Source organism: Haliotis rufescens, unplaced genomic scaffold (assembly GCF_023055435.1).
Source record: "Haliotis rufescens isolate VD_foot unplaced genomic scaffold, xgHalRufe1.0.p SCAF_1, whole genome shotgun sequence".
NCBI classification, from domain to species: domain Eukaryota; kingdom Metazoa; phylum Mollusca; class Gastropoda; order Lepetellida; family Haliotidae; genus Haliotis; species Haliotis rufescens.
In genome coordinates this window covers 65,344,172-65,466,067 of record NW_025963779.1, presented here as the reverse complement: position 1 = coordinate 65,466,067, position 121,896 = coordinate 65,344,172, and the positions used below count along the sequence as shown (strand labels likewise).

At 38.7% G+C, this 121,896-nt stretch overlaps 1 protein-coding gene across 4 annotated transcripts; it reads right to left on the bottom strand.

Moving 5' to 3' along the window:
• Positions 1 to 288: 288 nt before the first annotated feature.
• LOC124142382 (probable G-protein coupled receptor 139) lies at positions 289 to 65,891 on the bottom strand. 4 transcript variants are annotated; one of them, XM_046510817.2, is made up of 3 exons: positions 65,635 to 65,891; positions 26,428 to 26,503; positions 289 to 4,446 (listed from the first exon to the last, which is right to left on the bottom strand). In XM_046510817.2, exon 3 carries the CDS (start codon positions 4,440 to 4,442, stop codon positions 3,306 to 3,308), a length of 1,137 nt encoding a protein of 378 aa, XP_046366773.1. In that variant the 5' UTR covers positions 4,443 to 4,446; positions 26,428 to 26,503; positions 65,635 to 65,891; the 3' UTR covers positions 289 to 3,305. The 4 variants fall into 4 exon arrangements, with proteins under 4 accessions (XP_046366773.1, XP_046366774.1, XP_048255622.1 ...); XM_046510818.2 differs by lacking the exons at positions 26,428 to 26,503; positions 65,635 to 65,891 and adding an exon at positions 19,571 to 19,710; XM_048399665.1 differs by lacking the exons at positions 26,428 to 26,503; positions 65,635 to 65,891 and adding an exon at positions 14,854 to 14,941.
• Positions 65,892 to 121,896: the final 56,005 nt, after the last annotated feature.

The window sequence follows — 121,896 nt, the reverse complement described above, 5'->3', positions numbered from 1 at the left end:
CTTCCACATTAAGATGACATTTAAGTGACACTGTTCAATACAGCATCAGCCCCACTTCTATGAGGAAAACAATAAACAACAGAGTAAGGCACATAGTGATTCCTAACCCAAATCTCGAGAGCCATAGGTAATATGAAATACAAATATAGTTCTAAACCTTTTCCTTGTTTCCTTGGCAACACTGCAGAATTCTGAAAATTCGTTATTTCACACACACACAAATAATGCAAACAATTGTATGCTGATAGTTGCAGCCGACGGTCATACACTGACAAGGCAAACGCTAAATGAGTTAACAATACTTTAATTTCATGAGCTGATCATAATAATTAGCATAAATAAGAATGAACAGGCAGTTTAACAAATATATATATATATATATATGTATATACTATATAACAGTAAATGATGAAAACATGATGTTTTAAACATGCACTTTTCATGCTTAATCTGATTATGCTAAATACAACAAATCAAAATAATGAATAAACGACTTGTATATATGACGGCATATGCACCACAGTGGTTTCACTACTGACCAGATCAGATAACCATTGCAACTGATTGCAACAAAGTGAAACGGAAACGTTCAACCGGACACATAATAATCATTTTATACAATTGCAAGGGATAGATAAGTCATATTCGCAATTCGATCTCAAACAGTACTACGATCTTCAATATGATGGACGAAATCCACAATTAGGGCTGTGCTGTCTCATCTACCAGCCCCCATCGAGAATAACGTTCATCACAAATGTCATGGTCGCCTGTTAGTGTTATTGTTATTGTTTCAAACATCATTAGGATTGCACTGACCTTTTGTCATGCATATATGAGACAAGATATTTTCACCAGTATGTGAATAAAAGTCACAAACTTTTTTCCATAATCATAACTTATTTCCACTGTTACTAAGATTCCGACCATATCTTTATCATGTGTTTATGAATCACTATCAAATAGTGATGATACCAGATGTTAGTGAAAAGATGAGCGTACCCAGCCACAAAGGGAGCACCCGTCACAAACACATGCCAAGGCAAGGCAATCGTTCATCTATAAAACACGGGAACACATGGTACAAGTCAAAAAATAGGGAATCGCATCAGACATTTTTGTAACTGATGCGCCTCATTTTGAAATGCTTTGCACATGTCTACCATAAAACCCTTTACTAAGGCCTTGTATATTAGAACACTGATCAAACAACTTTTGGGCAAGAGTTGTAGAATGCTCTTTGAAATCTTTGTAGAAGTAGTATGCGAGAGGTACCTATCCTTGAATAATATTTTCGGGGAAACCTCCCCTTCATTAAATAGATAGTGTTAATAAACTCTTAGATATGTCTCATCTCATAACATACCATACTTACCACGGATATCTTTAACATAATGCAAAGTGCGAGCACACAGTGGTCTTAAATAACATATACAGATACATGTAGGCAACATATACAAGAATAAGTATATCTCAACAACCAGCTTACATTGTAGGTATTCATACTGAGCGAATTCTATGAAATATACTTCGTATCTTTCACATTAACTGGACAAATCCTGAAATTATGCTAAAGTATTACTATCTACATTTACGTCAATGAACAATATAAGTGCCTGCGGAAAATCTACCAATTTCAATCCACTAACAGGAAGAATTTCATGACTTTCATGTCAATTGCAATTCTGTTTGATGCTTATCAAAATATACAATGGGGTTTCCCATATCAAACTTAGCACCTTACATGGGCATTCATATTTTGTATCTTGTAATACATTGCTTACGGTCTCATATTCACTGTAACACTTGGGAAGACTCATAACTTCAACAGATTGTCTTGGGCAATACACATTGAAACCCTTGCAAAGTGTTTATAAAACAAAGTCTCAGAGCAAACAATTGATAATTAAACAAAAGCGGAACATCGATAATCCAAAAGATCCAAAGTCTTTATATTTTGACACTTCGGATTATTGTTCATGTCAGGGTTCTCTTGTGAATTGTAACGCCGCAGTAGTTTGGTCCGCGCTAACCTGGTTCCACTATTTATTTGAGAGTCGTCGAGATCTAGATGTACAAGTGTTATCGTTATACAATACAAGTATATAATTAGATGACTGAGGCGGGTCTGATATCCTGGCAGAGTCCTGTAATGCCTACAATGTTCAATAGACAACTTAATGCACCATTGATGTCTCGTGTGTGTACCGTCTACTTCTGTAGTACGGGTAGGATTCAACAATCCTACAATTTGTAATAATACAAACACTTGCTCTGGTTCAACCCAGCACTATATCCTAAAGCCTTACTTCAAGACTTACTATTCATCTATATATGGAAAAACACCGTGAAATATCGTCATTCAAACTATACAAAATATTTCCCAATTGAATTATGTTGAAACAGCTATGTTGAATAAATGTTTACTTTCTCAAAATCATGGATTTGGTATATGCAATGACGTTCTGAAGTTACAATGTTCCAGTGCCATTTCCAGTTCTCATGTTTGGTCTGTCAAAGCGTGTGATGATATTGTCTTAACTTTAGTAAATCTGTCGAAAGCGATGTAGGCGACATTTTAGCGATATATCGTGTCTGGCTCACAGTATACGCATATATTTTTTAACACAATATATGATAAAGTAAATATCAGTGAGCTGTACGTCGTTGTACAACAAATTCCTTCTCCGAACAAAATTCTTTACATGAAAACTATGAACAACGCACACCATGAAAGTATGTCTTTAACATCTAGATATCTCGTCATAGTGTTTATACGAATCATTATACATTTAGCTGATAGCATCACATTCATTTGTGTACGTGCATCCTTGAATAAATCGACACCAGTAGCAATTGACATGCAATAACACTTCATGACTCTATACATGGTGTGTGCTCGTATGAATGGTTAATTCATGGTATTCGGGTTGTAATCCCCAACCCATGAGTCCACTCTCAGCACCGTGTGTTAATTATAGAATATATCTATTCACAGCACGTCTGAGATGTAGAATCATCAAGTGATGCTCCCAATGAACGACAGACTAGTTGAACGTACCATATAAAGATCAACACAGCGGGTGATGTACATGCATTATGCAATCACGGGGAGAAGCATCTGCATGTTTCCCTACATTCTGTCTTGGCTACGCAGATCCCAAGGTTGTCAGAAGACGTCATTGACATACCGCCAAGCACTTTATATCAGTACATTGACATCCAATAATGGCTTTCGTATGCCGTGTCACGTTACAATTCCGCTATCGAATGCACAAAACTGAACCCCGACTCAATCCAAAGCTTCAGACACTTGTAATAGACGTGTGGCCATTGGTAACATGGTCTATTTTAGCAACAGCCATGTATTGCTTGTATGCAGGTGGTTGTACTTCCTCGGACCTAACACACTTTTCCAGACCGAATAATGCACAGACTTGATCACGGAAGTGTTTCCCCGTTATGCAGTAAATGAAAAAATAACACGCCGAGTTGGACAGTGTGATTTCTTCAATAGCTTTTCTGATCGTAATATAGATAAAATAACTTCTCCATTCTGGGTCCGCTCGGATCTCTTCAGCGGTCATCCTATCATTAGCCATGAACAGATTCTGCAGGGAGTACACAAGCGTAGCTGGCAACCATGTGCAAATTAGGTAAAAGGAAACGGTTAGAAGGGTAACGGTTGAAGCTGTTGGACTTCCACTTCCGGGTTGCTGGTAGGCAGGACCCCTTTTTGTCAGTGATTTAATCTCATTGATAACAAATATGTTGAACACAAGAGCGGCAAGTGGTACAATGGCAAATATCAACAGTTCAGAAATCCATGTCCACACATTGATAATACTAGTTTGACCTCCAAGTCTAGCTTCAACTCTATGATCACAATCCCCAAGACTTGGATTGTATGTCCAGAAGTATCCCTGAATCACTGAGAGGAGCGTTGAAGATATGTACAGAATCACCACCGCTATTATAGCTCTACGAACTGTGCAGAATTTCTCTTTACTGAAGGGATGGCATACTGCGATATATCTCTCGACAGTGAAACTCAACACCAACAATGGAGCCATGTACTGTGGTACATAGTATATAACGTTAAAGATTTCACACGATATGGGACCATTGTAAGTCTTTATACCCCAGGCATAGTTGAGCTCAACAAAAATATGTAGAATGAGGAACACAAAATGAGAGATGGACAAAGTTCCCAGATAGATTGCTGAAGAGTTGTTTCTTCGTGTCTTCTTGTTGAGCCAAATGTAAGCAGAAAGTGGATTGCAGAAGACGCCGATGATGTAAAAGATAGGGGAAATACTGCGGTCGATCATTACCGAGGCGGGCGCAAACTCCTCATGAAATGTCATCATATTATAAGAGAAGAAGATGCTCTCAGTCATGTTGTTCCCCGCTGACGGGGCATCGGAGCCGTTGGACGTCATTGTTCTGCAAAAATAATAGAAATATTATCTATCACAGTGAAAAAAAGGATTCGATTTACACTGCTCTGTTCTTCGAGTCAACATTGTTTGTTAGACCTCGTTCTTATCGGTATTGTCATAAACTGCTCAAATAGTTATAAATGCTCAAAAGAGCATTTTAAAGAATTTGAAAGTGCTAATAGTCCCGGGACACGTGTTTGCAGATAGCTATTGCTGCGTCATATTCATAGTTGTATAGGTAGCTGCATGAATAAATGCACTCATATATGTTCTGCCATGGCGATAGAGGGACTCTACATGTATGTCAAAACCTCCATCACAGTGTATTAATCAATAAGTGTGACCATTAGTAGAAATCAAGGGATAAAGAATCTTACTGAAACTCTCAAGACGCGAGACAATTGCAATCGATCAGGTGATTATATATGTCCCTCCTGATAATTTAACGTACCACACAATACACTTTGATGTGTTATCTATTTGAAATCGTGCTAGTGTAAGATTCCACCTTATTTCTCTATTTAAATATTAATAAGACACTTTTCTTCTCCATAATTATTTTATGAATAACATTCATCTCCAGACGCATTCACTGCCATCATTTATTCAATTTTGTACAGACACAAAGCCCTCTCGACTTGAATAGAAATGCAAGTACCGTCACAGTGCTATCAAAGAAGCATTGATCGAAGTACAAAGGAAGCCACGAAACAGCTTGTGTAAGAGGAAACAATATCAATATGATATCCTTCAGTCTTGCTGCATTGCACATTAATCTGACATCTATCAACGTTTCGGCCTCTGTGCTTATATTTCCTTCAGCATTTTGTCTTTGTGCTCTGGAACGTGTTGATTCATCGCCGGTGATGAATCTTCTTGTGGCCCATGGCAATGATATTTCAAATACCTTCATGCATCCCCTTGCCACAGTTGTTGTTTGCAATGTCAGCATCTGTCCAGTGACATTGCTTCAAGAGGGTTCGGGATAGTCTCAATGGCTTAACACTTACGATAGATCTGGTTCCAGACGATATTTAACGCAGGCATTGAGTGATAACGGTGTAAATATTATAAATAGCCACATTGCAGACAAGGCCATCTTCAACTTTAAGGACACACTAAATTATTCAGTTTAGAGTACATTATGTATATGTATGAATAGTTTTTTAATTATAATTAATATGATGTTCCCGGTTTACCCGTACTTACGAAAATGATCCGGACAACGATAAATACAACATGTAGAAATGATTTGCAAAAGGTCCATCAGATGACAATTTACTGAAACATATTTCTACCCAGCCCTTTAGAATGAATTATTGTTTCGTTTCCTCAGAAACAAATTGATTAATGAAAGTTACAATAGTTTCGCTTTTCTACGTCACATCATTCAGAACTTTAACGACCGGCTCAGATGTTTGAGAACGATTTCACCGATGCTGTCAAAGGTAATGAACTGAGTCTATATCGACATGTTTTGTTGCATGTCACTGTGAGATTCTGCACCCAAGACGCGTTCCTGACGCTTGAACAACTCCGACGATAGATGATCATTTGACAGAGCTATTTTTTCCCCTTAAATCACTGAGGCATGTACTCTGTCTTGCGTTCTTTGTTCCCAGTCAAAGGGGAGATGATCGATTTTAATGATGTTTCAGTAAATCAAACAAGACAAATCCACTGTAGAGACGATGGGTCTCTTTGAGATCAAGGCGACGCTGAGCTCTGACATGAAGGCATTGTTTCTCATTGACAAACATGGCAGTGCATCAAACATACAGTGACGGGGCAAACTGAACCTGTATCCCTTTTACAAGTAATTTCGAATAGTCGATGATCATTATCAGACAGAATGTTGTGTTTTAGACAGATATGGACGTGTACTTTGAAACTTCAGTTCAAGTAAAACGGTAAATTATTTTCAAGTGATTTCGTCTATTTTACTGACAAGAGATAACTCCACATTTAAGAATTAGAACTGAGGTTGTGAGTAAATGTACACAGAAAGGACATTTCTTTGAATGGTCCTAGAACCAGTCACAAGTATTCCTTTTTTCTTCTTCCATCTTTGTGCCACATAATTCATGTCGGTATCTTACTGAAAGTGTCCATCAGAATGAAAGTGCCTCAGGAGATAGTTATGGCAGAATTAATCAATGTCGCCAGTCACATTCTACAATCTTTCCTGGTGAAGATTTATGTATTATTTAAGATCATTGTTAAGATCTGTGATGTGTATATGCTACAAAATATATCGTCCATTGGGCAATGCTTAGGTATGCAGCCATAACAAGTACATTTCACAGTAATTATCATTAATGAAGTGCCATTGTGTCAGTCCTTTTTTAATATCAGAAGAGTTTGTAACTCACAAAGCAGGTCAACCGAACTGCAGCACATCTGGTATAAAGGACAAACCCTCGGGGTAGTTATCATATTTGCATAAGGCCATAAAGAGAATTGTGGTTTGTACAAAGGATTAAAATGTACGATTTTGCATCAGTGCAACAAGTCGGCCCAATAAACACACTAAATCATTTCCGTGGAATACACCCATAGCTTTAAAATATGAGCAATGTGTGCCATTAAACACACAATAAAAAAGACTTCAAGTATATTATAGTTTTAAAACAATAAACAAACCCATTCCTATAGATGGCAAATAACAGATGTAAATTGTCACTACTAATATGAATTATGTATTTTGTACATAGAACCAATGCCTGTAAGGGACCAAGGTATCGCAATATTTCACTGTTCTCAACAGGGGAAAATAATGCTCTCCTAACTACAGTAACTGCATGCTCATTCATTATCTGCAAAAATGACTCACGAATGATCAAATGTATGGTTTAACATTTGATCTTCAGATGCTTGATGTCATAGGAAACGTGAAGAATCCAACAATCCACATCCTCATCACAAACTGCAGTTTCGGAGCAGGTGAAAAGTACATAAGAATATTACATGGTAAAGGTACAAATGTCAGATTAAGGTCAAACACACAACATATGTGTTCAACATCACTACGTACTACCCAAATATGAAATTGAACTATCTGCTTTCATAAATCATTAATCAGCAAAATGGGTGATCAGGTTCTATAGCATGGCTAATTGCGCGCCATCGTCTCCTAACGGCTTTTTGCGTTGCTCATTTATATGTTTATGTATATATGTATATGTATATATGTGTGTGTGTGTGTATGTGTGTATATATGTATATACTGTATATCATAACATAACTATGGGCGAGCATTATATGTTCAATATGATATATCTTAATGCTTCGATATTTTAATGCCTGTATGGCCGGATATCGCTTACATATTTTATGCTTTTATGCGTGTTTCATCGTGCAAAGCGATATGTGACACTAAATAAACTACTACTTCTTCTTCTCATTCTTCAAACACTGTTTTGTTCGGCCCTTACATGATCTTTAACTGGTAGCCGGGATGTACAATGAATCTTGCTGATTGTGACGTAAAACAACAAACAAACACACTTTAATGGGCAAACAATTGGTCTCTCATGATCAAATAGCTGTGGTGCGGCTGGTAATAAAAATCGGATAAAACCATTTTGCGCACTGATAGGTGTCATGACTGGCAGTATCATATCCGCAGCCGATTCATCGACCCAACCGTTTTAGAGAGGTGGGTATTTACAGACGAAAAGTTCAGACTATTTTACGTGGACCTAAATTGAAGGTGAGCTAGCATGACGCACACGTTTAAATAAAAACAAAACTGATATATGATTGATTGTCGACTACATCTGTTAGATAGAATGAGCAAGTTATGAAAACATTGGCAGAAACATTGCCATGACGAACACTTATGTGAGTATGAATCTGGTGGAAAATAGCTCATTTGAATAATAGGTAAATTCACAAATACAGAATATTATCTTCAGTAATCTCTGATTGTTGCAGGAATAAGCTTCAGTTTCAGTTGTACAACACGTCCTCAACACTTTGCACTTTATCAGAGTTAAAACTACTGAAAACAAAAGATCATTAAGAATACTGAACATTATCCCCATATCAATGTGGAAATAGCAGTAGTCATAAAGGACAAGGATGAATTGGATGGATAGATCATACCAAATGTAACATCGCAAGGAATCGTTATTAATAAGACAGGCGTTGACTGGATGCACGTCACCCTATGGCTGGTACGGGGACATGACCATGCACAACTATGTATTGAGCAGCAAACGAGACTAACAGTCCTCTTGGGAGTATACATAACCAAAGATGTATTCGTATCTGTCAAGAAGCCTAGACTCGGCGACGAAAGTCCCACATGATGAATCGTGTTACTTGTCAGCGTGACGCCAAAGTTGGATTAGCAGTCTCCGGTACACATACCACAACATGATATTTCTCTGAACTGGTTTATTGTGTAAATCGTAAAAAGTGAAATATATCATTTGAATTTCTGTAGCTTGCATGGCGCCTGGAAGTAATATTTAGGTAAACAAACATCACTAGAAGCAATTTCACTTGCAATGTGTTACGATTGCAGATCAGACTTTTCATATAAAAGCGAAATGAATGTTATCATATTCTTTTTTACATTATACTAAAGTCTTTTATTTTTCCGAAGTCAATAAAAAAATCAAATGGCATTGTTTTACTTGTTTTACCATGCAGTCTGGAATTTTCGGCTCTATCTAAGTAATCGAGGCCAGTTGACATTATAAGCAATATCCCTTGCTGTCCGCGATACAATGGTTCGCAATCATTCATGTGATCTCGTACAAAAACAGGCGGTGAGAAGAAATGGGGTTTAACGTCGCGTTAACTATTTTTGCACTAATATAGCGACGCTCGCGCGCGCGCGCGCGCGTGTGTGTGTGTCTCCTTGTACTAATCCGGACTAATACCGGTCATATAGTGTAAGCCCACTGAGATACCATGCCGCAGTTTAACATGAACATCCCACTCAGACACAGTATACTGACTCCGCGCCGACCAGTCATTGTTTTGCCCATTGATGCCGAGCGCCAAGCTGGGTAAAAACAAGTACTTACCGTCTTTCGGTAAGACGCTTTACCAGTAGACCGCAGAGAAGGTCTACAAAAAGAGTTCCACGGATGTATTCAAACTCGTTCCCCAAAGGGAAAGATCACTCAAATCTCCTCTCTACTTCTTTGAAGTGTGAGGGTGTTTCCTTTGGTGAGCTGAGGGCCTAAAAGACTTCCTAAAGATGCATAGTTTTCTTGAAACGCTTCTAGATCTGAGGATGAATAGCGGTATACACATCTATATATAGCGGTATACACATCTATATACATGCAAACCACACAGGTTAAGTACGCGTGTTCACATGTGCATACAGAGGCAAAAGTAATTACAATCGTGTTCCCATTTATCATTGTGACATTGTTTTAGAAACAGTTTACTGAAAACAGTTTCACTTTGAAGATTTTAAGTTTTATTTGGGCTGAAGATAGATCGGGGCTTTCTAAAGATTCTGAAACTAACAAAATTTAAAAATCCATTCCTGTGTTCTGTATACAATTTATGATGAGGGATTAACAGTAGTTTGAACGGAACATAATATTTACGGTGTGACTTCCGTTTGCGCTCATGTGTATTCATTCCGCTGTTTGACATGTACAATGTAAGTGCTTTGTTGTGTGCACATATTGAATAAAAATGATAAAATTGCAAAGTTACATGAACAACTTATTTACTTTGTTCCAGTGAGTGTAAATAACGAGAGGTAACCGATAACAGTTAGAACGAGATGGTGCGAAAATAGTCTTTTACACCACAAATAGAAATATCATAGGTAAGTCACGGAGTTTAAGGCACAACAATTATTAACAAGTAAAGATACGTCCTCGTGGGGACCCGGGTTAGAGCAAGTTCACAGCAAGCTACGCTTGTCGTAAAGGACGACATAATGACTCGGTGGTCAGGCTCTGTGAACTTGGTAGATGGTTTGTCACTCTACCCCGACGCAGTGGAACGTTGCTCACAATATCGATCAATGGTTAGTCAGTCCAGACTCCATTATGTTCAGGCCGCTGTCATATATTTGGTATATTGTGCGACGTTAAAAAACGTATGAAAATACGTTCTGTTTGGCACGGTAACACAGTCAGCCAGTCAAAAATCATTTAGATATCGTGGCCACCCTGCTATATTCAATCGCGTGGTGCATGCTGACTACTATATTCTCGCGATTGAAAGCTTCATTGATCTGCAACAGGTATCGCGTGATGGAGATACGCTCAGCCTTGGAATACATGTATGCATACATGTATTTAATCTCGTCAATTCAAAATAGCGTATTAGGACAAAATAATACTCTTTCACCAGTAGACGCGATGTTGTTATTCGGTACATAGAAAAAAACAAATGGCTGACTTGAAATATCTTTAGAGCCGAGATCTACGTCAGCACTGTTGTATATAAATCAGTTGTGTCTGTCATCTAAGTTTACGAGACACGTGGGAAATCAACCTTACCTTGGAAACACTGAATCTTGGAAATACTGGAGGTCTTATTTGTTCTATTGTTACGCATCCCTTAACACATATGCCTTAAATATGTATGCATACATGCATACTGATATGACATCTATGTCCCTTACTGATATGACATCTATGTCCAGAAGATCATAAAACCGTCACTTTTCACAGTATATTACGTTCGTGTCGGACACAAATGAGGTAGGCTTCAAGAGCAGAGAATTTATCTTTGAATAAACTGGCAGTTATCTACATCAGTCTCTCCGTTATGCGCGTTATCCCCAGCTAGAATACGTCAGAAGGTGAGGTTCAAGTTAATCAACGTTTTAGTACAAACACCTTCTGGTAACATGATATGAGCTTGTTTGATATGAAAAATCTTAATTCAAATTAAGGGAAAGAAAAACGTAACATGACACGTAAACCGAACATGTGACCACTTATAATGAGAAGACATGTGTAAAGTTTAGATCTGTGCGTGAACGAAGTTCCCAAATGATACCAATTGAGCGGATGATAAACCGGTTGATTCTGTACTTGAATGACAAGCTGTGGGATGAACAGAAAGAGGATTCCTTCGACCAGTATCGATGTACTCCTTACAAAGAAAATAAAGCTACTTTAACCCAAACCATTCTGTTCAAACCAACAATAATGATCTGTAAAGTCAAGGACACAATGCAATTACAGTGACAATAACATTTAAGAATACTGTATATATTCCCTTTTTCAAAAAAGCCTGGGATAATGAGTCTTCCTTCGATGTTAAGATTTAAAGCCGATCTGATTGTGGGCAGGGACTGAGAAGCCGGTGTCCGGAAAGGGCTATTGGGGATAAAAGATTTTTAATTTAGATTGTTACGGCTGGGTTTCCAGAAAGTTATTTTTTATTGAGGACATGCAATTGGAGCTCACGAAGAAATCCTCCGATTGTAACTAGGGAAAGGCTACATCGACCAGTACTTTGTAACTCTGATAATAAAGCCAGGAACCTCGATACAAGTTTTTAACAAAGCTGCAGCTAAGTGATACACGTTTGAAATAGTAACTTGTCCTTTAGAAAAAACTGTTAATAACTCAATTGAGGGGAGTATGGTAAATTGGTTGACTTGTTTGACATTTTTAAAACTAATATCATCTTGTAATACCCCCCTATTATGTATCATATCATCTTGTGTATAATATTATCGTTGCTTTTTTGTGTTTTTCATTATTGTGTTACATCATCTTGTGTATATCATCTTTTATTATGTACTTTAGTGTGAAAGACTGAGTTTTCTGAAGTTGAGAATAATGATAATTTCATTGCAGTGAACATGCCACTTGATATTTCACTGCAGTGAGCATAGTACTTCGGCGGAACTATTGTCTAACAAGAGTTAGCTCCCCGCACATTGTCTCCCCTTTATCGCAAGTACCTGGCCCGTACACAAACTGTTGACTTCCTTTAACGTTATTTCCACATTGATAAAGAAAAACAATGACAGATGGTCATTCATTGAGTTAATATAGCTTCAGGCCGTTTGTTAGTTTCTTGAAAATGTTTCGCTGTAAACTGTAAAATTCACATTTAACTCGGCAATCGAGACCGTTCGTTTCGCAAAGCGCCATTTTTGTTACTTGACCAGCGTGTATTTTTTCACTTCCAACAGCGGTCTTGTAGATTTATTGAAGTTGATTTTGTATATCATCATATCAAAATGTATGATAAGGAATTTTATTGACATCAAATATATATTTTTTACTTTTGTTTTACATATTTTAAGGTTTTGCAAACTCGTAACTATTTTTAAGTCGCAATTACAAGCGGTGATGAAACGTTCCCGCGTGTTATTTAGGGAGAATTTAAGTTTCAAGTTTTTACATTTGTAATAGAATAATGTAATGTCCGGTCGACAAATACTCAAAAAGTATATAACGAAAAGGATATTCCATGTATCGTGTGAAATATCATGTTTCATATCATCTTGTGTCAGATGTTTCAATTGAGAACATCATTTCTTTATTAATATTGAACTTACATGTAGATGAGCCAGTTACCTCATTTAAGTCATGTTGCTGTCAAGGGAAGAAATAATCACACCAGTTCTATTGTTTAGGATAGACATGACAATCGTTCTTAGCTGCCTGTCATTGTGATAATTAGAATATGCCACTCTGCGAAATGGGACAGGAGGACTGTTCTCACTACTTATTAACGGTGGCTCATCATACAATTATGCAGAATAACATCCATGGGAATACTCACATGGTTATCTCCGGAAAGCACGACATCGAAAACAGGGAAAGTCGGTAAAAGCTAACGAACGCTTTGAACAATAATCACGTTACATCACGGCGTGGGAGGAACGTGTGGGAGGAACTCCCGCAGTGATCCCGCAGTGATCCAGGGCTCTGACGTGTACCATTTTAGTGTAACACACGAACACGTGGATGGTGCTGACAAACTCAGAAACATAATCACAGCGAACCGGGATTCAAACCCACGATCACAGGTTTCAGGCAAGCCTAAGGGACGCAACCATGTACAGCAAATTGCGTTGCTTTGGACGACTTGGCCACAGAATATTCATTTAACGTAACCAGTAAGTAAAAGTATGGGCTTCGTTAAAACGTAAAAAATGTTGTTTTACCCCGCAGTTAGTAATATTCAAGATTCGATCCTCGGTCGCTTTTCTGCCAAAATTCGTTAGAAGGGTGCTTGTTACCCTGCTTGGCGCCTGACATAGAGGGGCTAAAACAAGGACTGGTACACTTGTCTTAAAGGGGTACCCATGTTAAACTACGACATGGTATCTCAGGGGACTGGCACTATTCAAACGGCATAATCCAGACAGGTACAAGCACACACACACACACACACACACACACACGCACGCACGCACGCACGCACGCACGCACGCACACACACACACACCATACACACACACACACACCATACACACAAACACATATCGCTAGATTACAATATGTTTTAAGAGACGTTAAACCCCATTTTACAACAACACCTCACCTCATATCGACAGCTAAGGCCACGGTTTGGTTTCAGTGATTCGTGAATTAGTAAGTCACGGTTTACTCGTCTCATCGAACACAACCCTACCATTGGAATATAATTAAGATGTGTCCAAAGAGATAGGAACAAAGCTGATACATGAATACAGTCCCCGCACTATTACTATTTGCTGCGTTATTTGACGACCACACACTTGGGAAACCTCGAAAGTGCGTGTCTTCTCATAAAGGACACAACAAGCAGCTCTACTGCGCTAACTGCTGTGTGGCAGCTGTTTGCTCTTCTGGTGTCACATTCGACAAGTAATAACGTACACATTTCTATCTGTGTGGACACATCTTAGTTCTGTTCTTTGGTACACCTGTGACAAGGGATATCTTAGACATGCTATGTTACAATTACGTTCCATAATAAAATGTAGAAGAAATTGAAAACAGTAATACAATTATTAAGATTTATACATCCAGGTTAGACTCTATGCATTCGCTGACTGTCTCTCACGATAGACGGTAAAACAAATTCAAGATAATTCTAAAAGTTTCTGCTGATCTCGAGGAAATAAGAAAGGAGCTGCATCGTTTCGCGCTTCTCTCGCTTATGGCATCACTCACCTGCTGCGCAGAAATCACCTTCGTTTATCCTCTGATAAAACCCCTCCACACACACTCAACTCCACTGCGACTGATTGGGCATGTCAACATGATAGCACTATGCACCGCCTCGGGCTTCTTAAGGAATATACGTAACCTATAGATATATCATTAATATCAGTCAATCACAAACAATCCGAGATCAACGGTGTATGTACGTAGCCCCTCCAACAAAACCAAGCCATGGAGCAAACTAAACACTAAAAAATTCCGATCCGTATATTGCTGACATCGTGTTCACCGGTGTTGGAACTTACCCTGTAACGTGCTTCCATTAAGACACAATGGTTTGAACCACAGCTTTCCCATGTGCAGCTGCAGAAACAATGATGAACCAACCTGATTGGTGGATATGACTTTCGCACCAACTGGGGAACCAAGAACCGCTAACGTCATGTCATAAATAACCACAACTCGTTAACTAATTTGACATCTGCGGGAGAGATATGCCCAAGGTCCTTTCACATAAATGCCTTCTGACGACCTCAAAGGCAGACGGAATTTAGCGGAATACCTCCTGCCCAGTCTCTAAGAGGTTGGGCGAGATGGTGCTAAGCTGTATTGATAATATTTGTGTGGATGGCGTAGATTTTCATGCTTTTTTCTGAATCGCCGTTATAACTGAGCTGGGATGCAACAATGCATATGATGAGGGACAGCTGGAAGCAAGCCCTTAATAATGAATGTCCAATACACAAAAACGTCCCTTTTGAAAAGGTTTCTCTTCCATATAATAGCGTCATTTTGAAAATAGTCTTGCTATGGTAACCTGCACTGCTTGCTATAATTGCTCCCGTTTTACAATATCCTATATTACCAGTAATATTAATTTAAAAAATCATATAAAGAGATGCTGTTGAACATTCTAACTAGGCATGGTTATGTTTTCATTTTTTCAGTAAATATTCTCCAAGGAGTGTCATTACAACTTGTCATCAACCATAATTATTCACCTGTCAACATTAATGTTTTACTATCAGACAGCGTTAATTTGCACAATTTTGATGCTGTAATGTAATATTTCTCTCAGCTAACAAAATGCAACAATGTTCAGTGATGTATCAGTTAGTGCTTAACAAGTGACACCGCCTCCATGGTCTAGTGGATAGATCGTCTGTCCCCGGCCTCGTCACACCAACCGAAGTGAATAACATGAATAAAATAAGTATGTGTTTGTTGCCTGGCACCACACAGCAGTACTCCTGCCAAGCGAAAGCGGTCTATAAACAAACCAGACAATCAAGTGATATGGATCAGAAACGTCACACGATAGCGTATGTTCTCATCTGTTGACACAGAACACGAATGTTCATTTTGAATTGCGTCAGCTGTGTGGAAAATTAACATATTCTGCTGCCTATAAGTAAGGGAAATACGTTTAAGAAATATGTTCATTTTGCAACAAGGTAGGTGACAAATTTAATGTAAAATATGGTTTAGTCCGGACTAGTACAAACAACCACACACACACACACACACACACACACACACGCACACACACATGCATGCACACACACATACATGCACTCCGCTATTTAAGTGCAATCATCTTCAACCCGACGTTAAACTACATGTCGTCTCACCCACCTTAACTAGTTACAATGTTATGCTGTAATCGTCAGAGACTGTTGCATAATTTATTCCACATGTACATATCAGAATAAGGCATTCTGTGTTTGAAGTCATTGCATGTAGGTGGAATAGTATGTATGTAAACGTTACACTTAAAGGCACATTCGCTAATACATTTAACAGAGAAATGGTGGAAATGGATGGAAGTGGACAATGCACTTGAACACATGGCGTCACAATCCACCCTTGCCATGGTTGCAATGCATCAACTCTGAGACGACGCAAAGTAACATTTATTTGCCTTCTCTGTTCAACTAGACAGGAAGACATCCTGGTCATACGATGCATCGAGTCATTATTAACCCAACTACGGTAAGACTCTGTGTTACTATCGTTGCAACATACCGCAATTATGAGATGATAATACCACAACAGGAACATCCACAAGAACTACCTCTTACAGCGACGCTGTTGCAGTAGCAAAGGATGAAAACCTAATGGATGGACTCTTATACCGTATGTAATCATGTGTTTCGTTTATTAAATACGTTTAATATTTTAAACAAAGCATCTGACTGTTTTCTTGTGATAGAGAGAAGATGAGAGGCCAAGTCGGAAGTCGGAAGTTCATCCATTACACCACGCCAACGCCAGAGACTAATCAGCCTGGGCGTACAAGACAAATTTGTGGCGAAAATTACATGAAAGGGTCACTGAAAGCAGTGATGACATCAAGCGTTTGCGGAAAGGGTAAGTATTTGTTTGTTACCTGGCGCTGCACAGCAATTACATCTATCAGATGAGCGATGTTCCCAGATTCACCCTCATTATGTACCTTGGTTTCACAGCACTCGTGGGTTTCACCGAAATGTTAAAGGTATCTGACCTGCATCAGTTTGAGCTTTCCTCTTACATTAAGCTAACAGGCAGGCCTTCTTACAACTGAAATACTGCTAAAAGCGGCGTGAAACCTCCTAACTCACAACAATTAACCGTTGCTGTTTCTGTAACAATGCAGGTAATTCATGTATGAAACTTACTTTATACGCTGTTAAATGAAGCTCTGGGTTCGTATCGCCGAATAAATAAAGCATACATACACAATTAGTTTCATTGTGGTAATGATTGACGTTTCTGGATTTGAAAATGTTCTTTAAGCTCTGTATCGTGACAGTCGAGATGTATAATAATCTTGAGGTATCAAGTTGACACTGCATGAAGACAGAAATAGCTGACTCATCCAGACTGTCTGGCTATAATTGCGAAACAAGACAAGGACATACAACACACAGATACTACTGCATGATGCTATTTGAGTTTTAGACTCTCGTTGGGGTGACTTTACACGGGCTTATGTTTTGTTATCTTATTTGTGGATTCACATATCACAATATGATTGGAATATATTCTCCTGGTCTCTCTCGACGGATATTTTTTTCATGCGGATAGGTAACATGTCATCATGGTGTATCAGTACACCAGTTAATTACCAATACTGACGTATTACTCTAGCGTCACAGGTACTGGGCAAAATATCAGCATGCATGTAAACAGACACGTTGTTCTTCTGCGCGCTACAATAGTAACTCGTCACTGAAGTAGAATGTCGGTAGTGTGGTGGTAATATAAAACTAATTAGAGCGACGAACTGAATGGAAACATTATACAGACCTGATAAGGTTACACTATTCTGGGAAGGCTTGACGTCTTCTTCGAAGGACTATTATATGTATATTGAAATAAATGTTCTGATATAAAACAAAAATAGAATAAAGTTAGTCTTCAATAATTTTAAAAGATCAACAAATCGACATAATGGCGACAATTACATTTACGTGTACTTATCAGTCATATGTCAAGAATGCCTTCTATTTCACACGTTCTAATTCATCGAAGAACAAGGCAAAGGAATAATATTTTTCAAACAGAAAAAATAACTTATAATTTCAAAACAATGAAATTGAAAATGTCGAGATACCTACGTACATGTATGCTGCTACTAGTCTAGTTTCATCGCATGCTATATCCTTGGTGATCATATATAAATTATGTCTTGACTGCAGACTGTTGACTGACAAACGACTCGGGGCTCTAAGTTCTTAATCCTGCCAGAGACGTTACAAGGCGCTAACTTGCGAGGATCACAGTTCTGTAAGTAGGCCCTCAGGCTTCACGTTTTCATGTAAGTAAATAGTAAAACCTCTTGTAAACACAATTATACGTGTTTGTCAGAGACAAGTATTCCACAATCTCACGGCCCTAATTCTTATGACCAACACATATTGTGTTAACTGCCTGTAACATGGTAGAATCTCTGCGGACAGCCCTCAACAACGTCAAGAACATAGCGGATTTATTAGCTTGACTAATTCGCGCAAACCACACAATGAACTGTAACGATTTGAGGGATTTAGGTGGTGTTCAGGTGCGTGAAAACGGCAAAGACAGAGCAGCAGTTTCATTTCTATTGCACATGAAAGTGATGTGTACATATTAGACAACTACACTGATATTTCTCATATACAGTTAATCGTTGACTATTTGACATTCCTTAATGGATGCAACCACAAGGAAATAAGGCCTTGTACGTATTCAACGGGCAAGCTTTGCAACATAACAGCATGAAATGTCTCGGTGTTATATTGTTATTGTGTTTGTACGTTAGAACAAACACATTGTGATGACATATATAGTACATAGGTTATGAGTAATTTGATTTCGCCCACCGTAATAATGTTAATGCGTTGCAAGTTAGTGCTGTTTGGTGATATCGCGATACTGTTTACTTTAACGTTATCTGCAATTCCTGTCACATATGACACAAAGAATCTAAACAAGATATTGTGCAGGAGTACCTATTCTTTGATAACGTATTACTAAGTGACAGACATCAGCACAAGCAGTAGTCTGCAGAGATATTTATTTTTGTATATTGCATTATTGAGTGGCATATTTAATAACCTCGGTGTACAGAAACGTATTTGTCGTAATATCAGAATGTATTGACATTTATCATATATAAAAAAGACCCAATGATGCTAATCAATGCTTATAGAATAATATGTTTTCCAGAAGCATTCAGTTTGGCTAATGTGATATTGATTTATCTGCATGAAACATATAAGTTACTCTGTCAGTCGGTAACAACAAATCACAACGCACCAAATGTCCATGCATAATATGGTAATAAGGTGGTCCTTAACTATAAAAGGCAGTATTTGATAGACCGTGAATGAAACCGAGCAATTTCAATTATGTCAAATTTTTAAGCATATGTTCGTTTGGCGATTACTCCAAGTTTCCAACTAAATGTAAAAGGTAATTTCAGAACATATGTTTCCAGTGTCATAGATTTATACATGATAGATATCATATTACATTTTACGTTCATGTACTACATACCATTTAGCTAAAGCGAGTCGTCTTCACATTCCCTGATAGTACATCCATGGCAGAGTATTGTAATTTCACTGTCGATTCTCCTATGGTGTAGTTTAAAGACGCAGAAACCTCATAAACATAACCGTAGCTCTCTGATGAGGCCAGGCATTATTGTAACAGAGCAACAGCTTGAAGCATAGACATTTATTGTGATTGGCCCAACCAGCTCAGTCCAATGTCGTATGTTGGTCACGAATAACAACAATATTGACTAGCCACATTCACTATGCACAGCAATAACAATGCTGTGTACTCTACTGTAGGCACTTTGGAGTGAGACGTTATTGCGAAGAATATCCTCACGTAATATTGTATAAGTAATTGATAAAGAGTAGAGCCATTAATACAGTACAATTAAATACCTACGGCGCAAATACGAGATAAACGTTCTTTGTAAGAACAAAAGAAAAGTGAAAAAAAATATCATCGACGTGATAAAGTGGTTCACTGTGAATCAAAACATTAAATTATTCACAGTCACATGAAACCTAAATATTGTTTCTGAAATTAATTACATGAGTGAATACACATAATGACTACACGTTTTACGAAAACAAACCAAACATAATATATTAATAAACCATAACGTTCATATACTAAATGCGAAGGGAATATAGTGGTATATCAATCTATAAATACATCAAACCACACAGATATTACATATACCTACATGCTGATTCATCATATTTCGGTGGTCTAAAGCGACGCAATTCGCCCTGCAGAGTTGCGTCCCTTTGGCATGTCAAAACCCTGTGTCACTTCCTTCTCTATCAAGCTGACATGCAGTTATGTAATTGACATACTGTTCAAAGTGGCATTAAACACTCTCATTCGTCTATCATCTAGTGATTTTAAATTCATATAACTGAAGGTCCCTCGTTTTTGCTTTAAAGATTTAAAGTGTAAGGGTGTTGGACCCACGATAGGCCTCTGGGTGTTCTAAATTTATTTATTTATTTATTTCTAAATTTTATTGAATAAAAGTTTGATTAAAACCTTCGCAATTGTCGACGTGTTACCGATGAAGGGATACTAACTTCAGCGTTCAATGATGATTAGGTGCACAACTATCGACGATTGGCAAACGATGAAGGGATACTAACTTCAGCGTTCAGTGATGAGTACGTGCACAACTATCGACGATGGGCTAAACAGATCACACTTGCTTTAAAAGTATCTCTTATTTCATTAAATGTCTATAAGTTCGGTGTAGAGATATATTACACATCACCGTCTCCGTAACAGGATACACGGAATACGAGTCAAACCTGAAAGTAAACCGATGTTTTAATGTTGAGAGTCAATGCTCCCCGATCCATTTGGGTTTGACAATGTAATTAGACAATTATTTATCTTGAGGTATGGTAAATCAAATGACGGTGGACATGTTTGGTTGTAGTTCCGAGCGTTGTATGTTATTAAATGTATCCCGAAGGAGACATAAAGCAGGTAGAGTTAAAGGTACACGCCGGCGTTAATAACAACGATCGATTAATGCTTACATCGGGTTACTTTGTTTTATGGCTGCTACAAACGCAGATGATTGTTTTGCAAGTAACTATAACATCAGAACATATGATAATGGCTCTTATAAGTTTATTATTGTTGTACCATGATTTCACACCAGTTGTAAATTAACATGCGGTTTGCACATTATATCGTCATTAATTAGCTATACGTGTAGCACAAAGCCTGTTCACGCGACCCTTGTTAAGTGTCACAGAACAGCATTGGCGAAAAAGGTAATTACAACTTTTCACATTATACATCCGACGGGTACCGACGAGGAATGATCGCCGCAATCAGCAATATTCCAGCTATATGATGGCGGTGTGTAAATAATGAGTCCAGACAAGGCAATCCAATGATTGACATTATGTCCCATGATTGTTCCAGGAAATATTGGACAAAAAATTAGGCTTCAGACACACATTTTTGTATGATGTTATTTTATAAAAGTTTAGGATCATAGTTAAAATTAAAAAACTTTTTTTTTGGCAGCTGTAGTTGAAGAGATATAAAGTCTTCACTTTTTACTTGTTTGCCGAGTGTATGTTGCTATACATAAAGGCAACAGTTTCTCAAAGCATACACTTTCCTTGATCACCATATTCTTTATTTGAACTCATAAACGACAACTGATAGTGACTGAGTGAGTTGGGTATATTGCAGCTTTCCTCAATAGTTCAGTTGTGTCGCTGCGTGTCAGCTTAATGTGAGAGGAAGCCCGACGTGATGCAGGTCTTAGACGTTTACCACTTTGCTGAAACCCAAGAGCAAGGGTAGGGTGCTGACATACCTAGAAACATAACCGTGACGAACCAAGACTCGAACCCACAATCATAGGTTTCTAGCGTGCCCACGGGGCACAGCGAATTGCAGCGCCTTAAACGACTGGTACGCCCGTGCCCCCACAACTGACAGTAGTGTAATTACACGATATCTATCCATATACATCTTCCATGCCATCAATTTAAGAATATTGATGCAGTCTTGATGTCGTGTCTACCTTGATGAATCCCAGTCATTTACATAAACCTGTATTTTAACAACCGTATCAAATAAAATTTAATTGTCATGTCACACACTAATGAAATACTTTTCTTCCCTCACTAGTGATCATATTATAGGTATATTGCCCCCTCCTGTCATGAATACTTGGAGGCAGATCCATTAGCGTTTTCACAAAGAGACAGGTATACTGATTTCGTTCTCACTTACAATTATATGGCTTTGGCATAAATTAAATAAATTTGCGTGATTCAGTGATCATGGTCATTTTATGATAACACAACATTAGGATTGAAACTTAAAAGAAGACCGCATCCGTGGTCTAGTGGTAGAGCGTCCGTCCGATGAGCGACCCCGTTGCGTCATACCAAAAGACGTTAAAAGATGGTACTTGATGCTACCCTGCCTGGTGCTCGGTAGTAGGGGCTAAAACAAGGACTGGTCAGCTCGGAGTCAATATACTGTGTCTGAATTGGGTATTCATGTTAAACTGAGGAATGGTATCTCAGGTAACACACACACACACACACACACACACACACACACACACACACAGACACACAGACACAGACACACACACACACACACACACACACACACACACACACTTGCTTGCATGAACGTCGCTATATAAGTGCAATAATCTTCGACGAGACGTTACGCCCCATTTCACCTCACCTCGCCTTGAAAACAGTAAAACGTAAAATCGTGTTAAACAGCAATGGTGGAAGAACTATACATTGTGCAAACTGATCTTTACGGATTAATTTAAGTTTAGTTTCGCCCATGGTTTAGCAGGTGGCAGGATTAAGCCAATTAAATCAATATGGTTTGCTGAACATGTTACTCGATAGGAGGGAATACTTAGATATTGAATAAAATATTATCATATGAAGCTTGCGTCGAAAGTCCCTTTGATTGATTCTTTGAACCGCTCATTTTGTCACCAGTGATAATTTTAGTTCCGCATGCATCAGCCTAGTCAAGTCACTCCAACTGTGATAATGTGCATATTACTTGCTAATGTAGTGTGTGAAACGTATACGTCCCCAGGGAGAGTCTGGCCACAGCTAAATCAATATCGTTGACAGTGTTTGTGTAGCGCCGTGGAGGATTAAGAGGGCTACACATTGCTACCTAATATGATTTCAATTCATGTACAGACTGTTGGTTCAACAAGTGAAAATAACAACAAATATTCGTTAACTTCATGCTATTGTCAATTAAATGTTGGCATGGTGTTGTCCTATGATAATGTTACCGGAGAAAAAGAAACAAAACTAAACTTAACTTAATGTGAATCATCGAGATGTGCACTCTGTTTTTATTGATATTTATGTACTGAAGTTGAGAGGCATGCACTGTTATACCAGTTATAATATGTCTAAATGATACAGAGTGGTACACCTGTCACAGGCAATCAAGTGGTTTACAATGTCCATTTTTAATGAAACGAGTCAACGGCGGCCATATAAGTGGCTTAATAGTCTGTAAGTGATCGTGATATTTATGACAATAATTTCTATTACGTCAAAGATCTGTGGTGAAAATCTGGGCTGTTTACGCATTGCCCGAAAGATACTATCACAGAAACTGACATCACTATTGACGACTGTATTTTAATATGACCTAAACTGTTCCGAGAAATGCATGATGTCGTTCCTGTTGCAGGTTCGACGTACGTCGTGCGATGATTTCAACATTCCCCCAAACGCGTATTCCTACCAGGACACCGTGCAGGTGGAAAATCAACATTTTTAGCTGAGACCTCACCTCATCAGTGTGTCGGCTAGCGATAGCAAATGGCCCTTGAGAGCGCTCTGCACCAAAATGATGCAGCTTAGCTATCTCCACACTTTTCAGGAGAGAGTCCACCACACGCGATGCTGATCCTATCATATCACCAGTAATCTCCCATCCACCCCCTGTCACCTGCAGATACTGGGAACATCAGACAATCTTTGGGAAGCTGGTTTAGGAGAACGGAGAGCCAGAGACAGAGTGCATCGCTCACAACCACGGTTGATAAATGAGGACTAACCTTTGCGTCAGACTGGTCCTAATGTGATAAAGTCATATAAAGAGATCAGACGCTAGATAATTCTTTGACGCTCTGGTGCTTTTTTTTCTGAGTGACATTTGTCTTTTTAAGATCATTACATTTAACGGTGACGCTCAGACGATTGTCTTAAACGATTTGTAGACTTGTAAAATGCTGCTTCAGATGGGTTGGTTTTGGTGTGTGTGTGTGTGTGTGTGTGTGTGTGTGTGTGTGTCCTTGGCGGTGTTGGTGGTGTTTGCGTGTATGTTTGAGCATGTGTGTGAATGTGTGTGTATTGTTGGTAGTAGGTGTGTTGTGAGTGTTAATGGCGTGTGTGTGAGGACGTGTGTATGATTGCTTGGTTGGTTTGTTGTTTAACGCCGCACCCAGCAGTATTCCAGCTATATGACGGCGGTCTGTAAATAATCGCGTCTGGACCAGACAATCCAGTGATTAATATCATGAGCATCTATCCAAGCAGTTGGGATCGATGACATGCATTAACCAAGTCAGCGAGCCTGACCACCCGATCCCGTTAGTCGCCGTGTGTATGAGTGTGTGTGAAGGGTGAGTCACAGCTGATTAACGTAAGCCTGCTTTCCTATACCCATTGTACTCACCTTACACCACCTGATCGCTGCTTGGACTGAACTCACCATTACTTCCGGTTGTCAAACATGTATTCCTCATGGGTTACAACTTGAGTTTCTATGAAGTTGAGGTAAATAACTTGATCTCTTACAGTAGGACAACAATGTTGGAAATAGGTGCAGTGTTTCAGCAATCAAGCCCCTTATGGATACTGTTTGAGTGAATCGCTCCATATTTTTCGTATCAGGCAAATGATTTGCAGTCACTCTTCTCTGCAGCAACACTGTTACCTCGGGAATGCCCTGTCTAAACTTATTTTTGGGGAATGTTTGTTTGTCTGTTGTTTAACGCCGCACTCGGCATTATTCCAGCCTCATGACGGCGGTCTGTAAATAATCGAGGCTGGACCAGACAATCCAGTGATTGATATTATGAATATCAATCTACGAAAATGGGAAACGAAGATACGAAGAGCTTGACCACCCGATCCCGTTAATCGCCTTTTACGACAAGCATAGATTTGCACAAATTTGTCCGATCGTGATACCAAGTTTATCGGTTTTTGCTTTTCCATATCACTATCTATTATATGCCAATACAATTTGCACATCATCGTATCCCAATTTCGATGTTGTGACCACATTGAAACTTTTGAACATTTTTTGTGTATTGTAAAAAATACCTGTGGTTCGAAAAGTGGTTAAAACCTAAACCCCAAGTTACAGTTCTACCAGCTGAACAGAGTGTACTCATAGGTCCCACAATAGCAAATTGTTAGCTGTTAGCCTGTCAATATTTTCTTGCAAAAATGTAAATTATATTAAATATATTCAGACACCGAACATTCAGAAATAACGCTTGAAAACGATGCCATACAGAAGGAGCTAGCAAACTACTACTTTACGTACGTACTTTAAGTACACATCAAATATGTGATGGGTATAAGAATCACCTTACTAAGTTTCAAGATGGCATCACCTCTTTATACAGCTGTGAACTTTGCAAGAGATATAAAACAATATCAGATCCTCTTTACTCGAATTGGTAACGAACGCCTACTGCCGACATAACCTTTAATATTCTTTAAATCCATTCTGAACAGACATTGACAACAGTGATATGACCGAATTGTTGAAACGGCGTTCAATAACACATTTTCCCTGTTTGTTAACTTCTTTGCTAAATGGTAATCCATAACCTTCAAATACGTTTTTCGCATGGGTATAGCTTACGCATAAAGCATTGTTATTATTCTTGTATAAAACGTGAAGGTAACGTAGTATTTGGCAATGACTAGGGGAGTATAGAGAGAAATGATTATTACTACATTAAGGTTTAATTTACTATTTTAGGCCATTGAGTTCAAAACATATACATCCGTATACCGATCGTATACGTGCAGCCTTTATGTGACAACTGCGCATACTTTGGAGGAAAACATACAAAGACATAATATAAAGTTTACCTTTGGGTAAAATACACAAATAATTTTTTTACATTACAGTACGATGTCATAACTTGATGTGAAGAGACAACTACATACACTGAAATGGCACGCTCTTATTTCAAACATACACAAGTATATCCATTCTATCAAATACATCCATGTATATGCATAACAATCATTATTTAACACACAATTGTAACCAGATATATACGAGATATTCCAACTTACCTCAAGCGGAAATGAGTAGATGTATGCTTCAATTGGCTACATATCCTACGGACAGGCTTGAATAATCATCAACCATCTGGAAATTAACGGAAAGCAATAAGTTGAAATATATCACACTGTCATCTTGTTTCACAAATCAGATTTGTAATAAAGGCTCTCTATTCAGTCCAGCAACAATAGCAGAAATCACGAGGTCTGACAAAGAACCAGCAACTGTCTTGGCACGTCCGTCGAGCACTTGTTATATTAAGTTCTTGTGGTGTCCTTTGTGGATTTTCGCGAGGTAAACGACCACTTGGCGAAAGTCCAACGAACGTCACGCGCACACAGCATCACCCCAGCGTAAATGATCAGGAATGCTCCCAAATTATACTATCCTATAAGGTGGAGTAGCCACTGGACAAGGAGTATATGATTTCACTGACAAGTTCATTCTAAAACACAGCGGGTAGAGATCTGGACAATGTCCAGCTGTGATCATTGATTGAGACACGTGCAATTGTCTGATCGCCGCCATAATAGACGGGTGAATATGTAGGCTATGGGTTGAATAGCTTCACGGCAAAGTTCACGTTCATAGTTAATGCGTTCATGTGTAGATAAATAAAATAGCATGCCGTGGTTCTCAGTTGTTGCTAATTTCAATCAACAACCACTTGAAGGATGTGATAATAATTCTACGCTCGCCTGACGCTACAGCTACATTATATGCGCTATACATGCCTCAGAATGTTATTGGATATAAATGGAAATAAAGGATTACATATTCCTGTCACTATGATGTAAAAACATTGTATTCTGGGCCATTTGACCAATTACCACCTACCGAGCCTAGACATTTGCTAAATCATATATGACAGGTATATCACGCCCAATAAATTTATTAACTTGCCAGTCATTAAACCCGTTACAAGAAGAAAGAAAGATATATATATATATAGCCTTGAGGTATAACTGAAGATGGTAGAAGTATGACAGGTAACACTTGTATATACACTTGTGTGGGCCGGGATAGGCTAGAGTTTCAGGATAATGAGAATGACCTGTTAAGACCCTCGGGTAGCGATTTAGACCTGCATGAGAGCCCCGATATCATGTTGGTCAGTCAGTTGGACAACACAAGCACAATCCCGGTCAATCTGCGGATGAAGCCGATCATTGTTTCACCGTGCTGAGCATGTCTAACGCACAAGTTTCTAAACCACCACGGCTTATGGAAATGTAGGATATTCACCTCAGGCCCAACGTGTACGAAAGGTTACAATGAATTATGCAAGGGTTCCTCAGATTCGGTAGATATATACCGAAATTGTTGGGCATGATACCGTTAAGTTCCTATATCGGTTCACGATCGGAAGGTTAATATTAATAATATTCATATTAACCTAATCACTTAATCTGGGATCTATATAAGAGTTATATAGACTTCCTGATTAAGGTTTATTACAAGTCCACTCACTTACCTACTTCATGTGCTCGAGTGCAGCTATGCGTTTCAATTTGATTCAATTTTTAAAAAAAAACCAGAGTGTAGTTTGAAGGTTAACGAGGCTGCACGGACACAATTAATCAGACACCCATTGTACGAAAGAAAACCTTCGCAAACCTTTAGTTTATGTAAATATTAATCCTGTGATAAATATAAATGAAGCTTAGTTAATTAAACATGTACATGATTGTATTTCCGAATTTGAAGGCCATTTCTATGTTTTCACTGATGTAGAAATCCCTAAATTGTTGTTCAATAAAATACATATACCCACACAGGTGTACATGCACCCATTGCTTTGATTGTACTACATTGTGACTATTATAGGCCAGGATTCATGACGATACAAGTTTCAAATACGCTCGTTACATGGCAATTGTGTTGCATTACACCAGTATAAGACATTACTTAGCAATGAATAATACAGCCCACTTTCTCTGTACATCTCCCAGATTCCAGATATCTCGTTAGACCACCCGTGAGATTCAGCTAAAAACGCATCTGCGTTCTTGCCGGATAAAACCTTGCCAATGGGATTTCTTATAAATATGTATTAAGATTTCAAGTCGGTAAAGAACGATAAAAGATGAATATGTAATAGAGACCTACTCAAAAGTAATTTATCTGTTTCATGTCACAATATTACACTGTCAAAGATATGCCAATGAAACGGACAGACTGATTGCATAGGAAAACCTTTTAACTTCAAATTGGTTCCGCCGAGGGAGAGAGAGCGAGCGAGCGAGCAAGAGAGAGAGAGTGAGAGAGAGAGAGAGAGGGGGTAGGAAAGGATGAATAAAGAGGAAATAGAGAGTGAAACATAGATGTTAAAAGGTAGACAAGTAGTAAAACTGACAGGTAGAGAGAGAGAGGCAGACAGACACATAGAGGTAGACATACAGGGAGAGAGGGAGATGTTTCATGAGAGACGAAGATGTTTCATGACGCCTGGTAGACATTTATTTCTTCACGTATACATCGTAATTGATTAATGTTGTACCTTTGACTCCATTTATAGATTTAAAACAAATATTTGCTCAGATATAAGCTGTGCATGAATGTTATGAATATGCATGTGTAGAAATATTTCCGAATGAAACATGATTTGTCTGGAAAGAAAATCCCGACCAAACCAATAAAAACGAAATGGTCCGTCCCCTAAACCATTCCCAACGAAAGACCCGAGTGTCGTGCTGTTACTGTCCCAATAAACATTGTAGGAGAGAACAGCCATCCCTGGAAACAATTATACGTTTCAGATGGTCCAGCCAGGGCGTCCACTAGGCCTCCTCAATGACCTGTTCCTGAATGACAGGATCACTCCAGTGACACTATCTCATTACTCTTGCTATTGAGTATATTGCTGCATTTTAGAAGTGGGAGATAGGGTTTCGGGTGGAGGTAGGATCCAGTGGGTTTCAGAAGCATCTCTCTCGATGGGATCATTATGGACAACTGAAGCACAGACAATTTCCTAAATCCCAGCAGCCTTCTCTTGACCTAAAAGCATTTGGTTTCTCTTGGCGTAGCGACAGTTCATTGTGATGTGCCTACCGATTTGTATATCTAGGAAATTGTTTTACCCTAAAGACGGAACCATGGCGATCCACTACACGGAAATGTGCTACATGAATTATAAGCTAAAAGGATTAATCAAAATTTCCAAGGTACCTATAATGGAGTGTGTGCAATTTATTTGTCAGTGTAACAAAATCAACATGGGTAGAAATGATGTTCATGATAATTATTTTGCTTTCCCCTTGATACAATTCAATCTCTTTCGTTTCAGACATCAGGCATCTTTGTGACTTTATTAATTGCTAATACTACAAAACAAGGAGTCATCGTGGTGATGTTACTACTTTAGTCTGTGGCTAAAAAACGGCTAATACCGCCAAACAGTAAGGTATCTTAGTGACGTATAAATGGCTAATATTACCACACATCATCTTTGTAGTATATCAAATGTCCTTCTTTTGTTGAACGTACAGGGGTTACACATAGAGTTGGTTGAGAAGTTTTCGGCAGCAAAACTGTTTAGAACAGAAAGAAGAGACTAGCCATTAATGTGGTTTAAATATAATGTTGATATGTTGAATTATGACCGTTCTGACCCTCCCCAGTTCAAGCTGTAGGTATTGATCGCGTGTTAAATAAACACAATATACTCCTCACAAAAAAATCTTTAGTTCTTTATCAGTATTCAGAAAAATGTGTTTGTTAACATTTGTTATATATAACACATTTACATAAAGCTTCATAGGAACATTTCCCATTTATCATACCTTACCTTAGTCCTAGCGATTTGCATATCTCTTAAAAGAAACTTGAATCTCTACAACAGAAGTGGCACATATATCATTGCCCAGTAGCAAAGTTTTATTAATTACAATTTCGGCCCCGAATAGATGACTGTCCCCAGAATACCTTTGAATAAATGCAAAGAATTCATTTTCAGGAAGAGGATAATTCGCCTTGGGAGTAATTTTCATTTGACAGGTTTGTCAACACCTTTATAGCACGTTGAAAAATGAAAGTCCTAGTTTCCCTAAATTATTGCACATCATTTGCTTCTGCAATCGACAAAATCCATCTCTGCCATTTTAACGAGGAAGAGGGAATATTGTTGAACTGTTTTACTGCTGTCTCCATCACACCCATAATGATTTGTGTTTCTCTCAGCTAGCTTTACGCATGCCCATGAGAACAAATTAAGTCACATTTTCTCTGGTTTGGGAATTAAATCAATACTTTAAAAGTTTACCACATTAGACCCCTGCATTACTTGTGGGAAACACATTCATGATTTGTATCTGCCATAGTTCAGTATAAGTGTTCCAAGAACAGAATTTTATGTGTGCGAGGAGCTGTGATGTCAGATGGCTTTGGATCGTCGTTCCAGTATCCATTCCAGAAGAAAATCAATTCTGGAATAAGAGATACTAAACAAGCGATTGAATGGTCTGTTTGTGAAAATGAAAAGTTAATCTGGATGCGTGACTTTGTAGCACGGACAGCTACTTAGAAATATCATTTTATAAGGGGACAACATTAAACGATAGGTATAGACCAAGGACCATGAGAAAACTTCCAAATATGCACTGATCGTGAAAATGGCAATACCGACTCTGATAAGCATGTTCTACGTATTTGGGGTTTACATGTCAGTCACTTTCTGTTCCACAGGGGCGGTGTGTTAGCCTCGTGGTTAAAGCAATCGCTCGTCCCACACAATGTGTGAAGTCCCCCTCCGTGATATTGCTGTAATATTGCTAAAAGCGGCGTAAAACCATATTCACTCACTATGTCCATATATATTTAGGCCGGTCATAGTGTTTGTGAAATGGGATCCATGAGATGTTGGAAACACCAGGGAGTTTTCCGACATTACATTTCCCACAGAAAAGGACGACAGGAGAGGCTCTAACAAGCTGAGATCTATTGCATCATCCGCCGTAGATTTGTCGTCATGTTCCCACAAGCGGCGTAAAATAATACTCACTCACTCCTTCACGCATAACGAGGAAACACAAAAACAACTGGCCCTGCTTTATTTATTAGCTCAACTCTGTTGAAGAAATGTAAATATTTCGTTTCCCATCAAACAAGATTTACATAACCAAGATACATGAATGACTTAATAGGTTATGTATATTCGACATCCTACACACTGATTTAACAGCGATATGTCAATCCAAAACATTGAAATGCAAATAGATCTTTCACGAACACTGTTTCTTCTTCTGGATGTGACATGAACACCACTTTGACATGACGTGTAGTCAGGGAAATAATTTATCGCACGGCGCCGAGAGTACTATATCATTAAATTGGCCAATACATATGGAAGATTGTGATGGAAAATGAACCACATGGCATTTCTCGTCGCTCCTTGAGAGAAAAAGGCGCTTCAGCGTCGGAAAAGCGCCGCTGAATGTTTGGAGTTAATAAAACTATGGAATGAAAATAGATCACGGTAATTACTTGTCAGACAGTTGAAATAGACAAGACCCAATAACAGACGGCGCGGGAACTGATGGGCAATATTTTCCTTTCATTTTGATATCGGAGATGATGAAGCGTTTCTATCATGTCTAAAAGCAGGATACACAAAACATTTCTCCGCATATCCCACCACATCCGAATTGATAGAACCTGAGCGTATTAATTATTATGTTGTGTTTTCATAGACATGAATGGACCATTTACATGAAATAATTCGCACCTGACACACTTGTTGGATCTCATGGCGATAGAATATCTATACAGAAATATTTGACAATGAACATGTGTTTTGCGTATGATAGTCGTATGACCATGTTGCAAATGTTTGCAGGATAATGTTATTATGAGGGAGTATCAAACTATCTAAGTAATGAAACATCGTTAATATCAGTAAAAAGTGATTGAGTTGAAATAATTTTTCTCCTGGACATTGTCAGCGAAACAGTGACAAATGTTCAATAAGAAATATAGATCATGGAGTGCAGACTTCGATTTTGCTTAATCAGCTGATGTACCGAGTAGACTAATGCTCAATTGAGTCCTGTATTTTCTGGTGTGAACTGAATCCAGCCCTCGTTCCTCTTCCAGTAACTGTCAGCAGCACCACCTCCGATCCGCCAATACTTAAAAATGGAGTAATCCCAGTCACTTAGGCTAGGACTGCCAAATTGATTCGGTTACGCATGCAACCATTTCTAGTTTGGAAATGAAATTTGGTTGACTGTGGCTACAACGGATTACTTTAACTGATAGTCAGATTCGGAGTTCTCGTGTAGAACTAATTAGATCCTTTTGTGTCTTCAAGACCTACCATTGATAAAATCCTTTCTACAAATAAGGGTAACGCCATATCAGTCCCTATATTAGCAAAGTCCGGCTGCTCCTGAAAACACAATTAAACCTGCTAATGAACCGACCACAACTGTTTCATGCTTTCCAAGCTGATACTCTGTAGGGATTCAGTAATGGAAATGATTCCTAGTTCCCCATGTCTTAAAATAACTGACCGTGGATAAGGCCTTGATAGGCGATCATCTGGGACTACGAACCCAAACGCTGTAACCACAGTTGATCCGTCCCCGACCCTATTACGCACATGACTGCATACATACTTGGTGCAGTCAAATCGGTACTGACTGAGACGTAAGGCTGATTCACTCACTCACTCACTCGACCGTTCATACGGAGCAGTCAGTCGTTATGTGCCACACAAATTGCCATATAACAAGCTCGTAATTCGCCACTCTCTCAAACCATTTCTTTTCATTAGTTAATTATCTGATATTCTTTGGAATATGAATTCAATTGAAGACTATATCTCACTCACATCACCGTTCTTGTATTTCATTACAGCCTCAGCAATATGAACGTTTCCGTCTGGAAAGCATCTTACAAGCATTTAATCATAAATGAATTTTATTTTCTTAAGTGAGACGTTGTTCGTGCTTTACTATACAGACGCGACTTGCTACCATAACGGCGAGGACCATCTACTTGATTATACGTTAGTGAAATGATTACTACAAATATCCGGCCATTTGGAACGCGTGTCTGTCTAGCCACCGGTTCAGAAGTCCCTGTCTTGGGGACACGGGTTCAGCTGGGATACGCAGCTGAGTCCTTGTTCCGCTACACATAATGGTGGAGGCTAGGCACTAACGTGATTTTCATGTCGAGAAATAGACGGAAAGTACGAAGTTATGTTCTTGTCAAAACCAGTGCCCACTCCACTCATCATACACAAAATCTCCTTGTTTCCTAAACCATTCATGCATTTGGATACAGACCCGCCACATAAGCGTCAGTACAGTTTTCTATCATCAACAACAGGAATTGTAACATCACGAGGAGAAGATGTAACTTGAAAGAACTATTCTGACTGGTTCTAATTTATTGATATGAAGGTAACTCAACGTAATAAAACGAGTTGCATTAATGACATTTCAATGTATATCTGAACGTCAACATTTACGCAGATTGATATTTCCAGTGCCACTTCCGAGACGCTCAGGGTCGCATTGCACGTCCTTCCACTCTATCCCAGAGTTCCATGCGACCTCTGCCACTGGCCATCGCCATGTGACGATTCATCACATCTTACACAGATATTCAAGACATTGCATAAGTTTTTCATATGTTTTTTTTCACTAGTCTATACATCTAGATAAACATATAACATAGAACGTTCCTAAACCTGCAAAACTATTTCCATTTGCGTTGTTATTCTTTGTTTACATTGGTTGTACGGTTCCACGTGCGGTCATCAAAACCTGACGGAGAGCTAGCGAAATGGTCACTTTGATGTATGAATATATATTGTCATGCACCTCACTGACGCAGTCGCAGTCGCAGTCGCAGTAGCATATCTATATGATTATGCAAAAAATATGGAAATACTTGCATTAGGCTAATCTGTTCTTATTTCAGATTGTTTACAAGCAAGAGAAATGTCTGGTCACGTGATATGCAAATTAGCCTGTAGTAGTTGTGTTATGCTGCGTCACCACAGTGCCGGAGTGTGACGTCGTTCCTGTTCTTGAATATGAAAACGGCAGAGATTGAGTTTCACATTTGTGTCCTCGACAATAATCAAAACACGTCTTCCATGTGATGAACAAAAACATGAACTATTGACTATCTTCCTGCCGTGGTCGTTTTAAGAGTACGACCTGTTGTTGCAACGGCACTTCAATTCATGACTTGGTCAGAAAGTATGAAGCCTGTTCCGGTGTCTCTGAGTAGAAGCCAAGTTCCTGCTCACTTTCTCATTTCCAACATTACTGAGGACGAATTGACACTTAATCTGAACAAAGTTCCATCGATCAACTATTACTGGCTTAAATACTTTAATATTGCCAATCGATGATTATGGACAGCTTTAACGACCTGGAAAGCATATGTAGCAACACATAATACCATGTGGAAGAAAATTTCACCGACTCCTGTCGGGATTAATGCCATTGCAAAGGCCATAAGCTCATAAATGCGGTAGAAGCCATGATGACGTCCTTCCCGCGGCGGCAGTAAGGTACAGCACCTATAAAGCGTTTAAAGAGGCAATAAGCAAACAATAACTCTCCCAAGAAATAACATGACTGCTTACACACTCAAGGAACGGAAACATTCACGTGCTTAGTATGGTCACATGCTGATAACCAATGTTTGTGTATGAGTGAGCTAATGGTCTGTGGGGTTCACACGTGAACGGGGGATTGATTAAGTATTTTCTCACCGTAATTAAGGATGAAGCTGCTGATCTGAAAGCGATGCATAACTTCAGCGTGATGAATTTTCAAGTCAACTACATTTTGTCCTAGACGACAGGGCCTTAATTACGATACTAAAACAGATAACATGCGCGTAAGACGAAAGGCTCATCAAAAGTTTGAGGTTTGTTGTGGAAGCCTTTGCGAACAAGCATGTGTTGTTTTGTGTGTGTGTATATATATATAATGTGCAAATTCTATCAGCATATAATAGATAGTGATATCGAAAAATAAAACCGATAACCTTGGTATCACGATCAGACAAATTTGCAAGTTTATGCTTGTCGTAAGAGGCGACTACCGGCATCGGGTGGACTTGGTTGATGCAAATCTTCGTAGTCTTCGTAGTTTTCCCATTTTCGTAGATTGATATAATTCATGATGTAAATCACTGGATTTTCTGGTCCAGACTCGATTATTTACAGACCGCCGTCATGAGGCTGGAATAATGCCGAGTGCGGCGTTAAACAACAAACAAACGTTCCAAAATAATAAGTTTGGACAGGGGTTTCCTGATGTAACAGTGTTGCTGCAGAGAAGAGTGACTGCAAATCATTTGCCTTATACGAAAAATATGGAGCGATTCACTCAAACAGAGTATCCATAAGCGGCTTCAAAGTTGAGGGAAAGTAAGTCTCAAACATGGATTAGTTTAAGAATGACATTATTTGATGAAGAGCTTATTACCCTCATGTGTTTCCGTATAACAAATATCACCTGTCGGAAATACAAAATATGTATAATGCTCGCCATAGACTTGCATAATATTTTTTTGTCCTTAACATATGATATTTACGATGTGGAAACACAGTCGATTAATAATCTCTATTTCTTTCCTTTAAAGTGATGAGTAAGTTTGTTTCATCCACTTTTACAAAGAGTCAAAAACAGCATAATTCCAGTATTCTGTAATGTTCCTGGTCTGGTATATACTGTTAGACAGGAGTGGTCATTTGCACGAATTATATGAGCAGTCTTAGGTCTAACTATGTCTTAATAATGATACCGTGACAAACTGATATTTAATCAAATTCTTCATTGTCGACAACACCATATATCAGTGATGTATTCGGTATCTGAGACACGCGGATTAACTTACTCCAATTAGATGTCTATTATGTGGGTATCCCCAGTGTATAAACGATCATTTCCCCAGCTTGTCTGGAATCGCGTAGGTCAATATTCACCGCTAGATAACCGCGGTAATGTACTGTGTCCAAATATTGACCACGGGCCGCGAATTAACAATATTGTGTTGAAAGAGTCATCGTACGTCCGTGAGAGCGACGTCATTCATTTGCTGTGTTTGAGAAAGCTCATATTCTGACCTCAGCGTGATTAAGTAAACTTTATTATAATTAACTTAATAATAACTCAATTCATAACATTATCAAAAGACATAGGCTACGTCATAAAGTTCTCTCTCTCTCTCTCTCACCATATATATATATATATATTCCAGCAAAATCACGGCGGGGGACACCAGAAATGGGCTTGTAACATTGTACCCATGTCGGGAATCGAACCCGGATCTTCGGCGTGACGAGCGGCTTGTCGTAAGAGGCGACTATGCTTGTTGTAAGAGGCGACAACGGGATGAGGTGGTCAAGCTCTCAGACTTGGTTGTCTGGTCCAGATTCCAGATTATTTACAGACCGCATTCATATAGCTGGAATATTGCTGAGTGCGGCAAACCAAACAGTGGTGATGACATCTTCTAAAATGATAATAATACAATCTTGCTGTGCGGATAGTCAATGCACTTCACGCATGTACAGAACATACTCCCGTATAAGTAATAATAAATATAACTAATAAACACGATGTTCACTTCATGAGTGTGTATTTAGTTGAGACCAATGTGCAGGAACATGTTCACACATACACGCTATGAATACAATAAAGATCATTATGGGATTCAACGCCAATTAAAGTCATATAAAACCATGAATCCAAACATATTATATTCAGGTCTCCACCATTTAAACCAGAGCTAACACAATCGATTCCACATTTATAATCCGTGAGTCAAAAGAATTTACCCCGATCTTATTTTAGGTACCTTCTATGACAAGAATGGTTGACTTCGGATTGACTCCGACATGGAATTTCCGAACAGGTATCCTTGACACATTGTTCAATTTCCGAACAAGTATTACACAATGTAAAAGAGTTTTCATGCTGGAATGAATACCTACCTTCGTGTACCTACCTTGTGAAGTATTAATACAGCAGATTTTAGTGCCTGGCATAATCCTGTTTGAGAGATATATTGACCAGTCCATCGCACTGTATCAATCCACAGAGAAACCACACCAAGACAAGCAATGGACATTACAGTCCGTACTATGAGATTATGGTCACCATAACACCATTCACACATTTTCCGCCGGGCACAAACGATTTTGCGCTGTCAGGGTCCAAGCGATTAAAAGGCACTCAGTTTGGTTTACTTCTGAGAATCGAATTACATTGCAGGTGCAAAATGTCGTTGCGAAGAGGGGTTTTCCCTGAAAGCTAATATTGACTAGTTATTGAATCACAGAACAAGCAGTACTATGATTGAGGCTTCCGGCTTGTGCATGTCTATGCCTTATCACAGATTTGTGGAACGCATGGACCATTAATCTAGGTAATTTACCCTCCCTCTTCCTATTGCAAAGGATTTATAATTGAAGGAGAAAGGAGGCAATGTGACACAGAATAATCTCGTATTTTCGAAAGTAGTTACTCCAGTTCGTTTTCTTGTGATATCCGTCAGTAATAAGGGGGGAATTTTCTTGTCTTCATCTTTGTCCTAATCTTTGTAAGAAAATACGTAAGTTAATGTTGCAACAAATAAGTAAAAGAACATGATCTTTTATGGGAGGATGTGGATAGATTTTGAAAAAAACCTAACATATTACGGATACGATGTGTTTAAGGAAATTGGAAAAACAACATTGAACATCCTTATACACACATTGGAATAATAATAAAAAAATAATTCAGTAGCTTCAGTCGCTTTATTCTTAGCAGAGACGATAACTGGCATCATACATAATAGTTTCAAATACTGATTTATCCGGACGAACATCAGTGGCAACTTCTGTAAACAGACTGAGGGAAAAGTGATCATTCAGTAAAGTATATCACCAAAACTGTCTGACATTCTCTTTGATCGCACAATGGTATTATTATGAGTACCTATTGACATGATATGTAGGATATATATTTCCAATACCCCACAACCACCTTCCCACTTGTAACACCCGAAGCCAGTAATCACATTAAAGACGTAAGTGTAACATGAAAGGAATTCGCATTTGAAGTCCAACAGTCCTAAGTGTGATTGAGTATCGCCCTTAAAGGCTATTGAGTCCTTGACTAATCTTCACTGCGCCTTATACCATGGCAATTACAGGGCTGCCTGTGTGCATTATGTCATAACACCGTCGGTGAAGACAACTCATCACTGTATGTCCTTAATACTTGCATGTTTTGGTGACGCACGCCTCCTAAAAACACAATATCAGGCACCGCTAACGGCTCTTTGTGGCTGATTCGCGGAGCTATAATGAATTTCAAGCTCACCATGATCCTTCGTGACTATTTGTATTGTTTTTTGGGGCGATATATTTTCTTAACGAGGGAATTAGCTCTCAGGCTGTCGGTGCCACCAAAGCTATTTTCGTCACCTGAAATTAACTTAGAATATATTTATAGTGCTCTATGAATTTGCTGCAGGTGATCTTTCTTTGTATTTGTTATTTGGTGTCCTCTGGGTGTATTGTGAACGCAGTTTGATTCATTAGCTGGTACACTACCCATACAGCGAGCTCCTGTGTAAGCAGGTCCAAATTCCACTTTAAAAAGTGGATAGTGTGCAACGGAAACTAGAATAGATCTGATTTGGTGAAATAACGAATTTGTCTGTTCGACGCAAAAGATAGCCAGACATGACTGTAGACTGAATGAGCTCAGAAATACTCCATCACCTGACAACATGATTAAAGGTTTGAGAAAAGAAAAATCCCAGAATGATTAAACTGTCTTGACGCCTTGACTGTAAGCCTCAAAGACAAGATGAGCCATGTCTGGGAGCCCGTACGTATACACTATATCTTTAAATTGGTGAAAAACTGAATACTTGGCCAAGACATCAGTGTTAACGTTACTGTAAAGAACACATTTTAATCTACAATATTGCAAAGCATGGAAAGGCTGCCTGGTATTTTACGATTTGTACTTTTTTCACACCAGCAGGTACAAGTAAGTTTAATTATTGTTTTCAAAATCTATAAAATTGACTCAACATATAAGCCCAGTCTAACATATGTTTGGAACAACTCAGCTCAGGAATCTTGATCAATTTATTTTAGTTAATCATATTGTTTACAACTGGACAGTGTGGCTGTTTTGCTTTTTCAAGTTTTTCGTCTTTGGACAGACATATTTCGAATCACAACATGTTACTTCCCCCTTTTTTAATATCATCTAACTGGCTTCATGAAACATATGTATTTGAAAGATAATTCAGGTATGTAATGTAGCAAATCAAACACATTCTCCCGTAGAAATCCTTTAACAGTAACAAACAAACCTGTCCCTTAAATGTGAATTCAGTGAACACACTATATACTCAGAACTTCCATGATACACGCTTCACAAAAGATGTGTTAGATTTTTGCATGTGACGTACGAAAAAGCGAATTTCAAATATGACAAGCTAATGACATATGCCATGAAATAGTTTTCCAGTTCATAAATCCAAAAGACCGCCTCCGTCGTCTAGTGTTTGAGCGCCCGCCCTGAGGGCGGAAGGTCCGGGGTTCGATCCCCGGCCGTGTCATACCAAAAGACGTTAAAATATGGTACTTGTTGTTACCCTGTCTGGCGCTTGGCATTAAGGGGCTTAAGCAAGGACTGGTAGGCTCGGAGTCAGAATACTGTGTCTGAGTGGGGTATTCATGTTAAACTGCGGCATGGTATCTCAGTGAGCTAACACTATAAATCGTCATCAGTCCGTACTAATACAAGCAGCCACACAAACACACACACGTACATGCACGTCGCTATATAAGTGCAATTATCTTAAATGCGACGTTAAACCCCATTTCACCTCACCTCACCACCACCTCGTAAATACAAAGAATTCCTGTACAGAAATTTTACACGATTGTACGAGAACGAACCAAGATGTACGAGTACATGTACATGTATTCAAATGCCATACAATATGATTCAAACCCAGGGATCATTTCTGTGATCAAGCCTTATATCAGCCTCTATGTTCTACTGTCAGATTTGAACGAGGCGATGAAGAACATGTTCATCAAGTTTCCTCGCTATTCACCTCTCAAGCATGCCTGCTCCGCTGTTTCTTACAATAAAACTGACATAAAAGTCTCCTGTTAATCTTCTTGCTCCTCGTGATCCTGTTAGCTTAAGACCATCGTGCAGTTTGCTGGCCGTCCGAATTTGAATGGACTGCTGTACATTGTACCTTGGAGAAATCTACTATTGGGGAACCTGTTAATTTGTTAGCAGATACTAATTTGAAATATCTACTTCCAAATGGAAGTCCACCTCAAAGTAATGTAAGTATGAATCAAGGGGAATCAAACCAAGTGATTTGTTTCCTTTAGGACTTGAATCATGTAGATTGAAACCTATGGTTTTGGCTTAAGTTAGCTGATTTAGATAATGTTTTTCCAACTTGAAGGCATAGTGATATAAAGAAAAATACTTTGGATCAGGGAAACTACAGACACTAGCTTCAACGTTGGTAAAGAATTGACAAGTTTTATTACTTTCTAAAATCTGTAAAAAGATCAAAGTCCTTTTCCAAATATGACATCGTTTTTCGTTCCAACACTTGGGGACATGTTACCCATGAAGATATGTTATCTCTGGGAAATGAAGTCGTTTCATCTTTATCCCTAGGACCAGCTTAATGATTATCTTACGTCCACACGACGTATGTTGCCTCACAAAATGTTTATTCAAATAAGTTTGACAATCATAATTTTAACATCGGTGAGATTCAATGGAAGACTAAAATGCTTTCAAAATATTGACACAAGAAGCCATATGATTATCAAAACACCATTAGCAGGGTCCGATTTAAACGCGAAGTTCCCATTGTATCCGTGATTGTACAGTACAGCATTTATAACGAATGTGTTTTCATAGAGTATTAAGTGTCTAGCTATTATTCGACGGCACACACCGTAATAACTATTATGTATAATTACGTCACCAGTCGGAGATTACAAACAACAATACGCGCAATGAGCGTAAATGATTTCGTGGGTTAGGGCTTCTCCCGAGTAGATGTGTCATTGTGACTTTAGGAAGAAAATGTGTTCATCTTAGCTCCAATAATGTTTGCACACATTGTAGTTGTATTGTGATAGAGACGAATATAAATACATATTCGACACGACATGTATAGGTTAGAGCCATCCTCAAGAGTAATATGGAACGTCAACGGTCGAGGCGTCAGTTGACATCGTTGAAATCCATATCACCCGCAGAGGGTGTGGGTGGTGAGAGTGTGGGTGCCTTCAAAATTATACAACGTGGGCCACCAACGCGCTGCGCTTTACGCGACAACGTAAACCCGTGGACCAAGGCTTGCTTCCCTTTCATCTGAAACCAATCGTCCAAACTGGGCACGTTGCACGTGTGGTATCGTTTCGAAGAATAACAACCCGCCGAATCAATGGACATAACTCACTCTTTGGGCATAATAATAGAATAGAAAGAGAGCAACTGGTGCAATACTACGCCGATATATGTTTTCATTTGGTTTGGTACTAATACCAGTGAAGGAAATACTTTGGTATCCAGTGACAATGAATATACTGGCCAGCACAAAAAAAGCCTCGAGATCGTGTTTAAATGTGGGCTTAATGGAAAATACTTGATGAGGAAACACATCCTCTGTGACCATGGTAGTAAATGAAGAAATGTGCCAACCACATATGTTCGTAACCATTATTTCGCAAGGGCTCATTAAATCAATCGTGACAAGTGTTTGAGTATCCCATGGCAACACTGACGGCCTTGTTTATGAGACCCGTGTGGTGTTGGCATGTATTATTAGCAAATGTGAGAATGCCTATAAACCGTTCCTGTCAATAGGCTCTTTTCAAACTGTCTGTCATGGTCATTGAATAAAAGTTAAATAACGGTTAAAGCCTACATTTAGATAATATAACCTCAACGTAGGGTGAGGTTCTTGTTAGAATATACTGACTGTCATGGTCATAGGGATGACACGTTTAACATTATAGAGAGCACTAAGGATGACGCGTTTAACATTATAGAGAGCACTTCGAAAGTAGTGCCCGCACTTTTAAATCACCTGGTTAAATATTCAGCACTACAATACTGCCAGAAGCAGCATCCACGCCAACTCTTGGTTCTTGGATTTGTATTAAAACAGTCATGTGAAAAAAAAAGTTTTCGCAAATGATGTTGGTGATGTTGATTGTTGTTTAACGCTGCACTCGGCAATATTCCAGCTACATGACGGCGGTCTGTACATAATAGAGACTGTACCAGACTTTCAAGTGATTGACATCATGAGTATTAATCTACGCATTTGGGATACGATGACATGCATCAACCAAGTCAGCGAGCCGTTTGAGCCATGTCTATTGGTCCCCACGCTTGACCCATTCTTACAAGTGTTATCATACGTGTATGATGGTAACTTTCCTTCTTTGGTCAACGCCGCATGCAACAGTGTTGCAGTTTTTTTTACGGTGATGGTAACAACCGATATCCAAAGAAGTTCCAGTCTGCCTTATGCGCAAACACGAGGATGTTGTAATATTTTACCCTTTACATACCCTAAAGATGACCATCCTCGTGTGTCCAGTCTGTTAAACTTACATTTTACATTTGATTATTCGAAAACAAAGTGACGTCGCAATGTCTTTGCGTTTTATCGCTAACTTAGCAAAAGACATTACCCTTATTGGACGGCGATTTATAGCGTCATCGGGACATCATTCGAATCGGGCTCACATCAAAGCTATCGGTAAGTTGCGACTGAGTCCATGGTATTTATCATACCTGAGTGGTGACATAATGCACTGAACAGTCGAAGATGCATTGTGGCAAATATGTGAATACTTTTAACTTTAAAGTGTTTAAAACGGTTCTGACGGAAAATGAATACCTGATACTCTAAGCTGTCACTTTCCTTCAAGCAAACTTTATGGTATTGATTCTAAAGAATACACAAAACTGTTTATCAAAAATAATGGTTTCTGTTTTTATCAGAAAGCTTTTAGCTTTTATTATTTCTTTAAAAACACACATTCATTTTGAGCCTAAGAAAGCATAGAACAATACATGTAGTATTTAGAAAAATAGGATAAATGTTGTTTTTTTCATCACCGTTTACAACGACCAAAATTGATATGCCTGTCACATTGGCTGGGAAAAAAACACATATTGCCATTTTCGGTCACGCAACAACTCAACTCCCTGGCCTTTGCGTTTTTTGACAAAAGTTTGTTTGGATGTTTTAATCATTTCTGTTTTGCGACTTATTTGGAAATGTTTACTATTCAACATCGTCTACAATAGCCGAGAAATTGCATACCGATCACAATGCATAAATTTCAACAAACATATCATGCATTAGCTATCAATCTTTTTATATCTCTTGTCGACAAAACCAATTCTATAACCATAAGAGTCCATGATGCGAGTATATCATACTCAAGTGTTTAAAAAATATAATATAATGCTATTTAAATTCAACGGTGCAAACAAGTAGATCAGACCCATTTGACTCACTGGTTGGAACTACAATGCGAAGTTTCTTAATAGGTCCAGGAGTCTGAAATTTGTTTGCAGGTCTCCACAATGGACGAAGAAGAATCGAGCTAGACATAAACAAACCTACTGTAGCTTTTAGCCCAAGGCAGCTTACGTTTATTTATAAAGTAAAACTGTTTAGATTAAACATGACCACTTCCTAGTAGATGCCGTACAAGCAGCCCCGCAAAACATGTTTCATCACGTGTGTGTGTGTGTGTTTGTGTGTGTTTACATTTGCAGTTCTCAAGGGTTCTTTTTTGAGCACGTATTGAGTTACCCGAATATTCTAATTTTACTCATTGTAGATTAGCTGTTAAACACTGAACTCTAATGAATTATTCAAAACCGTTTTCTTCTTGTAGGAATAAAATTGCGACCTGTTCCCAGCAATTCGTACGAAAACTAAATCATTATTTTCACAAATTGTATCCATTAATGTCGTAATGATAATGTTCTTCTTTAACTTAATATCTGTTGCGGCAAAGAGTCACTGTCCACTTAATCTGATGATCAGACATCAGCAACTGCCTTTACATGACCTTAAATTCGTGAAAACGTATTCAGATGGATACAGGGAGGCCACGAGTGAATCTCACATCTGAATTTTCAATTTCCCAGACTTTTCATTACGATGCAATATCTGACAGAAAAACGAAATGAACAATGTTCAAATTGAATTATAGAAACATATTTGCTTACGAAGGTTCATTCATGTTATTTAAAAATCAACATTCAGTGTCAAGGTGGAAGAGTCAGAATAAATACATTTTTAACAGTATAATGTAGTGTGCCATGATGATTTTTTTCAAAGCGGCTGAGCCAATGCTTTTGACCTGTGAAATACGCCGAAATTAAGATAAAATCAAATTCTTAACAACTTGATTGTATTACCTTTATTGGTATATGGGTATCCACCAATCTATCACAGATATATTTCACAACGTTACTAATCGAACCTGACAGAGCATATCAATGGTATCTAACACGCCTACAAGCACACTGAATGATATTATTCAGATCGGGTCACACGTTCGACCACCCAAGTATTATTTTAGTTGGCTATTATAAGTAATACAGAAAACGTAATGAGCACACACACACATTGTTAACATGAGGAAGGCAATGTTGAAAATGTACAGTTGTGTCACACTTTCTGACGTTGGTGTAACAAATAAAGCAACTTCATCACGAGAATGATGTTGTGTATTCTACAAATACTCATTCAATCCGCGCTTGGGATTAGTTTTCAATGCTGCATCACTTGTGTACCACTCACGGATCCTTATTCAATTTATGGGATTGCAATTTACTTAAGACCGCGCATGTTTGTAATTAACACGATTGGATTGTAGAGTGAACGACGTTTTCCATTAAGTCATTCCAATTTCACTCCGTATATTTCCAATAAACGAATGAAGCTCTATTCAACAATACAAGTAAATGCATTGGAATTACCCTCTTTGTATGTGTAATACGTGTATTATTGCCACTCTGCCTTATATATTTGGTACGTTGGCGCTTGGCAATACACGAAATAAAATGATCTATTGAATAAAGCCCTATTCATAATAGTTAAAGGGACAAACAGATGCTTCAGTCGCACAATTTCCTTCTGTGAGTCTACTTCAACAACACACATGTCCCACAATTCAATCATGGACAAAAAAGAAAGAATATTCTACTTAAATGGATCGGAGTTGTTGCATGGTCGATGTAAAACACAATTGTCATTTGTTTGGAATTACCAAAGTGACAATTCCCTATGTGTGTCGATCGTTTAAACAAATATGCCAATGACTGGTACTTGTACCTGACACAGAGTCAGGGGACAGGTAAATACTTGAATGGTTTGCTGAAAAACTAACAATATAATATATGTTGATGTGAAGGTAAAGTGTATTACACATACATGTTGGCCTGGTTAAACACTTTTATCGTGAATTCTAGCAAGCTGTGTCAGAATCACCCACCCCAATAAAACGAAGCCTACGTTTGGAGTTGATTACATCATTGCAAGGAGTGATAATGTAAATGCGGCTGAAAATATGCAAAGTGGCGTATGTCACGCGAATGATGATGCTTTGGCGAAAAAAAATAAGGCATATGTGCGTCTAATTTACAACTATTGGTAACAAAAAATAATCCGAAGATGGGCTTACAACTTTGATGGAATGAAACCAATAAGCACGTTAACAAAATTTGAATCCCGGCCATTTATGTGACGAGTACCTGCATAACCATCGGGGCATTTAAACCATATTTCTGGGAATTCATTCCGCAACTTAACATTTAATCATAATATTAACAGTATTTCATCTATGTTTCCCTCATTAAATTTCGTAATATATTCTGTTTCGTAGAAAACTAGTAGGGAGGGGTTGATTCATTCGCGATGATCTCAGAGTTCTTGGCAAACATCTCACAAATGTATGCATAATATTAAGTGCCCGAAATGCGTATGTTGGGTGGTAGAGTTGATAACATGATACACTATTGGATACTTTCTTATATGATAGCAATTCACGGTGACTTTCTGAACGCACAGACAATAACAACATTTCCTACCACATCATCCGATAGAGAGGCTTCTTCGATGGCAGAGTCAACACACCATCAGTGTGCAATGTAGACGTCACACGATAGTATGAATATCAAGTTCAACACTAAACTATCAGTTTCCAATTAATCCTTGATTCATTGCTTCGCTCGTGCAAAATGTTGTCATCAAATCGCCTATCATTATCGCATCCTAGCCCCACAGACTAAACACCATCAAACCAGGCGGAAGAGTCATGAAAATCTGATGCAGGAATATGAGATCCATGAACGTGAAAGTAATAGGATAATGCACCTGGCGCAGTTTTTCAAAACAGATCAATGTTTACACAACACCGAATTTACTTTGCTGGATCGTTACGTAAAATGCCTTCAGGAACTAGAACTATAGCAACCACAGACGGATATATTTGCCATGCATTGAATAGACGAACCGAACCGGTAATAATAAGGGTTGGAAAAACACGTCACCTGGACACAAATATAGAATAATGTTTTGTCTGTTTTGGTTCTTACTTCCGATTGTGAGTTAATAAACAGCATGAAATAACATTTAATTAGTTACCGTAAACGAGATACTAATAAATATGGAACATATGGGACATGCGCTAATACGCAATACATCCCTGTTATAGGCATGCTTTTGACATGAGGTATAACGTGGAATAATGTTTCCGATGATACTGCCTGGAATACATGCGGAGTAATGCATGTCCTAAACACATTACTGATGAACAGTATATTCGTTGTAATGTAATGTTAACACTGCTCTGTAGTAAACTGTTCATTCCACACCTAGTAAAATCTAACAATCCATACTAACCTTAATCTGGAGCTACGAACCACCGACACAACTGTTGCGCCACGTCTCTGCTGATCGCCACAATCACGGAAGATTTACTCCTATTTGACTGTTAGAGTAAGTCATTTCTATTTAATGGTCCCGCTGACAAGAGAAGTCGAGCAAGCCCTTCTACTCATGGAGGAAACAAATTACTTTCCTATCGTAGTTGCCCTGGCCTTGGTGATCGATCGCGATTCAGTGATCAAACCTCATCGATAAGGCATCGCAGCGTGAAGGAGGGGGGTTGAATGGCGAACACTCTATGGCTTGGATCCATCTAGTGTCAAATTGTATTATTTCAGTGAAATATTGTTCCCATTAACAGCTCACTACGCAGAGCCCGGAGCATGTGCTTGTGGACTCATTGTACGGCAATGATGGGCTGCATCTTTATCCATGCCATCAACATCCATAAAATCTATAGTCAAAAGGAAATCGAGATTGCTCTTCGATGTTTTACCTGACCAGAACACCAATGAGGCCACAAAGAAAGAGGATGCATCTGTAAATTTCGTATGCAGCTGACTATCAGAAGTTATTTTGGTTGGAAATGCACAAAATTTACGAAATTAATTCATCAATAACTTCAACGCCTTTGACATTATTATCAGGTATGTGTGAATCATATTCTTCTGAAGCCACATATATAAGGAATGGCATATGTGGCTTGAGATGAACTCAATGCCCTAGTTCGTCGGCCTGATTAAATGGGCACAAAGCAATCTAGGGTTTCTATTTCAAATCTCAAAGTAGATCAATTGACTGATACTGCTTTTTGATTCATTATCCGTCTGGTGGGAGTGCTGGAACCTCCAATCTGTTCTCAAGGGAACATTTCTTATCATATAAACGATTTTGGGGTTATTGTTTTGTCAGAACTCTCTTCCTATTACCATCGTTGTCCTTTATCCAGTGAAGTCTGTGATCACCTGGGTATATCATAATTCAAAATGATATTACAGTCTGCACTTATTCCACCCGACGTAAGTTTTTAACCGACAGCGTTCATTAATGTAAAATCGTGTGCAGCTTAGCGTTTGAAGTGTGGGGATTTACGTAGTCATGTCCAAAGTATGAGGTATTTGTGATTCCTTGGCTTTCTAGACTTACTGATGTGTGTGATGTTCGTTCAATGACTTGATGTAACGGATCAGATATGACATTCATTCTTCCCTCAGCATTGGACAAGTTCCCATATTGGTATATGTTGTGACATTCTTCGACATTCTTACTCATTATGCTTGTTCGCCGTGGCGTTCAATACATACCATAATTAAGTACAGTCCTGTTGCTTGACATTGTATTACAGGACAAATGCGTCTTGTCGTAGTTGATTTCTTATGATCAGTTGATTCACACTATCTACAATACGGCGCAATATTATGTGAGATAACCCTTAACGAGGGTTGACTGTGCTCAGATAATCGGACAAGCCCAGCTATCTTTGTTGAAAGAGACCCAAAGCTGTGGGGAGTAAATCGATTGTTAATGACAGCATGTAGTAATCTATTTAGTAATGTAAATACCGCTGGTGTACGCCTCGACCGTGATATACCTTGACAGTGTAATCTGATGTTAATGGCATACATGTACATTTAGTGATATGGTTGTGACCGTAGAAATGACTCCATCATTGTGTACCTTTCAGGGCAGTGACATGTACATTTATGAACTGCTCAGGTAATGTAAGGTGTATTGCAGCGACACAGAACTTGATCGTATAAAATCATTGAATCTTTAACTCTGTCAATATAGACACGGTCACATTCTTTCTTAAGAATGTGATATCGTGCTTCCTGCTTGAATTAGTGAATGAAGGTTGCTTTATGCCGCAATCAACAATTGTCATCTCTATCACAGCGGCATATAAATAATCGAGTTAGGTTCGCTTAGCATGAGATGTGATCCACACCATTCCATTAACTTTCGACAGGCAGTGCGACCACATGATCGCCATTTGGGTCTGGAACTAGTAGTAAAAGCGTTCACTCCTCACGCCGAAGGCCCGGGTTCGATTCCCCACATGGGTGCAATGTGTGAAGCCCATTTACGGTGTTCCCCGCTGTGTTCTTGAAAAAAGAGTGCTAACAGCCGAGTAAAACCATACTCATTCACTCTCGTAACAAGCAAGAACTACTATCATGCGCTGACCCGGAATACCAAAATGGGTGACTCACTCTACGAGTTGTCTGAGACATCGCAATTCGCTATGCAGATTTAAGTTACTGAGCTGATCCAGGTTGTGAGGTCGATCGTCTGATTTGCTCTGACTATGATCCTTGCTTTGTCATGGTGTTAGTTTTCCCCGACGTGCTAAACAAATACAACCTCCGTGACTTTCGACTCTCCTCCCATAAAGCAGATTCTTGTATGCTGTGATATCACCTCAAGCATTACAAAGCGGCATTAAACACGATTCACTTTATGGATGTACTACCCTACACAGGTCGGGTGATTTTTTATAATGTAATGACAATGTGTAGTTATTAAATGAAATACGTGTACAGCGGTATCTAAAACTGAGATCAGGTGTCTGCGATCAAAGAAATAAGAATACTTTTTAGCAATCCGTGCCCAAAATATATCTATAAGTGCTATTTACTAGCTTATTAACACGAAATGGCTATTAATCAGACGTCATATTTTATCGATTGTGGACACTATTTGTCTCCAGGAAACAATATGCAGCACGCATCTGACACATGGAGATATCGAATTATGTCGACAAATTCCAATACAACATCGATGCACTCCATGCACCTCGCAACGTGTCTACGTTTTAATGTTAATGTCATGTCACGAATTTTTTGTTTGTGTCGTGCATTCCTAGGTATAGAATAGGAGTGACGCCACGATGAAAAATGAAAGTAAACATAATAGGTATGGTGCAATGCTATTTATGGTGCATTCATTATGTTTTCATTTCAATGATTTCAGTTTCAGATTGTTTTTATTGTGTTGTTTTACTATTCTGTGGCGTTTTACAGTATGATAAACTGCTTGTGGCGAAAATATATTACCCAATTTTTGATAGGGATAATCGGATATGTCAATATTTATATATTTAAATACACACTTGACATAACATGAGCATCAGTTGTGAGTCTTAGTTTAGGAGAATGTCCGAAATCACGCGATTATTTTAGGCCGGGAACAAGTTTCACGTGCGAAAATAATCGCGAGATTTCGGACTTGCCCCTACTTGAAACAAAGTTCGATCAAGTGAATATCTCAAACTAATCTTCAAGTGATATTCACGTGCCAAACAAACGGAGTTGTGTTCTAGCTGTACATAGCCATGATAAAGTATGTCGTTAAAATACACAAATAAACGTGCAAAACTGTGGGAGGGTGGTGTGTGTATCTGCGCCTGCATCATCATATTTTTCGGTGAACGCTGTTGGATTCGGCAGGGCTGTCAGTATGAGTGCGAATGATTCCGACAACGACGTATTTGTCACCAAAAATAGTTTCATGAGCACTTTTTAGGTGGACGTAAATTCAGATTTTGAAACTTTACCAAAATTTGATTTAAATGAACATCCAAACCTTGATGTTGGAAAATGTGAGTTGATTGATCTTGAAGAGTCTTACTCAGGTTCTGACCCTGATCTGCACAAAGCAAGCCAAGCAATTAAATCTGAACTTGACAATTTGCTACATTGTAACCCTCGCTTGTCATTAACGTCATCAGAAATACCCCAATCACGTGACGCTTCTGAACAAAGCATAGATTCAAGTTCAGCAAGGTTTGGACGGACAGCATCTGATATTGACATTAATAAATTGTGTGATTCAGCATACTCATCGAATACTGATCATGGAAACAAGAGTATGTGCGCAGTTCGCTTGTACCAAGAGTGGGTGAAGGAACGGCGTAAGAGGGGCAGAACAGAGGATATTGTACTGAACCCTGACATTGTGTCACTGGCTAAGGAAGAAGGGGCATTAAATAAAACATCGATGTTTTATTATGATTGAGGTCAGAAATCAGAAGGGCGAGGAATATATCGGAAATACTCTTCATGAAATTGTCTCATCCCAACAAAATTACAACTTCGATGAATGAACGCGATCTTAAATTGGTTCTAAAGGACGGCGTTGTTTTGTCTCTAACATTCTGAGAATAAACTTTGGGCCAGCAGTTATATAATCTTGTCATATTTTGCAGAAGTTAGTTAAGATTATAGGACACATTTCCTGTATCATCTCCCGAGAATGTTTCACAAAATATATTTTGCAAAAATCATGCTGTGCCGTGGGAGGGTCACAGCCCTTGTTGTGAGGGTAACCTTTCAAGGAAAACTATGGGACGATTTAGTACCAATACTCAAACTATTGGAGTGTTAGCAAAATGATTGCATCTCTCAAACTGTCATTAACGTTCACGTAACTTTGTTTCAGTGGAAAGATATAAAGCATATATCAATGAAAAGTGGAGTAGTATATGTTGGAAATCCACATGACTACACACAAATCCCTCACATTACGCCTTCGCCGAGTTAATGTTGCTATGTTAGAAATTGATCCGAAGCACTGCAAAATCTCACTCTTCGAGCCGGGATTTTACGGAGTATCAGTGACATTAGTGCTAATCGCTTTGTTAATCACTAAACAGAAGCTGATCCTTCATGAAGAAGAAAAACATTGAGGAGTTGGAGTGATAGGGAGATCCCTCTCCGCGCTGATAATCTGGGGTAGGGGACGATAAACCGCCTTCTGCCACGTTGTGTAGGGCTGGTACACGAGTCACTGATGCATTACTGCTGTAGACCTCAACATGCGTAACATCCTTGTTTTAATGGAGCAATAAAAACATTGGCCTGTCGATGATCTGATATCGTTGAATAATGGTGTAACAGACAATTCCTTTCCACTGATTTGCCCACCTGAGCTAGAAATAGAAGAGTAAAATGAAACCGCATGCTTTATATGATATTATCGGAATCGGACAATGGTATCGTCTTATAATGATGGAAATGTTTTTGTCAGGTTTATTATTATTTATTATTATAAGGTTATTTTTATGAGTTTTAGACACAACTCGGCTTCAGTATTAAAGTTTCTTTGTTGTTTAACGCCGCACTCAACACTTAACCAGCTTTATGACGACGGTCTGTATATAATTGAGTCTGAACCTGACAATCCAGTGATTAACATCATGAGCATCGATCCACGCAATTGGGATACGATGACATGCATCAACCAAGTCAGCGAGCCTGAACACACGATCCCGATAGTCGCTTCTTAGGACAAGCATGGGTGGCTGAAGACCTTTTCTACCCCGGACCTTTACGGGTCCTTCAGTATTTAAGATACAATTGCGATGCTTCATTTTGTAAACTGATAAACACGTTGCTGCGAGTGGTCCTGTGTACAGCACACATGTCACAAATCACGCGACGTTTAGCAATGCTTTAGTGTGGCGCATTATAAATATGTTCATGAAGTTATGTACTGGCAAACGATGATTATGAGGCACATGTACAGCTCTATCATGTTATTATTATTATTATTATTATTATTATTATTATTATTATTATTTACAGATTCAAACAAAAAATGCAGCAAAGAGGGTTTGATCCTGGCACAGTCAGGCTGGTTAGGCTCATCATCAGCTCAGGGCCCTGCCCCCACTACACACAGCCCAGACAGCGAATTGGACTTCTCCCAGAAAAGCTGCCTGGTCAAACCCACCCAGAACTTTTCCCAAACACTGCAACCTTCTGCATTACCAAGGTTGTCAGAAGGAATATAGTCCTAGTATCAAACCCGGATACTCTCCCAATGTCAGTCAGTAGATTAGGAGGTACATGTACCAAACCTTAGGCACTGGGAACAATGGGGAGTCGGACAACTTTGGATGCAAGCGTGACATTTCCAAACCGAGGTCCGCATATTTGCAATGATTTTCCTGAATCTTGTCAATCACAGTACTGTCAAAAGGGACACAAAACTCAATGATGTAAATGATTTCATTGGATTTATCAAAAAGGACAAGATCAGGTTTGTTGGCCTGGATACGTCTGAGGCTGTAAACGGGCCTATTCCAAAGAATTTTGTATTTATCATTTTCCATGAAGCCCTCTACATATTCCGGGTCGTACCACGGATGGACCTCTGCGTCAAAACTACAAGAATGGCAAAGACGGTAATAAAATGATCGCGCTACACCATCATGTCGCTTAAGATACTGTGTTTGTGCCAAAGCTGGGCATCCACTGACAATGTGTTGAACTGTCTTATTAAATTCATTGCATAATTGTACATTGTGATGCAAAATCACACATTGATGGTTTCGAGTGGGAAGTGACTGGTCCTGAGCAGCAAACAGAAAGCCTTCTGTTTCACTTTTCAGGCCAGCCGTCTTCATCCAAGCGAAGGACACTGCAGGGTTGCTGAGTCTGGGCCGATTTGACATGGCACTTCGCTTGGTTGACACTCATTTCTGTACCGTCCAGCAGTACAGAACCATCAACAAAATCAACACTGACATTGAAATTATGCCCCACATCCTTGGCTCGTTTTAGAAAACTGTGGAATGCCTTGTTTCATCATGAGTCTTGACATGCTTCACAAGAGAATCATCAGACAAATAAATGTGTGCAAAAGTGCACAAGAAAATTATTTCATGAAGAGCCTCCTCATTAATCAATCAACACCCTCCCATCATAATTGGTAAATATAAGCGATTGAGGGAAGGGCGAGTGTGGTGGGATCTATTGTTACCATTATTAGTCATAGAATTATTATTACTACCCCAATTGCAGCAATGTTCCAGAAAGTGTAACTAAAGAATGGGCTTCACATAGTGTGTGACGAGCACACGCGTAACCATATGCTACATCACCTCTCCAACTATTCTTCTGTTACCAAACTAATAGTGACGACGGCTAAAGAAATGGTCTATTTTAGAATTAAATGTGTAATTATTCGAGACCAGGCACAATCGGAGCCGACTATGCATATTGACAATGACTTTTAAACATGTATAGGGAGAAGTTGTAACAAACGATTCGCAAGATACATATAGTCGCCGGCGTCTTATCAAACATTACACATGCTCAGCAGCCATTCGGTGCGCCTTTGTGACATATTTGCAGAACCATCGAGTTGCCTTGAATGCAGCGATTCATTGAAAAGATGATACAGCCACTTGATATGAACGAGTACTTACTCTGAATCAATGAGAAGCGTCTAGCTGACATGCCATACATATTATGTATCGAACATGTTTTATGCATCCGGATAAATATCTATAGAAAAATGTGCAGCTATGTTTGTCTGTGACAAACCAACACCTCCAACAATGCACATATATTTGATTAGAGAAGTTTGTAACCTAGGTTACGAAAAATTGTTATCATATAAAGTCGAACCGTGAAGAATAATTAGTTAGATTTACACAGTAGTGAGACCAATAATGTATATGAAATAGCGATTGTGACTTTGGCATCAGTGACCCGACATACCAACTCATTCTGTGTACTCGCCAATTTAAGTCGATTAGAGGCTTCAGGGGGGGGGGCTACATAGGGTCAATAAGATTTCAAGGGTTTGGGCGAATTTGAATGGAAGATGATTAGGAATTTTTATATGGAAACTATATACGTTAATGACTTTGTTAACTGGTATTTGTCGAGCCTCGTGCGAATGCTCTTTACTTTCTCGGAGAAGGGTAGTAAAAAATGTTCAACTAAAACTTTTACTGACAAACTATAAATCTGCACATATACTCCTGTACTCCTTTTGTATGACTTCGTCAGAAGCATTATTCGTAAAGTTCTAAAATATTATTTTGGTTGGTTTGGAGATATTTCATTAGAGGTAAAGTCACCACTGCGTTTGACAGAATAGTAAGCATCAAACAAAAAACAATATGCCACTTTTTATAGTTGACACAATGTGCGACTTGAGATGATGAATTAAATTATTCAGACGTCACGCGCCCAAAATTGCATGCTAAAGATAGGCCAGAAGACACGATGGATCTGATGAATGTCTCTCCGGGTGGATTAGGTCAGTGCGCGATGTTGTCATTGGTAGAATGCACAAACTGCAGAAAAAGAATATTGAATTGGAATATCCCCGTGCTGTCCCAGCCAGCTGTCATTCGAAGTCTGGCTGCATTCAAGAATATACATGAACAGTTTGTAGTTGTTCCCACTGAAAAAGCTGCAATCAACAAGACCATAAGTATAAGCATCATTATTTGAGCAAAGCAATTAACAAATGTGGCATATCAAAATTATGCTGAGGAAGAAATTTGACCAAACCAAGCATCAGTTCTAATAAAATTTGTCATGATTTTAAAACATGAAGAAATAATCCATTTGGCTTTTGTAATGGTTGGTTGGTTGGTTTGTTGTTTAACGCTGCACTCAGCAATATTCCAGCTATATGACGGCGATCTGTAAATAATCGAGTCTGGACCAGACAATCCAGTGATTAATATCATGACCATCGATCCACGCAATTGGGATCGATGACATGCATCAACCAAGTCAGCGAGCCTGACCACCCGATCCCGTTAGTCGCCTTTTACGACAAGCATAGTCACCTTTTACGGCAAGTATGGGTTGCTGAAGACCTATTCTACTCCGGAATCGACACGGGTCGGCTTTTGTAATGGAATCGAATTTACCCAAAACCCGTACATGAAAACCATTGCAGGGTCCAGCAACTGTACCACCAAATACCATTCGCATTGATTGACCATAAAGCTAAAAAGACAAACTTGATATATATTCTGAGTCAAGTGGAATATTGTTTGAGACTAGTGGATACTTCAAACATGAAAAGATTTGCTCAACCAGAAAAGAAAGAAGTTCAGTTCTATCGAAACATTTGATTTTTCAAATTCAACTATCCAACACGACACACTCAAGAATCAGCTGCATTCCTTAATCCATTGGGCATGTGTAACAAAAACGTGGATACCATGGGTATTGTAACATCTCTATCTTCAAAAGTTCAGGAAAAGTTATCAAAAGTGAAAGCAAATGTCATCTCAAGTATAAACATTATGTGAAATGCTGCACTCCCTCATTGATAACCAATATCTTTCCACTGATTTACCCAGTTGAACCAGCAATAAAAGAGACCAGTTAATCAAATCGCCTCATCTGCTTCCCTGAGTGCCACCAGTGAGTCAGGATAAGCTAACCTTTAAGGCGAACACCTGGTACTGGATGATCAGAGCGACCTACTTCTGGTTTAAGAACACCATCATCACTTGTCATTCTTAAGTTATATCCAATTAGGTACAGCTCATAATTATTACATATTAAAAGCAAATGAAAATCCAAAATAAGCTCTACAGAACACGAACCGGCAAATCTACATCTATTTTACAAATCCTCAAGAGAACATGTGTGGTGCTGTTTTTCTATGACCTTGATCTTTATGTTAATTTGGAGATTTTGACCTTGTAGCGATATGTGCCAAACGAATTCCCCAAGGCCATGTGGACGATACCCATGGTAGAATGTCCTATAATGTCAACGATCATTGCGCTCTGAAGAAATATCACTTCGCCAAAGGCCCCGACGACAACGGCAACGGTGAAATTCCGACAAAACCTTAGAGCAGTCCCGTTTCAGTGGACTGCCGAGTGATGAAATGCACGAGTACATCACATACATTCATTCCTGAGTCATCAACAACAAATATATATCACTGTTGTACATGTACATGTAGGTACGAAGATGTATCGAAGTATCATAGGCAAGTAACCCTTTTATGGTGAATATAAAAGTGCAACTGTGACACAGATCGTGACTTGAATGGCAAAAGTTCACTTTCAGAACAACAAATTTTCTGTAATCGCTTTTTCGCCCTTATGAGGTCCATAAAAGTACCAAGGCCTATTTAACAAAACAACACTAATCTTGTGGGAGCGCTAAGTAGTTTGATAGACGTACATTACATTATGATGAACTAGATGTGACGAAACTATGTTGGAAATGAGCAGTGCCTTAGACAAATCCCATCCCATACACGATCTCAGCGTTAATGGGGTTATTATACTGTAAATTGATACAGATCACTGCAAAATTTGTTTCTGCGAGCAAGGATTGTGCGATGTAACAGTGACGTTGGATCTAATACCTTGAGTAATCACTGAACAGAAGCCGGGCCTTTGGGCAGGATGAACAAATACGAATTATGGAGGAGGTGGAGGGATAGTCAGAAATATTCCCTGTCTATGGAGAAACGCAAGAGTGGGGGACCATACATTTTTGTTGAAGTAACTTCTGCATCGTGTCATACCCCGGCGATTTGCAACAGGCGGTCATAATGTAAACTGTACATGTATTGATGGGTCTCGATCTATATGTGTCTTAATGAGAACTGAATTTCCCCAGAGTCCATGTTATTGCGTGACAACGTGGTTGGTATAATGCGATTGTAATCACAAGGAACAGACAACCTAAAGGGTTTCCATGCTATATTCGTAAAAACGACATGGATATCATTACTTGAAAAAATAAGTCTGTTAATATCTGTTTCCACTTAAAATTATAACCCTGAAAAATATGGAAGTGTGACATGTTTCGGAAATTGACGTGAAATTATAAGTGAATACAGCTGCTCCTATCATTATTTTGGGGATAGAAATAACACCAGAGAGCATGTGACTTCCACAATTTCTCGGTTGAACGTGGGTTTGAAAGCTGTCTTCTTTGAGAAGCAGCATCGAAAATGTCAGCCATAAGATGCACCCAGTCCCATCAAACGTGTTCACTGAAGAAATACATGTTCACATTAAAATGGCATTTCAGAAATGAAAGTGAGCTCTGACTAGCTAGTTGTAATATTGGTAAGACTTTTTTCATTCAATAAATTGGTTATTGATTTATTATTCATACCCAGTGAAAAGATTTCCTTGAAATCCAACATCCTTACTGAATTTATCCACGTAAACTGACATAGTCCTACCTGTAACTTGCCACAACGTTAAACCTGTATAAAGCGATTACTATTATATGTTTAAAGCAAAATATATTCTGTAATACTTCAGGAATGAATAGTTACAAATGCCTATTCTCGTTGAAAGGAATGGAATGTGAAGCGCATTTCCACAATGTCTGCTGAGTTATTTATCATGGACCTTTCTCCTGGCACGAATTCGCTGATTACTGACTATGGTTCACACTGAAATGCACAGACCAACTCCCAATTACACGTTGTTTGACATTATGATACCACTATGATTTAACCCAGTACAGCTCTATATATTCCTTCAGGTAAACAGTTGACTTGCCTTAGCATGTGTTTGTGATGGGTGCCACCGGTGGTGAGGGATACGCTCAACTTTTCACGAACACCTGGTATCATCAGTATTTGATAGTGTTTCATAACACATGCACATGATATAGCCGGAATTGTACAATTGACACTGCTTTTAGCAAATTATTATTATGATTATGTAAATATGGGCGTCGCTTGTATTCACTTAAACGATGCTGGAAGTTGCTTCACACGCTCTGCTAAGCTATACGTACGGTAGAACTTGACTACATAATGACTATACATGTGAACATCAGTGTGTCAGAGAAAGATATATATTACAAAGCTTTGAAATATTGGTCCGTAAAAATAAAAACAAGTCATGAGTGAGTGAGTTTGGTTTAACGCCGCTTTTAACAGTATTCCAGTTATATGACTATGAGTAAGAATTGCTTTGTATTCATAAAATGAGCCCGGAGAGCTTTCTAATGAGAGATATAGTCCTACTGTGTCTCAAGGTAGATTTACATACGCACAGTGCATACAACTTCGGTCTGATATTCTTAAAATTCAAAACGAGAACTTCTCCCTTTCAAGCTGTAGTGACAAAACCAATAAGGTTATGGAAATATGAACATGGTATTTGCATATACCAGTAATCAAAAGATTTGCATTTGTAAATGTCTGAAGTAAAATGTCTAATGACGTTTTTCATAATGCACAAGGGCCCATGATAACACCTTGTAGACTACAATGCTTACCACAATGCGCTAATGCGATTTTAGTACGGTGTTTTGTTTCCCGTTGAACATCATGATTCTTTTAAGGACGTTGCCAAGAACATTAGTGTGCTTAGCGATTGAGAATACTTCCTTTAGATGCGAGAAAGAATAGGTAAGTTCAAAACTCGTTAACAGGCACCAGGAGCAACAACCTGAACTGAACTTTTCAAGCAGTTCATATTTTACTCTTCATAGTGTTTGCAGGTAAAAGCTAGACACTGTTGATAGGTAAATTATAGTTACATCTATAATAGCTATTTCTTTCATTTAAATGCCACGAGTTTCATTAAACAACATGAAATATGACACTGCATTTAACAGAGTAGCGACTCCACATCATCCGTGGATCAGTGATAGTTACCTCGCATCAGCTTAATGTGTGCATCTCTTGCGAGGTGAGATAATGTATTGAAATCCGGTAACCGAATCCTTGTTGTGTCTGGCTTGATGTAAAGCCGAGCTCGATGATATTTACGGGGCACTGAAAGTCACTATTTGTTTCAATGTCACTGTGTTTGGTGGTTTGACGTCAATCCTTAATCTCCCAAACGCGATGAAGGCACCGAATGATTTGGTTGTTATGCTTTGTCATGCAGCCATGTATATGCCCGATATAAGGCCTGTTTTCAACATCAATCTCGTAATGGCATAACATGCCAGGCTATTTGTCTTTTGTTGGGAGCCACCTTACTTTTGATGGAATGTATGTAAAGAAACTTAAATACGTTATTATAGATTGAAGAAAGCGATACCCCACTTTCCGCTAAAGGTAATACTGATTACCGAGAAGAAAATGTAACGCTATCTTTCAGTGTAGTTTAAACATCGTACGTTGAATGGCCCTTTGCAGAAATTGCTTGTAGATCCTTTTATGTGCACCATCATATACGCCTAGTGATCACCTACATTTCCTTGCTTTCATTTGGTATCCTCGTACGGTACAACCAAATGGTGAGTGTACCCACATTAATGCCCCAGTGACTTCGTAGATTGATTAACAAGAAGACGTGATGAGCACGATTCCTTTTGTCGTCACGGACAATCCCTATTCTGAAGCTGTTATCGTTCCTACTCATCTTTAGCAATCGATAGATACAAATAAGAACATATCAAATTATATCAGTTTGTGAGAACAATTGCTTGCTTCTGTCAGAAGTAGGGCAGTAAAGCCGTCAGCTGATCCTTACAGTTTTAGAATATGAACAGCCCATACAATCAAAGACACATTCTTTGGTTAAACATCTGATATGTGTAAAGGCTATTGGAAAAATTAATTTGTTCCTCCAAATCCTTGAAAATCATTTGGCCTAAGGTTTTACAAATAATTGTCCACAGCGCGCGCACGCACACACACACACACACACACACACACACACACACACGTCGCTATATAATAGCTATACTCTTCTTGAACGTGACGTAAAACACCATTTCATCATTTAATCTGTGTTAAACTCGTACTTGATAACAAACACGTTCAGAAGCACGTTGCATCACATCTGTACCAAATATCCTACACTACAGTTTGCTTGTTGTTTAAGCCCACAGTCAGCAATATGTCAGCTACATGAAGGTGGCCTGCATATATATAATTGAGTCTGGACCAGGCAATTCAATGATTGGCATCATGAACATCGTCCTACGCAATTGGGATACGATGACGTACATCAACCAAGTCTGTGAGTCTGACCACCTCATCCCTTTAATCGCCTCCTACGACAGGTATGGGGTGTTGAAGACCACACGAACATCACCTGTGATCAACCCCATGTTAAGATTAACCACATACAACTGCTTGACCCCCGGAGTAATGGGGGTGAACAAGTTACCGATGCGGACAAAAAGTTTCCCTTTTCTAATCCAAAGAACACAACCTTGGGAATGTGTTGTGTTTGCTCGCTGTTATCATTTGGTTTGAATCAAGAGTAATAAATCACTTCTGGTAGAGAAAACATACGAACAATTGAACTCAAATGCTACGTACCTTATCTGCAAGAAACCTTTTTCATTTTGAGTAAATATATTTGCCTAGATTGTTCTATCATGATAGCTTCAAATGTATTTGTTGAGAGACTGAGTACACAGTCTTCAGCTGAAGCATTGATCTCTAACAGAATCGCCATAATACTATTATGTGATGTATTACATACTTTAAATATTGTGCCTGAGTCGTTGTGTCGAATACGGTTTGTACCAGAAACAAAATTCCAACATCTTTCTCGGAACTTCGGTAACCTTTAAAATACCTTAGATCTACTTAATGAAATAATGGAACAGTCAGAGAAACGAAACCTTTCCTGTCAATAAAGAAGTATTGATAACTGTTGGTACGCGTGCAGTCTGGACATTAGACAACGGTGTTCCACATTACAGTGACCTGTAGCGTCATGGCTAATGATGATAGTGTATATATACGCGAGTACATGTACAGACATACATGTATCTACACCACCGTTGGTATTGCCGATGGTATAACGCCGTGCCAATGGAGGTGTGGCGCTGCGTAAAGTAGACACGACAAAAGTCAACAATCTCCCGCAATAGAAAATACGTGATTATGTAATTCCCAGAAGGAGTATGTGTTTGTTTGATATTAAAATAGAATCTTTAGTGTAGTCTGTACCATTCTTCAAACCTAATAAATCAAACACTATGTGTGCATGTTTCAGATAATTTGCATTTTGACGCTGACGGTTTCGGTTCGGTTTAACTCTAATTCAGTTCCTGAAATCAATGTATTATTTACGCAAATGTCATGCTTTGATGCGGCGATGAACAGATTGACTAGCAATTACCGTCGTCCTTTCGGGCATACACAAACATTTACAACGCATCTGATCAATTATTTACATTATTCGTCCAGAACCACAAACACCCGACTAATAAGCTAGTCTATTCACACACATCAGATAATAGATATGTTACACATGGCAAGCTCCGCGCTGCATCATCCTCCATGTTTGTTTTGCCTGCTTCGAATTTTTCGCAGTGACGTGCAAGGGAGTGCCCTTTGGGACTTAACTCACAAATCAATGAATTTATCCAGGCGATGATACGTAATTTTAAACCGATGGTCTGTAATTTGATTTGGGAGTCTCAGCTGTATATGGCGTCTGCTGTATTTTATGGACATTTATCAAATTGAACAAATATACTCTAGTGTATATTCATTCAAATAATATTTGTGACAAACATTGTCATGTCATCATTCTACAGAAACAAGTATCGAATGTATATATTCATAATTATTTAAATATACAATAAACTACAAGTTGATGTCAACAATAGTTCCTTTTTAACTGGCGCTTGTAAATTCCTTTTCGTCGTCACAACTCAATTTGTTTTTACATAATATGAATAGACATGGCACACGGCATAATACGTTTGGGAACATTTCTTTCCATTACCATCAAGTGAGGTCCTCACCAGACAATAACAATTGCAAACCGGGAACATTTCTTTCCATTACCATCAAGTGAGGTCCTCACCAGACAATAACAATTGCACCTCCGGGTCATCCATGTGGGAATAACGAAGTAGTGGTCTAAAGTAACCCATATATTTGCCGGACCAGAGCAAAACGGGGATTGGGTGCCAACAATGTGTTACCTGGCTGCTTATATTGCAGTGTACCCCGACGACGATCAGCCTCTGGTTTGTCTAGATCTGGTTCAGGTGATGCGTTGAACTTTGCGTTCAAGATCATTACGCTTATATAGCGACTAGCATACACGTGTACTTGCTGCTTACAACGCGTGTTGCTGCTTGTACTAGTCCGGACTAATGCCGATCTGCCAGTGCTAGCCCACTGAGATATCATGCCGCCTTGTAACATGAATTCTCCATTCAGACACACTATACTGACTCCGAGCCGACCAGTCCTTGTTTGGGGCCCTTAATGCCGAGCGCCAAACTCGCTCAGGATACGCTCACCTTTTTCGCAAACTCCTGGTATCACCACTATTAATTTTTATACTGATTCATAAAAGTCATAAACACCTGTCAAGCTCAATATATAATCGGTATCGTTCAATGGACTCTAGTTTGAGGAGGGATTTCTTACGATTGAGGAAATGGTTTTGCCGCTTTTATTTACCAGATAGTTGAAACTCATAAAATAGTACATGGTGGCCATCAATGATAAATCATTAACATTGGACATTACAGCTGGTTGTTATGTTGTAATAGTTGCATTAAATACCGTATCACATTATACACACGTGATATAACATTAATATAAGTATAAAGAAAATGAAAATACAGAAACATCTTTGGTAGATTCTAATACCACCGTCTATTTAACTTCAGTGCGCAATTCCAACCAATCATTGCAATAATTTATCATATGATACGCAGACACTACATTACTGTCTTGTCTGACCAGATATACAGACATCCAAATTTGATTGCGTTAAAGTTGTTAACTCCTCTGAAATAGATAAGCCAGACACAACCAGATCATTGTGGGAGATAGACCTCTCCGATAAATATTTTCTCATAATGTTTGGTCACATCAGCTCTGGTGCTTTATCCGTTCATTCTTCAGTTAGTCTACGAAATTGAATGGCGAGACTCACTGTTAAACCAGTAAATATCACCTGTAACGTCATTCGCTGTCTTGGGTTTCATTGTAAACTGTTCCTGATTATTTCTATCGTATTTCGAACAATAACGCAGAATGTATAATTTTACAATCGTGGTGTCGGATATATAGTCTGAATTGTAATGGAAAGAGCATTCAAATGCTAAGATAAAGCTTCAGTCATAGACATCAGCTGGTGTGTCTCTATAGGTAAGATAAGTTGGCCAAATCGTCTAAGGCGCCACAATTCGCCCCTTGGGCACGCCAGACTCATGACTGTGGGTTCGAATCCCGGTTCGCCCCGATTATAGTTCTAGGTTTGTCAGCACCAAGGAAATAAACGCCAGATACCTGTATATCTTCGGGACTTCCTCCAACATTAAGCAAACACGAAGTGCAATAGCTGGAATATTGTTCAAAGCGGTGTTAAAGCAAACTCACTCATTCACCAGTGGCCAAATAAATTGTACAATTGACTCTGCTTTCAGCAGATATGTCTTATGATTATGAAAAGGGTTTGATCGTTTATATTTAAAATGAGGTGGTGTGCTAAGTTGAGAGGACCGTATTGTTCAATAACATTGGTATGTTTTAGGAAAGAATAATAGGTATGTGTTTGATCCACGTAAAACGTGATAGGCATATGCCAATACATACCGCATATATCAAACACTACAAGTGTGTGTTTCAATATCTGGTCAATATATTTCACGAAGCAGCACGCCCATGATGAAAGCATCATAGTCTATTCCTGCAAGTAATTTACTCCCTCTGCGAGACACATCTGACCTCGAGGATTAAAAGTCTTTTTTTATCGTGTCATCGATCTCCGTCAAAAGATGATGAAATACGAATTATAACATGTTCCATCCGAAAACGGATTAGATTGAGCCAAATTAAATTCTTTGTACACCATAGGAAATTGGCATTTCTCCTTCGTCAATATCATGCCATTGATCCCATGGTACAAATGCATGTCGTTTGCACGTCGTTTGATTTAAAGTGTTAAATTAGTTAACGAAGCTATTGAAAACACCACCTTTCATCACTTTCATTATTACTGAGAGGTATTGATCCCCATCGTCAGTTGGATCCTGTTACGTGATTGCCACTTAGATTTCTTTCCTCATAGGCAAATCGAGAGTTCATCGTTATTTCGTTCATACATTTGTTTTAAATAGATTAAGGGATTTCTTTTCCAACTACGCTTCCAATAACATAACTAATACTGCATGTAATGGTGAATGATGATATTACATACTTGTAGATCAGTCCAAGTGTCTAAAAGCGAACAGATATATTGGCAATTACTACGACGTATGTTCATATGGTGTAGTGCCATTTCTGTATGTTTTTGTGACTCACGTGTTCACATAAACATGTACATGATTGAGTTGTCTGAGCCACCTACGTAGAAGTAAAAACAAGGATATTCGAAGTAAATCATTTATCAGCATATCTACGCTGTACATAGATAGTATAAATAGTTCCTCCGCAGACTTTACAGGAAACATTATTTGAATTGATATAATTGAATGTGTTCAAATGGACCCCCACCGCAGTGTCGGAATTGATTTTCCAAATGTTTACGTAGATAGATATATTGAAATATTACTATGAAGACTTACCTTACAGATGACTGGAATGGAGATGAAGCTAACAGTCCGTCATCTTTGCGTCATCACGGCTCAATGTTCGGTAAGCTGGCTGATCGACATTCCAGCCTATTTGAAGTCAGTTGTGGCCAACGAAACTCGGTTTAGCCTTTCAGTGTAGTTTGTTCACCATCGCTCAATAACTTCCGCGTGTTGTATTTCATATAGCTGGCTCCAGCCAATCACACGTCTCAGAGGGAGTAGTTGGTTTCAGTATGACAGAACTGTCCGAGCACTGTCAACATTACACTGGTAGATATAGTGCCAGTCTAAGGCACCGACACAAGTTATTACGCTGTTGGCAGGCAACTGTGGCTCTCGTGAAGGCACACAATGTTTTTGTGTGTTCATGGTGTGTTAGAATGACCGGTTGCCTTAAACTGGAACAATGAGATTGAGTAATATATATGATCATGACGTGCTTCTAAGCGGGCAATATCTTGAAATGGACATAAAATAATATATATGAGCACAGTCAGGATATCCTGCGAAATTACATATAGAATATTCAGTGGCATGCTTGATACCTCAGTGTATCGCCTTGTCATATTTATTAACTTTTATCAACGGTTATGACATGTACGTAGAAGCTGTCATACATAATACAAATATAAAAAGAAAAGTTTAACTGCTGTCATCAAGAAAACCTACAACCTTATTGATAGCAACTGCTTGTTTATTACATATAGTGACGTTTCAGTGTAGATTTTTACACCGTTGTAACGGTGTAAGAATCTGCAACGTAACGTCGCAATATGCAATAAACCAGGATTTGTTATCCATAAAGTTGCACCTTTTCTTATTTCCTCCCCAACTTCTGGAATGCCAATCAAACAGTTATTGTGTTGTCAAACAGTTCGACTTTTTACGATCTATATATCATTGCTTTGTTCCTTCCAAATTGAATCACATCATGATCCGAACGGACCTAGTTTATTTTGTTCGCCTCGAGAAACCAATACGTAAATTCATAAAGAGGTTTAAGAAGTAGTTTTCGGAAACACAAACACTTGCTACGCGGGTTCTTTTTGTTAACGCAATACCGTATTTGACATTAACTTGTCTCGTAGATGAGACTTTCGAAGGAAACAATATTGATTGGTCTTGTCCACCACAATATGATCTTAATATCTTCCTCTAGAAAATACCAGACGATATGATTTAAACAACATCGCTCCTTTTCTTTCCAATTTACAAATGGTTTCAAATCACGTCAAACTGTCACTGTGTATTACTTTGGATATCATGTACTCGACACTTATGTTCCAAGGCGCAATTACACATGTTTATTTCTTTCTTACAGGCCATGTTTATGACAAATATGATACTAAAATGGCTCACAGTTGGACAAATGCCCATGTTAAAGCAGTTTGCTTTGAAAGTTGAATGCATGCCAAATTGTTAACTTCCTTTGGCTTATAGTGACGTTTTAGTTCGGCGATATTGGAAATAAATAATATAAGTGTGTACTTTAGCTTTCTGCATTTAGAAAGGTGATATTCAGATAATTAGATACACACATGTGTTGCATTACCACTGCATACATTTACTTGTACTCAGCGATATGTTATTACTGCTATTTATATCAAAGTCCATTAACGGACTTGAGTTGATCAATTTGATCTATTCCATAAAAAGAAATTGCTCGTTCGACCGGAGATATCGCGTGACACTCAGGTTTGAGTTAATTGTAGTGGTAGAATAGATTGCTATCTTAACATCTTCTCATATCAAAACTTTATGGTCATAGTTAAATATTAGCTTTAGCTTCGAATCCCAAATTCCTCTTGGGTTTGTCAGCATAATACCCGAAGTAAAGGCCCAAGACGTCCATCTCTTTAGGCTTTTCTGCCTAATCAAGCTGACGCAACGATCTAACTGAACTACTGTTCAATTCAGAATCACTCACTTACTGGAGAGCATGCATCCAAATACCCAAACATACCAGTAAAGCTTAGGTTACAATCATAACAGGAGGAATCCCAACCACAACTTCTCTTAAATCGCTGTCCTAAAATAGTCATGAACTCAATCAAGACAACAATCCGTCTTGCTGGGATGGCCTTACAAGATTGAGTAAAGCGTTTGCTCGCCGTCGTCGTACCGACCAAATGAGTGGATCAAGCTACTGCTGGAGAATGTTCTGACATTCTACCTTTAAGATTAACAACAATCGTGGACTGAACATGTCTCCCCGAGATGCCAAAGCATGTTCAATTGTCCGGTCCATATGTGTCATTACACTTGCTCGATGTGGTCTGGCGTAGTTATTCGAGGCGAGGAAGACGTGTTAAGCCTGAAAGCCACCCCACATCATCCACCTCCAAAACGATCATGTTGTACAATGGCATGATTTTGGTTTGTATTGTTCCAGATACTTGCCCTGCTATTCTTGAAGTCTAGAAATACCTTGAAGAGCACATGGCACCATTGGTTGATCCTCCAGTTAGAATATTGATTTGCCCAAAGCGTACTTTTGACAGCGAAGGCGTACAGACATGTGGATGCGTTGTACCGCCTTTCGGGACCACCGACCTTCTTCTATTTCGAATTGTCCGTGTAGAATTTGTTACTCTTTGAAGATTATGTTTGGGACATCTTGCCGTGGTGGACCTTTTCTCCAGGCGAGAAGTTTTAATCCTCTTTCGGAGTCTATGTGTCATAACACTTGAAATGACGCTTCGGGAAATTTAGAAATTGCCACGGTCGAAACATGCCCCGAGTCTTGCTGACATCATTGACACTCTATTGTCTGTATTTTAACACGTGATTCATCGTGTTTAGAGTTGTGCCTTGATTACTTCCTCAATATTTTTGTTTCGAGGATTATTCATTTTCAGATGTATACCCCAACGTGCTATCCTTATGTATGCAGTTGTTTATACATCGCCACAGTGTAATCATAAACTTCACCGTTACTATGTATAGTGTGACGTTGTCAAACTTAATGTCTGAGGGGAGAGGTCGTTCGAAGGAATATCCATTCATAACAGGTCGATGTTTTACGTACATAAGAAGTCGTAGATAGAGAAGGGTGCTTCTGAAATCACACTCATATTTGATGTCCGTTTTAAAAGTAATTCATCAAATAATCAATAATCACGTCGATTTGTAACGTATTTACATTCTGATGTTATGTTTTGAAAATAAACTCGCGACCTGCGAGTGACGGTTTGATGGAGCAAATATTTGACATGCATTAGTCATTACCTGACTCAGAATTCTGAATCCGTTAATGATTAAGTCAAATTCATCAATTTATAATCACGACGGAATCTATATTCGCATCTAAAAGGGACTGGACTTTGATTGCATTGTGCCAAGACATGTAAAGTCAGAATAGGTGTACATTGTACATCCACATGAAATTAAATCTGCAATGCAGAAAAATGTAATATACCCTTGCGTGGCTAGCCAAAGATTACGTATTGTCCCCTGATGGGAGACAGCAATCTATCTTTCTGTAATAGTAATCCCCGTCTTTGGAACTATCGCTATAGGCCATGAAGACACCGCACAACACTACTACTTAAAGCCGTTGTGGGATTCACAGACGAATTAATTCCGCAGGATTTTAGTCAGATATGTTTCTGATTTCGACTTGGCTCTGTCTTTTAACTATGGCTAGACGCAGGGACTATCTGTACTCCTTTATTTAATTAATGAGCTGAATTTGATATAGTCCAGAGCGTTTTCAATATGAATAGTCACCAGCGCTAGATGTATGGCAACATGTTTGTATAGATACTGGCCTTTTTATCTCGTAGAAAACCTGCTTAAAGCTATAATGTAATTAGATTTTTTTCCATTCAGCGGCATGTCTTAAGAACAACACAGATCAGTTTACTCCCTCAAGTACACGTTCGTGTATAGGAAATACATGAACAAGTATTCTGAAAAGAAATCCGTGTATACTGGAGGCGACCTTTAAATCACCCGACAACAAGACATTTCAGTGATTGATATTATGAGCCACGCCGTTGGGTATAAAGACACACTATCAACCATGTCACCTCGACCGATAACCCGACCCATTAGTCGCATCTAATGATCAGCATGGGTTGCGGGACCTATATATTCTAACCTGGAATCCCCACGGGGAGTATCTAAGCGCTTTATACCTGCAAATCAGCCTACGCGTATTACAGGGATAAATTACACATACTATTTTCAAAATTTAAATGTGTTTTTTAAATCTACAAGAATCCTTCTCCTATTTGACTCAACCAAATGTCAGTGAGATGTAATGCTTTTTGCTTATTGAATCAACAGAGCAGAAGAATACCGGGATGCTCCATGTTATCTGTCTGATAAGGTAATGTCTCTTGTTGTCAGGCTTCGCTACAACATCGATCATGACCCTCTTGTCCTCGTGGAATAGCCAGGACGCGTGAGAGGAAAAGGGGCAAGGCTCAATATAGCACAATTTCCTTTACTCTACCGCTCAATTGATTCGTTAAGTCGCATGTGATGCCGTGTCCCTCTTAAATCGAACTGTGAAAGGCCTCGGCATGACATGAGAATACCTGACTTCTAGGTTTGAAGAGGCATATTACCCTTACTCATTGGACCAATAATCTTAAATTAGGCCAACTTCTTTCTTAGTATAGCCTTTTTTTGTGGTGTTACTGCTTTCCAAACTACGATGGAATCTTGAGAGCGCATGATAAGTATACACCTTGTGTCTGAATAACGACTCATCGAAACGAATGTTTCCTTTATAAGGGATTTACGTGTATGAAGAGGGTCGTTTTCCGTCATAAATTCAGTTAGCCGTGGGCGTTTTCTGATCGGTGATGATTCAGTATCCACGAATGAGATTTTGTTTGTGCAAGCAAACCCTATTTCAGTAGCTTTCTTCAAATCAAACAAAAAAATGGGTTTAATTTACCTCCTCAGTCCACGACGCCAATAAAAACAATTTCCAATTCGGGGAATTCATACTAAAATACATTTGGGTAATTCGCATTTGTGTTTCCAAGCACAGACCTGAAGATACAGTGACTGGTTGGCAAAAATATTAATTTGAAAGAAAGTAAACATGTTTAACTACGTTAAATGGAATTCCTATCACTATTTTATGTGACCCTTTAGCAAACAGCATTCATAACTTTGATTTGTGGTTTAATCCGAGTAAAGGATGCATCGTGATTATTCACAATGAGATTTGGAAACTCTTTGCTTATTGTACATGGAAATCCATAATGAACGGTGATATCCATGTCGTTTTGGTACGATACATAAGTAACAAATAAATAACAGTTTAGAAAAAGTATAACAAGCGTGATACAAGTTACACTGCACATATACACGGAGCAATTTGTCGTAAAATTATGGTGTTTTGGGTGTTATTGATGGGGTGAACCATATATTCTTCTTCATCACCAGGAACGTTACCTGAATCACAAGCCTACCACCAAAACAAATACGTTTGGGAGCTTGTCGATAGTAAAGTTGTGTGCAAACAGCCTGTCCTCTCACATGGAGGGCTCAAAGGAGTAGGCAATATCCGGTAGATAATGATTTGGGTCTCATAAAAGGAATTGTGCCGTTTGGAGAGACCACTTCATAGGCAGAAGTGTCCGTAGAGGTTAAACATAACAAGTAAGAGTTTACTCATCGTCCTTGTTGGATGCCCCGCTTCGCCCATCGTCGAGGGTTAAATTTACCTATCCTTGTGAGAGCAACCAATGGCACTTTAATGCCTAACATTTATGTCAATACATCCAGACACATATATCCAGACAAAATCGTTGGTCTTACAGTTATGGAAGTTTGAATATGTATTGTGTTTTGTTATCAAATACTTAAAGCGAAGGCATAACGGCAAATGACTGCGAGGATATTGATTAGTTCCGGTGCAAGAAATATATGTAGGTGATAACATCATTTTTCTAAGTATATTATACTTATTAAACCAAGTATTCTTTTTCAAAAATCAAATATATCTTTTTAGTTTCGCTGCAATTACCGCACACAAATTGACATTAACTGATCCTAAGGATATATGCTTTGAAGTTGCAAAGGTACTTCTCATCTAATAGTTCTTTAAAGGAACTATGTATAGATGAAAATGTGTTAATTGGCTGGAGCTTGTTATTATCTCTGCAGTCAATAATGTTAATGACATTACCAGTTGGTAAACATTTACATAAAAGAGACTTTGCACATGTATGTAAGGAAAAAACACACTTCGTTACATGACCAAAACTAATCAATGTGTTGATGTTGAAGAATTTAGGCCGCGAGTATTGCCATAAAACTGAGCTAGATAACGAAGTTTCTTTCATGAGCCGGCATTTGCGTCCGTGGATGAATCATAAGCCTGAATAACTATTGACTTCTACTTTAGGTTCCTAAGATACATCTCGTTGGTATATGGCGGCTTTGCAAAGGCAACACTTATTGCAAAAACTACCAACAAAACTGGCACATATGACTGTGTGTACATGTACAATGTATGTTGAACGTTTCTCTAAATTAAAGTACTTGCATCTTTTTTTAACAAATATTCTATATACCCTTGATTCGTTGGGTCTGAAAACATAAAGATGAAATGAACATTGTTGTTCATATGCCTAAATTTCATTACCGGTGCCCTACTAAGTAAAACGAACAAAACCAATTCCATAATCATCAAAATATATACTTGAAGCATAGTACCTTGTACGTTTCCCTGTAAAACAGAAGTATGTGCTTATGAATCAATATCAAGTAGTGATACAAGGAGGTGTTCGCAAAATGATGAGCGTATTCTGCCCCATCGGGGTCACCTGCCACAAACAGGTGCAAAAGGCAAGTCAATTTTTCACACTGAAAAACACGCTAACTCAATGACACAAAATAGTCAAATAGGGAATTGCATCGGACGCCTTTAATAATATATGTACTGCTGTACAAATGTAACTGCATGGTGTACATGTATTATCATCGGAAAAGCAAGTGAGTGATCACTTTTCGTAAATACGAGGGAGGGTCACAAAGTTCTAAGCCTGACTAACTTTCAACTATGGGCAAAATCAAAGTGAACTTGTCAATGTAGTACATCGTTTGAGCAGTTCATTGCAAGTGTATTTGATCGGTTGAGGCCGTTTGTATAGTAGTGACAACCAGTTGAACGTGATAGGGGTCCAAATGGACACAGAAATTAAAGAACTGGCATTGCCAGAGACAATTTTGAGCTAATTGAGGAGGATTTCGTCAGATTCAAAAAGATATTAGTAAGGGGTGATGAAACATGGGTTTACCACTATGATCCCGAGTCAAAACGACAACCCTTTAAATGGCACCATTCCCCTTCTCGACAGCAAAGAAATCCAAGTCAAAGTCAAAAGAAGTTTATTGTACAAAAGGCATCCAATCCATATACACGAGAGAGATACGCATTTAGATACAATCATAAATGCTACCTTTTGGGATATACACGTTCTTTGATAAATTCATTTCTTTTGGCTAATGCATGCTCAATATATAGAGAAAGATTCAATATGTTAGATTCGTTCTTTGTCGTCAGAATAACTACAAAGGCGTTTATCGGTGACATTGCTATTAAATAATCTTTTGTGTATTTCTTTCGAAGATCATGGTAAAATGGACAGACAAACACAAAACGAATTTGAAGTGAGTAAATATATTTCTTGTTGAAGTAAAGTCTTGACAGTTTTTTAATATTCATAACGTGAACTATCCTCTGAAGTGAAATGCCATTCTTCGTAAAGCATATTTATAGAAGGATTTCGAAATTCGTTTAGAAACGTATTTACATTTCTAACTTACTGACAAAGACATATAAAACCAAAACCATGCGAAAATAAAAGATTTCTTATATGCGATGTCCAAGTATTCTTTAGGGAGACGTTGTCCATGCATATGAAGGATTTTAAATCAGTATTTTAAACATCTAATCTGAGAGTTAATATATAATGGGTATCTACCACATTCACCATTAACCATATAATTTGGTGTAGAAGATCCGACACAAAGAAACTTTTTACATGCTAATAAGTGAACCTTCTCTAAACAGTCATAACGTTGAAATCCCCATACTTCAGAACCATACAATAAATTTGGTTGTATTTGGGTATCCAAAATCTTAAAGAAGATATTAGGAGACATCGTTCCAACTTCTTGAGCAATAGACATTAGACTATTAAAGCTTTCTTTGCACGCAAGGACAAGTCAAGGGCACATTTTTTCCAATTCATTGTGTGTGAGAACCTGATTCCTAAATATGAATGGTGATCGACTATATTGACTGACTGATCATCGAATGACCCTTTTTCTTTCGACGCGATTGGACCACTTTTTATAAAGATCACAATTTAAGGGTTTTTTTCAAATTTACTGATAATTTCCATTCTTTCGTGTATGTAAATAAAATATGTTATTGCCTTTGTAGACCAACACCATCTGACACTAAAATGACATCGTCTGCGAAAAGAAGCGTTGATATTTCTATCAAATCTGCAAACATTAGGACACCATGTTTATAATTGGCAGATATTGTGTAATATAATCCATTAATAAAAAATGAAAATAAGATCGGACTTAAAGTACAGCCTTGTCTTAGGCCCAAAGGACAATCAAAGAAATCTGTTACATCATCCCTACAACAAACACATGATCTCACAATAGAATACATCGATTTTCGAATAGTAAACTTTTTCCTGCGTAAACCAGCCTTACTTAAACATGTCCATAATTTAAAGCGATTAACAGAATCAAAAGCCTTTTTGAAATCTACAAATGCTATATACAATTATGCTTACGCCGTGACAAGGTTTTTTAAATTAGTGCATAAAGAATAAGTATATGATCCGAGGTAGAATAACTTTTTCTGAAGCCAGCTTGAAATTCAGGTATGGGCAACGGTGACATTTTTTTTGTCTAAGTATCTCCTACGTAGGACTTATTATCTCCTACGGAGGACTTAGTATCTTCTACTTAGGACTTCGTATCTCCTACGTAGGACTTATTATCTCCTACGTAGTACTTACTAAGTGCATAAACCAGCTTTTCGATATGACTTACTATCTCCTACGTAGGACTTACTATCTCCTACGTACAAAGCGATTCTAGGCCATACTAAGTCCTACGTAAGAGATAGAAAGTCCAACGTAGGAGATAGTATGGCCTAGAACGGCCTAGAATTACTAAGTCCTACGTAGGTGATACTTTGACAAAAAAAATTCACCGTGGCCCTACTGCGTTTCCGTAGGTATCTTATTACGCATGTTCGCCTATTTAGAAATTCTATTGTTTCATATTGTAGTAAATACTTTTCCTAAATTGCTCATTAATGAAATACCTCTGTAGTTATCTAGGCCACTCTTGTCTCCTTTTTTTATGCAGGGGGATTATTATAGAACATGAATAGTTGCTAGGGAAAACTCCATTTTCAAAAAAACATTTGCAAAGAAAAGGCATAACTACAAATTTAGGACACTTCAAAATTTCGATAACTAAATCATCAAGACCAGCTGCTTTTCCCTATTTGAGGTGATGTATCACATCTATTATTTCGTTTTCAACAATGGGTGAATCTAGCATAACTTCATCAACATCCGTGTAGCATTCACTAAAATAATTTAGCATATCATCAATTGATCATTTGCATCATTTTAAAAAAAAACCTTATTTAAATTATTCAGCCACTGCGATTTTGTTATGTTATCTGTAGCAGAAGATCTCTTCTTGAGAGATCTTGTTTCCAGTACGCAGAAGTCCATTAATATTCCAACTAAGAAAGGCGAATGTTTCGCTTGGACAATCAACGCTTAACGTAACACCGGTGTTGATAGTGTTAGGATCTTGTGAAAACTATCCGGGACTCGGCCAACATCCGAGCTGATAAAAGAGTGTGACACTGTTTTTCCACCCGGTCTTCTATGAAAAGATCGGCTTTCTCGTGTCGTGTCTGCATTGCTAAACGTTCTTGATGTTGTTTCCATGGAGTGGGGGTTTGTCACCAATCAACCATCTTTGAAATATCCCAAAGTGTTGGTTCCCTTAAGTGCCTGAACCTGCTGACGCTGACGTTGACGTGACGTTAGGTCACTAAAAATTCCAAGTCCAGCTTCCTTGAATGTTGGTCTCGCTTTCAAGGTACGAACTTTGTCGTCAGACGAGTGTAGCTTAGCAATCATTGTGCGAGGTCGATTTGAACTTACACGTTTAACGCCAAGTCTGTGCGCACGTATTATGTCCAATGGTTGCCACGTTTTGAATTTAGCATGTTCATTGAGGACAGATAACACTGTAGCTTTACATTGATTTTCAATCGCCTGTATTCCGTGGATGAGGATATTATTACGCCTGTTATAGGACTCAAGTATCTAGTTCGTTATCAATTTTTGACATCTGATCAAAAACAGTATCCACCTTGCCTGAAAGTGCATCAATGTCATCATACATTATATCATGGTTCTTTTTCGTGGTGTTTATATCACAATGTAATTCTGTAACAGAATCCTCCTTGTTCACATCTGAAACAGATAGTGTGGATGTCGTTCTTTAATTCTGAAATTTGTGTGCTTAAATCCGCTTTGGCGTTACGTATCTCAGATTTCATTCTCTCTATTTCTGCAAGTATTTTCTCCTGTATTTCTTGGAGAGTTATTGGGCCTGGGTTTGTCTCTTCGTCGTTAGAGAATAGTAGGAGCTGTGTTATGACTCCCATAGGAATCGCGTCACCCCCAAACAAAACACTTTTCACGTTCAAGTGAGGCAAGATTCGGTGACAAAACTAGGTCACAACTCGGATTGGTGACGCCACATGAGAAACAAAAGAAAGTAGCTTCTTTCGGTGTAAAGTGATCAAATATCAGATTCAAAAGTACATATTGATAACTGAGAAGCGAAAGGTGTACAGTCAGCAGCAAGGTGCATATAATAAAGCGATACGGCATATCTAAGTATGGCGTGTACCTGTCAACGTGGCTGACTTGGCGGGTCCCGGGTTGATGACAAAAGGTTCCGATTCTAGCTCTGTATGCTGCTAGTTCCTCCATGTTTTGTTCATGACGTATCCACAGAGTTTTCACACATTACCAAATGCCCCTTTGAGATTGCCAGGTTTCTTTGATTTTGATATTTAAAGCAAATTCTCGGAGACTACAGGATATTGATGTGTTCTCCGTAGGTACGTAACTCCGGTCTTCAAGTTGAGTAAAAAAGTTGTGACCACTGTATTCTGGTTTGGAAAGGGTGTGATCCTTGTTGATTACTAAGAAAGTCAAAAGACGAATACTGGTGCCTACTATGCTTATTTGCTTCATCGCCTGAGAGATTCTGTCAAATAAAAGCGGCGAGGAATGCTGACTGCTGGAGTACTTCATGACAATGCCTCTTCTCACACCTCTCGACTTGCAAAGGCTGCTGTGTAACAATGTGGGTTCGAAGAGTTTCCTCATCCTCCATACTCGCCAGACCTGGCACCAAGTGATCATGATTTCCACCTGTTTCCTTAACTGAAAGGACACCATCGTGGAAAGCGCTATGACAACAACGAACACCCCAAAGCTGCGGTGAATGGGTTTTTCAGGGTGGCTTCAGAAAACTTCATCCCAGCTGGATTTTTAAAGCTTCACCATCGATATGAGAAGTGTATTGAAAAGCACTGAGATCATGTTGAAAAAAAATTAAAAACACTTTCGCAATTGTTGGTTTTGTTTGATTGGCTTAGAATTTTTAACCAACCCTCGTACAGCTAATAAAACGTAGCTATGTTTTTCACATTCGTCTGTGTTTGGTTAAAGGATTCAATAATCACCAATGGATTCGGCAACAGATGTTTATTTGATTAGATTTCTCAGCAGGATAAAGCCAAGGGATAGCAACGGTATCCGTTGGGCTCATATATGGATACAGATGAAAATATGAAAGGTCATCGGCGATCGAGTCAGAATTAAACATCGGAATATGGTGAAACTGCTGGTAAAACTGTTCCCATTATTAATTGTAAAACAAAAGTCAAAGATACCGAAAATCAGTGTCTAACTTGAACATAGCTGCGACAGTTTACCAGTTTTGGCAACTTTGGAAATATAAATTACGAAGCAATGAGGCGAGGACATCAGTTTCTATGTCTGCGCATGTAGACCTCTGCAGCTTGGGGCCTTTCCCCATAATTCAAAACAGTTGGATTTATCAGAAATATGTCCGAATTGCAACTTCGTTTCATTTTGTTGTTGTGTGTACATCTGACTCACTTTGTAACGTTATGACCATCCGATGACAAACCACGCGGACTAACCAAAGGTGACCTCTCATAGACTAGGGTTAAAGTAACATCGCTTTGATAAAGGACAGTTACTCTCACGGGTGGACCGATGGACCAATATATGTGTGTATATTGTTATTCTGCCTATCTGTAGTAACGCTACTATCTAAGAAACAGGTTTCAGTTGGAACTATATTGACTGTTGTCACTGTCCGACTGACCTTCTGACGTAATATATATTCGTGCGCACATTCTAGGAATGTTTAGGTAATGTTTGAGAGAGATGAGAACAAGTTTTTCGACGAAAGAATTTAAGAATTTAAATAAGATAAATAGGTTATCACGTGAGTGTTTTAAGGAAGGTAAATATCCTTTATTACGAATAAACGCAGTATTTAGCTCACCAAGGGTCGCTTAATACAACGTTTAATCCTAATACGAAATATTAACAAATCAACAATCCATGTTGGGAATCGAACTTGGGTGTTCGGCGTGACGAGACGACGCTTTAACCATTAGGCTACCTCACTGCCCCCACAAAATACAATAACATGTATGCTTGACATTGTGATACATTCATGTGTTAATCTTTCCTGAACAATGTTATTACCAGCAACTAATTAGATATAAATAAGTAGTCATGTCAAAATAACATAGTATATATCTTACTTGAACACGTATCTTGAATGCTTAAGGTCTCTATCAAAGGTATCATCATTGTCATTTAGAATAACGTCCCTTACTTTCGTACTTGTATCCGATATGCTTACACAACACTGCGTTCTCTGGAGGATAACTTGAAACGTAAACAAAAAAATCATATTATTTGAATTCTGATAAACATAATGTGGAAACATTGCACTCTATTGATCATACGATATCTTATTTTAGAAATTATGTTTTACATGGCAAATGTACAAAGGATGGTTAAGACGACAAGATTCTTTGTTGTGAAATTATTGTCACCTAAAATCTTGGTACTCAGTCTTCAAATGTATGTCCTAAATGTGACTTTTCGCTAAGAAGCCTTAAGATAGTTTTCATTAATGTAGCAAATATACATTACAGTGGATACAAAATAAACAAATATTTCCCTTTTTTGAAGACGTTGGTGTAAACAGTCGTCCATGTGAACATGATGTCTACAACCGGATAACATACAATATGTCGACTACATGTAGCCGTGTATCATTTCTGTCCTTAAAACCACCATCAAATGTTCAAAGCGGTATAACACTACCATTTGTATTCTGGGTTGGTACGGATGTTCTTCTTTCCAAATTAATTGGTGTTTAAACCTAACTTGTCACATCTCTCGGATTTCAGAGCCGATATCTTGGAGTCATACCTGCAGGAGTTGTTGGGATTCTCAAATGCATGGGGCCTTGTAACACTGGTACGTATTCAAGGATAATGATGCCTTACTAGGTCAGTGACATCCACATAAAGTGTAATCACTCTGTAGTATCAAAGAGTAATGGGAAAATCTCGACAGATAACCTAACATGATACAATGTAAATGAATCCACGTTTACATTTTTGAATAACTTGCTATATAGCTTAGTGGATAAATGTACATGGATTGTATATGAAGTATGTTAAAAGACTTTAAATGTCTGTTTACAGAAAACTTATCATTGTACAGTGTCAGATAACTTTACACGCACATTGATGGATCAATTTCAAAATGTATTATATTCAGGCACGGGTTGATATTAGGGCATGTCAGTCAGTACCCAGATAAATCTAAATGTTGATGTGGCAGTACAGTGACCTTCACAGAAAACAATCCTTCAGATGCTATTTTCCTTTGACTGACCCTCGTAAAGTAATAATCATAATCATTATCCTGTACCTCCTCAGCACAGATCCCCAACAACCCTTACTCACTCACTTTACACGGATGAACTTGAACTTATTGCCAGGGGAGGATCCACACTAAAAAAATATTTTCATTGTCGAGTCCTTTTCTAATGATATCGGCATGTCCTTTGGACTCGACAAATGCAATAATCTTCATCTGAAACGTGGGAAGGTAGAAGAGGGAGGTTCAGTCAGTTTATTTTGGGGAGGAGTTGACCATCAAGTGTAAGGTAAGGCCTATACGTACTTAGGGATGCAGGTTAGGGACAAACTCCAGAATGCCCATAAAGGAACACTTCGGGCAGAGTTCAAATGTAGACTAAAGAGAGAAGTTCAGAGCAGAACGCTTGCAATAAAGTTAAAGCCACAAAAACTTATATTGTACCCGTCATTTCATATTATTTTGGTGTTGTTGAATGGACGAAACAAGAAATTCAGGGCATTGACACGCTCACACGAAAATAAGTCCGACAATAGATTCCACCATCCTATCTCTTCCCTCAATCGCTTATGTTTACCAATCATAATGGGAGGGTGTGGTTTGATCAACGTGGTGGGGGCGTTTCATGATAGAATTGTTTTGTGCAATTTTGCACACATTTATTTGTCTGATGATCCTCTTGTGAAGCACGTCAAGACCCATGATGAAAACAAGCCTTTCCACAGTTTTCTGAAACGGGCCTAGGGTGTGGGACATAATCTCAATGTCAATGTCGTTTTTGTTGATGGTTCTGTACTGCTGAACGGTACAGAAATAAGTGTCAACCAAGCGAAGTGGTAAATCAAATTGGCCCAAATGACCACTGCATCGAGTTTATGTGCAGTGCGTTGAGAGGATTAGCAACCCAGCAGAGTCCTTGGTTTGGATGACAACACATTGTCAGTGGATGCCCAGCTTTTGCACAAACACATATTTTAAGCGAAATGATGGCGTGGCTTTTATTACCGTCTTCGCCATGATTGTGGTTTTGACACAGAGGTCTATTCATCATACGACCCAGAACATGTAGATGGCGTCATGGAAAATGATAAATACAAAATTCTTTGGAATAGGCCCGTGTACAGCCTCAGACCAATCCAGGCCAAGAAAAACCTGATCTTGTCCTATTTGATAAATACCATATAATAATTTATATCATTGAATTGTCTGTCCCTTTTGACACTGATGTCATTGACAAGATTTTGGAAAAACATGGCACAAATGCGGACCTCGCTTTCAAAATGTCTCGCTTGCATCCCAAGTGCCATGTTGATCGACTCCCCATTGTTCTCGGTGCCTCAGGTGTAGTACCTCTCAATCTGATGTCCAACATTGGGAGAGTACCCGGGATTTGCTGCCAGGAATACATCCCTTCCTACAATCTGGGTAATGCAGAAGGCTGCAGTGGTGGGGAGTCTCCATATTCTCCGAAACGTTCTCGGTGGATTCGACTTAGGAGCGCGTCCTGGGAGAAATCCCATTCGCTGTCAGGGCTGCGTGTAGAGGGGCCATGGGCCCTAAGCTGATGATGAGCCTTACTGTGCAATGATCAGACACCCAAATCCTCTTTGCTGCATTAATTATTTTAATCTGTTTATTAAAATAGTAATGATTTAAAAAGCCCCTTACATCCACCGTGGATAGCCGCTCAGCTAGTAGGTATTGGTGCTGGACAGCACTGCTGATCTTGGATATATTTTTGTTGTTGATGATAATAATAATTCACAGACATTTGCGCTTGGCTGAGTATATCATTGTATAACTGGAAATTACTTACTTCCGTTGAATAAGTTCATCGATTAGTTAATAATCCATCGATAATATCTTAAAATACATTCATTTTTTCGTAGAGTTCTCTCTGGTAGAAGTCTAAAACTTCTAAATTGGACGCAATTGAGCAAAGAACTAATACGTAAGTTATCCGTTCGATTAGATAACACCCTGTGCAGCCAAGACTAGACGAGAACAAGGGTTTGGGTCTTCCCCTTATGACGATACGTGATATGCAGAAAAGGCGAGACGAAAAATTAATGTAGCGCAAGTTCCTTCAATCAATCGCTTGATTAATCCGATACGTCGCATGTTACGCAGATTCTCTGGCAATTAGAACCCTGAATGGTCGAGTGGCGTTAGGTGAGGATAACTGCTCTCCAGAGTGGAAGACACATTTTCATTTCACTGACGGGTCAAACGCCGGTAGTCCGATACAAACTATTAAAAAAAGAACTGCCTTCCTTCAAATTGCGCGCATTAAAAACTAAGTAGTTGTGGAAGATTATTTAAAAAATAGGTGACGTGTAAAAGGATTCTGGATTATATTTTAGATGGAATGCTTCCTTCCATGGCGAGGATGAGATCAGTCCTCTCACAAAATTCAATTAACGGTTTTAAAGTGTCTTATCAGAGGTGTTGCAAACCTGAAAAATCAGATTTAACTTTCATTACGTGCGATCTCTAAAAGCAGGCAGGAAGAAATTGTCATCGAAGTGATGACGACGAATATACGTTTTTCTTATTCTTGAAACAAACTGAACTAGTTAGTTATATTTATTATAGGTCAGCTACATGTACGTGCTTTGTACGTGCCTTTTTATAGTTGGGTATATATTAATACCAATACTAATTTTCTTAATATCAACATTTAATTTTAAAAGATCGATGTAAGTATTTTGGCTGATCATATGCTACGCAATATGTGGTGAGAAAGACGCATCTTAATGAATACCAGCTCATGCCGAGATTTGACAGGTCGAGGTCGCCTTATTTTCTGCTTGAATGGCTAACCATCTGGCACGATGGCTTTCTGTGCAGGCCGACAGTTTCTGATTACTTTATTCCAGTCAGATCTTACTTTTGGAAATTCAGAAGAACTAGTTCAGTCTGAAACATAACAAGACATAGCTTTTCCGGCCGTTCCTTTTATCAGCCATTCCGCCTATCTGATTTACTGAACTTAAGCTTCAGGTATATCAATGATCATACATTGTTCAAAATGATCAATAGACAAATCCCGTCCATTCATTTACCCACCTGAACTAGAAGTTGAAGCATACTCTCATTCTACATTACGCTGACACGTCGTGATGTAACTGAAATATAGTTCAACGTCTATAAAACCAAAATCATGTAAAGTCGACAATAAGGGAAAATTTATTGATCCACAACTGTTTTGAGAATGACAAATGCTAATTGGTTTGACAAAATAACAACATTGACTAGTTTCTCTATTTTCTTCGTGAGATTGACAACGACGGATTCGTCAATAATGCACAATGAAAGCACATTTAGGAAGTTACCTCTAACAACCACGTGTAACATGTTCCGATGACCGGGCTTGGCCAAGGGTATTCACAAAATTGAAAAACGGTTTTTTTAAATTTTATTTTCCAACGTCTTTGTGACATTTAACAAACAATATATCTACATAAGAGTACTTCTTGGAGCGAGTCAGAATGGTTTCATGCCGCTTTTTAGCAATATTTGAGAGGGTTAGCCTAGTGGATATAGAGTTCGCTCGTCACGCTGAAGACTCGGGTTCGATTCCCCACATGGACAAAATGTGTGAAGCCAATTTCTGGTGTCCTCCGCCGCGATATTGCTGGAATATTAAGTGATTAGCCCGTACACAAACTGTTGACTAATCTTCCTTTTACGTTCGTTCCACTTTGACAAGGCAAACTAATGACAGATGGTCATTTATGGAGTTAATATCACTTCTTGCTGTTTGTTATTCTCTCTAAAAGGTTTCCTTCCAAACTGTAAATCTCTCATTTAAGTCGTCAGTCGCGATCGAGACTGTTCGTTTCGCAAAGCGCCATTTTTGTTACTTGACGAGCGTATATTCTTTCTCCAGAAAATAACCAGTCTCGATTATCCGTAGTTTGTCGGAGATGTAAATCTTCTTCTTCCATATACCGTTTTATCTGGAAATGATGGCCAAGTATATTCATGTTAGCTTTGTCTATTATGCATACATGTACATATAGTTATGATATCTTTAAGTTCGAACAATCATTTTGACGTAGCAATACCGTTATTCTGGAAAGCAGAAACATAAGGCTGTGCACCTTTCAAACAACGCTATAAGCTATTTCAGTTGATCCTCTTTGTTGCTAGGTCAAGGCACATGCAGGTAATGTTTAATAATAATAATAATAATAATAATATTAGTTATTTTATGATAACGATAATTAAAAAGGAGTAGCGAGTCTTGCGAGGAAGCACCAATTAGTGAATAAACCCAAGCCCTGTGAACATTTAGCGTCTACACTATCCTTTATAAGGTCATTTCTATCTTGATGATATTGAAGGTATCGTGTTTTTAATACTACCGTATATCATGACTGGCATATATGGTATGCTGAATGATGTCCTCATATAGAGTGAAAATGTGTCGTCTTTACTGATTGTAAATTATCTCAGCCTGCTAACATTAATATACACTCTTAAAGGGGTAAACGTCGACGACCTGCAACACTTAAGCTCACACGTTGTGGTATAAATAATAATAATGTTCCATGCTGAGACATCCAAACTCATTCTTAGCTGGCAACAATTATGCATATGCCAATTTCCATATTCTATGGCATGTTAGAAAGAAAACATTACCAGAGCCTGGGTAGGATTTATTGCATTGTGGACAGTGTTAACGTAAATATTGCATCTCATGTCATACACAGCCTTCATCTGACAGGGGAGTGAGTGAGTGAGTGATGTTTTACGCCGCCTGTAGCAATATTCCAGTAATATCACGACGGGGGACACCAGAAATGGGTTTCACACATTGTACCCATGAGGGGAATCGAACACGGGTCTTCTGCGTGACGAGCGAACGCTTTAACCACTAGGCTACTTCACCGCCGCTCATGTGACAGGGGCAAATGGCAAGCATATGAACATAAGTGTATAAGTATACAAATGCACATGTTCTTACCCATGGACATTTGGTAATACCATTGGTGCTGTCCAAACCCGTGAGGGCATCTGAATGACTGTATGTTTTTTACACTGTTTTTAGCAATATTCCAGCAATATCATATCAACCATGTGCCAAGGATATCTGAACAGAAAAGACGTCTGATTACTTATCAAATACTTCTTTCAATAGAAATGACTGCTACCATGTCAATAAATGTAGCTGCACATGTTGCTCATGTTTGTTTGTGCGAGTCATGTCCTGTACGTGTCACGTGGCAAAAGAAGTACATGTAGGCTGTATATACCATTTTTCGGAACAAAAAGTACACGGATTAAAACAAAATAAATATGCTGCTTGAGGTTTGCCATGACTGAAAACAACTAAGTCACCGATTCAGCTCATGCATTTGCTAGAAACTGGATCATCTAGCTATCATTAAATCTAATAAAGAGGAAAACGATATGTTCGTATAGAAGTGCTCTGGTAAGTTGCGAGGTCATTACAATGCTTTTATAGCAATCGGAATGCGATACTCTGCATGTGAATAATACTGTAAACGCACTGTTAATAAAACTAATAACCATGAAATGAAATTGAAGCTATTTATCTGCCTGCAGACTACTCTGAGGGGAAATTGATCACGGAAACTGTTGCTTCTCACGCTGATGCAACCGAAACTGCAGACATACAACAACTGATTCTGGTTCAATACAGTATGTCAAACATATTGAATACACTGAGGAGGAAATTGTTTTGTCAAACCGAAGTTTCCAGACGGGATACGCAAGGTCAAGTCGTCCAATTAGCCGCTGAGCCAGAATCCTTTGAACGTGGATTCGAATACTATATTAGCCCTGATTATGTTCTTTGTTTGACATATGTGTGCTCTTAACCCGAAGTGGTAGATTTAGAAATAAACTTCTTCTGCTCAATGGTAAATTTTAAACACTCGGCGAACTGATGAAAGAGCAGGATTTTGAAATCGGAATGGTAGAATCTCTAATCGCACATCAGTAGTGAACATAGTTTCATCTGGGACTTCTGATAAAACAATTGTAGCGAGTGAATAAGTGCATGTTGCCGCTGTCAGATTATTCCAGAAGTATCAGGACGGCATGCAAATAATAGAGCCTGGGCCAAAACAATAACAACGGTCCAAGCTACCGGGCAAGATTACACGAAATGAGGAAACAAGCTGTGATGCATTCATTGCATTTTATTACATGTCTATTTGCATGAATACCTGCTAACTGAACAATATACACGCATGATCTGCACCAACAGTACCTCCACAACAACGTGTAGAAATATAACCAAATAAACATTTCAAACATTTATTCAATATCCATTATGGCATTATGACGGGGGTGGGAGATGGGGGAGTATGAACATCCAACTGGAAAATATCAGTGTCAGTGTCCATGTCAGTGTATTGTTTCTGATAACGGTGTCTTTATCCGCAGATGGGCATAAATACGATTTGACGAGCGCCCGCGGGCTAAATAATCGTTAAGTCGGATACAGCGTTGTTTGTTGGACAATGCAATTCTGTACGTTGGGTGCTTTTGCAAGAAATGAATTGCAATCGACAAAGCCAGAATTACTCTAACAACTGGCTAAAAACTACACCGTTGACGACAATGGATTAATCGATTAGAGAGTGGGTGAAAGATTTGGTCTTAACGTTGCTTTGAACAGTATTTCAGGCTTACGATATATAGCTTGATAAGCCCAAAGGGACGTAGGTCATAGCTGTTTTATAATCAAGTGTATGCACTTTCATCTACAATGACAAGTGTAACGAAGTCTCCTCATGTTTATTGAGGATCATTTTTCATTAATAGCTATTATTTTGTATCACTAATATAATTAAATGACAAGACAACACTTTTCTTTACGATACTTTTTGTATCCTCTTATGATATAGTATATGGTACGCTTTATATTTTTATGAACGCCATTTCCTTTTAAACTTGTACAATCATGGAAATAAGTGTTATTAAGCCGATCTGGATGGCTTATATTACAAAACTGCAAACCCAAACGTGAAAAGTCTAAAAAGTATAAAGTGAAAATAATTTGCATCATGTCGGAGGACAGTTGCCTATACTACATTACAGAGTAAGCTTTAGGTTGTGACAATAATATTTGGCATGTTCATTCTCACCTCGTGATACACAGATGGTATATCAATAGTTATTCATAGTATTCGTTAATACTGCAAATATAGAAATGAACTGAAATGTAATTTGAATTATAGACCGCAGTCAGCAATATTACAGCCTATAAAAATTCATTTTTGGACATGATTTAATAGTGGTTGGTGTAGCAAAAGAAACGATCTCTACCGTCAAGGGTAGTTTATACATATGACACTATCAGCAAGGTCACACCTTGTAGTGGGCGTTAACATCAAGCATGTGATGGTTTTTGTTCTGACCTGGAATCCCCAAGTTACCTTGAGCCTCGAACCTAGTTTTTATGCATAATGCATCTAAATATGAAAATAAAAATCCATGTGCCTTATCATTGTGGTGACATATCCGTCAGCGACGGAGTCTCAGGTCCTAATGGCTAAAAAGGCGACAAACAAATTCCATAATTATAAGAAATCGTTGCTAAAAGCAGAGTCCGATGAATCATAAGCATGTGTGTATTAGTCACAATCAATTAGTGCTGATAGCAGGACCAGGCGTTCGCGAAAAGGTGAGCCCCACTGGTGGAAACCGTCATAATTACGACAAGTCAAATGTTCACCTAAACAGTCATGGGAACATATTATGTTTCTTTTATTTCTAGCGACATGACTATTTTTTAAGGATATCCCATCATCATCATCATCATCATCATCATCATCATCCCATACTGTTTCCTCAGTAATCTTCAAATGACATTTGCTATCATTTTTTATATCTGTCTGAACCTTTGCGTGAGTGAGTGAGTACGGTTTTACGCCGCTTTTAGCAATATTCCAGCAATATCACGGCGTCCCGGGTCTTCGGCGTGACGAGCAAACGCTTAAACCACTAGGCTACCCGACCGTCCCTGAACCTTTGAAGAGATGCAACTATATCTATGGTCAGCACGTTTAGTGACAAATGCACCATGAGTCAAGGAATGAAGCTTTCGTTAAGGTTCTCGTGTGGGGTACAATGAGGATAAACATTATTCTTCACTTGACTCATATCACGTGAAATAGAATCCTTACGTGAGCATTATGATTGTAAGAGTAATGATTGTAAGAGTTATGATCTTAATCTAACTAGCATTAACTAGTTATTATGTCACAGACGATGCTTCAATTTTATAGTCCTCTTATTCAAGGTAGACATCAACACTAGATATGGGAAGTTGGCCCAGGTGAAATATCAAACATCATTTCATTAAACACTAAAATATATATGTTTTGACACCGATTTGAATATTAAGTGCGAAACGAAACATTCCAAATAACGATTACAATTACGAAAGGGATTATCCCACTTGGTGTTTCTCCAATTTATGTCTCAATGAATAAACAACATCAACGGGATAAAGCAAAAGGTGTTCTCTTATCTGGGTTAAATGGAACAGAAACAGGGTGGTACAAAATTGTAGCAAGGGGTCAAAATAAACCTAAACACATGATTCAGTGCTACAAATTATGCTCGAAAACATGTCCTCCCACAAAGGTCCTCCCATGCAATAGGCCTTTGTTGAAATGTCGTCGTCTATCCGTTTCAAGAATTGTAATTTGACAAAATGACAATGTTCAATGTGTACAACTGGCCACAAGTTAAATTTTTCAGAGTCTCCTGTCGTTATGGACATCAGATGGAAGCTAAGAGTGAGGGAATTTAGTTTAACGCCACTTTGAACCATTTCAGGCTATATCACGGCGTATGAGCTTGCTTGGAGAAGCCCGAATTGATCTCAGACCTTTACCACTTTGGTGAAACCCACGAGCACTGGTATGGTGCGAACAAACCGAGAACATAATCAGGGCGAACTGGCGTCGGAGGTTCCTGGAGACGAAACTCTGCACAGCGAAAAACTAATAGCTTGACTGTGATGATCACTTCAGCCGCCTGAAGTATCAGATGGTTGCTCATCGAACTCTTGTTTTGTTTTGAGCCACACAATTGATTATACCTCATGATCATTTGAACATCTGCCCTCCGCGGTTGTACATGTTTATCTGTAGGTTTAACAGAAATCTCTTTGTGAAACAGGGCCTTGTTTGGTTTGAACTAACATTTGTTTACCATAGGTTCTTCATTCAGTACGATAATACACATAATTTGAACGCCATATTCTTCACTATCAATATCATTAATTCTTCAGCATATTTAAGCTACCCGATTGAATTTGTCTTCGTCAGACACAGAAATGCACCAGCCGTATGTTTTTCCAATTAAATATTCTCCCAAGGCGGAGCCCAGCGATACATATGGATAGGTCACAGTGAACTACTGCCTATTCAAGCACTGCAGTGTTGTTAAACACCTGAAGCAGTCAATACGGTCATACTAGATTAGCACCAACCTAGAAACGACAGAACTATATTCGATATTCATTCTTTTTGGAATTCAAGTAAATTAATTCGTCTTGAGATTTGTTAACTCCCTTATCGACATTAAATATTAAGCCGCGTAGTACAATGCCTTCATGTAGCGCGTAAAGATTTGTAGATAATCCCTCCAATTCTGGATGAACTGATAAAGGATAGGGCTGCTGCATGTAACAATGTCCAACCGGGACATTGCCACACACGTAAAGATTATTCGTTCGCCAGTGAGGATCCATATATGGAGACAAAAAGGCTCCCTAACCACAAAACAAGTTGTGTACTTTTTGATGTCAGGTAAACATTGGGATCCTTTTGCTCGATCATACATGAATTCCTTTTACAGTCAGATAAACGTTTGGGAGTGATCATGAGGTGGAATTAAACATTTAAACACAATCTTTTCTATCAGCGATACATGCACAATCACTATTAATCTGGTCTCAAACGTAAAATAATTAGCTCAAACATGAACATGATGTTTTTAAAGTTAATAACATTATACAAAGCGATTGGATTTATGACAGTAATTGAACTATAATCTAAACAGTATGGCTTACGTGCACTAAATGGCTACTCGATGGACTCTAAATAGACATAAAACATTAATCGTTAATGCGTTTTCCGTGGTTCAAGACTACAGCCTAGGAAGGAAAATGAAGGCATTTAACAAATAGATTCAATGTTATGAAACGAGATGTGACTTTGATTTTTGTACAAATATACATATGGGGGATTTTGTTTTTGTAGCCCAGAAAAAACCAAAGGAATCTATCTATCTATCTGGCCCTGCACGATGCACAAATCATAACCTTCCTCCTCTTCATCCGCTTGTTGTCGGATAACCTTTAAAAGATTGAGAATATATCTGATATATACTCGACACCGACAGTCAAAGAGACTGGCCTGGAGATGAGCTTAATGTACCAAAATATCAAAGCAATTACTTACATTTCTTTGAAGAAAGATCAATATCGTGTACCTATTAGCAGTTCTCAGAAGACACCATTATATGTACTGGAAGTATACAGGAAGAAGATAATAAATCCCTTGGTAAACCTGAACAATCAAACATCAATCAGTGACATGACTAGCATCCGAAATATATTCTTTTCAAAACAAGAAACGCAAAGCAAGATATGTGTGAGGTAGGAAAATACATTTATACGAGGAACCGTACAGGGTATTGAGTCAAAATGTTGTGGAGAGAACACTTGGTGATTGTAGTCATCTCAGTTATCGGTACATAGGAAAGGTCCAAGGTGAAGTTCAGCTACCATCAATAACGCATACGTCCCCCGTTTGAATCGATAGCGGCCTGACATATCCTGCCCATGGAAGAGACGAGTATGCGAATCACATCCTGGGGAATGGTAGCCCACTCGACCTGCAACGCAAAAACCAACTGCTGCAACGTCTGGGGTTGTGATTGACGTCGGCGTAGCCGTCTACCCGTCGAGCGTTGTCCTGGTTGAATACACAGTTGCCGTTGGCTGCAATTTGGAGGACGTGTGGTAGTAGAGATTCGTTGATGTATTGTTGAGCCGTAAGATTGTCTTGGATATGGACCAAACTTGTCATGATGAGAGATAGCCGCCCACATTATAACGCTACTCCCATCAAACCTGTCCACTTCCTGTACGTAGTTTCCGTCGTAACGTTCTCCCAGACGTCTGTAGACCCGTGCTCTTCCATCCCCTCGACGGAATAGAAATCTTGATTCGTCGCCGAACCAGACATTTCTCCAACGCAGTTGAGGACATACCATGTGTTGACGACACCAATGCAGTCGTTGTTGACGATGTTGTGGACTCAATACTGTCACTGTTCGATTGACGCAGATGCCAGGCAATCAAAAACCCTGCACTTTAATACCGTTCATAGTGCTGCTGCGGGTGCAGTCCGCACAGCTCCATGGCCCTTTTCTTAATGCACTGAGTGCGTTTTTTCCGAATCGTTCGTGCTTCCCGACTAATGGTTTGCTTGTCCTTGTTGTGATCATTTTCATCCGGGAAAATTGTCACTGACACTATAACACATTCTTCATTTTGCACCTCTTGGTCCGCTAATTTTGCTTTTATGGCCAAAAATACTCGTTTTGCGATTCTTATTTGTGAAGAGTATATATTTACAGTATACCACGGCTACTAATGCTTGACATTAGTACAAAATTTAAAGAATAATTTGAAATTGAGACAAAATATAAGCAAACGGAAGAGTCTTTTTATTGTACTATATAGCATATGGTTTGGAAATGTAGATAAATCTACAACATAGAATGTTATCTGACACTTAACAAGCAATTTCTCTTTCAGCAATATTTGACGAAAAAGCCAAATTAAAAAATTAATAGAATTGGTCTCGTTCAATCAGTGTACAACCAGAAAAAAAAATAACACAAGATAATTATTACAGTTAGACAACTGAAGATATTTTTGTTATACACGTGTATGTAAAGACTTCTACACATTGTAAACTGAGTAAAGGTATCGTCTCAGTGACATACATGTATATTTGAGCAACACAATTCTTAAAGAGCAGCGAAAGAGAAGATACAATTATTGCAGCAGCATGTACTATCAAGCTACATGCATGACACCGTGTTTACAAGCTTCCTGTATGGAATAAAAGGAATGTTTACACAACACGTTTTGGAAACAGAGAAAGCACTTTATATAAATCACAAGTTGATCGTAATCGTTATCACATATTCAAACAATTTGTTAACTCATCAATTTATCTTTACAGTATAATCTTTGGTTTACGGCAACCAACATCCAATGATAGCAACAGCGTCGAGAGAAACAAGGTTCTTCAATAGTTTTGTAATCAACGCTTAACGAATCCTAGTTCCAAATGCCATATTCCTATTGAGATGCACCTCGGGTGTGTTTAAACAGTTGATGCTTCTTCCATATCGCTCAGCCCAAGGGATGACGTTATCGGCATGCTATTCTTCACTCAGGATTAATCGGATTGCTGAACTCCAGGAAATACGTTGCACCTAACAATCCAGGCAACCTCTGCGACACACAGAGGACATCAACGATTATTACCATCGCGTCCATGGACATGACATGGGCAGAATTACTCCTGGTAAGGCACGTGAAGCTATTCCAAACATGAGTCTCGAAATGCAGAAAAAGCATTTGCCCGTAATTAAAGCAAGTTATTTCACAGGATCCGGATTGTATATGTAGTTTCGTGTTGGGATGGATTTAATGTTTGCATTCGGTGGTCCCAGATGGGAAGCGATTCTTGAACATATAATGCCAAGAGTATTTAGATGGTGTTAATGAATCAGTCAGTTTTTGAGAGTGGCACTGTTATACTTTTTTACGATGTATTTCTGACCTGAAAGATGTTCTTCCTGTGATGTTCTTGTTGTTGTACGTCACGCCGAAGACCCGGGTTCGAATCCCGACATGGGTACAATGTGTGAAGCCCATTTCTGGTGTCCCCCGCCGTGATTTTGCTGAAATATTGCTTAAAGCGGCGTGAAACCAAACTCACTCACTCACTCACTCGTGTTGTTGTCAACTATTGATAATATTTTTCGAATCAGCGTAACATGTAACATGTCATGTAACAAACATGTAATTTCTAAAACACATGACCGCTATTCCAATAAAAATAAAATTGATTATAAAAATAACTCATCTAACATTTACCTGTAGCGTACATTATCATGAATCAAATGATAAAACAATAAACCACTTAACCATAAATTATAATGAATAAGGAATGAAGGAAAACACTGAGAATTTACAATTTTTTTCAAAATTCACTGACAAGAACAATCAAGAGTTCGGCAATATTAATCAATCGTAGGTATCAGCGGGAACAGGACATAACGTCTATTTTTGTCAAATACGACGACTGTAAATATTTCCGATCGGTAACGCGGTCTTGTTGAACCGAACATTTATACTACTTTTGGTGACAAAAGGGCTTGTCAATAAAAGAAACGAAATTTCACTGCAAGACAGCGAGCGTTTCCACTCTCAGGAAATGGTCAATTTCTGGTTCTCTCCGTTTATAATGATCTCCTTCTCTTTGAAGTGTTCTTGGCTTGGACAGTATACGTCCATCAACATCCGATGTTTGTCTGTGAAACGGAGACAAGTCAGAAGTGCCTGGTAATCTTGTCAAAATAAACTTCCCTGTTCCAAGGATATCTGTCTCAGCAGCGACTGGATGATTTGTTGTTCCAGTGTTGCCAGAAACCGGGGGCACTCCAACTTACGGCCCATAAGTGACTGTAACACTGGACACATTTAGATACTTACATATAGGTTTATGGGGCATGGGTCGCCCAGTCGTCTAAGGCGCCGACAATTCGCTGCCCAGTCCCGGTTCGTCCTGATTATGTTTCTAGTTTTTAGAGCACCATACCCGTACGTGTGCTCTGTATCACTTCGTCCTTCCTCCCACATTAAGCTGACACGCCGTGATATAACAAGAAATACTGTTTCAAAGCGGCGTTAAACCCAACTTACTCACTCACTCATATATTTTTAACTTTATTCTTGGGTGAAATACGTGAACTTTATGCAGAATGAGTTCGATGTATCTCACTAGTAGTGCCACCAGAAAGCCAAGTCATAATTATATTAATTTCACTGGGACACTGTGTACTCATTTTTCGTTCGTTGTTCGGACTTCCAGAAACTTTCGATCTGACGTGTTTAACCAGACATGCGTGATGTATGGATTTTACGAATATGTCACAAACATGTTTTGAAATGCTATCAATTACTGAATGTTCTATATCTGATCCATCCCAAAATAACGTACCGCATCCGTGATATATATGTAGGTGGAGTATTATTGCTGATTGCTTAGTATATCAATCAACACTCATCGTTTGGAATATAAGAGACGCTGCTTTGTGAAGGACGCTCCTTCTGGTTTAAGTGAGGGCGCATCGTCTGCAGAAAAAGTAACTGCTTTTGTAGTGAATATCCTCCTATGCTACTGTTTTTAACTTGACGGTCGTTCATATCGATTTTCAAATGAGGGCCGCCTCTATTTGTTTTAATATAAGGGATGGTCCTACTGGCTTAAAAGTGAGAGTAGTTTTAAAAGGAATTTGCTCGTACGTGTATTGAAGTGATTGATGCCCCTAATGGGTTAAAATGAAAGATGATCCAACTGGCTGAAAAATAAAGGACGCTTCTACTGGACAACTATACTTCCGACAAGAATAAGGCAACTGATGAATTGAAAGTGAAGGTGTCTTGACGATAAATGTCTATAAATTAATTTCGGGCGTGTAGACAAATGTCTGGTGTATTTCCCATGTTGGGCAATACATGCACGACACCTTCATGGCATACTGTTGATTAATTTGCTTATGGTTGCCATTGGTACTGCCCGACATTCCGCCCTAAGAACTATCCTGAGCTGGGCCACGTTGGCGGGTGTTGGGTTTCTGGTGTACTCTTTCCGGCCGGGAACATCCCACAGGTGTTGGGGACATGTCAGGAAACGTAGCCTTCCTATTATTCGACGGAAGTCTCTATTAATAACAGGAGCAGATGGGAATCTATTGATTAGTACAAGTAATGTTATAAGACCATCTTTTCCGGGTGTCGTCTTTTAGGCCTGCCATGGTCTTATTGCAACCCCACCTTGTCCCACAATCGAGAACAGTTAAATCATAAGTTCCCATATATTTTGTCGCTGGTATATTTGGTATTCCCGTATTGCAATTCAAGTGTGAGACGCCGCTGCTGGTTTTCATGTGAGGGACGCTTCTACAGGGCCTATAAGTTGAGGATTAATCACCCCTCCTTGGTTTTGGTTGCAAATGTAAAACCGCGAGCGAGGGAAAAGCCCGAGGTCTTTACATATTCAACCAAAGCCTAGAGGAGTCTTTTATCAAACTTGTGAACCATCTAAATACAACAAAATCCCCCCCCCCCCCCCCCCCTTCCCCATTGTTATATCGTATAGTGAAACAATACAGTGTGTCGCAGTATAAAATGAATTCGACCAAAGCGTGAGAGAACACGTACAGCATAACAGGTATCATTGAACAACCTTTCATCTCCTGCCCTTGGCTCAGTGGGAAACCAGTAACACGATATGTGAGGTTGGAGGTTCGATTCCTATGTGCTCATAATGAAAAAGTTTCATTCTTCGATAACACTGGACGTTTGAAGTCCATATTTCATCTGCTACCCAGCTCATCAGGTCTTACTTCTAAAAAGTAAGACCCCAGTCCAGCGATGAGGTCTTACTGGGAAAAAGTAAACCCTAAGCTTCGTGAAGCGAGATAGGGGGATACCTACGATGCAATAGGCAAAGGTGGCAGTTGGTTCAAAATGGAGGATTGTTAAACTTCTACTTGTTTGAATACAGGCGAGGACCTCCCTTACTGGTTTTAAAGTGAGTGATAGTCCTTCTGGTATAAAAGAGAGAATTATTTCCTCTCCTGAAAAGGCGTAATTAACACTGGTATTAAGATATAACGCGGGCTGCAATAATGTTGCACTGTTAAATATTCCTCGTACGCGTGCACATTCAAATACTATGACCCTAGCTACCTGTAGGCAACGCACTCCCCTACTCAAAGTTGGAGATCCGGGTTAACATTAAACCTTCAGTAGCGAATGCCTGTCGTAAGAGGCCACTAACGGGATCGGGTGAGCAGGTAAGGTGACTTGGTTGATGCATGCGTAAATCGTCCAGGTCACGGCTCGATTAGTGACATACCGCGGCGCTTAACAACAAGCACAACACAAATTTGGCACATGGCCTCTGCCCGTAGATCTGCAGGTCCGTGGTTCGATCCCATTGCCGCGTCAGAGCACAAGAGTGTAACAGATGTTACTTGTTGTTTCCCTGTCTGGTGCACGGCATTAAGGAATTTCAACAAAGGTTGATTGGCTCGGAGTATCCATGTTGAAATGTGGCATGGTATATGTATGTCAGTGGTATAGCAATATATTTGTTTAAACCTTCATCAATCCGGGCAAGTACAAGCAGCAACATACATGTACACCCTGACATGCACGCCACGATATAATTGCAATACTCATTAACGCGACGCGTTAAACCCTATTTCACCTCACAGCACCACAAACTTGGATGATTGTGATGTCAAAGCATATCATGGAAGGTCAAGAGATATAAAGCACACGCGATTTGAATATAACATCAGTTTCTTAATGACAGTGATAAACAGTGCTAGCAGGACGTTCCCAGGAGCACAGTTCTGATAGGCAGGGGTCAATTCAGAAAATCGAGCAAGTTGTGGTATGAATATCTTCGTGTACATATATGTGGAGCATGAGCTGCTACGAGATATCCATTGTCAATGTGTTTGTGACAGTCTCTCGTAGCCTGACAAAAAAAGAAAAAAGAAACATTGACCAGATATTTTTAAAAATAAAAGAACTGTTTCCAGAACTGCCCTCTTTCTAACCCCCGGGATAACATTGTCGATAGTCAGGTAGCATAGGCGTTATTTAATATTATGACGGTCAATTATTATGTATTTCCACCGACGTATCTCTAAATATGTAATTTATACCAGGGGCAAATTTACAATTAAGTTTGTATTCTTGATTCTTTTTACTATCATAGTTTGCGCGCCCGTATTGTTGACGAGTGTGTGTGTGTGCGTGCGTGCGTGCGTGCGTGCGCGCGCGGGTGCCTACGTCCGTGAGTATGTGTGGCTGCTTGCACTAGTCAGGACTAATGTCAGTTTTAAAGTGCCTACATTTTGAGATGCCATGCCACAGTTTAACATGGATACATGGATAACATGGACACAGTATTCTGCCTCCATGCCGACCAGTCCTTATTTTTTGTATTCTCTTAATAGTGAGCGCCAGGCTAGGTAGCAACAAACACCATCTTTTAACGTCTTTTTGTATGACGCTGTCGTCTCAGGGCGAAAGCGTTATCCACAAGACCACGGATGCAGTCTTTTACAAGAGGAATTATTGCCGACAGGAAAATGTTTTTACTGTCATGGGAGCAAAATAAGTTAACATAATTTAGTCAATTTAGTCAAATTGACGCTAGTTATAGTGTTGATTTTTGTGAGCTGGGCTGATATATTTGATATTTAATGATCTTACTGTGATCAATGTCAGGATATGTATGTAATTGACAGTAGTTATTAATTGCCCTGGAATAAAAATAATATTACTGAGGCATGACTGGTGCACAAGTATGCATTATTTTGCAATTTATTTAGTTAAATATTAAGACAAGTCTGGGTAAACTGTCTGCGAATTGTTTTAATTCACAAAGTAGCTCAAAGAAAGTAATTCTGTACATTTTATGTCATTCCAAATACTTTGGAGATTTTATTCTCCCGAAAGCAGTAGTTCATGAAACTCCACACCACGTCTATATGCTATTAAATATGGATGCCTTCTGTCTAAAGTGTTCGAATCTTTTGTAAAAGACCCATTTTCCTCATTGAATGGTTTGTGTCAATTTCGAAAAACAGGAACTTGTGGCTTTATCAAGTTGTTAGTAAATGAAACTCGATTGCGGGTGTTCAACCCTCTATATAAAAAATACAAGATCAATACGAGTATGTAAATAATAGTACGTACCTTTCAGATATCCTTCAGCCAGGAAAGTTGAAATTGGTACAATTTTTCTGTAATTTCAAGTTACGGCAATGTTCTTGGCTGTTGTATAAGAAACAAAAGGAAATTGTAGTTTGGGTTGATTGTCCACTGAAGAGTTTCTTGAGTGTTCGTGTGTGTTCAAATCCATCCAGGTTATAGTTTGGTTTCCATGGTAATTGTATTGACAAATGCAATATTTGATTCCTACTCTGTAACTAGACTAGAATTAAGCCTAACATGGACTACACACTATATGGACTGTGTGTTCTGGATATTACTTACCGCATTACAATCGTTTGAATAATGACACATACAGACGAATGTGTTTCTACATGATCCCGTTTGAGATTAATCAAAGCGGCTTCATCATACGTAGTGTGCTGTTGCATTCAAGTAACAATAGTCTATGAACTTAACTCTGCCATTGACCTATCATTAATGAACATGAATTACGTTGTTACGAATCAAAAGTAAAGGAGAATTCTTGACTTGTTGAATTTGCTAAAGGCGTTGAGGGTCGATTAATTAATGCCTTGTAAAATCATTTCTAATGATTTCTATTATCGCAAGAAACAATGACATAAGCTGTCGGATTTAAGCTCTGTAGGTTCGTATAAGAAAAATAGTAACACAATATATATTTTTACTCTGGCCTACACGTGGAAGTGTGTTTAACAGTACACCCTGAACCTAGACTGTATCCTTATTCTATTTTTATAAACCAAATTAAGGTATCGGATGTAACACTCCAAAACTTATGATTTTTTTTCACACAAAAAAGACGTCATTCGTTAACATGTCCATAAAAAAATAAAATCAAACTTATTGTGAATCTTTCTTGTTATCCGACTTTCTTTGGACTGGAGGTCGTTCAGATATCCGCCATTTCATGTTCATAAACGTACGAACGATGTCCTTTGCATGAATAAATACAGAACCGTGTGTACCCTTTTTCGCAAAAGCTTGGTGTCATCGCTGGTTTTCAGCGATCCATTCATGTAGTTGTCACCACCTTTTTGTCTGTTAAGCCCAATGAAATCACTTTTGGCTGTCGTTGACGTTTTATATTTACTAGTACTGGTGTTTCTGTTGGTGGACTGTAGTCCCGGATTTTCAGCATAAGCTCAGTAGCCACTACAGAAATATCTGGGCCGATACATAAACACTACCCCCTACCCCACCACTGTGTTGCAAAACGAAAGTTTGTCTAAGTGTCTCTTTTTACTTGCAAGCAGCAAAATCTCTACACTTGTCCGCAACAGAAGTAGTTTTTTCAGTTAACATATCGTTTTTGTTTCAACAAACCCTGTAAACGCGCTGTCATGCCCGTGGCATTCACAACAACTATCCACTCCGTTCATATGGTGAAAGTGACGGTCAACAGAGCCATCTGTGGCCTTATTTCAGTAACTGTCCGGCACATCTGTATTATCAGTTTTACAGGATCGGCCAATCCAGCTAAGATGAAAAATATGCCATGCATCTCCTCCTGTAATAATACTTCATTTTCAAACGTACTTAATGAATGGTGAAGAAATCCATAGGACGCAAATTATACTGGAAAACTTTAAACGAATTGAATTATCACAGTGTGCACATCGGTATTTACGTCAATAAACGTTTCAATAGTTACATGAACCGTTATTGAGTGACGAGTAACTGTATGAACGTCGGAACTTGCCGTCACACAATATATTCACACAAAGTCAGATGAAACGACAAATTGAGTTTCATGTTATCTTGAGTCACCGCACTGATATAATGAGATCTCAGTAACGATGGCAGCCAAAGGAAAATAACAATTGGGCAATATAATTCTATTGTATATTGTCTAACATCGGGAATAGCTTTGTAATTGCATTTGGTTGCTGATGTTTGTGCTATGTCTGAACGGTGCTATGTTTACTATTGGTTCCAGGATTTAACTACATATACATAGCTTATACATACTTAGCTGCTTCATACCTTGCAAAGGGGCGGTCGAGTAGCCTAGTGGTTAAAGCGTTTGATCGTAACGCCGAAGACTCGGGTTCGACTCCCGACATGGGTACAATGTGTGAAGCCCATTTCTTGTGTCCCCCGCCGTGATATTAGTGGAATATTGCTAAAAGCGACGTAAAACCGTACTTACTCACTCACTCACTCATACCTTGCAAAAGCCTCGGCAGCAAACTGTCTTAAATGTCACATCTCTAGCACGTACATATATCATTTGGAAATATCTAGATGGCATTGGTGGTATTGTTATAGTTCCTACCAGCAACAAATTTAATCTGAAAAATGACACAAGAACAATGTATGTTTACCTTGATGGTCATGTGATGTGAGACTGCACAGAATCAAAACATGTCATTAGATATTATATTAAGACATCCCTATTTTAAATATCCGCGTATCACTTTGTTAACAAAATGAAATGATTTTCATCTGAAAAGTAATACAGAATACGATTTAATGAAAAAAGGTTACTTATAGAAATATTTCTTTTTCCCAGAGTAAAATAATAGAGACGTCTAGCCGTTCAAAACAGACAATCTTCCTCTCAGTAAACTTGCTTTTAGAAGGTTTCTTTCGATTAAGGAAACGTTTTTGGCGCTTTTTTCAGCATTCAAAACACAATTAGATGAACAAACATACTAAGCTCCGAAAGTGAACCGCCATGAACATGTCGAGGTAAATTGATCAGCGTGTTTAAAACTCCTGGAATGGCGACAGGTCTGAACTAACGTGAACTATATATATACATGTAGTGTCACTACAAACTCTTACCTTTATAAATGAACTATTCGTAATGGTATTGTAACAAAATGTAATCTTTGAATCCTTAAAAAACATAGCACAACATCATATGGTATCAGACCATTTTATGCAATCATAAACATATGTGTTTGTTTGGTGTAAACTGTAGCAGCAGACTAACCACTAACGGATTTAAGGTGTCATTAGTACAAGGGCACAGAAATCTCAGCGGTTGGAAGGCATTTATGATGACAATAATGTTAATTATCTTGATCATGATCAAGATTAGGGTATTATTGATAGAAATGCAAGTGCCTTTCACATCAGTCAATACTTTTCTCATTCATGGAAAGAACAGAAAGCTGATTTGTATTTCTGCTTGAAATTGATTTTTTTTCTGTGGCAATATTGAAAGAAAATAAAGAAAAATGCCCTAAACCTTCAGCATCTGTGACTTGAACATTTACGGTATTATGCAAACATGTCATCTGATTTTGGATGGAAATAGTGCTGAATTACAACAATTTCCTACACAAAATAACTTCATGTGCAGTCGTATGACATTCACTGGGGAATTTGTATGCTGAAATCGTATTTGCTAGGATCGTGTTCTATCGTAATTCAAGTTAACACTGAAAAACATTAATGTTATGCACATCACAAGTTCCACAGAAGGATGTCCAAAGTGTGAAGCTTTTAACACAATTTGCTCTTCTTCTAACATCGCTATCCATATGTGCTTGCAAAACTGTGGCTGATAAATTGATTTTTTTTATGACGGAAACTAGCTGGATGGAAACTAGCTGACTTCATTATTCTTTTGCGGAATCAAAATGTCCATTGTTGTAATTATTGCAGGCTATTGCTCAACAGTTTGCATCCGTCATAATGCTGTACATGAAAGCTAGAGAGATTTAATAACAGTAATCTAAGTTTAAATAAGATCGCCTTTCGTGACAAAAAGATAGAAATGTGTATTATTCGACGATGTTTCTATCACTGTTCATAAATATCCCGTGTGTAGTTAATCAGTTGGAGACTTCACTTACGACTCTATTATGTGTCCCTAGTGAAGTAAAGGATTAAACTTATCACAAAATGATTTACAGTAATTCTTATTTTTTTTATGCTTCCCAGAAACCGGGTCCTTTTTTTATTGGTGTGTTTGACACGGGTTTTTTTAGAGGTCTGTGATTGAAAGATGACTATTTTCCAGCGTCGATGCAAGCATTCATTCGAGTGTTATCCATCTTCCCGAGGCAATGGACGTCAATTTAACTGACTAAAAAAATTAAGTTTCCAACCTTGCTGAACCAGGATGGATTTGGATCGTAGCCCCACCATTGGCTATCACGAAATATGACTCATATAATTCGCTTCAAACAAAATGGCGGCGCCCAGTCAAGAGAATCTGATCGATAATCAAGATCTATGTTGTAATTAATCAGGCCTTACACCTAGGCGTTTGATTACAAGCATGATATGATTTTGCAAATTCTGCAGTCAACCGAAATCTCCACGTTTAAATCCATGTTCTTTGCGAACCGGATAACTAGTTCGTTACGCGATTTTGATTGGACTATGCATAAACTCGTTAGTCCAGCCAAATTGTATCTCCGGAATTCTAGCCTAGTTCTGCAAGTGTGCAAACTGGACTTTTATTCGTCAATTAACGCTCTTACCACGGGAAGATGAGTGTCATCGGAATACAAATTAGTCTAAACTCTTCGAAATCTTTATTCTAACATGATTCCTAGTGAGCGTAAAGTGTATTTGAGTACAGACGTTTCTTTTATTCATTTGCTTGCTCGGCGTGTAATAGAGTCGACCCAGACCAAGGGCCTCGTCGTTTTATTTTGACATCTTACGTTTTTCTTATCAATCACGAACACATATTAGACTGAAGAAAAAGCTTACTATAAGCATGACGAAGCTTGAGTGTGGTTTATACAGTGTCATTCTATCTTCTGAGTTTGCTACCTTGCACAACCTTTGTGACAAATGATCAATTCCATTGTCGATTCATATTTGTTTGGTGATTTTCAGAGAAACATTTCAAGATTTTTTCCATTAATGGCTTGCTAATTCTATGACAACTCACGACTGTACATTGCGCATTACGTTGATATTTTGCAGCCTGACACCGAGTGAAACGAATAAAATAAATCTCTCTTAAACACAGTGTCACAATATGGAAGTTCAATATCTAAACAAAAGCGTCAAAACCATTTCCATAATTAAACTCTACTAATAAAACAGAGGCTCATGATGTATAAGTGTTATCATTGGTCGTCAGAAGAAAGATCAGCTTCGAGAAAAGGAATACCACAGATAGGACGGCATCGGAAGTGAAACCTGACAACCCGAAACACCCGAAGCATTGCGCCTGGACCATGCCGTTCCTCAGTGCACATGGGTAAGGTGGGCCTTGATTTGACACTTCAATGAAAGGTCGTCAAATTGCTTTCATCCATTGTAGTATTGTTGATTTAACAACAGTAACACGTAAGCTCTCTTATCCTGCTTTAATGCAGTATTTGTGATCAGATAATGAATGCGTCATCAAAATCGTGATGAACGCCTAAGGTCTATTGGCATATTTAAAACTGGTGGAACTCAGCGAGAGGTACTCACTATGTTCATTGTGTCTTAATCTGTGATATGCAGACTTTGGAACAGGTTTCTGCAGACACAGAATGTTAATGATAGGCCCGCACAGGACGTCCAAGGACAAGATCACAGATCCAGGGTCGATTAATTCGAAACCAGGTTTTAAGAAATCGAGCCGAAACAGCCAAACAAATCGCTGTTCACTTCAGCAAGGCCTCCGCAGGTCAATGACTGATCCGATGATTAGAAACCGTCTGCATGCAGCTAATCTGCATTCTCAGCAACCATGTGTTGTTCAACCGATAGGAAATTGGCACATTCCAGCCAGACGCTAATGATGTTTAGAACGTAGAAACTTGGGGAATAACCGATGGTCTTCAGTTGTCTCCAGATTCACTCTGGACTACTTGGATAGGCGTGAACGTGTCTGGAGGCGTGCTTACGAACGTCATGCGAAAGTCAACGGGAAGTAACAGTGCATTTTGGAGGTGGGTCTTTATTGATGTGATTGGTCACTGTGATTGCTATAACGCCACTCCCTATTGTCCATGGGAAGGTTACTACAAAGTACTACCGACACAGCAGACCAATAGCTGTGCCGTTTGCGCGCTTTGTCTTTCAAGATGATAACGTTTCTGAACTACCCCATGCTGACTACCTCATGCAGCACCACAGTAATTACCAGAATGCAATGACCAGCTATAAGTCCTGACCTTTCCCCATCTACTTGTAGCACATCAAAGGCCACCCGCTATTTTAGCCGAACTGGGACAGGCATCAAAACCGCAAGAGGAGTGGATAAGCGTTGTCAGTGAAAACAACGACAAAAGTTTCATATTGGGTAGCGAGACGTTTCCGGTTATTTCAACACATGCCTATTGTTAAAGAAATTGCAAACGCGTTACAAATTAATGTTATCCTACTCGATACACGTGTTGTCTGAAGAATGTTTGCAAAGTCTATTGAGCATCGACCAACATATTCACTGGCGGATTGATTGAGTGTGGACGTCCTGCTTTCCTCACAAGCGAATAAGGAAACCACATCGCCTACAATTGATGAACCATCTATCCGAAGAAACTAGAAATTACACGAGACATTTACTCCCAGACCAATACCTACATTCTTCACAGTGCGTTGTGTCCTATCCGCTTGCTTTGTGATCTCTTAGTTCTCTGTGATTATTTGCTTCAGTTGAAACTTGCTCCCGGCAACACATTGTCATTACGTTTATACTGCAGTATTACCTTTTCCTTCATTTCAGTCAACATTTGTTCTCTCTTTAGATGCAAGCCATCAGTTATGGACCTTTGACAGACACAAATCTCTTTAGGCGGTTACGGTATCTGTAACAGTACTAAGCGCCACTTTAACACTGAATGCGATTTTAGTGTTATTTTCTTATATATGCGTGTCTCTGGTATTCAGGTATCAGGTAGACGGGCATGTTTGCTGCAAGGGTGAAAACTAGTGTAACCACATGGTAAAGTAGTGCGGAGAAAAAGTGTCGATTCGATATTTGGATTGATGTTGGCATTTGGATATTTGAATAAATGTCGGCATTATTATCAGACATTCCAAGCATTTATGTACCTCAAAATGTTGTTGCCACCTAATTATGAACATAATAATAAGGCACAGATACCAGCATACCGATTATGTTATCCACTTGGCAATCGAACAAAATATGGAAAGATGTACGTTCTCTGCTCATCTTATTCTCATCTATTGAGTAAATAATTTATTTATTTTTATCTGGAAACCAAAAGTTTTAATATAATGTCCACAACTATATACAATCATCCAGAGTTGCATCTTATTAATTTAGAGTATATATTTGCGCATTATACATGAGCTACTATTGCGTTAGGTAGTGCTAACGTGGTACCATCTACACCAATAGGTATGGAACATATTGAAGCTGTTCAAAGAGAGTTTGGTTTAACGCAACCTTTTTCAGTTACATCTTGACGTTCAAACAGTCCACAGTATAATAGCTCATACTCAGGTCAGAACAAACCCTCATTTTTCACATTGTATATGATACTACAGAGTACAATATCAGAGACCCATATGAATCTATTTGTTATAGTTGCCAAATAAGTGTGATCTTGGTTACCCACGTAACAATAGTTCAGGCATATCATGACAGTTTGATGTGGGGGGAAGGCCAGAGTGGTGCAGGTCTTAGACGTTTATCACTTTGGTGAAACCCAAGAGCACGGGAATGGCGCTGACAAACCTAAAGCCGTGCTGATGAGCTAACCCAGGCTGATTCTGTCAGGATCACCCAAACCCTCTTTTCTGCATTTTATATCTTAATATGTACATACTAATATTAACAGAACATTGTCAGGTAGATCATGATGGTCAGTATTACTAACAATGACTGGACTTTCAATGATTAAAAGAATGATAGCATAGATCTACATGTATACTGGGCCTCCCTCAGATGTCAGATGTTCATAGTATGTTCTGTGTATTAAATAAAAAAATATTTACGGAAGAAATCACTCACAGCAAGCAACTGGTCAAAATGACCCCATTGCCTTTCCTAATTTCGAACACTAACAAAAAACCTATTTCAACTTGAATTTGAAGATGTAATTCCAATTTCCTTTTTTGACAAATCCATCGGGCGGGTAGAGTTAACGTTTCGCACACAAGTAGTACAGGGACTTTCGTGGCACACTTGATATTCTGTCGGGTAAAAAAGTGAAACGAAAGTCAATTCACGTGATGGCAGCATTCAGACAAAACTGCCAAGCTAAGCAGCGGGTAAAAATCCTTTAAACGTGAGAGGCTAGTTATTCAATCAGTTGGGATCGAAACAGGAGATGGTAACATAGGTTCCTCATTGCGCGGTAACGAACCTACTTCGGTATTTGACAGCGAAAAGATGAATGAGGTTTTGAAAAGGATATTTAGCATGTGCATCACATTAACACGCAGAGCTGATGTTGTAGCATTTTATATTTGCAGATCAACTCCATCATCAAACTGTAATGCATGTCAAGATTACCATGATGGTTGTGTTTCACAACAGGATTGATGTGGTATATATGGCTAGAACTGATCGATAAGAGTAACATACAATATTTTCTAAATCTCATAAAACAAACATTTACTTCATTAGGCAACAGGTCCTCGTGCTCTAACCTCTAAGTAGTTGGGTGTCTGTACCGTTCGCATTTTCTACTGCTCGGTGAAATGTCTATAAGTTCGTCTTAAATAGACAAAATACTCATTATGTAAAATGTACATGTCATAGAAATACTCTTTCTTACATGAACATACATTTCCTATTTTGCTCACTAAGGACAACATGCAAGTTACCGAAAAAGGTACGGTGGCATGGAAGCAATAGGTTTTTCTTAACGTTGCTAATTTCAACTAGCTCTAATTCACGAACCTCTCACATGTCAGTGTTGTGTGTAGTAATGTCAATTATTATGCATTTACACATGCATAGAATTAGAGGATTGCCCTTTTCGAAATTATCGCATGCCAGTTATGACCGGGAATACAACTGTAAACACCCCACCTGCTTACTGTCCTGTGAGCACAATATTCGTTTCACCAGAGTGGTAAACATCTGCGTCACTCTTGGTTTCTCAGCGTTCCTCCAACAGTAAGCTAAAGGGTCATGAAATAGACAGTGCAATTTCTACGTTACCGTCACCGTAATATCTGTGATGTATTTAAAAAATATACGACTCGTGGTCGTTGTTTATCGTCCCAAACCGCTGCAGTTGAATAAACCAAGAGGGGCGCTGCAATTTTCACGTTGATTATCTGCACATTTTCTCCCAATACCGATTGTCATATCTCTGCCAGCTGTGGATGCGATCGTTAGGCCATTGCGTTCATCTGCGATGTCCAGCTACATCCGTTGGGAACAACTCACTAGACACTTCCCTCTAAAAAATAACGTCGTCTAATTTACGACGTTATCACGTTGCGAGCGCATGTTTAAATCTCCAGACATGACGTCAAGATAGAACATTATTTAATCGTGAAATAAACCACTCTTCGTTCTTCATTGTTCTTAGCGGTTTATCGAATAGCTATCTTTTATATATCTTTAATATGTGCGTCGCGATATGAATAAGCTCTGCACCAAAGAATTTGGTTTTCTTGTCATATAAGGTGTATGAACAGTGCTGGTGTGATCTCTTTGATCATATACATGTATATCTGAATAAGTATGTAATAAGAAACATGTGGCAAACTAAGGGCTTTTATTTGCTTTTTACCCCACATGTACTCTGTTCAGGTTGTCTTTACTGGAACATCGCCAAACCATCACACAAATACTCAAAACATGCTCTCTCCATGATTGCAGCTTGATATAAACATATTCTCAAACGATTAGGTTTACAATATTCAAGGCCTTGGTAAAGCTTTTAAAGGTTTTATGGTAGACACGTGAAGATGTCATTTTCGCATGAACAATTGACTTGCCTCTGCATGCTTTTGTGCCGGGTGACATGAGTGAGGTGGGATACGTTCACCTATCTATTTGGAACGAGTTTGGTCGCCTTACTTTTGAATGAACAAGTAACACCACAAGAAACGCCCGAATAGAAATCATCAGAAAAACGTGTCTGATATATAACGTGTCCAAGACAACCAATCTCACTTTGAGTCCCTTAGATGCCGGGAATTACTGCGTCTGGTTTTGCCACGAGTATGAGCCTTTGCTTGGCTTGATTGTGCATTTGCCAACGTGAATAACGTCAACGGACAGCGGTTTGGGGGCCTTCTAGCCACATTAAACTGACATGCTGTGATACTGTTCAATGTGGAATCAATGTGGTTTTGGTTGCGCTTCTAATCCGTGTATCTAAATTATAACTATGTGAGTGAGTGAGCGAGTGAGTGGGTGGGTGAACTATGTATGACACCATACATTCTAATAGAGTAATGCACACATGAGATTAGATCCAGCTTGTACTGTAAGGGGTTCTTAAATAGAACAGAACAAGAAATCAATGTTGGTCTTGCCTCGAATGATGATACTGATTGTGCAGTAAAGGAGACGCAGATAAATGTCACACGCCGCTAGTCCGATACACATACCTTTCAGAATACCAGATATTCTATATTATACTGCAATAACAACAAAGTACATGTATATGTAGTTGCAGAAGAATATATAGCAAATGGTCTTTGCTTTCTATTTTGATGAAATCCATCATTCCAAGGTGAGGAAAATATCGATCGCTTTATGTAAATTAAGTTAATACCTCAATGGATATTATGAGATGTTTTGAGAAATAGGAAACCGCTTTGCATGTTTCTATTGCCAAATACATGTTGGGATCTGAACATGAGTGGGTGAATGTTGTTGATCACGACGCAATCAGCACTTCTACAGATACATCTAAATGAGGATTGCCGGTAAATAACCACGACGTGGAGGAAGGAAGACACACAGTGGACCAAATGTGGACACACAATCCATTTAGTCATCTCTTATGAAAATCATATGCTACACATGATCAGGGCTACAGTGGAACCTCCATGTATAATATGACCATGAATCTGGACGTGAATTGGAGCATCATGTCGCCAGCGATAACTGACTCCATTGTCGCGGATAACGAGAGCTACTGTTTCTCCTGCTCGATTCTACAGTGGAATCCCCATGCGGAACATGGACATGAAACTGGACGTGTATTGGAGCATCATGCCGCCAGCGATAACTGTCTCCATTGTCGCGGATAACGAGAGCGTCACCATAGTCACGCAGTTTGACGATATGTTGGGAAACCTTGTGCCACCTTGGTCAAGCAGTTAAAGTACTGTCGGAAATGCTAGAAAAATGCGTTTTGCCCGTTAAAAAAAGACTGTTGCTATTGAAATATCGAATAACTACCGATCGACCTACCTGTGGTTTGAAGTATTTCGGACAAGACCCGAGACGATCCGGGGTAGAATAGGTCTTCAGCAACCCATGCTTGCCGTAAAAGGCGACTATGATTGTAGTAAAAGGCGACTAACGGTATCGGTTGGTCAGGCTCGCTGACAGACCGCCGTCATATAGCTGGGATATTGCTGAGTGCGGCGTTAAACAACAAACCAACCAACCAATTTCGGACAAGGAAAAGGTGTCCTGTCGACAATTTTACAGGAGAAAAAATCGAACGAAAACAGTAAGTTCGGATTTAAGTCCAATAATGGCAGTCTAAAACGGACTATAGAAATATGCGCACGTGACTCCGTTAAATGATAATAATGTAGTCTTCCGAAAACATCTCATCAACACAAAAACAATCACATGGAGAAATTATAAATGTGCATCTTCTAAAATAACAAAATGACGCTGCGTTTGTTTTATCAACACTGCTCCTGTTACTGTGATATATGCTATTTTCATAGCCCTGTGACGTGTATTTATTAAATGAAGCCGGAAAAGCATTTTTCTAGCATTTCCGACAGTACTTTAGATGATTCGTGAGATCCTTGTGTCATCATGCTCACGTGGTGGACTGACATGTGAGATACCTTGTGAGGATACAGTGGTGTCATCACTGAATTTCAGAGATCCAGGTTTTACTTTTCATCACTATTTTGCTTTTTAAGCCCCGTGGAATTTGTTTCGGCAGATATTCAAGACTCTGGCACGGACATTTCTGAAATGCTTCACCATGGCACGCGCAAGGGGATGATTTGCAGGGGTAGTCCGAGTCACTCAAAGAGGATGATTTGCGTGTGATGTTATCTGTATTTTGATTGCACTAAAACTATTGTTTGACAGATACACGTACCAGGAATTAGGGTCGTATTCCTTTATACTACTATATTTTGTGAGGTGAACTGTCCTCCAGTGCTGATGAACAATTTCCAAATCGCTCGGTTAATTATCAGGCAGATCCTCAAGAGTAGTGCAAGTATTATTCGATAGAAATGGTCAAGAGTTTGTATCTATCGGTTATGTTTGTACAGTTACATAATTGCATTCACTCACATTACCATATGCGTGTAAATGGTGACATTTTGCATCGGCATAAGGAGTCCGGTATAGAATGTCCCCGGAAACCGACGCTGCTCATGGGATGCAACTAAGCATAAATTAATTTCAGACTTGAAGACTGGGTTGTGTCCATGTCATCGTACCCCTAGCGTGTTGATCATAGTTTATGATTTCAATCTGACTAATCCAGATTCGATTATATACAGGCTGCCGTCATATAAGTGGAATATAGTTGATTGCGGCGTTAAACAACAAACGAACAAACGTCATCCTGCAAGTAAGGGCATACCAACAGGTATAGGATGAAGGTCAATAGAATATTCATTGTTCGGAAGGTATTAGTGTCATTAGGATTTCTGTCTGAGCTTTCACATGGCACATCTCGCAAATGAATATTTTTATACAAACCATGCTACATCTAAGGCCACCACGTTCAGTGATGCAATGTAACTATTCAAACGTTAATAATTCATGACGTTGATTCTGCAAGCATAGCCCTTTCAAGACAGGTGTTGTGTTTCTATCCCTTTCATGTCAGATAAACTGGCATTAGTGACAAGACGAATGTACAACCTTCATGCGGACTTAGATGCTGTAATCTGTTAGCCATTCACATTCACATCCATGTTTGTTATCACACGTTACTCTTTGTAAGTGTCCTTTGGCGTGAAAAAGGCCATATGTTACGTTTCCTTGAGGAAACATGCTGCTCAGTAGGAAATGTCACGGACACAATAAACATGCTGTTTGACTTTGGAGTTATCGGTAATTGCTGCAACTGGTGCCCGTGCTCCGGTAGTGTCAAAACTGTACTCGAAAATAGACCATGGCTAGGTCGGTGGTCCATATTTCCTTCGTCAAAACTAAGTTAAACACGATTAAGGAAAAGTAAACCGTTACGTTACCATGGAGGCAAAGTCTTTTCGCCGGTAGCATGGTCGTTAGAAGTCTCATCCAGAAGTGATCTTGAACCTTATACAAACCACACACATTGCATCAACTGAATGTTGTTCGCATGAGATTAATGCTTCTTGAAACAATTATAGGCTGCCATAAGAGAGATAAACTTTTAAAAAATGGAAGCTACATGTGCAATGTATACATTACATCATTTAAAAGTGCCCTGTAAAATGTAAATAACTGCGGTGAATTGCGAAAACACTGCAGTAAAGTGTACTATTACCTATACGGGCTACATATGCAGTGTAATATTTTTTTTGTATATTTGCACAGTGTGCAATTAGTGAGTCTCGAAGCTGATTGGTCAGTTTAACAAAGATCAATTTCATTGGAACGACGGGACTGTTTTTTTAGTTCATTTACAAATCCATTGCATTAATTCATTTACGTGCTACAATCAGATTTTTAAGACAAGAAACATAGTTGCATATCAACGACATGATTTCACGTTATAATCAACAGAGCATTTATTTCCTATGATTTTTAGATTACAATAAACAAAATTTAAAAACAACAACTACGTGTGCATTGTTTGTGAACAAACATGGCTGACAATTTGAAACCTGTCAAAGTAAATTACCTCGGTAAAGGTCTGCCAGGAAGAGCTATAATTCAACGTCTGAAAACATTTAATGTCTTTGTTGTCAAAACGGTTTATGGCCAGAATGAAGTTCCAAGAATCATATTGCGAGTGTTGCCAGAAAATGTCTCTAGTGCGCCAAAATCGACACCACCAAGCCCGGGTTTGCCAGCGTCTGTGCTAGAGGACTTGCTGTTTGACGATTTTTCGACACCCCGAATCCAAACACCCGACTAATTGAAGACAGGCTTGCCTTTGTGAACGATGACGACATCGATAAGTTTTTAACTGCCACTGAAAACGAAAACACAATAAAAAAGACTAAACTTGACATTAATGTAGTTCACAAATTTGTACAAGATAGCTAAAAAGACACAACAAGAAAGGTGGAAGAAATTGGCCCCAGTTAATGTTCTCCGGTGGCCGTTTATATATTGTATCGGAATGTTCACCAGCTAGATTTTTCTAATGATGACAGTCCATTTCATCTTGCACCCAACTCACAGTTCGGGGTAAAATCTGTCAACGCGTGGTTTTAAACGCAAACATGTTGGCAGAAATAAGCTCGGCTTTCCTATAAAGACCATGGCTTCCAGTGCTGGACTATCTACGGACAAAAGGTCGACGAACCATAGCGCTGGAAAAAGGAATGATCGATCCTTTATCCGACAATGGTGTCCCAGAGCATCAGATTATGCAAGTTTCGGGTCATAAGAACTTCCAGTCTATCAACAGCCATTCGTCATTCATTCCAACACTCTGACTGCAATTGTAACTTTCAAAGTTTACCTAATTTTCGTTACTTTTCTCGAACAAACATGACATCTGTACACCCCCTCTTTGTTGTGACAAGTTTTGGCATTGTTTTCGAATGACACCTAGAAAAAGAACAGGTTTTCCGTGTTGTCTCTTCTTTATGTGATATGCACGTCTATGCTCGACGGCAGGTGTCTGTCACCAGATAGTGTACGCCGTGTAAGTCAGACAGAAATACAACAGTAATAACGTGATCTTTGAAGATTATTAACAGAACAATATTTTCAGGAGGAACAACAAACATGTTCACCGAGTAATCCGGTTTGAGTGAGTAGACGGTGTTTTCCCCCACGCGGATTGATACAAAACAGCTGATCCTTGATTGACAACAGTATCTTTTCTTGAAGCATGTCCTTAAGATGAAATGGGTTATAAATAGAATAACCCTCTCGGTACGAGTGATTATTATAGCTCATTAGATATCAATACCATGACATCTAAAACATATGCAAATACATGTTAGATCGATATTAAGTTTAATCACTATTATGTTACGTTACCCATAACGTGCAATGAGTCATAACATACAAATCTGTCTATGCAACAAGTCCATTTGAAATACTCATTCAGCAATGACAGGCCCAATTATACAAGTTAAAGACTATTTAAATTGGATCAGTGTTGTTTTCTTTATTAAAACATATGTTCTCTCTTACATTTCTATCTGGACCTTGATATTTTTGCCAGTTGATAGTTTCGAAGTTCCTCTTTTGCTCATTCACACGAAGATTGGGTGCGGTAAATAGTACTAACTTCTCATGCAAATTCTTTTATCCGTTCATGCTCCAATGAACATTTTCAGTTTTTGTAATAATTAAACACACCGGGACTTAAAACATTGCATGCTAATTTCGCCCCCCATAATGTAAATATAAACGACAAAACCCTTTCTATATTCATAAGAAATCACTGCCAAAAACAGAGTCGATTAAACGATTCCGACTATTTCATGGGCACGTGTGTATGAATCACTAACAAATAGTGATGATACCAGGGGTTCGCGAAAGAGTGAGCGTATCCTGCCCCATCGGTGGTACGCCACAAACACATGCAAAGGCAAGGCAAACACAAATTGTTCACCTAAAATATTCACGGGAATATATCTTCCAAGTACAAACAGGGAATTACCTCGAACATCATGCGAAAAGTACTTTTCTTGTACTTTACGTATATAGAAAAGAATACATCGAAAGGTGTTTATTTTCCATTACATCAGGGACTACGATGGGTTGACATGTGGCTTTTGTAAAACACAGCTTACGATATTGCGTGGACCTTCTCGGATACATCGAGTGCGATATATTGTTTATTGATCATACGAAGTACATATTTTAATGTAAATATAGAACAATTGTTATTCGTTGAACAGATCAAAACGGTTGTGTATGTATATTAAAATGCATACACCTTAGTACGATGTGTGCGCAAACAAGAGAGCAACAATCAACATGAATTAATATGTTTGAATGCAGAATATATAACTCCACGAACAACTGTCCAACAGCGCCAATCTTTGAATATCTAGTGGGTAACTCACATCGCCAATTACCACGTTGATCAATCAACATTGATTGCTGGATGCATCAGCTGAGTTCACATCCTGGTTTTACCGTTTCGGCAAAAAATATAACGCTGTGTTACCATCAAGGAAGTTAGTGTTTATTGCACCTCCTTATTTTGAAGAAGGGAGGATTAACAAAATCGAGTTTGCTTAGAAAATGTGTGTGATGGCTTCCAAAAAAGGTCAAGGTAATCTTCAGAATAAGAACAGGTAATCTACCTGAACACACGGAATATTAGATAGATCAAACCAAAAAATTATCATTCATATTTTGGACATCAGATACGTTGTTCGGATGATTTGTTTCCGGCCGTGTTTGTGGTGTTATTTGTTCGTGTAATCATGTTCAATCGTCAAATTTGGAAATGTCTACCGTAAAACATTTTCAAAGCCTTACTGAGGCCTTGGATAACCTTGATCAAACAACTCCTGAGCATGAGTTGTGTGACGCTTTTTGAATATTGCTTTGAATATTGCTCGACATAAAGGGAAAGTTGAAGTCATCGCTCTTGTCATGCAGTCCTGTTGAGAGTGTTTTGTTACTCTGAATCTTTATGCATAGATCTAAATATGAAACAGATGAGGCGGTCTCACTGGCCTCGTTCATTTCTAGTTCAGGTGGGTAAGTCAGTGGAAGGGAATTGGCTTTTACTGAACGATATCAAATCATCCATATACCTGAGGCTTTAGTTAAACTTCTTGGCCAAATTAACTTGCTTTGACATTGCAAATCCGAGCAGAAATTTTGATTCATGTGCATAAAGAAACAGATCAGCAAGAAGGGGAACTTAATTTATGCCTACTTCTTGCCTAAATGTCTTACCCAAAAAATTGACATACATGTAGGTGTTACCCATGAGGAAATCCAGCATTTCAAATGCTGTTTTCTCAGTAAACCTCAGATGGCATTTGCTTTCATTTTTTACAAATTGAACTGAACCTCTGCAGATGGATACGTAACAATATCTATGGTCACCACGGGATAGCGGTGTATGAAGTTGAAAAATCAAATGTTTTGAACTGAACCTGATTCTTCTCTGAGATTGCAAAAAGTAAAGCAAATCCTTTGCGTCTCCTTTGGGAATCCACATGGTATTAATTCGACTTGTCTCAAATACTTCATGTAAATGTAAAGATGTGATGCCCTTCCATGATTGTATTAGAGATTATGGTTAATCTTTGAGACAGGGATTTGGTTGTACATGTGCTGGACCAAGCAATATATCTCTTTTCAGGTTTTAGAGTCAAGTCAAAAGTTGATAGTACTGGTACATGGTTTTGAGCAGATTTCTTCCTCATTTAACATACTGGCCTAAAATGTGGCATTTTTTATATGTCATGAATACCAAGTTCTTCGATCAAGCAATGTCTGTAGTGATTTTTACATATAACATTTACGTTGTTTGAGGTCTTGTCAGTGGGAACAACTATAATCATTTCTTGTGGGACAGCCAGACTAAGGTTGGGTTTGTTCCATTTCTGTGTCCTCTTTTTCACTTTGTGCATTCTACCAATGACGCCATCACGCACTGACGTACCCACTATGGAAGACATTGAATAGGTTCATCTTCTCTTTTGGTCCATCGACAACATCCATAGTGATTTTAATTTATGAATGACCGAAACTGAGTCATTTCCTCCTTTGCTCTTATTCATACTGAGAGCAGGTGCGGTAGATTATACAACATAACTTTGACGTAAATTCTAAACTGCAGTGACATGTAAAAACGTCTGACCTGAAGTATATATTAAGTTCATTTACTTTTTTCCAAAGAGTAATAGCAGGTGTGTTAATACAAAGTATAATGAATTGTAATTGCATTACGGTGAATTGTAAAACAAATTCCGGTAAACTCATGTAAACTGTACTAACCTCTGACATACATTGTATTTTGTAATAAAAAGTTAATTTTGATTTGACGGTATACAAAGATATCTGCATGTGATTAGACAGTATGCTAATTGGAAATGAAAATCCAGATATCTAAAACATTTAAAAATGAAGCCGTTGATTACATATTGTCACTTTTAATCATCATTTTATTACTTCATCCATGTGGGGCATGGGTGGCCCAGTCGTCTAAGGCGCCGCGATTCGCGGTGCAGAATTGCGTCCCTTGAGCACGCCAGAAACTTGTGGGTTCGTATCCCGGTTCGCCCCGATTATGTTTCCAGGTTCGTCAGCACCATGCCCGTGCACGTAGGTTTCACCGAAGTGGTAAACGGCTGAGACCTGTATCACTTCGGGCTTTCCTCCCACATTAAGCTAACACGCCGCGATATAACTGGAATACTGTTTAAAGCAGCGTTACACCCAACTCACTCACTTATCCATGTACTAGCCTCTGACATACATTGTACTTTGTAATAAAATTCTAATTTACATTTGACGGTATACACGGATACCTATATGGGCTTAGGAAGTAAACTAATTAGAAATAGAAATCCAGAAATCTAAAAAAATTAAAATGCAAGTCGTGGATTACTTTTTGTCCCATTTAATCATCATTATGTTACGTTAGCTGAGACATCTTCTAGAAAGACAATCTCATTTATCAAACATAAGCCTAATTATACTTCTCAAAGAAAATGTTAATTGAATCCGTTGAAATAAATGAGTTCTTACTGAAAAATAGGTAATAAAAGTACTTTCATATCTTCTCTCTGAATATGGTCCGGCTTTGAAAACAGGGTCATTTCCTCCATTGTCTCATCCATAGTTACTGAGCACAGGTACGATGGTAACTTGTAATAGCTTTTCATGTACTAACTTCTATTATTCGCTCAGACTCAAACGAACTTCGACTGTGTTTTCAACTTAAACATGGCCCATTTAGTCTACCGTTGTGTTAAAAGATCGACTGAATCATTTCCTCCATTCATATTAATATCGGGTGCCGTACATTGTTGTAAACTGCTGCTCACGTGACTTGTAATAACTTCGACCTCCCCTAAAACCGGTTCTCTCCATGATTGCCGCTTGATATATACATATTCTACAATCATTTCAAAGAGTCAACAACGACTCTTGCTCTTATTTCGATTTATACAGAAAAACACTCCTACAGTGAAGTGTATATAACTCTTGGCATAATATGGAACCGTTTTAACACTTAAATACTGTTCCAAGCGACGTTGAAAGCTAGAGTAGCATTCGTTCAGTCGTCTAAGTTGCTCCAATTCTTTGTGCAGAGTTGCGGCTCGAAGCAGTTCCAGGATCCGACGGTCATTGGTTCAAATAAAGTGCTCGTGGGTTTGGCCAAAGGGGTAAACGTCCCCGATAGGACGCCTTTGAGGACCCTGCTGACACATTACGCTTTCACGCTATGGACTAACTGAAATACTAATTTTGATTCCTATTCTTAATCGGTACTTCTTTCTAGATTCGGGTTTACAGTATCACTGTCAATAAGTCGAAGGCGACTGTGTTGTGATGGCGAAATTTATCTTAAAGACTGGGATGGGGAAAGACTTGAACTTACATATTTCTTATCAAAAGACAATACATTCTGAACTCATTGGCATTGTTTGCTATTTGCATTCTTCAGGCCCAGATCTACGACGTCTCGTAGTATGCATTGTATTACAATAACTGGCGAGCGAGCGATGTCTTGGTTAGACGTGTTAGAAGTTGTTTTCTTTATGGGCAGAATATACATTTCACAACTTAGTGTCTACAATTTTCGAAAACCATAGTCAAAATTGTATTTAAACACTTGTATACTTATTTTCATACGAACAACTTAGAGGTGTCAATTAGAGGTGTCAATCCAGCTTCCAAGGGGGCCATTCCACTGTCCATCAACTGTCTGAAATACCATCAATTATGTACATCATTAGACATCATACAGAGTATCGTATTTTGGCGACGTACATAAATAAATGTATATAAAACTTTTGACTGCGTGTGGCACGAAGGGCTCATTTACAAGCTGGAAAGGTATGTTAAATATAAAAAGACAATCGTTAGAATGGCTTTTAAGTTACATAAATAATCGTAATCAGAGTGTTTGTCAATGGAGCCCAATCACAGCCAATCTATACTCAACAACAACAGTTCATGTGACACCAATATTTTAGTGTATTTTTCAAACAAGGAAAGTTTTTGTTTTCAATATTGTAGTACATATATGGAATCAAGTCACAAAAACGCAACTGCTACAGAAAAGCATGCATTCCATGCAAAAGTTGACTTTTATGCAAACCCCATGCATTTCACTACCCAAGAATGGGTATAAATACATGTGCGTTAACGGGATTCCATATACATTGTTTAGCATCGTGCTGACAACAACCACTCAGAAAAACAACAAAATTACGCAATTATTCAACATTACGAAATGCAACGCCTGTCCGAAAATGAGCGTCTGCGAGCCATTGGTATGCTTGAAGCAGGTTCGAGTCAACGTGATGTTGCAAGACAATTTAACGTCAACAGAAACACCATTTAGTGTTTATGGCAACGTTGGCAACAGACGAATGCAATCAGAGACCATCCTCATAGTGGCGGGCCACGCGTAACCAATAATCGACAAGACAACTGGATATGCTGGACGGCCATGCAGTGGGGTTAGGTTCTATTCACTGACGAGTCTCGTTTTCACCTCAGCCACAGCGATGGACGGATTCGAGTGTACCGACGTCGAGGTGAACGTTACGTCAATCATTGTGTCATGGAAGAAGCGTTATGGTATGTGGTTGGATTAAAACAAGACAGAGCACCCGTTTGATAGTGGTAGAGGGAAATCCAAATTGACAGCGCTACGGCGACGAGATCATCGGCCCTGTTGTTCTACCGTTTTTGCGTCGTCGTGGCCCAGGCATTACCTTTCAACTTCGTGTTCCACAGGCACTCCAGGAACTTCGAAACATGCTCCAGCAGATATGGACAGATATCCCACAGGACTTTGTGCGACGCCTGGTCGATTCCATGAGACGAAGATGTGTTGCTTGCATCGCAACCAGACTTTACTTGTTTGAAATATACACTAACATATTGGTGTCACAGGAACTTTTGTTGTCGAGTATATATTATTTAGCAGCAGATTTACCTTCAGTGAAAACATCGCCGAATTAATTGGGACGTATATACATTACAGCATATTTTTAAACATTTCCTAACTGTTTTTATAAAGGATTAAATTTAACGGATTTATATGCTTATTATGAGTCGTTCACTTTGAATAAAAATTAGCTCTCGAAACTTATCCAACTCTAATTTATGCATAACCACAAATCTGCAGCTACATGTATCATGACAAGGAATGGGCATACACGTTGCGTTCGTCTTTATCGACTGCGTACATTAGGATTTTTAGTGTATATTTTCATGTTATAAATACATGGTAAATTGGATATATATCCACAGGAAAGGATATTCGTCTATGGCTTATGACAATTGTACATTGATAAATATTTTCCACAACAGCAACAAATCTTAATGACAAAACATCAACCCCTCATATTTTGACATGAGTCACTGATGACATATGTTTTGTCCCCACCTCCACAAAGCATTGTCTTCCCCACTTGATATAGCGTTGGCATTGCTGCGCAATCCCTGTGGATTATAAGAAACTCCATTTTGGCCAAAGTCATGTTCAGTAATTAATGAGAGAAGTCTTACGGATGAAGAATATACGTCAGACGTTATACCATTTCACCGGAATATAAATGAATGAGAGCAATTCCGGAAGAAACGCCTCGTTTGTTTCTTTCAACTCAATGGTGATGGAAATGGGTTGTTTTAGTTCTGTGTTGTCTGAACAAATGGGAGATGTTGTTACAATTTTAGTTAGAAGTTGTTCTCTGCAGTTCATTAGGATTTACCGCACCTGCTATCAATATAAATGAGATCAATAGGGGAAATGAGTCAGTTTCATTCATATTTCATAAAGATCGAGGCAGAAAATGAACCATGTTTAAGTCGAGGTCTGAACGAATGATAAACATAATTACACCCTGATCTCAGTATGATTGAGGGTACTGGAGGAAGTGACTCTGTCTTCCCCGTGTTCCATGCCGAGCCACATCGTGTCCAGGTTTTTGTGTACATATAACCTATATTTCTCAAATAAACGACAACAAATATTCACATTAATCTGTCGGAAAATTGGGCTTATGTTTGATAAGTGAGATTTTCTTTCTAGACGCAGCTTTTATTACAATTCATCCCAGGGCAGATATTTCAATTGACCGCAGTATTACATTTTGTCACAGTGTGGTGACAATTCGCCATCGAATTGTACCGCAGTATTATTTCATTTCACCGTAGTATTATATTGTACCACAGTGGTTTTACAATCCACCGCAGTTTATTAGAACTTATTTCGTAAAATGCCCGCTGGTTTGCGCTGTGTACATGGTCTTTAACTTTTATAAGTATTCTAAAACCTTTATCAGGAATATGAAAGTGATCACAAAACCATTCCAGAGACATTTAAGCAAAATTACTTAACCTTACCACTGAAATCGGCAGTCCAAAGCGTCCTACAGACATACTTCTATTGTATCAATATTATATTAGTGTCTGTGTCTTCGATTTCGATTAATGTATAGTCTACCTTAAATGCCATATATGTATCTACAGAAAAATGGAGAGAACAGATATGTCTAAGAAGACATGGCTCAATATCAGTCTATGTCAACATTCAGCCCTTTATACATTATACATGCATGGTGGTTCATCCTTACCTAGACCGCCTCCGTGGTCTTGTGGTAGAGCGTCCGCCCGGAGAGCGGAAGGTCCAGGGTTCGATCCCGGGCCGCGTCATACAAAAAGACGTTAAAAGAATGGAATTGTTGTTACCCTGTCTGGCGCTCGGCATTAAGGGTCTAAAACAAGGACTGGTCGGCTCGGAGTCAGTATACTGTGTCTGAGTGGGGTATTCATGTTAAACTGCAGCATGGTATCTCAGTGAGCTAGCACTATAAATCGGCATCAGTCCGGACTAGTACAAGCAGCCACACACACACATACACGTGCATGCACGTCGCTATATAAGTGCAATAATCTTGGACGCGACGTTAAACCCAATTTCACCTCACCTCACCTCATCCTTACCTGCATCCGATTCGGTTTTTAAGTCAGTCACACTGCTACACAGGAGAGTTTAGCGTCCTTTAGCATTTCCTGTGACCGATCCCCTCAATTCGTACTATACAAACGACTTCCTTTCCTTTTTTTATGTCTTTAGGTAATTGACTGTGTTCATATCTGAGAATTTCAATCTGTGTGTTACTGCCAAATCTATTCCGCCTTTGATGTTATCGGTGTTCCAAAACAGGGGCAGTTTCACATATTGTTTTATTGTATTTAAAACCAAAATTATTTGTGTTCCTCTAGGAAATGTTGCAATTACGTTTCAGCTGAGCTTGTTTATCTTCGTTTCCCTGCTAGACAAATGTTTATATTGATTTTTTTCTGACTGTAACTTTTACCAATTTCCGGTTCGTGTGAAAAGTAATTTTCTTATGGATTACGTATATAGAAAAGAAGACGTCGAGATGTTTTTATTTTACACTACATCAGTGACCACGATGGATTGATATATGGATTTTGTAAAATACAGCTAACGATATAGCCTGGACTTTCTCGGATGCGATGTGTTATATTATTTATCACACGAAGTATGTATTAAAATTTAAATATAGGACAATTGCCATTTGTTGCACAGATGAATTCGGGTGTGTGTGGGTATTAAAATGCACACAAAAACGATGTGTGGGCAAACATGACAGCAACAATCAACATGAATTATGTGTTTCAATGCAGAATATATCATTCCACGAACAGCTGTCCAACAGCGCCAATCTTTGAATATCTAGTCGGTAACTCCCACCGCCAATTACGACGTTGATCAATCA

Bases quoted from the DNA above. Each gene is read 5' to 3' on its own strand.
- LOC124142382 (XM_046510817.2), bottom strand. From the start codon at position 4,442: ATGACGTCCAACGGCTCCGATGCCCCGTCAGCGGGGAACAACATGACT.